The sequence below is a fragment of the Schistocerca americana genome, chromosome 7 (genome assembly GCF_021461395.2).
Source record: "Schistocerca americana isolate TAMUIC-IGC-003095 chromosome 7, iqSchAmer2.1, whole genome shotgun sequence".
Lineage (NCBI taxonomy): Eukaryota > Metazoa > Arthropoda > Insecta > Orthoptera > Acrididae > Schistocerca > Schistocerca americana.
The window spans coordinates 597,438,482-597,582,660 of NC_060125.1; the positions used below are offsets into that span (position 1 = coordinate 597,438,482).

The 144,179-nt window shown below is 39.9% G+C and overlaps 1 protein-coding gene across 1 annotated transcript; it reads left to right on the forward strand.

The window, feature by feature from the left end:
• The first annotated feature begins 10,121 nt into the window (after positions 1–10,121).
• Positions 10,122–107,411, forward strand: LOC124622652. Its single transcript, XM_047148430.1, has 4 exons — positions 10,122–10,224; positions 28,700–28,941; positions 51,511–51,618; positions 107,035–107,411. Exons 1-4 carry the CDS (start codon positions 10,131–10,133, stop codon positions 107,317–107,319), a joined length of 729 nt encoding a protein of 242 aa, XP_047004386.1. The 5' UTR covers positions 10,122–10,130; the 3' UTR covers positions 107,320–107,411.
• Positions 107,412–144,179: the final 36,768 nt, after the last annotated feature.

Sequence of the window (144,179 nt, forward strand, 5' to 3'; positions counted from 1 at the left end):
ATCAGGATGGCCAGAGAGAGTGGACCATGTCCTCCTGAATATGGGGTTAATGCCTTAACAGTTACACCACCTCATTCAGTTGGTCCCTGTTATATAACATTCTTTGATTTACACACAAATATCTTCTGACAGCTAATAATATAAAAACATAGTTTTGCTCTTTATTGCGCCATACATTAAGAACACCCGCTGATGACTTACCTGGAAAATAAAATGCATCAGTGAGATATTACTACCATGCACTTTATCCTGACACAGGACTTTCTTGCAAAAGCTGTAAATCATGATCATTAATTGGAATGTGACAGGATGTTGTAGTCAACCCCTTTCACTATTACCCACTACTCTGAGTCTCGAGTAGTCTTTAATTGTGTATTATGCATTAGTTATTTCTGCTGACAATGGAAATACGGAGGAAGATAACCAACAATAAATATGGTTGCGCCATCATTGCTCTGTATTTTATCCTACTTGTACGCACAGTGATAGGAAACACCTGTGATCCAGACCACATAAGTGCAATCAGTGAAATAGTAGCCAGCATTCTTCATCAAACTAATACAAATAGGATAGCAAAAGAAAAATTAACTTTAAGGATTAGAGTATAGTATAAGGAGAAGACTGTCATATGGATATCAGAATAAGAAGAAGTATAACGGACAACCTTGTGTGGGCATCACTTTGCATTGTTCATACAGGACATGAACCCACTGGCATTAATGGCACTTAGCATCATTCCTGTGTGACTGTGACATCGAAAACGCCACACGAGAAGATACCCTTGATACATCAGTCGACCTACACACCCCAGTTTGCTTAGCATGTGCATGAAGGCGTGTGCCTTTATTAAAAAATACACTTCTTTGTCTTCTTTTAACTCTCCATAAGCATTTAAAATTGGTCTTTGCATAACATAAAGTTTAAATATGAATGTTTAGCTGTGCTTGACTCCATCCTTTTCGTAAGTAATCAATTTACTAAACATTAACACCAATTCATTTGTACTTAGTCTTGCAGCATATCAGTATATAATGTTGTGTAAACATCAGAGACGCCAGAAAACAAACACCATGTTGTTGTTGTTGTTGTTGTTGTTGTGGTCTTCAGTCCCGAGACTGGTTTGATGCATCTCTCCATGTTACCCTATCCTGTGCAAGTATCTTCATCTCCCAGTACCTACTGCAACCTACATCCTTCTGAATCTGCTTAGTGTATTCATCTCTTGGTCTCCCTCTACGATTTTTACCCTCCACGCTGCCCTCCAATACTAAATTTGTGATCCCTTGATGCCTCAGAACATGTCCTACCAACCGGTCCCTTCTTCTCATCAAGTTGTGCCACAAACTCCTCTTCTCCCCAATTCTATTCAATATCTCCTCATTAGTTATGTGATCTACCCATCTAATCTTCAGCATTCTTCTGTAGCACCACATTTCGAAAGCTTCTATTCTCTTCCTGTCCAAACTATTTATTGTCCATGTTTCACTTCCATAAATGGCTACACTCCATACAAATACTTTCAGAAACGACTTCCTGACACTTAAATCTATACTCGATGTTAACAAATTTCTCTTCTTCAGAAACTCTTTCCTTGCCATTGCCAGTCTACATTTTATATCCTCTCTACTTCGACCATCATCAGTTATTTTGCTCCCCAAATAGCAAAACTCCTTTCCTACTTTAAGTGTCTCATTTCCTAATCTAATTCCTTCAGCATCACCCGACTTAATTTGACTACATTCCATTATCCTCGTTTTGCTTTTGTTGATGTTCATCTTATATCCTTCTTTCCAGACACTGTCCATTCCATTCAACTGCTCTTCCAAGTCCTTTCCGGTCTCTGACAGAATTACAATGTCATCGGCGAACCTCAAAGTTTTTATTTCTTCTCCATGGTTTTTAATACCTACTCTGAACTTTTCTTTTGTTTCCTTTACTGCTTGCTCAAATACAGATTGAATAACATTGGGGAGAGGCTACAACCCTGTCTTACTCCCTTCCCAACCACTGCTTCCCTTTCATGCCCCTCGACTCTTATAACTGTCATCTGGCTTCTGTACAAATTGTAAATAGCCTTTCGCTCCCTGTATTTTACCCCTGGCACCTTTAGAATTTGAAAGAGAGTATTCCTGTCAACATCGTCAAAAGCTTTCTCTAAGTCTACAAATGCTAGAAACGTAGGTTTGCCTTTCCTTAATCTTTCTTCTAAGATAAGTCGTAAGGTCAGTATTGCCTCACGTGTTCCAATATTTCTACGGAATCCAAACTGATCTTCCCCGAGGTCGGCTTCTACTTGTTTTTCCATTCGTCTGTAAAGAATTCATGTTAGTATTTTGCAGCTGTGGCTTATTAAACTGATTGTTCAGTAATTTTCACATCTGTCAACACCTGCTTTCTTTGGGATTGGAATTATTATATTCTTCTTGAAGTCTGAGGGTACTTCGTCTGTCTCATACATCTTGCTCACCAGATGCTAGAGTTTTGACAGGACTGGCTCTCCCAAGGCCGTCAGTAGTTCTAATGGAATGTTGTCTACTACTGGGAGCTTCTTTCGGCTCAGGTCTTTCAGTGCTCTGTCAAACTCTTCACGCAGTATCGTATGTCCCATTTCATCTTCAGCTACATTCTCTTCCATTTCTATAATATTGTCCTCAAGTACATTGCCCTTGTATAGACCCTGTAGGCAGTATCTATCTTACCCCTAGTGAGATAAGCCTCTACATCCTTACATTTGTCCTCTAGCCATCCCTGCTTAGCCATTTTGCACTTCCCGTCAATCTCATTTTTGAGACGTTTGTATTCCTTTTTGCCTGCTTCATTTACTGCATTTTTATGTTTCCTCCTTTCATCAATTAAATTCAATATTTCTTCTGTTACCCAAGGATTTCTACTAGCCCTCATCTTTTTACCTACTTGATCCTCTGCTGCCTTCATTACTTCATCCCTCAAACCTACCCATTCTTCTTCTACTGTATTTCTTTCCCTCATTCCTGTCAATTGTTCCCTTATGCTCTCCCTGAAACTCTGTACAACCTCTGGTTCTTTCAGTTTATCCAGGTCCCATCTCCTTAAATTCCCACCTTTTTGCAGTTTCTTCAGTTTTAATCTACAGGTCATAGCCAATAGATTCTGGCCAGAGTCCACATCTCCCCCTGGAAATATCTTACAATTTAAAACCTAGTTCCAAAATCTCTGTCTTACCATTATATAATCTATCTGATACCTTTTAGTATCTCCAGGGTTCTTCCATGTATACAACCTTCTTTCATGATTCTTAAACCAAGTGTTAGCTATGATTATGTTGTGCTCTGTGCAAAATTCTACCAAGCGGCTTCCTCTTTCATTTCTTAGCCCCAATCCATATTCACCTACTATGTTTCCTGCTCTCCCTTTTCCTACACTCGAATTCCAGTCACCCATGACTATTAAATTTTCGTCTCCCTTCACTATCTGAATAATTTCTTTTATTTCATCATACATTTCATCAATTTCTTCATCATCTGCAGAGCTGGTTGGCATATAAACTTGTACTATTGTAGTAGGTCTAGGCTTCATGTCTATCTTGGCCACAATAATGTGTTCACTATGCTGTTTGTAGTAGCTTACCCACACTCCAATTTTTTTATTCATTACTAAACCTACTCCTGCATTACCCCTATTTGATTTTGTATTTATAACCCTGTATTCACCTGACCGAAAGTCTTGTTCCTCCTGCCACTGAATTTCACTAATTCCCACTATATCTAACTTTAACCTATCCATTTCCCTTTTTAAAAATACCAAATACCATGGGACTACAAAAATCCATACAATCACTTTTAAATTATTGACAAGAATCTGTCAATAATGTAATTATAATTGTGCATCAAAGGCAGATAATCTTTCTCAAATAGACTTATTAGTTATAACTTCTGACAAAGGAGATGTGTTAACAATTAATTCATTGTCTTGCTGCTACACATGTCTGAAAGAGCAGACACTATTTGTTTTGATCCCACAGCTGTATGTATGCATGACGAAGTTGAAATTCTGACCTAGCTGCAATCTGGCATTGAAACAAATTCAGTGGCAACAAGTGTCAATTTGTGCCAGACCAGGACTCTAATGTGGATTTCCTTCTTTATGTAAGTGGTCGCCTTAACTGTTTCAGCTATGCCATGCCCAAGCCAAATTCCCAACTTGTCACTCACTTCATACTTAGTGTCCCCTGTCCATTGTCCTCTTTGCTCACAGCCACATGCTGATTCTCTCAAGAGGTTGGATGAAGAGTGCATCTGTACTGAAAGATCTTTAATTGCTATCAAGGTGCATATATTTATATATGTGGTTTCTGTTGTTGCAAATGCCTGTGTAGGTGGGAACTGCCCTCCAGTAAATCTTTTGTTCTCACAGTACTCTGGTCCAAACCTCTGCTAGACTCCTTCCCACTCCTGAACCTTTCCTCTCCCATATTTCTTTCCAGGCCTCATGTCATTACTTTAATAGAGAACCACCTGCTCCCTCCACCCCAAGTATCGCGTGATGTGCCCCTTCTCAGTTACCCCTACCTCTCACATATGTGAACCTGAGCAACCACTCAATCTGTATCACAGCAGTAGTGTACTTGTGTACCTGTGACTGTGTATGTGTGGTGGGGTGTGGGGTGGGGTGGGGGGGGGGGGGAGGCGGCTGAGGAGAGGGGAGGGGGATAGAGAGACATCATGCTTCCACTAGAAAAAGAGCAGTAACTCCAAAATTATTGAAGTTTGTTTGTTGTTACAAATTTCTAAGCTATAGGTGAGTGGTTGTCTTTTGTCCTTTTTATTGAATGTTTCCATTCTGGAATTACTGTTATTGTAGTTTAATAAGACTTATTTAATAATAATAGTAATAATAAATAATAGTTATTATTTAATTAATCCCCCCCATGAACCATGGACCTTGCCGTTGGTGGGGAGGCTTGCGTGCCTCAGCGATACAGATAGCCGTACCGTAGGTACAACCACAACGGAGGGGTATCTGTTGAGAGGCCAGACAAACGTGTGGTTCCTGAAGAGGGGCAGCAGCCTTTTCAGTAGTTGCATGGGCAACAGTCTGGATGATTGACTGATCTGGCCTTGTAACAATAACCAAAACAGCCTTGCTGTGCTGGTACTGCGAACGACTGAAACCAAGGGGAAACTACAGCCGTAATTTTTCCCAAGGGCATGCAGCTTTACTGTATGATTAAATGATGATGGCGTCCTCTTGGGTAAAATATTCCGGAGGTAAAATAGTCCCCCATTCGGATCTCCGGGCGGGGACTACTCAAGAGGATGTCGTAATCAGGAGAAAGAAAACTGGCGTTCTACAGATTGGAGCGTGGAATGTCAGATCCCTTAATCGGGCAGGTAGGTTAGAAAATTTAAAAAGGGAAATGGATAGCTTAAAGTTAGATATAGTGGGAATTAGTGAAGTTCAGAGGCAGGAAGAACAAGACTTTGGGCCAGGCGAATACAGGATTATAAATACAAAATCAAATAGGGGTAATGCAGGAGTAGGTTTAATAATGAATAAAAAAATAGGAGTGTGGGTAAGCTACTACAAACAGCATAGTGAACGCATTATTGTGGCCAAGATAGATACGAAGCCCACACCTACTACAGTAGTACGAGTTTATATGCCAACTAGCTCTGCAGATGATGAAGAAATTGATGAAATGTTTGATGAAATAAAAGAAATTATTCAGATAGTGAAGGGAGACGAAAATTTAATAGTCATGGGTGACTGGAATTCGAGTGTAGGAAAAGGGAGAGAAGGAAACATAGTAGGTGAATATGGATTGGGGCTAAGAAATGAAAGAGGAAGCCGCTTGGTAGAATTTTGCACAGAGCACAACATAATCATAGCTAACACTTGGTTTAAGAATCATGAAAGAAGGTTGTATACATGGAAGAACCCTGGAGATACTAAAAGGTATCAGATAGATTATACACTCCTGGAAATTGAAATAAGAACACCGTGAATTCATTGTCCCAGGAAGGGGAAACTTTATTGACACATTCCTGGGGTCAGATACATCACATGATCACACTGACAGAACCACAGGCACATAGACACAGGCAACAGAGCATGCACAATGTCGGCACTAGTACAGTGCATATCCACCTTTCGCAGCAATGCAGGCTGCTATTCTCCCATGGAGACGATCGTAGAGATGCTGGATGTAGTCCTGTGGAACAGCTTGCCATGCCATTTCCACCTGGCACCTCAGTTGGACCAGCGTTCGTGCTGGACGTGCAGACCGCGTGAGACGACGCTTCATCCAGTCCCAAACATGCTCAATGGGGGACAGATCCGGAGATCTTGCTGGCCAGGGTAGTTGACTTACACCTTCTAGAGCACGTTGGGTGGCACGGGATACATGCGGACGTGCATTGTCCTGTTGGAACAGCAAGTTCCCTTGCCGGTCTAGGAATGGTAGAACGATGGGTTCGATGACGGTTTGGATGTACCGTGCACTATTCAGTGTCCCCTCGACGATCACCAGTGGTGTACGGCCAGTGTAGGAGATCGCTCCCCACACCATGATGCCGGGTGTTGGCCCTGTGTGCCTCGGTCGTATGCAGTCCTGATTGTGGCGCTCACCTGCACGGCGCCAAACACGCATACGACCGTCATTGGCACCGAGGCAGAAGCGACTCTCATTGCTGAAGACGGCACGTCTCCATTCGTCCCTCCATTCACGCCTGTCGCGACACCACTGGAGGCGGGCTGCACGATGTTGGGGCGTGAGCGGAAGACGGCCTAACGGTGTGCGGGACCGTAGCCCAGCTTCATGGAGACGGTTGCGAATGGTCCTCGCCGATACCCCAGGAGCAACAGTGTCCCTAATTTGCTGGGAAGTGGCGGTGCGGTCCCCTACGGCACTGCGTAGGATCCTACGGTCTTGGCGTGCATCCGTGCGTCGCTGCGGTCCGGTCCCAGGTCGACGGGCACGTGCACCTTCCGCCGACCACTGGCGACAACATCGATGTACTGTGGAGACCTCACGCCCCACGTGTTGAGCAATTCGGCAGTACGTCCACCCGGCCTCCCGCATGCCCACTATACGCCCTCGCTCAAAGTCCGTCAACTGCACATACGGTTCACGTCCACGCTGTCGCGGCATGGTACCAGTGTTAAAGACTGCGATGGAGCTCCGTATGCCGCGGCAAACTGGCTGACACTGACGGCGGCGGTGCACAAATGCTGCGCAGCTAGCGCCATTCGACGGCCATCACCGCGGTTCCTGGTGTGTCCGCTGTGCCGTGCGTGTGATCATTGCTTGTACAGCCCTCTCGCAGTGTCCGGAGCAAGTATGGTGGGTCTGACACACCGGTGTCAATGTGTTCTTTTTTCCATTTCCAGGAGTGTATAATGGTAAGACAGAGATTTTGGAACTAGGTTTTAAATTGTAAGATATTTCCAGGGGGAGATGTGGACTCTGGCCAGAATCTATTGGCTATGACCTGTAGATTAAAACTGAAGAAACTGCAAAAAGGTGGGAATTTAAGGAGATGGGACCTGGATAAACTAAAAGAACCAGAGGTTGTACAGAGTTTCAGGGAGAGCATAAGGGAACAATTGACAGGAATGGGGGAAAGAAATACAGTAGAAGTAGAATGGGTAGGTTTGAGGGATGAAGTAATGAAGGCAGCAGAGGATCAAGTAGGTAAAAAGATGAGGGCTAGTAGAAATCCTTGGGTAACAGAAGAAATATTGAATTTAATTGATGAAAGGAGAAAATATAAAAATGCAGTAAATGAAGCAGGCAAAAAGGAATACAAACGTCTCAAAAATGAGATTGACGGGAAGTGCAAAATGGCTAAGCAGGCATGGCTAGAGGACAAATGTAAGGATGTAGAGGCTTATCTCACTAGGGGTAAGATAGATACTGCCTACAGGAAAATTAAAGAGACCTTTGGAGATAAGAGAACCACTTGTATGAACATCAAGAGCTCAGATGGAAACCCAGTTCTAAGCCAAGAAGGGAAAGCAGAAAGGTGGAGGGAGTATATAGAGGGTCTATACAAGGACGATGTACTTGAGGACGTTATTATGGAAATGGGAGAGGATGTAGATGAAGATGAAATGGGAGATATGATACTTCGTGAAGAGTTTGACAGAGCACTGAAAGACCTGAGTCGGAACAAGGGCCCCAGAGTAGACAACATTCCATTGGAACTACTGACGGCCTTGGGAGAGCCAGTCATGTCAAAACTCTACCATCTGGTGAGCAAGATGTGTGAAACAGGCGAAATACCCTCAGACTTTAAGAAGAATATAATAATTCCAATCCCAAAGAAAGCAGGTGTTGACAGATGTGAAAATTACTGAACAATCAGTTTAATAAGCCACAGCTGCAAAATACTAACATGAATTCTTTACAGACAAATGGAAAAACTAGTAGAAGCCGACCTCGGGGAAGATCAGTTTGGATTCCGTAGAAATATTGGAACACGTGAGGCAATACTGACCTTACGACTTATCTTAGAAGAAAGATTAAGGAAAGGCAAACCTACGTTTCTAGCATTTGTAGACATAGAGAAAGCTTTTGACAATGTTGACAGGAATACTCTCTTTCAAATTCTAAAGGTGGCAGGGGTAAAATACAGGGAGCGAAAGGCTATTTACAATTTGTACAGAAGCCAGATGGCAGTTATAAGAGTCGAGGGGCATGAAAGGGAAGCAGTGGTTGGGAAGGGAGTAAGACAGGGTTGTAGCCTCTCCCCAATGTTATTCAATCTGTATTTGAGCAAGCAGTAAAGGAAACAAAAGAAAAGTTCGGAGTAGGTATTAAAATCCATGGAGAAGAAATAAAAACTTTGAGGTTCGCCGATGACATTGTAATTCTGTCAGAGACCGGAAAGGACTTGGAAGAGCAGTTGAATCGAATGGACAGTGTCTTGAAAGGAGGATATAAGATGAACATCAACAAAAGCAAAATGAGGATAATGGAATGTAGTCAAATTAAGTCGGGTGATGCTGAGGGAATTAGATTAGGAAATGAGACACTTAAAGTAGTAAAGGAGTTTTGCTATTTGGGGAGCAAAATAACTGATGATGGTCGAAGTAGAGAGGATATAAAATGTAGACTGGCAATGGCAAGGAAAGTGTTTCTGAAGAAGAGAAATTTGTTAACATTGAGTATAGATTTAAGTGTCAGGAAGTCGTTTCTGAAAGTATTTGTATGGAGTGTAGCCATGTATGGAAGTGAAACATGGACGATAAATAGTTTGGACAAGAGTAGAATGGAAGCTTTCGAAATGTGGTGCTACAGAAGAATGCTGAAGATTAGATGGGTAGATCACATAACTAATGAGGAAGTATTGAATAGGATTGGGGAGAAGAGAAGTTTGTGGCACAACTTGACCAGAAGAAGGGATCGGTTAGCAGGACATGTTCTGAGGCATCAAGGGATCACCAATTTAGTATTGGAGGGCAGCGTGGAGGGTAAAAATCGTAGAGGGAGACCAAGAGATGAAGACACTAAGCACATTCAGAAGGATGTAGGTTGCAGTAGGTACTTGGAGATGAAGAAGCTTGCACAGGATAGAGTAGCATGGAGAGCTGCATCAAACCAGTCTCAGGACTGAAGACCACAACAACAACAATTAATTAATAATGTTGCCCATAAAAGCACATACTCACAGTTATGGTAACCATATGTTTTGACTCCAAAATGAACCTTTCTCTGTGTATACGAAACTTTCTGTGTAATGAACCAGGAATCAAACCTGTACCCTCGCCTTCCTTTATGTTTTTATTCATTCCTGATCTCTCCTCATCATGCGATCAGTAGAACTCAATATGTCAGTGGTTGAAGGAACTTGGTACAGTGCACAACTTTTCTGATATCCACTATTGAAATCTGAATTTTCTGTTAACTTGTGCACAAAACTAGAATTCAAAAGTTGTCTCATTGTTGTATTAATTCTTTAAGATAATTTCATTGCATGAATTAGTAACAGAGAATGATAATGTTATGCTTTTAACCCCTTGGAATATAAATGCTGTTAATATTTTCCATGTAGTTTTTAGTTCACTTTGTATGGATGTAGTCAATCAGTTTTTTCAGATATAATGCAGTTACCAATACTGTACCTTTTTGGACTGCTTTCAGGTTGTGAATGCATATAACAATGTTTGTGCAGCCGCTGTTGCTTCTCACTATAATGAACTCTTTGGTTGCTCAGAATGCTCAAGGCTTGATGTGCAGTGACAGTAAGTAGTGATGAAATTTAAATATAATGCTGTTTTAAAAATTAAAATGTAACTTATTTATTTAATATTAGTTTATATCTACATCTATGTCTATACTCATCAAGCCACTTTACAGTTTATAACTGAGAGCAATTGAGAGCACTTTGTGTACCAGTGTCCCTTTCCCTTTTTCCTGTTCCAGTCACATATGATTTTTAGGAAGAACAATTGCTGGTAAGCCTCCATGTGGGCTCGAATCTCTCTAATTATGTCTTGATGGTCTTTTCATGAGAGATATGTAAGTGCAAGTAATATATGAGAGGTGATCAAAAAGTACTGGGTGTTTTTTTTTTCTTCAAGAATCTTCAACAACATCAACTTTGACCACTTCAAAGTAATCGCCCTCAAATATAATAAACTTGTGCTAGTGCTTTTTTCAGTACTGGAAGCTCTTCTGGAACTCACTTTTTTGCATGGTGTTTGTCTCCTTCAGCGATTCTGTTTTTATATCATCAGTGGTGGCAAAACAACATCCTTTCACGGTTCTCTTCGGCCTTGGGAATGGAAAGAAGTTGTAGGGGGCCATGTCCAGTGCTTATGGTAGCTGATGCAACATAAGAGTTTCGCTTTTGCCAAAAAATCATGATCAAGCATTTAGGTGAGAGCGGGAGCATTATCGGGACCCAATTTTCACAACTGGTTTTGCCATAATTCTGGTCATTGTCTTAGGATGCTTCACACACACAAAGCATAACTTTCAAGTAGTATTCATTATTGGCCATATGAACCTAAGGCAGGAACTCATGATGTACTATGCCACTGTAATCAAAGAAAACAGTAATCAAAACAGTGAGAAGAATCTATACATGTGAACAAAATTGATAAATGTTTTTCAGACTTGGCTCTTCAGGCTGTTTCCATTGGGATTATTGGGCCTTGGCTTCAACATCATAGCCATATATCCATGTTTTCCCAGCTGTTATAACACTCTTTGAAAGTTCTAAATCATTGTTGATTTCATTCAGCAATTCCCGAGCGATTTTTACATGATGTAGTTTTTGGTTGAAATTCAACAATTTCAGAACAAACCTTTCTGCTAAGTGTTTCAAGCCCAAAACATCTGAAAAATGCTTGCCATGAGCAGAAGGATATGCCAACATTGTCAGCAACTTCTCTGATTGTGATTTGGCAATTTTCCAGAACTATTTTCTTTACTTCTTCCACATTGTCATCGGTAATCTATGTGCTAGGGCATCCAGGATAGTCATCATCTTCAACATCTTCTCATCGCTCTTTGAAACATTTATACTACTCATAAACTCTTTTCTTACTGACAGTTGATTCACCAAAAGCCACAGTCAAGCACATGAATGTGGTAATGCACTTTATTCCATTTTTCAAGCAAAATTTAATGCAAATTCTTTGATACATCTTTTTCAAAAGTAAAAATTCACTGAACACTTGAAAATACATATAATCTTTTTGACTATCAACAATAAACTAAATATTCAAAACAAATGAAAAATCCACTTACTGATTAAACCTAAGACCAGAACTTCATTGGATTTTCTATGCAGTAGTTAGATAGAGTTTTACTTTTTTATTCATTGAACTCTTCATGCCTAGCCCTCCTTAGACTAATTTTCACTTCATTGAGCTTTTGTTTGTCTTTGAGGCTTTGGCTACATTTAAGTTTGTAGTAAGGCTCATTTTGCTCTTATAGCAGCTTCCAAAATGGTTTTCAAACCACACTAGGACTTCTCCATCCCTCACAATTATGGTTGGGCCACATTGAATGATGCTCTTGAACATTGTCCATTAATGCTCAGCAATATCAGTGCTGGAGATTAAATTTTTATGATGACCTGTCAAGTAATCTGAAATATCTTTCCTGTCATTCTTGCTAAACGGAAAGCTCTTCCTGCTTTCTTTGTGTTCCTGTTTACAGCCATGTTCAGTGGTTCTGTTATGGCATTATGGTCACTGATTTCCTCTTCTATGACAACTGAGTCAAAAAGTTTGGTCTGTTTGTCAATAGCAGGTCTGAGGTATATCTTCAGAAGTCAGTTCTCTGACTAACCTGCTCAATGTAATTTTTGGGGAAGGCATTTAGAATAATTAAACATGATTCTCTGCCCCTACTACCCAACCTAATCACTGGAGTCTTCCAGTCTACAGCTGCTAAATAGAAATCTCCACTTAAAACTGTAATATGACCACAATATTTACATGTAGTGTTCTCTAAGTTTTCCCTCAACTGTGTTGTGAGGTGGGGGTCTATATAAGCATCCAATGACCCTGTTTGATTCACTTTTAACTTTTATCTTCACACAAATTATTTTGCGTTCTGAACCTGTACTAGTCTCACTAGATGTTATTATATATTTTTATTGCTGCAAACATACCTGCACTCCCAGCATTCAACCTATCTTTGCTATAAACATTCCAATCAGAGTTTAAAATTTCATTGCTATTAGACTCTGGTTCCTGCCAGCTCTCTGTCCGCAACACTGTGCAGGCTTTGTTACCTTTTATAAGTGAAATTAGTTCCAGGACCTTTACATAGACACTTCTGCAGTTAACCAATAATATTTTATCATTTTCTTTCTCCAATCTGCTGTGACAGATGCTACTCTGTCTGAGCTCAGAAGACACCTTGTCAGGCCTATGGAGGGATTTCTCTAGCCTAAAAAATATCCAATATATGCAGAGCACTCTTCATCAAACAATAAAAAACAAGGAATCATATATTAGTAATGTGCATCACAGCATTAGATTCTATTTCATTATTATTTCTAGCTGTATTATTTGAGATTTTCTTGTCTTCTGTTACTGTATCCATGTCCCTAAAGGTTCTCCTTCCTCACTGAATCTACAGAAGATGATGATTTAATGTATGTGTTTACACTAGACTAGTGACAATTTTTCACTGTCTTCATCTCTTCTTCTTTTTACACTGCTGCCTCTACAGCAGTGTGTGTGTGATCATGCTCAGAAGTGGTGCAGGGAAATGATAAACATTATCTCTAACAACAGTATGAGAAGAGGAGATCACTATTGTGTGTGTGTGTGTGTGTGTGTGTGTGTGTGTGTGTGTGTGTGTGTAGATTTATAATATGTAAAACTTACATACATCTAAATATGAAACTCACAGAATTCAGACATTTTGAAGGTAGGCAAGTTTTTTTTACACATTATCAAAGAACACATTTAACAAATGTGAGATTATTATGCTCCATAAGAAGATGGATGACACTAGATGGAAGGATTTCTGGATCTGTTTCTGATGTAGATAACAATAGCTATATTTCCAAAGGGTTAAAGTTTAATGGAGAACCCCAAACGGAAGGATGTGATGCTTAGCATTAGACATTGATGGAAGGTACCATATTTAATTGTGGAAGTTACCAATATGTGCAGTGTGATAGTTTTGTCTCATAGTATGTTGTTTTTTATGTATAGTAAGGAAAGTTCTGGTGGAATGTAGATAATTTGGGAGAAAATTAGACTACTTACCAGATTTCAGAAGCATTATGTGGTTGTCAGACACACCCAAAAGAGGATGAAAGCATTGATAGCTTTTGGAAGAAATTGCATGATGAGCTAGGCTATGAATACACACACAGACTTGTACCCAGTTGCACTGTGTGTGTGTGTGTGTGTGTGTGTGTGTGTGTGTGTGTGTGTGTATTATTTAATGGGCTTCATTGCAATAAATCAAATACAGCTCTGTTTATGAACTCTCCCTCTACATCTAACTCTCCAATAAAATGTGAAATTATTCTGTTCAAACTGTAAAATTAACCTGTCTGCAGAATAATAACTACTTAGAATAGTATGGAAGTCGCCTCATGATGGAAATATATTAGATCTAATGGCAACAAATAGACATGACCTCTTTTTATATATTCACATTACAACTGGCATCAGTGACTATGGTGTTGTAGTAACCATGATTACTAATGGACAAAGGACAGTTAAAATAGGCAGAAAAAATTATCTGTAAACCAAATAAAATTATAGTACTGTCATATCTCAAGAAGGATTTTAAACATTTAGCTCTGGACAGAATGACCTGTGTAAGGACAAACAATAGCAAGAATTTGTGAAAACCTATTATCAAGAGGTGATTGGCATGAGAAGCCATGATTGAAGGAAAAGCAAAACAGTGCCAAAAAGTATTCTATTGTGTTTTTGTAAATATCCTGAACTGGTTCACGAGATACTGTGGCTGTGTGGCATTGTTAGCTGCCTCATACGAAAGATGTGCTTAATGGGGCTCCACAATTTTAGTTGTTTTTAATGTGATAAACTGTTGGTGTTCATCTTTGGCATGCTAGTGTAGAAGGTGTCATGACACAAGCTACAAGCAAAATCCATGCATTGTGCACAGTTATTAACATAGGCCCATACAAATATAAGGAAACTTGCAGTACTTCTTTGCTGCCTAATTAAAGTCCTGTGTCGCATGAATTCACTTTGAATACCTAAATCTTAAAACTTTACATAAAATTTAAATGTGATTTTCATGCTGATTGTATCATATCTCATTTATCTACATCTATACTCAGCAAACCAGTGTGAGGTACATGGCAGAGGGTATATCCCATTGTACCAGTTATTAGGGTTTCTTTCTGTTCCATTCACATATGGAACGTGGAAAAAATGAATGTTTGAATGCCTCCGTGCAAGCAGTAATTATTCTAATCTTATCCTCACAATCCCTGTGTGAGCAATACATAGGGGGTTATAGTGTCACATTCAATAATAACTCATTGAAGAGCCTTTTGCAGATCTTCATTCTCCACCTGGAGCTGCTACACCCTTGGTTGCAATTGTGCATCCATCTCCAGCTCTCCCTTGACCTGATCGTGGCATCCTTTTAAACTAATACACCTCAAAACAAACAAAAAGTCTTCATGGCAGTTCCCGCTACACGTCTCTGGTGACCTCACCTTGGCAGTATCTTCTCACTGAAAGTAAAGCTCATGACTTATGTCTGCTGGTCATCAGTCAATGTGGCAGTCTCATGCACTGGCATTGTGGCATCACCCAGCATTGTGGTGGTGCTTGAGCAGCTTCGTGCAGATGCAGCAGCAGCAGCAGCAGCAGTGGCTACACTGGGTAGACTGTGATGTGTAGCCCAGATTGACTGTGCTGAGCTCTCACCTCGTTCACCTGAGCTCAGAGTTGGGTGGCTCCACATGGCTGTTTAATACACCCGTCCATGGCTTAGTAAATTGAAGACAGCACCACAATGCCAAAAACAGGTTACTAAAATGACACCTTTTATAATGCCAGTTTGTAGTCTCACATGGTGAGTAGGGCTGTAGGCTGATTTTAAAAGGAGTGTTGACCTGCAAACAACATACTCATATGAAACTTCCTGGCAGATTAAAACTGTGTGCCGGACCGAGACTCGAACTCGGGACCTTTGCCTTTCGCGGGCAAGTGCTCTATCAACTGAGCTACCCAAGCACGACTCACGCCCCGTCCTCACATTCTGGATACATCCCCCAGGCTGTGGCTAAGCCATGTCTCCGCAATATCCTTTCTTTCAGGAGTGCTAGTTCTGCAAGGTTCGCAGGAGAGCTTCTGTAAAGTTTGGAAGGTAGGAGACGAGGTACTGGCAGAAGTAAAGCTGTGAGTACCGGGTGCAAGTCATGCTTCGGTAGCTCAGTTGGTAGAGCACTTGCCCGCGAAAGGCAAAGGTCCCGAGTTCGAGTCTCGGTCGGGCACACAGTTTTAATCTGCCAGGAAGTTTCATATCAGCGCACACTCCGCTGCAGAGTGAAAATCTCATTCTGGAACATACTCATATTTGGAAAAAAGAAATTGTATCAATCTGTTTTCTTATGAGGATTGCATGTTATGATTGCCAGGGGGAGGGAGGGCGAGAGAATGTTAACTCTTTAGTCTCAGACCTGTCCAGCAGGAAGTTTAAAGATAAGGAAGACTAAGACAATTGGTGACTGCGACTAAGACAATTAGTGACTGCTCTTATGGTGATTCGGAAGACAAGGGAACTCAGTTATATGGCTATTGCTCTGAGACCCTGCTGCATGACTTTATTGAGAAGGTGACTTTGCTGATTACAATTCAGCCTATTCTGGTTTGAACTGGACAATTGTTGTCACAGTAGCAGTAAGGTAGAGGATGAAAAAGGCAGCCTTATTGTAAAATTTAAATAATAAAAATTTCTTGTATTCTGAGTCTGCAGAACTTTGTATTATTTATTATTATTATTATTTTATTTATCCATCATTTGACAATAAATATTGTATGGATGTTGTCAAGGGTACATGTAAGCCATTTCAAAGAAATGGGACACAAACTATATATACATAAAAAGGTACAAAACAAAATAATACAATGAAGTTAATAATAATACAATAAAATTAATACATCCCTGCCTGTTATTTTAAATGCATAGTCTGTTTTTTGTAAGGCTTTAGTTCTGTCCTCCATAAACAGCAAGTCCTTATATACACAACACTGCTTAGGTATATATTTACATCACACAACAGCTGTCCTTTAAGTATGTAAATGTAATGAATGATTAGGTACAGATAGAGTATTTTCCACTTTGCCTTTATAAATATCATCAGAAAAAATTTTTTGACCTACATAGTCATTTACAGAATAAAAACATTGTTGTACTAGAAATTTTTTAAATTCTGTTTTAAATTTGTTATCATCTTCTAACTGCCTGATGTTGACTGGCAGTGCATTGTACAGTTTTGCACCGATATGGCTCACATGCCTTTGTGTATTCATTCTTTTTGTTCGCTGAGTATGGAGTGCTGCGCTATTACGGGTATTATAGTTATGGAAGTCGGCATTTGTCTGAAAATCTGCAATGTGGGTCCTGACATACAATACACATTTGTATATGTATAATGATGGTATAGTAAGTATTCTAAGCTTTTTGAATATGGGTTTGCAGTGTGTCTGTGGATGACTGTGACAAAAAATTTGTTTTAGGCGCCCTGTTGTGGAACCCCAAAATATTATTCCGTATGTGGCAAGAGATTGAAAATAGCTGAAATATGCCATTCTGGCAACCTCTGAGGTACAAACATTTGCAATAATTCTGAGGGCAAAACAGGCTGAATTAAGTTTCTGTGCAAGTTTTATTATGTGGTCATTAAAATTTAAGTTTTCATCCACATGGATCCCCAGCAATTTTTTGAATGTCACTCTGTCTAAGGCTTTGTCACACCACACCAGATCGAGATTTACATTTTGACATCTTTTCCCAAACTCAGAATTAGACTTGGTTTAAAGTTTTTTTCTGCTGTTCTGTAAAACATTGCAGCAGTCACAATTTGGACCCACTGTAAATGCTATTCTCTAACAAGAGATGAGTTGTTGCTGTTCATATGCTGCTAGCAATCGCCCTGACTGCTGTCTAATGATTGAAAGCTGTTGTCAGTGGATGTGGTGAGAGGGAGATCGAGAATACATACTGGAGATACCAAAGGTACCACAGGTACTGTCCTCTCCTTTGAATACTCTTTCCTCTAGAGGAAGTACATATCTATCAGTTTTTATTTATTTATTTATTTTTCTTTCAATATATAAACTTTACAGTCAACCAGTTGCATAAGTTTAGTTTATAACCCTTGACCAGATTTCAATACCACTAAGTGTCTTCTTCAGAGGGAAAGTCACCTATAATGTTTTAAACACACCATAAAATAAACTTCTAAAATACGTAATACTTTACAGCACTGAAATGAAGTACGTAGGATAAAATTACATGACTTTAAAATTGTAAACATACATGATGAGCTAAGGAGCTTCTGTCAAACAATAGAAAATATGGAATAAAGTCTTCCACGGAAACAGTAAAAATTTTTACAGCATGATAAAAGAGCAGACATTGGACTGAGTGTGTAACAACTAGTTATAATGCCAGGTAAATGTGATATAGAGTGTGTCACTTGCTGGGAGCTAGCAGCATGATAAACACTCAGCTGTATGAGATATGAGCTTCTTTAATGCCTTTAAGACATTGCTCACAAATATATAATACTTTGGTTCATGCTTCCATTCACTTCTATTTCAGAAACATTGTTTCTCCCTTTCCTTTATGGGCTCTGTACTTCCTTACTGATAGCACACCATATGGTACTGTGTACACGTACTGTTTGCAGATATTATGTAATGCATATTATCCCCTCCCCTCAATTTTGCTTACTGTAACTGCTTGATAAAATCCTGCCATAGTACATTTTCATTTTTTGCAACATATAGTCATCATTATTTTTACAAAAAAATATTTTATTCCTTTTTTATCTTGGATACATTCTTTCTCTTATACTACAGACAATTTCACAATTTACTTTGTTTAAACATCTAGATACATATCATATTGATAAATTACTGTGACAGTTGTGGATTTCATATAGTTAAGTATTTGTCATGCTACTAGCACCCAGTAAGTGGTGCACTCTACGCCATGTTTACTTGGCAGTGCAGGTAGTTGCCACTCACTCAGTCCCATGTCTGCTCTTCTAACAGGCTGTACCAGTGTAACAATTTTTACTGTTTCTATGGAGCACTTTATTTGCTGTGGAGGACTTTATTGGATATTTTCTACTGCTTGACTGGAGCTCATTAGCTCAACATGCATGTTTACAATTTTAACATCATGAAATTTATGTAAGTACCAGTTTTACAGCATTTACTTCATTTCAGTGTTGTAAAGTGTAAGTATTTTAGTTGTTTAATTTGTGATTATAGGTGAGTTCCCTTCTGAAGAAGATACTCTTACTGGTACCTAAACCTGGTCACAGATTTTACAGTAAACTTATGCATTATACACTGAAAATTTATTTACAGATGCTGTGCCAGCCATGTTTAAAATTGTGATATTTATCACCAATCATTCACTTGTCTGTGAGTAGTATGTGAGTAGTAGATTTACCACCCTTGTACAGTGGAGCCAGGGCCAAGGAGAACTCTGGGTATTGCACTCATATGCCCCCCTTGCTCCCCCTCACCCCTTCCCTCCCCCTCCCCCCCTACATCCCCATCCCATCCCTCCCAATCAACAAATATGACGTGCTGCCTTCCAATCATTGGCAGGTCAAATGTACGATGAATAATGGTATCCCTTATGAGAATCGCAGCAAGGGATGGGTAGGATCATCTTGTGCACTCAGTGTATATGCCAGGAAGACTCATTCAGCATGATGAAGAGGATGTTCCAGCAGCCATCAAGTGAACAGCGTACAACCAACTGCAGATTGTGGAGCATATTGGAAAAAATGATACCCATTGTCTAGGCTATGAGATCACATTTGCATCATTCTGGTGACTGGCAGATAAGATTCAGCAGACCAGCCTTGCTCAGGGAATTTCAATGAACTTCACAATTCACAGCATTTTCCCTTAAGGTGATCACAGTCTCTGGTTCTGAGTGGACTGGATGGGTTGAATCAGAGACTTCTGAGATACTGTGGCAAACTTAGCTGTGTAGATTTGCACCATAGCTTTGATAACTGTAGGGCCCCCATAAATGGGTCAGGTGTTGACTCTTCATCCAGTCCAAAAATTCATACCTGCAGCTCACCCTTAGGTATTAGAAGAAATGTGTCTCTTAGTGTTCATATAGTATATTAGTGACCTTGCAGACAATATTAATAGTAACCTCAGACTTTTTGCAGATGATACAATTATCTACAATGAAATCAGTATGAAAATGCTGCACAAATATGCAGTCAGATTGTGATAAGATTTCGAAGTGGTGGAAGGATTGGTAACTTGCTTTTAAAACTGTGCATTTTACAAAATGAAAAAATGTAGTAACCTATGACTGCAATACTAGTCACAGTTGATACCAGTTATTGCATACAAATAATTGGTGATAACAATTTGTAGGGCTACGAAATGGAATGATAACATAGCTCAGTCGTAGGTAAATCATATGGAAGACTTTAATTCATTGGCAGGATACTGGGAAAAGTGCAATCAGTCCACAAAGAAGATTGTTTACAAAACTTTTATGCAACTTTTGAAAGGACTTATTGCTGGGCATAATGCTGGACTCAACAGCCTAACAATTGTTGCTGGAGAATAATTAGTTTTCAATGGGACTTCGTAAAATTTAACTTCAGTGAGTTATTTAAGCCCAACAAGTCTTGTGATTCACCACACTCTTCACATATGTCTGAAGATAATAAACAATTAACTGAACTTTAATTCTTGTGTGTGTTGACTACAATGATTTAAAATTAGCGCAACATCATAATTATTTAGGAATATGTTTTTGAGGAACAATATTTGGTGCATATGAATCATAAACATTAAATAATTATCCATGCAATGTGTTCCATTGATGGTGTATGGTCATAAACATTAATAAAGTAAACTCTATTTTATTTTAAAGCCCCAGACAGGACCAGAAGTGTCACGAACTCTAACCATTGGTTACTGCCTCAGTGCTATTGGATAGGTTCTGGTAGCAGTCGAGTCACCAAGTGAAACCTATCACATAGTTATCATAAATGATTTTAATGCAGTTGTTACCAAATATGGAATCAACTGAGAAACCCAAGTACATTTATTTTGCTGCAACAGTGCACAGAGAGTTTATTAATCACAGATTGTGCCATACTTCTGTATTACATTCATATGCAACACTACTCTAAGTTGATTTTACATCTGAATCTACCTCTGTACTCTCCTAACCACTGCGAAGTGCATGGTAGAGGGTACGTCCTATTATACCAGTTATTAAGGCATTCTCCAGATCCATTCACCTGTGGAGCATGGGATGAATGAGTGATTAAATGTCTGTGTGCATGCTATAATTAGTCCAATCTTTTCTTTGCAATCCCTATGGGAGCAATACTTAGGAGGATTGCAGTATAATCATAGATTCATCACATGCAGTTGGTTCTAGAAATTTTCTAAGTCGGTTTTCAGGGATAGTCTGTGTTTGTCTTCAAGTATCAGCCAGTCCAGTTCTTTCAGCATCTTTGTGTCATTATCTCAAAAGTTGAAAAAACCTGTGACCAATCATGCTTCCCTTCTTTGAATATGTTCAATATCTCCTGTTATTATTATCTGGCAAGGGTCTTACACTTCTGAGTAACTTTCTAGGACAGGTTGCACAAATGTTTTGTATACAGTCTCCTTTGAGGACTGATCATATTTCCCTAGCACTCTACCAATGAACCCTATGTGATCATTAGATTCCATATCCCAACAAACTGTTACACCCAATTATTTGTATGAGTTGACCCATTCCACCTGTGACTAATTGATACCACAGTCATATTATACTAGGTTTTTTGTTTGTTTGTTTTTTATGTTTCTAACACTTAAAGCAAGTTGCCAAGCTTTCACCAGTTTGAAACTTACCAAGATCTGACTGAATATTTCTGCACCTTCTTTCAGACAGTACTTCATTATACATAACTGCATCATCTGCAAAAAGTCTGAATTTGCTATTAATATTGACCACAAGGTCGTTAATATATAACATGAATGGCAATGGTCCCAACACACTTTCCTGGGGCACACAAGAAGTTATTTCATGTTTTTAAATGACTCTCCATACAAGATAACTTATGATATGCTTCCTACAAAAAAATTCTCAGTCCAGTCACAAAGTTCAGTTGATAGCCCTTACAGCCATACATTCGACAGTAAGCATTGATGTGGTACTGAGTCAAATAGTTTTTGGAAATTGAGAAATACTGCATCTACACGACTGCCTTGATCCATAGCTTTCAGTATGTCACGTGAGAAAAGTGTGAGTTGGATTTCACATGGTCTCTGTTTTCAGAATCCATGCTGGTTGACATGGAGGATGTCATACATACAACAAATGGATGTCAAGGATATTGTACAGTAGTTTTGTGAGTTACTCCTGTTACCTTTCTCATAAGCGGATGTGGCCTATGCTTTCTTCCTACTAATGGGCAAAGGTTTTTGTTTGAGGGATCTATGGTAGATTATACTAAAGAGATGGGCTTACTCAGCAACAAATTCAGTATGGAATCTGATAGGGATTCCATCTGACCCTGGAACTTTCTTCTATTTTAATGATTTCAGCTTTTTCTCAACACCACTGACACTAATATCTATGCCACTCATTTCTTAGTGATATGAGAACTTGGCTTTCTGTAGTAAAGGGACATCTGAAAATAGAGTTAAGCATTTCTGATTTTGCTATGCTATTCTCAATTTCAGTTGCGTCACTTGTGAGTGACTGGACTCTAGCTTCAATGCCATTAACAGCCTTTACTTATGACTAGCATTTCTTTGGGTTTTATGAAATATCTTTTGACAATATTGTGTTATGGTAGTCATTGAAGGCTTCGTGCATTGCTCTTGTGACAGCCAAAGACATTTAATCCAGCCTATGCTTTGTTTTACACCTATTCTGCAGTAGTATCTGTTTCTTTAGATGTTGCTTTACAGTGACTGAATACCCTGGAGGATCACTCCTACCATGGAATATTCTACTTGGTTTACATATACCCAGTGCATAGTCATCTATTCTTTTAAGCTTGTGTCGTAGTTCCTCGGCATGCTCCTGAACTAAAATTTTCAAGTTGCTCATTGATGTATGACACTAGTGCTTCTTTATTTAGTTTACTGAATGTACATATCTTTCTACTTGTTTTAGTTGCCCTTTGTACTTTGGTAATCATTTTTGCTACAACAGCCACATCGTCACTGATACCAGTTTCAGTGTGGACGTCCTGAAAGAGGTCGGTCTGTTTGTTGCCATTAGGTCTACTATTTTTCCATCACAAGTGGGGTTTTAATAATTTGTTCTGGGAAGTTTTTGGAAAAGGCATTTAGTAATGTTTCAGAAGATGTCATACACACCACTAACGAAACTGTAATTATCCCAGATGATTGTTAGATGGTTAAAGTCTCCTCCAATGATTACAGTATGATTTGGAACATATGTGTGAACTGAGGTTGTCTCTAAAGTTTTTGGTTGCATCAGGAGGAGGGTCTGGTGGTCCGTAATAGGATCCAAATATAATCTCATGCCCATCCCTGATATAGTCTTGCCCAAACAACTCTTATGCAACTCTTCAGGCTTTCCCGGTGATCTAATGACATCTTGGGTTGTCGGGTGTTCTGCCAGATATCAGCATCATTCTTACACAATATTTCAGTAACGTAGCTTGTAACCTTCATCAGGTGCAGTCTCAGGTCGTACCTGATGAAGGTTACGAGTTACGTTACCAAAATATCATGCAGGAACGATGCTGATATCCAGCAGAACACCTTACAAACCAAGTTGTAACTCTCATGCAGCTTTAATTTCTATCTTGGTAGATTTGATATTCTTGTCTGCTGTGCTGAATAAACCACCTCCATTTCCCATTTGCCTGTACTTTCAGGATATGCTGAAATTTCCCCAAAAATCTCACTGCTGTAACTTCATGTTTTAAACAGCTTCACTGCATTTTAGGAGCACATCATATGTTGGCATTTTGTTGCAATTCCTTTGGCAGTTTACAACTAGGATTTTAATATACTTTCCTGTAGGGGGCATTTCTTTGGATCTTACACTGATACTTCCAGGTTTTTTGCAGCTAGATTGTTTGCTACCTGTGTAGTAGCCACTGATATGTAGTGCACACCTGAACCATTTAGAGAAGCCCCACAGTTCTCAACCCTATGGCGCAAGTCTAGGAATTCACAGCCTAGTTTGTCATAGAACCTTCACAGTGTCTGGGTTAAGCCTCCCAATCGACTGAGAAGCAGGGCCATGAGCTGTTACAGGGGACAATGCTGCAGACTGTGAGCTTCATTGAAACTCCATGAGCAAGGTCGATTTCCTCAACCTTACCTACCAGCTGCTGAAATTATCCATCTTGGAGCTGAGATTACAGGCATAATTTATCCCATAGTGTGCCACAATCTGGAGTTGTTTACAGCCTATTTTATCAGTGACTGCTGGAACAGAATCTTCAACATGCTGAATGAGGCCTCCAGGCATATGCACAGAGTGCACAAGATGATCCTTCCCATTCCTTGCTGCCATTTCCCTAAGTGGTACCATTATTTGCCATGTGTCGGAATGGCCAATGATTAATAGACCCTACCCTTTTGTATTTGCCTCACCTTCACAATCCCTAACAGGTGAAGTGAATCACTGCTTTATTTTGGTCTCAGCTGATGACAGCATCTCGGACTTGTTGGTTAGGGGAATGGGTGTAACAACCTAAGTTCTTCTTTGTACCTGTCTCACAGCACAGGACACCCAGACCTACCATTGTCATGGCACTCAGTCTAGTGGACAATGAAACGTTACTAGCTAGCAGTTATAAATAATTTCGGGGTTTTTTACTCATCCGTATCTGTCACTGCCATGGTCCTGAATTCTTAGACAATAACTGTAAAATAGACTGAAAAGTCCAATGAATATTTAATCAAGTATTAAGTTTCAGAATATTGATAATTGTAATTTCGAAAAATCCAACCTTCCTTTACAAAAATTCAAATAAATTTTAACATACTTACAATAATGAAATGAATGTTGCTTAACAAGCTACATGTTTTCTGTCCAATGTCACACAAAGTACTGCCCCCATGCCAACATGTCTCCCACTATTTATGTAATCGTTAACAATCTACTGTATTGCTGTACATGCTTTTTTAAATAAATAACAAACAAAATTAGCTTTTAGTACAGTATTTCATAAATTACATTGACTCTTATATATTAAACATATGAGTGAATCTTAGCACATTTATTAATTTAAAAGTGTACACACTCTTAAGTACTGTTCATTAACAATACATAAGTAATTTTTATTAATTACAGAACATTCATGTTTAGGGCAATATCCCTACCAATTACAGGACCTACACCCTTCAATACAATTACAATGTAGTAACTGCCCTAGTTGTATCTATTCCACAAGTACATGTTTACCTACACCCCTATAGTATTTACGTCAGAAATTTTCTGTTTATGGTCAAAAAATACTTTTAAATCAGTTTTAATGGACTGTTACGTCTCGACAAGTAGTGATAGATCCTAAATTTCCTGCAGAAGGGACGGTATCCAGAGGAGAAATACCTTTGGTATTTCTGGTACATGACTCTTGGTAATCCTCCCAACATGCCCATTTGCAGCAGCTTCCAATTGCCTCACAGTACTCAGGGCACCAGCTGCTTAACATCAACTGTCTTATCCAATAGCTGAGAACAGCATACACCATGGATCCGCATTGTACCTGGTACGGTATTTTACAGAACAGTAAATAAATAACTTTCAACTAAGCTTTTCGATTCTCTTTTAATTTATGGGTCTGTCATGCTGCAAGTATTGCCAGTAGTATTTTAGAACTGAAGTGACTAACAGCAAAATGAGATATCTATTATGACAACAACAAAACTTGGTACAAAATTTCCTGTTTCTTTGAAACATGTTTTATGTTGTGATCAGCAACAAATTCAGTAAGAGCATTAATTTATTATAAATGTTGACAATATTGTATTGTTATTGTATTGTATTGTATTTTTATTGATCCAGGCAATCATAGTATTGTACAGCTGTACATATGATATTGGATAGGTCAAGAGAGCTATTTACAAGTAATTTTTACAAATTGATTTTTACATTATATACACTCCTGTTAAAAGAGAAATTAATGTGACACTTTGTTAGTTATTGCTGATTTACTATGAAAGAGGTTACACACAACACTTGCAATTTTAAAAAATTCATGAACATACGCGTTTGCAGTGTCAAAAAATTCTCAGGAATGTACCTTTTTTCAGATAAATAAAGAATGATTTTTTTAAAATAAGGATAATGTGGCCAATAATTTCTAAAAATCACAAATTAAATTTACATTTGACCATATAGTACGAGTTTTTTGCGGTACTTACAAATTTAAAAAAAAAAGCATAATACATTATGATGTACATGATAATTGACACAATTAATGAAAGACTATGTGAACATGACATGAACAGAAGAATATCATAATCTAGGATTTCAAAGTAGGCCTGTATTGTATTGTATTGTATTGTATTTTTATTGATCCAGGCAACCATAGTATTGTACAGCTGTACATATGATATTGGATAGGTCAAGAGAGCTATTTACAGTAATTTTTACAAATTGATATTTACATTATTTTGTAGCAAGAAAATTATCTATCTTCAACAAAACAGTTAATACAAATCAAAGAGATGTAAGGTTTTACATACGATATTGGATAGGTCAAGGGAACATATTTGCAGGTAATATTTAATAAATTGATTTTACATTATTTTGCAATGAGGAAGTTAGCTATCTTTAACAAAACAGTAAATGCAAATGTTGTATGGTAAAATACAAACAGCCAATACAAATGCAATAGTAAAGTAGTCCAGTGTATTTCATAGACATGCACAGTATATAATTTTCAGACCTAATTGAACATTTATCATATTTTTTACATTTTTAACCCCTTTCAAAAAAATGATCAACTGCATAAAAGCAATGGTCCAAGAGACATTTTTTTAACTTATGTGTGAAGGCTCTTGGGTTCTTTGTTGCTTTGATTTCATTGGGTAAATTATTATACATTTTTATCCCAACATTTAAAACACTTTTTTGGTAGCAGGTAGTTCTGGACTGAATCATATGTAGGTCAGATTGCTGCCTTGTTGCATAGTTATGAATATCTCCATTGAATTTTAGTGTGCAGTCATTGTTTAACAGGTATGACTTGACAAATGAGACGATATTATAAATGTAAGCAGAGGGCAGTGTCATAATGCCTTTTGTTTTGAAATGTTGTCTGCATGATTCGTTATGTCTTAGATTACATATTATGCGTATTGCCATTTTTTGCATTTTGAAAATATATCTACCTCCAGGTGAGTTCCCCCAAAATATGATTCCATACTGTAATGTAGAATGGAAGTAAGCATAATATACATGTATGAGAACAGATTTTGTGACTGATTTTTTGAGTATCCTTAAAATGTAACACACAGTTGAGAGCTTTTTTGAGATATAATTTGTGTGTGTCTCCCACTTAAGATTTTCTGCAAGCCATATGCCAAGAAACTTGACAGAGTCCACACACATAAGCTCTTGGTTATTTAAAATCACATCAGGCATTTCTTGTTTTTGGGATGAGAGTCTGAAGTTGATGTAGGTTGTTTTCTGTATGTTTATAATCAGTTTGTTCTCGTTGAACCATTTGCTGAGTGACGACATAAGCGGTTTAATTTTTTGGTTGTGGTCCTCTGTATCAGTACCCATTATTAGAATACTTGTGTCATCGGCAAATAGTGTGGTATTTCCTGTAGCAAGCTTTGTGCTTATATCATCAATGTATAGCAGAAACAGTATGGGTCCCAGGATTGAGCCTTGTGGCACACCATATCTAATAGGCATTGTGTCAGAGGAGTGGACAGTAGATTGATGGGTGGTTGTATTCTTTTTTTCAAAATTAATTTCAACTTTTTGAAATCTGTTTGACAGGTAAGATTCTAACCATTTGTTTGCAATTCCTCTTATACCTTTATTTGCTAACTTCTTAAGGAGTATGGTATGGTCAATTACATCAAACGCTTTGGATAAATCTAAAAAGATACCAGTAGTGATTTCTTTATTATCCAGTGCTTTTAAGGTTTCGTTGAGATACTCATAAATAGCTGTGGTAGTTGTCTTTTGCTTTCTAAAACCATGCTGGTGTTTTGTCAATAAGGATAGTTTATTAGTAAAGTCTTCCAATCTGGCGTAAAATAATTTTTCAAGTATTTTTGAGAATGAGCTGAGTTGTGCTATGGGCCGGTAATTGGCTACATCATTTTTAGAGCCCTTTTTGTGAAGTGGGGTAATTTTAGAAGTCTTTAGTAGGTCAGGGAAAACTCCATTTGTAAAGGATGCATTTATTATGTGGGTTAGGGGTTCTACAATGGATTCTCCACATTTCTTTACAATTAAATCTATCCAACACAAGGGTGTCTCACACAAAGAAAAATTCTGAAGTTGGCTTATATATGTAAATAAATGTGCAAATTGCACAGATTTTTTACTTAGCTGAATTTGTGACCCTCTACAGTGCAGCATCAGTTTATCTCTGTTAACATTTTGAAAGTAGTGGAGCATCAATCAAAGAACGTCTTCTGCTTGTCATGGCTAACAATGTTTGGTAACTTCCTGCTCCTGTCTGTCTGTCTTTTCCTAAACAGGACAACTTTATGTTTTTCATTGATATATTTATTGTTATTTATGAGTTGTCTTGCTTGTAGCTTTTAGTCATAAATAACATTTGATTTGTTCCTATTTGAACAGATGTATCTTTGCTTCAGTTATCACTTCACCTTAGTTTTGCATGCCTATTTTCTCTCATTATCTCAAAAAGCAAGAGACAATTTTTCTGAAAAACATGATGAATTGACATCTTGTTATTGATTTTAAATTGAACTGTGTTATCATAGAATTTTAGTTATCTTTATCATGTTTGGAACTATGTATAATGGAATATAATTTGTTCAACAGTGACATTTCGAGAAGCAGAACAGCAGCATGGTGCTGAAATAACTGGTCTTAATACCAGCTGTAATGTAGCACAGCTAGTTAGTTCAGGCCTGTTGGCCTTGAAGCAACCACAGACCCCAAGCAGCAGGAACAGGGATGGAAGTGGTGGCAACACAGTGGCAGCTGTATTTCGATTACTTGGTTTGGAGCCTTCACGTCTTCGAGCAGTCACTCTCAATTCTCTTCTTTTTATTGCACAGCTTGTAAGTAAATATTACTGCAGAATGGATTTGCATTCCTTGCACTTATGAAACACTGAAATAAAGTTGTATTCTTAGGAATATCTAATTTTTTATGTACTGTGCACCAGCATAGGAAGAATAACTTAAATTTTTCTACTGTCATAGAGTTCTGTCTTACTTTTTTCTATTTTAAGCAGTGTAATGCATAGTATTGATCACATAGAGACATTTTCTATAATAAAATGATCACACTAAATATGTACAACTAACAAAATTTTCTCCACAGTGTTGTATATTACTCAGCACAGCATAACAACTTAGCCTGTTATACCAATACCAATGCTGAATGTTGAAACTAAATCAGAAACTTACTTTCTGTGGTTGCGTTTTTTCGTAGACACATCCTGTTGTATTTCCAAAAGCATTTTTGCGTCAGTTTTACATTTTAATTTATACTATTTCACTATAAATTTAAATGTAGCCAAAGACTCACAGACAAATAAAAATTAATCGTTGCCAAAATAGCTGTGCATGAAGTGTTCAACAAATTTGAAACTTGACAGAAAATCCAAAGAAGTTTTGGTGAATAGATCAAAGCCACCCATCCAGAAACTGTGTGACCATAGTGGTGCTGAAATGGAGGACAACACAAAAAAAGCCCAAAATACTAAACGTGCTATTCAAAATAGTTCCGCAGTGGAAATCATCATACAAATGACAGGATGGCTGATATCAAATTAAGTGACCATGGGGTAGAAAAGCAACTGAAATTGCTCATCAGATGGAAGGCTACTGGACCTGATGGAATACTAATAAGATTCTGTTGAGAGTATGCAAAGGAATTCCCCCGTCCCAACAACAGTGTGCCACAGGTACTTGGAGGAACAAAGTGTTCTAGATGATTGGAAAAAAGCTCAGGCTATTTCTGGTTAAAAGAAGGGCCATCAAGTAGATGCACAAAACTGTAGGCCTATATCTCTGACATTGGTCAGTTGTAGATTTTTGGAATATTTTATCTTTGCATATTATGACACTTATGGAGGCCAAAAATCTCATTGATAGGAACCAATATGGGTTCTGAAAACAATGAGCAAGTGTAGTTGTTCCATTAAGTTTCGGGTGTGCAGCCGCAAGAAACTTAACGGAACAGTCTTTGCGCCGCCAAAACCTGAAGATTCACATCAGGTCTGTAGTTTTCTATTTTAAGCTTATCATACTGCTGGCTGCCTTGGGTGCTGCTATCTTAATCTGCTCCCCAAAATTCCTGCTTAATGTCTGGGGTATATTCAAAAAGTAATTATTTACGTAATTAGGCATGGCATATTTATCTACCATTCTATTCTCCTCATCTTTTAGAATAATTTCCTTATCTTTGATAGGTACCCTGCTTTCTTTTCTCACAATTTCCCTTGCTATTTTAGTTTTATTTCTGGACTGTTTTATTTCTATGTCATTACTTAGTAACTTTGCATTTGCAATTGCTCGGTATATTTTCCTATACCTTTTTACATATTCTATAAAATCAGTATCTGCACACTCCCTCAACTCTAAATTGAGCTTTTTCATGTTTTCACATGGTTTCTCCCCCCATGAACCATGGACCTTGCCGTTGGTGGGGAGGCTTGCGTGCCTCAATGATACAGATAGCCGTACCGTAGGTGCAACCACAACGGTGGGGTATCTGTTGAGAGGCCAGACAAACGTGTGGTTCCTGAAGAGGAGCAGCAGCCTTTTCAGTAGTTGCAGGGGCAACAGTCTGGATGATTGACTGATCTGGCCTTGTAACACTAACCAAAATGGCCTTGCTGTTCTGGTACTGCGAACGGCTGAAAGCAAGGGGAAACTACAGCCGTAATTTTTCCTGAGGGCATGCAGCTTTACTGTATGATTAAATGATGATGGCGTACTCTTGGGTAAAATATTCCGGAGGTAAAATAGTCCCCCATTTGGATCTCCGGGCGGGGACTACTCAGGAGGACGTCGTTATCAGGAGAAAGAAAACTGGCATTCTACGCCGTGGAATGTCAGATCCCTTAATTGGGCAGGTAGGTTAGAAGATCTAAAAAGGGAAATGGATAGCTTAAAGTTAGATATAGTGGGAATTAGTGAAGTTCGGTGGCGGGAGGAACAAGACTTTTGGTCAGGTGAATACAGGGTTATAAATACAAAATCAAATAGGGGTAATGCAGGAGTAGGTTTAATGATGAATAAAAAAAATAGGAGTACGGGTAAGCTACTATAAACAGCATAATGAACACATTATTGTGGCCAAGATAGACATGAAGCCTAGACCTACTACAATAGTACAAGTTTATATGCCAACTAGCTCTGCAGATGATGAAGAAATTGATGAAACGTATGATGAGATAAAAGAAATTATTCAGGTAGTGAAGGTACACGAAAATTTAATAGTCATGGGTGACTGGAATTCGAGAGTAGGAAAAGGGAGAGAAGGAAACATAGTAGGTGAATGTGGATTGGGGCTAAGAAATAAAAGAGGAAGCCGCCTGATAGAATTTTGTGCAGAGCATAACTTAGTCATAGCTAACACTTTGTTCAAGAATCATGAAAGAAGATGGTATACATGGAAGAACCCTGTAGATAGTAGAAGATATCAGGTAGATTATATAATGGTAAGACAGAGATTTAGGAACCAGATTTTAAATTGTAAGACATTTCCAGGGGCAGATGTGGACTCTGACCACAATCTATTGGTTATGAACTGTAGATTGAAACAGAAGAAACTGCAAAAAGGTGGGAATTTAATGAGATGGGACCTGGATAAACTGACTAAACCAGAGATTGTACAGAGTTTCAGGGAGAGCATAAGGGAACAATTGACAAGAATGGGGGAAAGAAATACAGTAGAAGAAGAATGGGTAGCTTTGAGGGATGAAGTAGTGAAGGCAGCAGAGGATCAAGTAGGTAAAAAGATGAGGGCTAGCAGAAATCCTTGGGTGACAGAAGAAATATTGAATTTATTTGACAAAAGGAGAAAATATAAAAATGCAGTAAATGAAGCAGGCAAAAAGGAATACAAACGTCTCAAATATGAGATCGACAGGAAGTGCAAAATGGCTAAGCAGGCATGGCTAGAGGGCAAATGTAAGGATGTAGAGGCTTATCTCACTAGGGGTAAGATCCCCCTGGACTGAACCTACGTTAAACAACCTCACTCCCATTTACTCTTCAGTCTTCTCCTCTTTCCCTTTCCTCTTTAGCCATTCATGCATCTTTTCATCCTACATAGTTGTGTTTATCTTTATACTATATACCTCTTTACTTCTGTATGCATCCTCTTTGGTTTGAAGCTGGCACATTACTTACAGTAGAATATCTTTGGCTTCCCTCTGACAACCATGCCTCCATCCTTGCTACCCTCCCTGTTTCCCTTTCCCTGTTGCTTCATAACCTGGGTTGTGAGTAACTGAATCTACTTTCCCTTCTTCCCTTTCTTTCCCCTCTTCCCTCCCTGATGAAGGAACATTTGTTCCGAAAGCTAGGAACATAAGTTTTCGGTTCTGTTTTTTGTGTATCTATCGGCTGTACTGAGCTGAGGAAAGTACTGGCCAGCCCCTCTATCTCTCTGTTAGTATTTGTTTCACATCTTTATATGAGATTTTCCATTAATCATTTGGAGTATATAGAGGGTCTATACAAGGGCGATGTACTTGAGGACGATATTATGGAAATGGGAGAGGATGTAGATGAAGATGAAATGGGAGATATGATACATTCCATTAGAACTACTGACAGCCTTGGGAAAGCCAGTCCTGACAAAACTCTACCATCTGGTGAGCAAGATGTATGAGACAGGCGAAATACCCTCAGACTTCAAGAAGAATATAATAATTCCAATCCCAAAGAAAGCTGGTGTTGACAGATGTGAAAATTACCGAACTATCAGTTTGATAAGTCACAGCTGCAAAACACTAATGCGAATTCTTTACAGTTGAATGGAAAAACTAGTAGAACCTCGGGGAAGATCAGTTTGGATTCTGTAGAAATATGGGAACACGTGAGGCAATACTGACTCTACAACTTATTTTAGAAGCTAGATTAAGAAAAGGCAAACCTATGTTTCTAGCATTTGTAGACTTAGAGAAAGCTTTTGACCATGTTGATTGGAATACTCTCTTTCAAATTCTGAAAGTGGCAGGGGTAAAATACAGGGAGCGAAAGGCTATTTACAATTTGTACAGAAACCAGATGGCAGTTATAAGAGTCGAAGGGTATGAAAGGGAAGCGGTGGTTGGTAAGGGAGTGAGACAGGGTTGTAGCCTATCCCCGATGTTATTCAATCTGTATATTGAGCAAGCAGTAAAGGAAACGAAAGAAAAGTTCGGAATACGTATTAATATCCATGGAGAAGAAATAAAAACTCTGAGGTTCGCCGATGACATTGTGATTCTGTCAGAGACCGGAATGGACTTGGAAGAGCTGTTGAACGGAATGGACAGTGTCTTGAAAGGAGGGTATAAGATGAACATCAACCAAAGCAAAACGAGGATAATGGAATGTAGTCGAATTAAGTCAGGTGATGCTGAGGGAATTAGATTAGGAAATGAGACACTTAAAGTAGTAAAGGAGTTTTGCTATTTGGTGAGCAAAATAACTGATGATGGTCGAAGTAGAGAGGATATAAATGTAGACTGGCAATGGCAAGGAAAGCGTTTCTGAAGAAGAGAAATTTGTTAACATTGAGTATAGATTTAAATGTCAGGAAGTCGTTTCTGAAAGTATTTGTATGGAGTGTAGCTATGTATGGAAGTGAAACATGGACGATAAATAGTTTGGACAGGAAGAGAATAGAAGCTTTCGAAATGTGGTGCTACAGAAGAATGCTGAAGATTAGGTGGGTGGATCACATAACTAATGAGGAGGTATTGAATAGAATTGGGGAGAAGAGGAGTTTGTGGCACAACTTGACTAGAAGAAGGGATCGGTTGGTAGGACATGTTCTGAGACATCGAGGGATCACCAATTTGGTATTGGAGGGCAGCGTGGAAGATAAAAATCGAAGAGGGAGACCAAGAGATGAATACACTAAGCAGATTCAGAAGGATGTAGGCTGCAGTAGGTACTGGGAGATGAAGAAGCTTGCACAGGATAGAGTAGCATGGAGAGCTGCATGAAACCAGTCTCAGGACTGAAGACCACAACAACAACAACATGATTTCTTAATGCCAAAAGTCATCCAAGAACTTGGCTTTATGTGTCCAGTAGACTTGATTCTGGTCAGTTTCTTTGGGAAACACACCTCAAGGTTCATCATACAAATCGATGCAAATACACTATATGCCTCATCTGTACTTGTTTGTTTCTTAACATCTAACCAATTTTCATTTTCTAAGATACTTATGAACTGATGACAGCTGTCCACAGAGAAGTTTCTTTTGTAAATATTATTTACACCTTTATCTTCCTTTGACCTTAAAGGGATTTCAATGGTGAGAGCATTGTGGTCAGACAATCCTAAATCTATGTTTGTTACCTCTATGTCAGTTGTTGACATATTTGAGAAAATGTTGTCTACGAGGCTATTGGAGGTGTTTGTTATTCTAGTTGAATTGTTTATGTGTGGTGACATGTTGAAACTCTTTAATATGTCCAAAAATTGCCTTTTTTGTTGACTTTCAACTAGAAGATTAATACTGAAATCACCGGAAAGAATAATCACAGTTTCTTTTTTGTAAAAAGTATTTAGCAACAATTCTAATTTATCAAAAAATACTTCTATGTTTCCACATGGTGACCTATACACTGTTATGACTATGACTTTTTTCATCAGGCCATATAGCTGGACAGCACCTGCTTCAAAGAACTTAACTTCTCTGCTTCACATCTCTTTTTAAATTCTAACTCTTGTCTAAGGTAAATACCAACTCCACCACCTTTTCCAATTTTCCTACTATAATGATTTGCCAGTTTAAATGGATTAATATGAACACTACTAATTTCATGGTCCTTACACCAATGTTCAGTAATACACATCAGGTTGGGTGTTACTGCTATTGCGAGTTCACAATATTAGTTCTTGAGGCACTGCACATTTAGAGTCATAATCTGTAGAACAGGGGAATGAGCACCGATGGTATTTCTCCTTTCGTTTAACACTGTTAACCTGGAGTTTTCATTAAGGCTGGATACCAAAAATCCTGTTTCTTGTTTCTGTTGCTTTTCCTACTTGAAATGGATGATGCTGATTAATTGTGCATACTAGCTGTGGCAGCTGATGACATTTTAATATTAACTATAGCAGATGTTGATGTTTTTAGTGCTTCAGCAAATGTTGCTCTTGTTACGGTTTTCATTTCTTCTGCTTCAGCCCTCATTTGAAGTGGGATTTTAGGGAACTTTTCTATTGGTATACAGCTTATTTCTTCTTGTATCTTTCCACCCATCATCTTTTTTTCCATAATAGTTCCTGTGCTGTCCATGCCTCATGAAATGATTTCTCTCTGAGCCGTTTGCATCCACAAAAGTTGCACACTTAAAAGCACAGCAGATCTTCCTAAATTTAATATTTGTTGACTTTATTTCTATGTTTACACATGATTCCTTGACTAGATCATGTATATGTGGCACACTTACAACAAGAACCTTTAAATTTAGATCTGACAGCTTTTTTAGAATTGTTTGAAGTGCCCTTGTCACTAGTTGGCTTTCATTGTTGTATATGCCATTTGCTCCAGCTATTAGCACACAGCATTTTCCAGTCTTAACTAAGTTTTCACAGTTATTTACTGTTTCATTAAAGGGAGCACCAGGTTTGACAATGGCTGTTACTTTAAATTGGGACTGCCGATCATTTATTATTTGTGCCACACCCTTTGCATGACTATCACCTAATACACAGACTTTATATTTGATATTGTGAGAAGTTTCATGGGGCTTTTTGCAGTTGATGCTGTTATACAGGGTGATTCAAAAATGCATGTAAATATTTTAAGGGTGTATTTGTGAGGTAAATATAAGACAAAAATGTTCTATAAATGTTTTTCCATAAACGTTTAATTCCAGAGTTATCGTTAAATACGAAAGTCATGTCCGTATCAAAACGACGGCAGTGCAAGCAGCAGGATGCCATATTCTGGTACGTAATTCACATACGTATCTCCCAACAGTTGATTCGAAACTGCATGAATAGTGTTTGTTTTTGTTAGCACGTGATGTTTACTCCTACTGTACGGAAGATGGCGCTGATGTTGTTGGTAACGGAAAAGTACGTCCTGTCGTTCATTCATCGTCAGAAGGCTAAAGGTTTCGTGCACATGATGTACTCAAACAGTGAGTATGCTGATATGCACCTTGTGTATGGTGCAGCAGATGGAAATGCACTTGCAGCAAGACGAAGGTACAGTGAGCTGTTTCCAGGAAGACAGTTACCAAGTCATCAGACGTTTGTATCTGTGGACAGACGTATGCGGGAGTATGGCATTCGTCCTGGGCCACATTCAGGTCGACCACTTGAGCATGCAGTGAACGTCGAGGAACATGTTTTGGACCTGGTAGACCAAGATCCATCTATCAGTACGAGACAAATTAGTGCAGCTGTACGACTTCCACAATCTACTGTATGGCGGCTGCTTCGGAGACAACAGTTGCATCCATTTCACCTGCAAAAAGTGCACGAATTGACACCTGAAGACTATCCTCGCCGTCAGCAATTCTGCCAGTGGTTACAAGAGCGTCATTTGAATGATCCAATGTTCATTCGGCGGATATTATTCACAGATGAGGCCATGTTTACTCGTGCGGGTGTAATCAATTCGCATAATATGCACCAGTGGGCTGTCGAGAATCCTGGCGCGAGAATTGTGCGTGGATATCAACATCAATTCTCCATAAACATTTGGTGTGGTATTGTGGGGAATTACTTACTCGGACCTCATGTTCTGCCTCCAAGGCTGAATGGGCACGCGTACTGCGAATTTTTGGAGGGAGAATTGCCTGGATTGTTACAGGATGTCCCTCTTGCAACACGAGCCACCATGTGGTTTATGCACGATGGTGCTCCCGCCCATTACAGCCGCAACGTAAGGGCGTACCTCAATTCTGCGTATCCACATCAATGGATAGGTCGCGGAGGACCAATTGCTTGGCCAGCCAGATCACCTGACCTGAACCCTTTAGACTTTTATTTATGGGGCCGACTAAAGACATTGGTGTATTCTTCTGCAGTACCGAACAGAGAAGTGCTACAACAAAGAATTGAAGGTGGTTGTGAAATTATTCGTGGAGAGTTGAACAGACTGTGTAATGTGCAGAGATCATTGATGCGACGAGCACGGGTCTGTCTGCAAGTTCAGGGACAGCATTTTGAACATGCATTGCATTAAGATTTGTGCAAATACAGTACAGTACAGTACAGTCTGTAAAATGCTTCAATTTTCCTTAGTTATTGTGCATTGCTGTAGTTCAATCAACAGGACCTAAATTAATACAGTGTTCGCGAGGAATTGTTTCAGTTTGTTACGTCACGTTTATTTATCAGTTTGCGTTGTTAGTCCAAATGCACTGTAATTAAACTGTGAACTCTGGGAATTAAATACCTTACGTTGTATTGAATGTATTATCCTGTTTTGTTCATAACTCTGTAATAAGCCAAGTATGGAAAAAATTGTATAGAACATTTTTGTCTTATATTTACCTCACAAATACACCCTTGAAATATTTACATGCATTTTTGAATCACCCTGTATACAGAGAAGTCACAATGCTAAGAAAATTATCACAAAATGCAGGAAGACCTGCAGAGGAACAATGCTTGCTGCAAGGAGTGGCAGTCAACCCTCAACATAAATAAATGTAACATATTGTGAATAGAAAGATCCTTTATTGTATGATTGCACAATTGCAGGACAATCACTGGAAGCAGTTACTTCTGTAAAGTATCTGGGATCATATTACTGACAATCGGCCATTACGGAACTTCTTTTTTATGAATCTTCTGAAGACCATATAACATGGGTGGCACAAAACAATGAGGTCTTAGTCTTTTGGCCACTTTTTTCAGAATAGAATAAGAATTCAACAGTGCTGATGTTCTCCTTTCCACTTTCGCTGTGGAATTTTTTTCAATCTTCTGATATATTGGTTAATTCAGCAACTTATAAATCTTCTGTTGATAAACCTCAAGTGGCAAAGCATGTTGGCATTTCCCTTATCCACTGGTGAGACCACTGTGTGAGGATCTTCTTGTAGCTTTCTTAGTGCGGCCCTTTCTATGGCAGAAATGTTGCTCTTCTGAGGTTGAGCTTTCATGAGTGCATGACTTGTTTCATGTCTTATTACTTCTGCAGAATCACTAGGAAGAGGTCTAACAGCTTCCTCAATAGCACTAATAAAATCAGTCAGCGGCAGGTTTCTCAGTGTAGGGGTGAAGTTCAAGCCTTTGCCAAGCACAGACAGTGTTATGTTGCCCAAAACCTTATCTGTTAAATTGACCGTGGAGCATCAAAAAATATCTTCTTGCAGTAACTTTGCTAATAGGTGACTGATCTATTAAAACTGTCCTGATGTAGACTCCTTATGAACCCAGTCTGATTCTGCCCAGGTCACACCATCGACCCATGCCTAGGAAAGTGATGGCAGGCTGGATGCAACCTTCATATGCAGATGAAACAACTGTTTCGATATGGCATCAGTTCACACCAAGTAAACCAGATCCTCTCTTTCACTAGTGCTAGGCTCACATTTTGTGTAATGAATATTTGCAGTGGTGGTCTGGATAAAATTTCTCACTCTGGCAAACTTCGGAATAAGGCCATTGTCCTGACACATCAGTAAAAAATACAGAACTTAACAATCTCGCTTGTTTATTGCGTAGCTTGTCCAACTTCTGAATTTTTAATGCCATCACCACCCCGAAGAGCTATCTGATACGATTCTTGCAGTTTTCCCGGTGTACTGAATATTCGATGAGGTTTCGGGATTGCAGTCAGATCATGTTAACTTCTTGCTATAATATTTCAGCTGCTAACCATCCAACCATCTTCAGGTGAGTGTCCACCAGTGGAGACTGAAGATGGTTGGACAATGGCCAAAAGACTAAGACATCATAGTTCTGTGCTACCCAGGTTATATGGTCTTCTGAAGATTCATAAAAAAGAAGTTAAGATATGGCCAATTGTCAGTAATATGATCATGTATAATTTCGTATATGTCTCACCTCTCTACTCAGACATTTTGTGGGGAAGAGTGCACATCATTTTCATAACTTGGCTGCCTTTATCAATAGACTGAAGTCACTCCAACTCAGTGAAACTGACCTACTAGTGAGCTTCAATGTCATCTCATTTTTCACTAAGGTGTCTCTTATGGACTCATTGTCACTCAACAGCAGTAAGTTCACAGCCGACAAAACAACACTTTTTCATCATGTCCTTTCCTCAAACTACTTTTTATTTAACAATGAGCAGACTGACCTTGTTGCCACGAGCAGTCCTCTCCCCGTTTTGGTATCAAGCTTTTTTATGGAAGACTTTGAGGAAAGGGCACATGATTTGCCAGAACTTAAACAGAGAGTCTTCCGACAATATGTGGATGACGCTTCTTAGTGTGGCCCAATGCTGAAGAAGAACTGTCATGTTTCTTGCAACATCTGAATGCAACCCACAAGAACATTCAGTTTATGATGGGAATAGAGAATGATGGTTGTTTACCATTTTTGGACAGCTTGGTTACTGGGAGAGTGGATGGCTCATTAGGACATTCTGTGTTCCATAAGCCCACACATACAGACCTCTACCTGCAATCATGGATTTGCCATCACCCTTCACAAACTACTGGCATCCTTAGAATGTTAGTGCACCAGGCTCATGTTGGTTCTATGAAGACCACCTTACAAAGGGGCTACAACATCTACAGTTGGTGTTCAAAGATAATGGTTACCCTCCACACCAGATTAGCACAGCTCTAAAGAGGAAGAAACATGAGCACCCACAACATCAAGAAGATAAACAGCTGTTCAAGACCAGGGTCTTCCTTTCATACGTCAGCAACCTTTCATCTAAAGTAGGCAGGATCCTAAGGAATCATCAAGTAATCTTCTGGCCACCCTTCTCATTGTGGTAAAAGACAATCTGGTTCCGCAGAAGGCTGGTTCTACATAACTCCTTGACAGTGTGACAAAGCTTACATAGGTCAGACGATATGCACAGTACATGAAAGATGCATTGAACTTGAGTGCCACACTTGCCTTTCACAATTCTGTAAATCAGCCGTAGCTTTTAGTACCACAGGAGACTCTTATGGATATTTCTGCCACAAAAATCTTGGCCCCAGCGAGAACTTTTTGGGATTCAGTAATTAAAGAATTTGTGGAAATATAACTAGCATAAAAGCTTACAAATCATGATGGCGGCTTTCAACTGGACAAGGCTTGGGACCTGGTGATCTCTCTAGTTTCTTCGAGAGAAAACACTTTATTCATAATGACATGTCTGGTGACATCTGACATCTGGTTTTAGTGACACGAGTGCACACTCCAACAGAGGGTGGACATGTAATTTCACCTTTACACATGCGCTTGTGCACCACAGATAGAACAGTATTTGCAGAGAGTGCAAATTGGAATAGAGGACACTCCTGTGATGGCCACCAAAGTGCATGCATTTCTGCACCAGTTTTTGCTATAAAGCCAATGCCGGGAACTTGCAGTCTCCAGTGGCGTACACTCACCTGAAGATGGTTGGACAGTTAGCAGCCAAAATATTGTAACAAGAAGTCAACATGATCCAGCTGCAATCCAAAAACCTCCTCAAATATTCCTCCTATGAATATATTGTGAAAACACCATGAAGATAAAATAAGAGCCCTTACTGTGGTTTCCCACAATTGTTCTGCCCGCAAACTATTTATGTCTGGAACAGGAAAGAGGAGAAGTGACAGTGCTTTACAAAGTACTCTGTGCAAATCACCATAAGGTGGTATGTGGAGAATAGATGCAGATGTAGAAATCACCTACTTGAATTTCTGTCCATCATTTACTTTCAAGAGGTGAAATGTATAGTGCTGCTGATAGACAGGTATAAAAGTAAATGTGACACATTTCTCACTTTCTGAACTAAAAATTCCTTGCTTGGGGAGGAGAGAGGGGCAGGTTGGGGACGATTAAAAAGAAAGGGTAGGTCACTCAAATTCTAGGATGAGAGGGATCAACCTGCAGTGAGGACAAAGATAGACGAAGATGAAATGGGAGGCATCAGAGAGAGTGGCTTAAAGGTGATACATTGGTAAGCAACGAGATTCTGTTATAAATTACCTTCTTGAAACCCTTAGAGAAAACTCAAAAGAGGGAGATTAGTCTATAATTAGAAGTCACATGTTTGATTCCAATTTTACAAATAAGCCATTACCATCACACATTTCTGTCTTCCAGGTGATACATCTTTATTCAACTAGTTACGAAGGTAACTCAAGGGATTTGCTTCCAAGTCAGCATAAGATTTTAATGCTTTGTTCAAAATAGCATCATAACCACATGGCTACAGAACCAGGGTTTGGTTTAGGGTGGGAGCGGGAGGGGGGGTGGGGGGGGGGGCAGGCAGGTTCACATTTAAATTTGCTACTGCCTGCTCCCTCCTTCCTGCCCTCCGCCCCCCCCCCCCCCCCCCCCGTCCCTACCAAAACGAATATTAATTGTGGTCATCCTCACTTCTGTAATGCCAAAGATGCCTACAATTTTAATAGGGATTGCAATAAAATATATGTATGCATAATATTTGAATACAATAATAATAAATTAGTTAAAACCATTATTTAGTACATTGTTTTAGTATAAATCCATGACCTTGCAATTCAGAGAAATATAGAGAGCACTTTAAATGCATTAGACAAAAAATTGAGAAGACGACAGGTCACAAAATTAACTTAAGAACTATAATAGTAACAAGCTCTAACAACTTTGACAAGGAAGCTTACTGGCAGATTAAAACTGTGTGCTGGACCGAGACTCGAACTTAGGACCTTTGCCTATCGTGGGCAAGTGCTCTACCAAATGAACTACCCAAGCTCAATTCATGACCTGTCCTCACAGCTGTACTTTCACCAGTACCTTGTCTCCTACCTTCCATTCTGGAAACTTTGACAATATCATAATTTATTAGTATAAAGTAGAAATGTGTCCCAACCATTATCAGCAATTCACTTAGTACAGCAGCTGTGAACACAGATCTGGAGACAATACCTGTGTGAGCATGTAAATGTGGAGGAACACTGTTCCTTTGAGACATTTCTACTTGTGGGAAGTCACTTTTTCACCTTTTTTCTTCTTCTTTTTTAATGGAAGTCTAGAAGTAGAATCTTTGACTACTAATCAGAATGTCATGGGTGCAGGGTTTGATCGAAGCCACTGCTTAAATTTCGAATAAAATTCAATAGTAGTATAGTGGTGGTGGCCAGAAACTTGTGATATGAGTCATTCTCATTCTTCCAACAGCCTTGGTCAAAGATGAAAGAGGATCACATAAATGTTCAGAGTACCCTCTTGCCCTTTGTTACAAAACATGTGGCTCCTTTCCAGCTGTTATGGTTTTAAATTTCATCTTCAGTAACATTATTTTTATGACATGTACACAGTATGAAAAGTTCCAGCTATTGGCACAGGGCCTAACCAGCTTAACTTTATTATCAGTCAAATTCCTTGCATTACCAGTAGATAATGAGCTGATTAGTTTGCCTAAGAATCATACTAATTGCAGAAAATCTAAAAACTAAAGTAAAATCCACCCGAATAGACCATGAAGGTGCAATGGTACTGACTGGTCACCTTGTCATACTCAGCCCATTGACATCACTGGATGCAGACACAGAGGGACATGTGGTCAGCATACTGCTCTCCTGGCTGTTTGTCAGTTTACAAGACCAGAGCCATGACTTCTCACTCAAGTAGCTCCTTAGTTTGCCTCACAAGGGCTGACCCATTTGCCAAAAGCGCTTGGCAGGCCAGATGGCCACGAATCCAAGTGCTAGGCCAGCCTAACAGCGCTTAACTTTGGTGATCTGGTGGGAACCAGTGTTACCACTGCAGCAAGGCTGTTGGCAATTACAAAACATCACTGATTTTAAATTTCATTATTGTTGTTCATATGTAAACATAATACCCAATTACTACCTTCCTGATAAGATCAATCAAAAAGATATAGAAATAACTGTGTATATATACAGCTAATAACAGAGACATATTAGCTACGTTTGCACTCGTTCAGTTCCAGATAATAAATGTCTTTAGTAAAAACATTGTTTCTGAAATAGAATCCCATGTTTAGGCAAACTAGCCAGCATTACTCAGTAGAAATTATTGTTGTAGCTAGAAGTTCTTTTTAAAACAAATCTCCCTCTTCTATTCATGTGCTCAGAAATGTAAATATTTAATTTTAATTATGTGTGATGTTTTTTAATGGCTGACTGTGTAACTGTAAAAATTTTTTATCAAAGTGTACAACAGTTAAAGCAAATGGTAATAGTAGGATCAGACTATGTACTGTGTCACCTTCAATAGTTACTTATTGTGTACATATTTTGTGTATTGCTGTAACTACTAGACTTCAAAGATAATTATTTAATAACTAGATTCAGTGACTACATTAGTCATATATGTTTGCCACGTGTGAAGTTTTGTGAATACTTATGCTAATGTTAGGTAACTGCATTCAAACAGTCATATTGTAGGACATCAACCAAGCATAGTATGTGGCTACACATTTACCTGTGCATAATTTAAATAAATGAGACTATATCTGGCCATAAAGAACAGTTTATTCAACTTCAAAGTGTTATAAAAGTGTTTGAATTGTAATCTTGGTGCAGAGTAAATCATTGACAGTAGCCTACTTTTGACAATCACTTTTCAGCCACATTCAATGGAGGTGCAGTTGCCAAAGGCATATTTGAACAGGTAATGGATAGGCTACACTAGGTGTGGGAAACTGCTCTTTAAATGTGGAAAAATCAGCAATGGTCAGTATCATGAGGGTACAGAAGACTGTGGAAACCACTGCATTAAAGACACCTAGTGTGCATTCACAGGAAATGTGGACTGTAATTGAAAAAGTGTCATGATGATCTCTCTATTGGCAAAAAATAATGGATTAATCCCACATTCTGACCTCCAGGAGGAGATTGCCAAGATAGAATAACAACCAAAGTGTAGAATCTTCAACTTTTGTAGTCCTGTCTTCCTCAGTTGTGTGTAATATTATGGTATATTGATAATTTTTACTTATGGACCGTCTGACAGCAACTGAATAAAACACAATTTTAGTGCCATACGCGTTTCGCCTTTATTTTCTGCAAGGCATCATCAGTGGCAGGTTGCGCAGACAATTTCTTACATATTACGCTCCTGTTGCATTTTTGGTGTTGTTCTTCTTCTTAGTAATGCCAATTTGCGGTTTTTTCCCACATTCCACAGCACTATGAACTGAACGCTTGTTTCAATGCAATGAAACTCCTTAAACCAGGAGTGGTTGTGGTTGAGTGATAATTTCACATCACAACACAAGTTTACTAAACAGTGTACTACATGACCATTTCAAGTGCTAGACTGTATTTTGTTTCAAATTAGTGTAAGGTAATGTGAAACTCGCTTGTACCTGTAACCTTTGTAACTACCGAATTTTCGCATAAACTATGATGATTAAAGTAAAATGTATTATAAACATTAGCTGCATGATTTTAATTATGACATTGTAATCAATTTTTGTTTTTGAATAATCTTAATACATTACTGTGTATTTCAATTGCAGGTTATCCATGGAATTTAATTATCCATGGTTTTCAAATCCCCAATTACTGTGGGTAATGGAGAGTGTATTGTATGTACAAATATAAACTCTTCTACTGAAATATGTTTTTGTGGGTGGGATTCATGAACTCCATGACAACTTCCTCTATCTCCACCCCCTCTGGATCCCCATCTGTAAACACCAAAACCTTCAGTGTCCTAAGATCTTCTGGTATCTCTCTCTAACAACTGATATGGAAAAACTGGTATATTCTGGTGGAGTTAAAAACTTTGTAATATGATCATTAGTATTAACCAGAATCTGCATCACCAAGCTCAAATATTCTGATAAATTATAGAAAGAGTGGACAGTAATGAACTCTTTTACTATGTTTTTTACTATATTGCGATTTCAAATTTCTTGTCTGATTGTTATTGGTTAGATGTTACTCTGAACTGTAGGTCAGTATGCATAGACTGTACACAAATCATTTTTATTTCTAGTATTGTTTTAAATGTTCAACATTCTTGTTTAGGCCTAACTGTGAATGTTGTGAATATCAACTGAAATACACAAATAACCATAACCAATCCCTTTAATGATCTTACAACAATGTGTTTGAAGGACTAGATCTCCATCTCTTAGGTGGATATGTTTAAATAAAATGAAACTGCCTGGCAGATTAAAATTGCTGGACAAGGACCGAACCTAAGACCATTGGTTTTCCTTTGAAGAGAAATTAACTTTTCGGACACACAGTTTTCCGGACAGAATGTGGCATTGTCTGGTACTGGACAAGGAGACAAATTGTTTTAGTGGTTGACTCAAAAGTTATGTGGATGAACAAATAAATAAAATAAAACTGAATTAACAGGTCAAATCCAAGTAATACTTGCAGGGGCATTCTCAAAAATGTCCAATTCCTCTAAAAACTGCCGTAATTGGCACACTGGACTTGCATTCGGTAGGATGACAGCTCAAATCTGTGTCTGGCCATCCAGATTTAGGTTTTCCATTATTTCTCTAAATCACTCCAAAGAAATGCCAGAATGGTTCCTGGCTGGTTCCCCATTCTTGCAAAATGCTGAGCTTGTTCTCTGCTCCTAATGACCTTGACGTCAAAGGGATGTTAAACCGTAATGTTCTTTCTATTATAAGAATAACAATATGAGTTAGTATAGTTTGCTTGTCACCACACAGAGAAGCCATTGAGCAGCAGACAGGTACTTTTCAAAGTAGACTGTTGGAACATTCATACAAGCACAACTCACATATGTATTGCCAATTTCATTTCCAGTTACTGTGGCTGGTAGCGGTTTATAGGAGAGGCGTAGGGTGGGGAGAAGAGAGATGGCAGTGTTTGGATAGGTGAAGATGCTTCAGGGCTGCCTGTGGAAGTGTGCAGAGACAATACAGGGACAGCATAAGGTAAGCTGTGCTTGGTGGGGGAGGGGAGAGAGAAACAGGGAGAAGGAGCAGGGAATGGGATAGAAACAGATGGGCAACAGGGACCAGTGAAGGTTGATGGTGGGGAGACTATGGGAATAAAGTATGTGTTGCAGGAAGAATTCCCACCTGCAAACTCCGAAACATGGTGGTGGTGATGGTGATGGCAGTGGATGGAAACCAGATGGCATGGACTGTGAAGCAGTCATTTAAGTCAAGCACATTGTGTTGCATGGCATGCTCAGCAACTGGACAAATAGTTGTCTGTTGGCCATAGTTTGGAGGGACAGACAGCTTGTTAGTGGTCATGGCCACATACAATGCCTCAGGCTGATTGCAGCAAAGTTGGTATACTAATGGTTGCTTACACCTACCCCATCAAAGGCAGGGTGACTTAGCAGCCATGCAGTCTATTAACTTAGTTGTAAACACTGTGCAGTACTTTATGCACACATGCCTACTAACAAGATTTCTTCATGTATGGTCACTGCCAAAAACTGCCCAAGAGACAGCTGGATGAGCCAGTTGCTGATCATGCCATGCAACACAATGTGGTTGACTTAAGTGACTGCTTCACAGTATATGGCATCTGGAGTCCTCCCAACACCATCAGCTTTGCTCACATTTCAGCATCACAAATGCCTTCTGTCCCCTCAACTCATATACATAACCTTTTCTCTCTCTCTCTCTCTCTCTCTCTCTCTCTCTCTCTCTCTCTCTGCATCTCTCTTACTCCTCAGCACAGCTCTCCCGATGGTGCACCTGTCAGTACACCCCTCCTGTCCCTGCTACATTTCTGCACACTCTCACAGGCAGCACTACAGTGTCTCTCCCCTTCTCCCTACCCTACCGTCCCTCCTCCACCTCACCCCACGTCTCTTCTGTACCACCACTACCCACTCCAGGTGAGATCACTATTCATTGCAGTGGTGCTGCAGCACCCGGAGATGACAGTGTCTATGCGTTTGTGAGTTGTACATGTATGTGGTGCAGTGGCACCCAGAGATGACAGTGGCGCTGCATGTGTGAGTTGTGCATGTATGAGTGTGTATGTTTATTTCTCATCTGATGAAGGACTTTGTCCAAAATCTAATATTTTCCAACACTCTACTTTTAAAAGTGCCTTTATGTCATTTAACACCTCCTCTATGCGGTGAGTTGCAATTTATCATAATTTATATTGTTATTCAGTTCTAGAATTAATCCCCTTAAAATAAATACAGGTGTAGGACATGGTCACAGCTAACCTCCTGTCCTCTTCAACAGTGTATTAGAAAAAATGGTAAGAATTTGGAATGAAAACTCAAAAGAAAATCAAATATCACCAATAAATGTGGTAAGAAAGAAATAGTATAGTGACATAAACTGCCTGGCATTTACAGACAATTTTGCTGGCCTATCTGAAAATCTAGAAGATGAAGAAATATAAGCCAATCTCTCGAAGCAGATAGCCAGTAGAGCAGGTTTAAGAATCTCTACAGAGAAAACCAAGTTTATCATTACTATAAAAACTGCACCATAATTTTTATAAATTGACGTTGGTGAAATAGAGGTCAAAAATTCAAGTAACTAGGAGAGATAATTCAAGAAAGTAGATTAGAAAAATCTTCCATAAATTAAATGAAACATAAAAGTGGAAGATCATATTGAAAAAAAATGTTTAAAATAAAAATGCAAAAATAACGCATTACAGCATTGAGCTTGTGGTATACAGCGAGAAGTCTTTTAACAAATGCAGACTTATATCTTTTGGACATTTATATGGAAGTAATGGCAATAAGCTGGCAAAATAGGTCTTCAGGTATCTCTGGGGAAATAGGTTTGATCGAAGAAGTTAAAAAAGATTTAGAAATGCACAACATGAAAGCAGAAGAAGCAGCAGAAACAGTTATTTTCAGAATGAAAGTGTTAAATTTCGAAAGATTTCCAGGCAAAAACAGTAAGAAGTTGTCTGTAAGGAAAAGAGAGGCAACAGGAAAAAAAATGAAAGGATACTCGAAGAAAGAGTAAGAGCAAATGAGCAGGAATCAAAGTTGTCATGTAGTCTCCAGCTGCCCAGAATGTAAATGAAAACATCTATAAAATTCACCACAGCTGGCAGCATTACATTACTATATGTTTCTTGTACGCATTGGAGCACAACCATTGCTTATTTTAATTTAGAGGATGTGTGTGTACTCCAAATATAAACCTTAGTGAAGTAAAAGGCAGGTTAGTCACAGAAGTTTTCTATTTGTTTGTTTGGTGGAATTAATTCTCTCCCTCCCTCCCTTTCTCTCTCTCTCTCTCTCTCTCTCTCTCTCTCTCTCTCTCTCTCTCTCTCTCTCTCTCTCTCTCTCCCACTCTCTCTGCCTTTTTCTCTCCCTCTCTGGCAAAGACTTCATGGGAGACACCCCTGCCATATGAGTGAGAGCTTGAAAAATCTGTACATCCAATCAAAACATGGAGCTGTATTCTCAGGCTATCTTCTGATAGTAAAATGAAGCGTCTTTATACTCAGAGTGCTTAGTGTCAAATACAGATATAGATGGAGCAAACAAAAAACATGTATCAATACCAGAAAAGGAAAGTTGCTACTCACCATATAGCAGAGATGCTGAGTCACGATAGGCTCAATAAAAAGATTCACACAATTAAAGCTTTTGGCCATTAAGGCCTTTGTCAGCAGTAGACACACATACACACACACATATACACACACACACACACACACAAACACACACACACACACACACACACACACACACACACTCACATAAACGCAACACTCAGCTCTCTGAGAATGCAGATGTGTGTGCAAGTTGCGTTTATGTGAGTGTGTGTGTGTGCGTGTGTGTATGTGTGTCTACTGCTGACAAAGGCCTTACTGGCCAAAAGCTTTAATTGTGTGAATCTTTTTATTGTGCCTATCGCGACTCAGCATCTCCGCTATATGGTGAGTAGCAACTTTCCTTCTCCGGTATTGTTACATCCCATCCTGGGTTTTCCATTGTTTGAAAAAACATACACTACTGGCCATTAAAATTGCTACACCAAGAAGAAATGCAGATGATAAATGGGTATTCATTGGACAAATATATTATACTACAACTGACACGTGATTATATTTTCATGCAATTTGGGTGCGTAGATCCTGAGAAATCAGTACCCAGAACAACCACCTCTGGCTGTAATAACGGCCTTGATACACCTGGGCATTGAGTCAAACAGAGCTTGGATGGCGTATACAGATACAGCTGCCCATGCAGCTTTAACACGATACCACAGTTCATCAAGAGTAATAACTGGTGTATTGTGATGAGCCAGTTGCTCGGCCACCATTGACCAGACGTTTTCAATTGGTGAGAGATCTGGAGAATGTGCTGGCCAGGGCAGCATTTGAACATTTTCTGTATCCAGAAAGGTCTGTACAGGACCTGCAACATGCAGTCGTGCATTATCCTACTGAAATGTAGGGTTTCGCAGGGATCTAATGAAGGGTAGAGCCACGGATCGTAACACATCTGAAAAGTAATGTCCGCTATTCAAAGTGACGTCAGTGTGAACAAGAGGTGACCGAGACATGTAACCAATGGCACCCCATACCATCATGCCAGGTGATATGCCAGAAAGACGATGACGAATACATGCTTCCAATGTGCATTCACCGCGATGTCGCCAGACACAGATGCGACCATCATGATGCTGTAAACCGAACCTGGATTCATCTGAAAAAATGATGTTTTGCCATTCGTGCACTCGGTTTCGTGATTGAGCACACCATCTCAGGTGCTCCTGTCTGTGATGCAGCGTCAAGGGTAATCACAACCATGGTCTCCGAGCTGATAGTCCATGCTGCTGCAAATGTCGTCAAACTGTTCGTGCAGATGGTTGTTGTCTTGCAAACATCCCCATCTGTTGACTCAGGGATCAAGACGTGGCTGCACGATCCGTTACAGCCATGCAGATAAGATGCCTGTCATCTCGACTGCTAGTGATATGAGGCCATTGGGATCCAGCACGGCATTCCGTATTACCCTCCTGAACCCACCGATTCCATATTCTGCTAACAGTCATTGGATCTCAACCAACGCGAGCAGCAATGTCGCGATACAATAAACCGCAATCGCGATAGTCTACAATCCAACCTTTATCAAAGTCAGAAATGTGATGGTATGCATTTCTCCTCCTTACACAAGGCATCACAACAATGTTTCACCAGGCAACGCTGGTCAACTGCTGTTTGTGTATGAGAAATGTGTTGGAAACTTTCCTCATGTCAGCATGTTGTAGGTGTCGCCACTGGTGCCAACCTTGTGTGAATGCTCTGAAAAGCTAATCATTTGCATATCACAGCATCTTCATCCTGTCAGTTAAATTTTGTGTCTGTAGCACGTCATCTTCGTGGTGTAGCAATTTTAAAGGCCAGTAGTTTATATCAGGTTCATTGGTACAGTATCTAGTAATTCATCATGGCATACACATAATAACTTGTAATAGTTTACAAATAAGTCAGTGTCTCTTTTTTTTCTATTTGTTAGTGCTGTAAAGGAGGAGAAGTTTAAGGCAGAAACAGCAACTGACAATTTTGCTTATGAGATAGCAATAACATGTCTCCTTTTCTGTATTTTTAAATGATACTAATGAGTACCTTAATATATTTAGAGAAACGCAGTTATTTTTGTAAAATGTTTCTGTCTTTATCTTACCTTTTTCACACTTTGTGAATTTACTAGTGTCACTTTCTGCATATGATTATAAGTGAAATCTAGTGTTGTCTTTATGCCATTATTTGTGCCTATGTCCCACACATCACTCAACTTCTGATGAGTGGCTGCCTTTCCTTATTTTGTTTGTTGTTTTCATCCTGTAATTTCTAGTATTAAATAAAGATATAAGTTAATGCTATTTTGTCAGATAAAGACATGCTTGGAGACCATGGCTGTTATATGAAATAAAGTGTTACGATGGTATACAGCAAGCAGCCACACATTGGTTTTAGGCTACTTTATTCAAAATGCTTTTTTAATAAAAATAACCTAAAACCAATGTGTGGCTGGTTGCTGTACACCATCAACAATTTATTAATGAAATAAGTGATTTAAACAGAAAGTGTCAATCTATGTCATGATATAAGAGGGGACATTAAAGACTGTGGATGCAACTGATCAGATATAGAAAGGCCATAAGAATCAGATAAATGACAGATGTGTAATGGTTAATACTTCATCAAAAATCTGATTGTTAAGTAATATGGAAGAAACAAAGAAAATGTTGTTCACAAATTCAGAGCAGATTTTAAAATCTTCTCAAATTCAGATTGTTCTTTTATCAGCCCTCATTATGCACAGTGATTATTTAGCTTCATATCATAATCTGCAAACGATGCTACCACAAATGAAAGTAAGTCACTTAAAGCAACATTCATTAACAGATCAGCAATTTCTTCATCCAACAAGGAGCACCCAAAAATACTGGGAAGCAAGGAAAAAAACATCAAGATTCTCTGCTGCCATGGATCCTGCAGAATCCTACAGTTCAGGTAAGTTTAAAAACATAAAACCATTTGCTCAACCTGGAATACATATTGATTAACATGTGAAAAGATAGCATATTATGTAATGTTTATTCACTATTTTTTAGTGTTATTTATTTTGATAGAAAAAGTCAAAAAAATTTTTATACATGCTCCATATAATAGTACTGTTCACACAGATATTAACTTTCAATATAACACAGTACCAGGCTGCAGCAATTTGAGTGGCAAAATTCTGTATCTGTATTGGCTGACTGTGTGAACATTAAATACCATGAAATTACAAATTAATGAAACATGTTACATTCTTGTAAATGCACAGAATGGTTTCAGAAAAGGCAAATCTACACAAACAACTCTCTTCAGTTTACTAAAACTTGTTTACAAAGCTATTGACAACAAGGAACTGATCTGTGTGTTGTTTATGGACCTCTCCAATATGTTCGATCTTATAAATCATAATCTACTGCTGTTAAAACTGGATAATTATGGTGTCCATGGTATTTCCCACAAGTGGTTCAAGTCATATTTAACTGAAAGGAAACAAAGGGTACAAATTTCTCAGGATGGATATTCGCACCAATCTGAATATAAAAAAGTTAATTGGGTTGTTTTTGACCAGACAGCAAGGTCATCGGTCTCATCGGATTAGGGAAGGACGGGGAAGGAAGTCGGCCATGCTCTTTGAAAGGAACCATCCCGGCATTTGCCTGGAGCGATTTAGGGAAATCGTGGAAAACCTAAATCAAGTTGGCCAGATGCAGGATTGAACCGTCATCCTTCCGAATGCGAGTCCAGTGTTTAACCACTGCGCCACCTTGCTCGGTAAAAAAAGTTAATTATGGTGTGCCCCAGGGCTCGGTATTGAGACTATTGTTATTCTTGATATTTATTAATGACCTACCTCAACAGTTTTCAACAGCTGAGACAATATTATTTGCTGATGATACCAGCTTCATTATGAAAGGGAAGAATGACTATGAGATGCAGCAAAAAATCAACAAAACAGTAAAAGTGGCAGAAAAATGGTTTAAAGATAACTGTCTAGTTGTCAATGACAAGAAAACTGTATGGAGCGATAGGACAAATGTAAAATTCACATTATCGAATAGCCAAATTCAGCAAAAGAATCACATAAATTTTTTAGGATTATGGGTGGATGAGTATCTAAGATGGGAAAACATGTAGAAATGCTTAACAAAAAATTAAGCAAGTACTGTTACATATTAGGAGAGCTTAAAGATTGCTGCAATACCGAAACAGTGTTAAGTGCTTATTATGCACATGTGCATTGTCTACTGAAGTATGGAATAGTGTTCTGGGGAAATACCTCTTTTGCAAAGCAGTCTTTTAAGCTCCAAAAGAAAGCTTTAAGATTAATAAGTGATGTTGCTTACCGAGTACCATGTAGAGGTATGTTTAAGAAATTATAAATCATGACTTTACCATCTATATTTATATTTGAAAGCATATGCTTGATTAAAACCATCAAGTTTCACCTTTGAATAGTGAGATCCACCATTATCAAACAAGGAACAGGGATGACTATCATAGGGATGTGCACATAAAATCAAAATATCAGGACAGTGCTGTTTACAAACCAAAAATTCTGTACAGTGCATTGCCAGATAGCATAAAAAAATATCAAACAGTAATACATTAAAAAATAACTAAAAAATCTACTAATAAACAGCAGGTTCTACAGCATTAATGAATAGCTGGAATTTTGCTCAAATCTGTAGATCTATTTCAGAACTCTCTAAACAAAAATTCATAATTATCAACCATACCTAGATAAAACCAAACTTCTTTCATCCATGTATGTATGCAATTATGCACCTAGCTTTTGTGCTGAATGTTACTACGCCTAGTTAACTAAAGTACTGGTATTTAATAGTTTTAGTAAAATCAGCCAAGGGGTTTCGCAAGCTTTTCTTCTATCTGTATGTAGCCTACATAAGCAGAATAATGTTTTTGTTATAAAGATGTGTTGATACCAATGATAAGATTTTGTACATGATGTAAATATGTAATATTTCATACTGTCTGTACTTTGACAAGTCCAACATCATGAATGTGATAATATGGGTGCTAAGTAAATAAACATGTCATTAAGTAATTTACACATTTGTACACTTGCAATCTGACATGCTTGGACTTGCATATCTATCTTAGAGATTGCATGGGTTGAAATATTTAAATGACAAGTGTCTGGAATGTGTGTGTGCATGTGTGTGGGAGGCAGGGGCACATGGCACTCTCTAAAGAAGAGTCCAAATCTACTAATAAACAGCAGCTTCTACAGCATTAATGAATAGCTGGAATTTTGCTCAAATCTGTAGATCTATTTCAGAACTCTCTAAACAAAAATTCATAATTATCAACCATACCTAGATGTGCTCACATAAAATGTTTTCAATGTAGTGCACAATGTATCATTTAAGATTTTAGTATAGAGTTATCCAAAATGCAGATTTCATTAAAGGTAACTATTTTCACAGACTATATATCATTGGACGATATAATTTGCTCTAACTATAAAGCTACAGGCCACATTAAGAAAAGCTACCCTGAACATAAAAAGAGACGTTCCTCTTCATCTGATACAGAACCACCAGAATATAAGTGAAAGAATCCAGAAGCTCAAAATAAAGGCTCAAGCATCAATTATTGATCAGCAATATAAATCACAGGATAATGAAAATTTCAACATTACTGTGGAAAAAACACTATTAATGACAGCCAATAATACTTCAGCACATCAGCTGCAGACAGGCACAGTGAAAAGACTGTTACACAACACAGCTTTTGGCCAAAGCTTCCTTCAGCAAAGAAAATACACACACATTCACACAAGCAAGCAAACATCACAGACACATGGTCACTATCACCAGCAGCTATCACCAGAATGCGAGTGTCACATGAATAGCAATCTGTAGCAGGGTGGGGAACGGGGAGGGATAGCAGGGTACAGGTGGGGGGAAGAGAACTGTCTGGCAGGCAGGCACATACTAGAGACTGCCAGGTGCAGCATCGAGAAGTAGGTCACACAAGGAGCAAAATGGAGAATGAAAAAGGAGAGGAGCGATAAAGAAGATGAGCAAGGAACAGGAAAGGATGGATGAGTATACTGTCAGAGTGGCACAGAGGATTAGGGAATGTGGAAAGGGGGTTGGTAATAGGACGAGAGAACGGAAACTGGTGGGTGGAGGATGTGTGGACAGTAGGTTACTGTAGGTAAAGGCCAGGATAATTTTGGGAACAGAGAATGTGTTGTGAGGATAACCCCCATCTGCACAGTTCAGAAAATCTGGTTTCAGAGGGGAGGACCCAGATGGCTTGGGTTGTGAAGCAGCCATTGAAATCAAGCATGTTGTGTTCAGCTGCACCTTGAACCACAGGGTGGTCTAATTTGCTCCTGGCCACAGTTTGGGAGTGGCCGTTCATTCTGGTGGACAGATGGTTGGTAGTCATACCAATATGAAAAGCTGTACAACAGTTGCATTGGAAGTGGTATACAACATGACTGGTTTTATAGGTGACCTGGCCATTGATTTGGTAAGATAAGCATGTGTTGGGACTGGAATAGGATATGATACCTGCGGCGAGGGGGTGGGATTGGCATATGAGTGGACTAGGATATTGTCAAGATTGGGTGAGCAACATGACACCACTTCAGGAGTGATGGGAAGATATTGGGTAGGAAGTCACTTACTTTAGGACAGGAAGATAGGTAATCAAAGCCCTGGCAAAGGACGTAGTTCAGGTGTTTCAGTCCAGAGTGGTGTTGGGTAATGAAGGGGGCATTTTCTTGTAGATGCTTTTGGGAGTGGTGGGAGGATTGGGGGTGTATCAGGAAATAGCAATGGAAATCTATTTGTTGACTATGCCCTGGGGAAAGTGTCTGTCCATGAAGGCCCTGGTGGGACCCTCAGCATATTGGGAAAGGGAGTTCTTATCACTGCAGATACTCTGTCCCCAGGTGGCAAGGTTGTACAGAGTGATTTTATTGATGTGAAAAGAATGGCATCTGCCAAAACGTGGGTACTGTTGGTGGTTACTGTATTTGATCTACATAGAGGTCTGGATGGAGTCTTCAGAGAAGAGAGTGTCATTGTCTAGGAGGATGGCATGCTGGTTGAGGAGGACCAGGTGAAGCAGATGGGGGAGAAGAGAAGGTTGTGAAGAAATGAGAATACATTGTCTTGCCCTGAGTCCAGATCATGAAGATATAATTAATTAACCTGAATCATATCAGGGCTTTGGGTTATTGGAAGGCTAGGAATGTTTCCTCTAGATGGCCAATAAACAGGTTGGCATATGAGGTTGCCATGCATGTGCCCATGACTGTGCTGCAGATTCGTTTGTATACCTTCCCTTTAAAGGAGAAGTAGTTATGTGTTAAGGATAAAGTTGGTTATAAGAAGGAGATGGTGGGTTAGGAGTCTGAAGGATGTTGGGAAAGGTAGTATTCAGCTGTGGCAAGATCATGGGCAAGAGGGATGTTGGTGTATAGGAAAGTGGTGTCAAAAGTGACCATTAGGGAACCAGCAGGTAAAAGAGTGGCAATGGTGGATAGTTGGTGAAGGAAGTGGTTGCTATCTTTGATGTGATAGGTTAGATTACAGGCAATTGATTGGATGTGTCAGTGAGGCCTGATATTCTTTCAGTGGGAGCACAATAACCAGCTAAAATAGGGTATCCAGATTTGTTGTGGCAATGATGGTATTGGGAAGTGGGAAGTGTCATAGTAAATGGACAAATGAAGTTATCCAAGCTACCATCATCCTACTAATGCCATGGGCACCATTATTCTTACCCTATCCCATCCACAGTTTTCCTCCTCTTCAATACATCATAGCACCCAGACCCCGCCTAATGGACCTTTTCAACTTGCCACGTCCCATAAAACTCCCTACCAACACTTCAAATCCAGAGCCTAAACAATCATAGAACACTGTTGTTAACCATTCCACCAAAATCCTCAGCCCCACTGAAGTTTCAGTCCTATTCAAAGGCCTCACCTGTAGCCTTACACCCAAATTTAACCATGTTGGATTAATCAGACCTATTCTCCTTCTCCTGATACCTGCAATGGAAGCACTTCTTTGCCTCAAATCCCTCCAACCAAAACCAACCTATTTCCAACATTGAACTCTGCCTCTTCCAGTTCATACCACCATCCAACCTCATCCCCTCCCACCTAACCACCTTCTGATTATCTTCCAGGAATTCCTTGCCTCCATCTTGGCTTCACCATCCTTTGCCAGGTCCCTTCCTAAGAACATCGACCTTTCAGCAGAAGAAAGGGCAGCCATACACAATCTTAAAGCAGATCCTGACCTAACCATCCTCCCTGGAGAGAAAGGCTCCACCACTGTCATGAAGAGTCATAGTGATTACTGGTCAGAAAGCCTCTACCAATTGTCTGACCCATCTACCTATAAACACTGACAGAATGATCCCATCCAAAGGGTTCAACATAACCTCAAATCCCTGCTTAAAGTCTTAGGTCCTTCCCAGAACTTCTCCCCTGAATCAATTTACCTTCTATACCTGTGACACCCACTACATCCACTTTCCATATGCTCCCCAAAATTCACAATCTTAACTATCATGGGTACCCCATTGTAGCTGGTTACTGTGGCCCCACTGAAAGGATTTAGGCCCTCATTGACCAACACCTCCAACCAACTGCACATAATCTAGCCTCCCACATCAAAGATATCAAACACTTCCTCCACTGACTCTCCAACAACCCCATGACTTTACCTCCCTTTGTTTCTTAATGGTCACTGTCGATATCCCTTTCCTGTGCATCAACATCCCTCATGCCCATGGTCTTGCCGCAATTGAACACTACCTTTCCTAATGTCCTTTTACCTCCAAACCCACTGTCTCATTCCTCATTCTCCTATCCAACTTTACTCTGACACGTAACTACTATTCCTCTGAAGGGAAGATATACAAACAAATCCACAGCACAGCCTTGGAAACCCGCATGGCACCCTCCTGTGCCCACCTGTTTATGGGTCCTTCTGGAGGAAGCCTTCCTTGCTTCCCAAAACCCCAAATGACTGGTCTGGTTCAGGTTCATTGATGATATCTTCATGATTTGGACTCAAAGCCCACATGGTCCTCTCCAACCTAGTGTGACACCTTTCTAGATATTGACCACCTCTTCTCTGATGGCTCCATCCACATTTCTGTCCAATTCAAACCCACTAACCACCAACAGTACCTACATTTTGATGGAAACCATCCCTTACACATCAAAAAATCCCTCCTGTACATCCTTGCCACCTGTGGCCAGTGTATCTGCAGTGATAAGAACTCCCCTTCCAGTATACTGAGGGTCTCACCTAGGCCTCCACAGACAGACAGTATGCCCTGAGCATAGTCCACAAATAGATTTCCTGTGCCATTTCCACATACACCCCCAACCCTTTCACCACTCCCAAAAGCCACCCATAGACAAATTCCTCCTTCATTACCCAACACCACTCTGTACTGGAGCAACTGAACCACATCCTTTGCCAGGGCTTTAATTACCTGTCATCCTGCCCTGGAATGAGGCACATCCTACCGAAAATCTTTCCCACCCCTCCTTAATGGTGTCCCATAATTTTCTCCACCCCCACTCCCCATTACCACAACATTCTAGTCCATCCACATGCAACTCCCAATCCCAATCCCTTGCCACAAGTATCATATCCCTGTGGAAGATCCAGGTGCATACTTGGTCAATCCACCCACCAAGCACTTCCTATTCCAGTCCTGACACAGGTTTGTCTTACCCCATCATAGGTCAGGCCACTGTGAAAGCAATGTTGCACACCAGCTTTTTGTATTGGTATGACTACCAACCAGCTGTCCACCAGGAAGAACGACCACCACCAAACTGTGTCCAAAAGAAAAGTAGACCATCCTGTGATACAATGTCCAGCTGAACACAACATGCTTGATTTCAGTGGCTGCTTCACAACCCATGCCATCTGGAGCCTCTCCTGCACTATCAGCTTTTCTGAACTACACAGATGGGAGTTATCCTTACAACGCATTCTCTGCTCTCAAAAGTATCCCAGCTTCAACCTACTGTAACCTACTGTCCACACACCCACTACCCACCAGCTTCCATCCTCTCATCCTGTCACCACCTCACTTTCCACATTCTTTCATCTTTGTGTGCCGCCCTCTGCCAGTGTACTCATCCATCCTGCCCCTTTTTCACTCCTCTCCTTTTTCATTCCCCATTTTTTCCCCAACCAATGTCCTACATCTTGATGCTGCACTTGGTGGACTTTTGTACCTATTTGCCCTGTTGCCCTGTCAGACAGTGCTGTTCTCCCCCCCCACCCCCACCCCCCCCCGCCACATGTACCTAGCTGTCCCTCACTCTCCTCCTCCCTGCCCCCTCCCCCCTCCCCCTCCCCCCACTCCAGATTGCTATTCATGTGACAGTTGCTATCTGGCCAGAGCTGCCAGTGGTAGCAGTCATGTGCGCATGAGGTGTGCTTGCTTGTGTGAGTTTATGTGAGTTTTCTTTGCCGAAGAAGGCTTTGGCCAAAAGCTATAATGGGTAAAGGACTTTTTGTTGTGGTTGCCTGAAACTCAGAGGGTCATCATTTGGTGAGTAACCACTATCATTTTCCTAATGTTGTTAATATTTCAGCTTGGAGTTTCCATTGTTTGACACCAACAGATATGTTCATATGTCATTGATAATGCATGTTCACTTGTTAGTGGACAATGATAGATACGACTTCCCACTTACACAGAATCAAATGAGGAAGTCCAACTAATACAGACTCACCTTTCAGAAATTAATATATTTCCAGTTATGGCCAATCCATGGATGAACTAGATAATGCAGTGTCAGAATTTGAATTAGTGCCATCAGCACTAACATCATACAGTGTGAAAGCATGTTATTTCAAAGGTCAACTCTTCTCTCCTATTGAATTTAGAAGGTTCTTGAAAGCCACTAGGAATACTAAAAAGGTCCTCTCAGTAGCAAAACAATTCGCAAAAGACACCAACTCCCTAAAAATTCAGGCCGCCTGAAGTGGCCGCGCGGTTCTGGCGCTGCAGTCTGGAACCGCGAGACCGCTACGGTCGCAGGTTCGAATCCTGCCTCGGGCATGGATGTGTGTGATGTCCTTAGGTTAGTTAGGTTTAACTAGTTCTAAGTTCTAGGGGACTAATGACCTCAGCAGTTGCGCCATTTGAACCATTTGGACCTAAAAATTCAGACAGAAAAGAGAATTTCCAGAACGAAAAATTTTAGAACAAGACAAAATTTTCAACATCTGCCTCACCTTGGAAAGAGAAATTCCATCATGGCAGGCATCAAGTACATTCACATAAACTTGCAGTGTTCCGGTGGTGCAATTCACAATCTTTAGGAATTCGTACAAGGAAACAACATAGATATGGTGTTCACCGAGGAACCATACTGTATACAAAATAAAATCTATGGAATAATGCCAAAGTATAGAAGTTTCAGTACATGAATAGAAAGGAAACTGCCACAATAATAGACACCAGCAAATTTTGAACCATTATGCAGACACGGACATTGTGGTAATAGAAATAAAAATTGGAGGGGACATACAATCTGATTTAGGAAAAGTTGATAAAATTTTGTCTATTAGAAAAGGGCTGGAATTCTAACTGCCACTGATAGAAATGTGGCATGGTTCAGTAACCAATAACTTGGAAGAATACTTGAACATGATAGACTTATCCATTATGACTGAAGCCAGTGACACAACTACTTTTGCAAGTAACGGAGGCTAAAGTAGTATTGACACACAATACAGTACACTTACATGCTACCTAAAACACACACATCAAAAAACATTTTGCATCACCCCAGTTCCTGGAACTCCTGAAGATAGACATTAATTGTGAATATTGTATCACGGGCATAGCCCCTTTGACTGTTCAGAGACATTACTAAACCCTCCCAAAGGTGTAAGCAACCATGCATGAGCAGCACCTATTAGACTGGGGGGGGGTGGGGGGTGGGGGGTGGGGGGTGGGATGGGGGGGGGGGGTCTGACAGCCAATCAGTTCCAGTCATTCCACCAGGAAGGAGGTACACGGCTTGTGTTGTCTGTAGTTCAGCCATGCTTAGACTGTCAATAGTGGTTTGATTGCATTGACTTTGTTACTTTGTGCCAGGAAGGACTCTCAACAAGGGAAGTGTCCCGGCATCTTGGAATGAACCAAAGCAATGTTGTTCAGACATGGAGGAGATACAGAGAAACAGGAACTGTTGATGATGTGCCTCGCTCAGGCCACCGCAGGGCTACTGTTGCAGTGGATGGCTGCTACCTACAAATTATGGCTTGGAGGAAGCCTGACAGCACCATCATGTTGAATAATGCTTTTCCTGCAGCCACAGGACGTTGTGTTATGACTCAAACTGTGCGCAATAGGCTGCATGATGCGCAGCTTCACTCCTGATGTCCATGGTGAGGTCCATCTTTGCAACCACAATGCAGTGTGGTACTGGTGGGCCCAACAACATGCCGAGTGGATCACTCAGGATTGGCATCATGTTCTTTTCACAGATGAGAGTCACATATGCCTTCAACCAGACAATCGTCAAAGATGTGTTTGGAGGCAACTGTGCCTTAGACACACTGTCCAGTGAGTGCAGCAAGTTGGAGGTTCCCTGATGTTTTGGGGTGGCATTATGTGGGGCTGACGTACGCCGCTGGTGGTCATGGAAGGTGCCGTAACGGCCTTATGATATGTGAATGCCATCCTCCGACCGATAGTGCAACCATATTGGCAGCATATAGGCAAGGCATTCCTCTTCATGAATGACAATTCGTGCCCCCATCGTGCACATCTTGTGAATGAATTCCTTCAGGATAACAACATAACTCGACTAGAGTGGCCAGCATGTTCTCCAGACATGAACCCTATGAAACAAGCCTGGGATAGATTGAAAGGGGCTGTTTATGGACGATGTTACCCACCAACCACTGTGAGGGATCTATGCTGAATCACTGTTGAGGAGTGGGACAATCTGGACCAACAGTGCCTTGATGAACTTGTGGATAGTATGTGACGAGGTACCGGTGTGTACAGCAATGTGTACCACCACCTCTGAAGGTCTTGCTGTATGGTGGTAAAACATGCAATGTGTGGTTTTCATGAGCAATAAAAAGGGCAGAAATGATCTTTATGTTGATCTCTATTCCAATTTTCTGTACAGGTTCTGGATCTCTCAAAATCGAGGTGATGCAAAACTTTTTTTGATGTGTGTGCATCAGTGGAATGTAGCAAAGAAGTATGGTATTCAGATTATAAAATCATTCACTTCAGTATAGGAAAACATGTGGCTAAACTCAATGAAAACTTGATTTCAGACAAATTCATCACTGACGAATTTGATGAGTATGTCGTTGAAGAGCTTCTCTATGAATATTTTAAACAGTGCCACAGTGAATACAAGGGAAATAGACGATAAGGTGGACCATTTAGATGAAAGAGAAACAGAAGGGGAAAAAATTGAAGATGAATATAAAACAATTTAAAAAATGGATTGCAGTAAAGTGACACATGCAGTAACAATCAATTCCTGGTCTGCACATGAATTAACAAAAAAGATGAAAAATGAAAATGCAATTAGGCAACTTTATCAAAGGATGAAAAGTGATGAGTTTACGGTACATAGAAAGAGACCACACTTCACCAAAGAGAAGTAGTAAACAGATTGATGATGATAACTTTGAAGAAATCAAATAATACTAATGTAGAAGACACAAACAAGTATAAGCTTGATTATTTTGCACCAACATAGGAAGAAACAGCAGATAGTGAGCATCACAAGTAAATACAATTTCAGACACATAAAGCTGTAGAAATGACTGATGACAGAATATTTACAGAACAATAAATCCTTGAAATATACGGTACAGTCATATTAATGTGACCAATGCCTATGTTCAACATAAACTTACAATAACCACTCACGTACTGCAGGTGGCAGCTCTAGTGTTAAAGGGTATATAAAGTGTTTTAGGGGGATGCAGAAAACAGTAAAGTCATTGTTGTAATGCAAAAATGGAGTGATTTATGTGACATCAAAGAGTGCATAATCATTGGCTTTTGGTCCAAGGCTGGAAGCACTTTTCAAATGGCAACGTCTGTAAACTGTTCATGTGCTGCCATGGTTTAAGTATACCGCATATGGAAAAATGGCGTTATCCAAACTGACACTGAGGCAACTATGGTGCACCATGGGTCATGGATGACAAGAGTAAATGGAGGCTGTAGAGATGTGTACATGTGAATAGACATGCAACTGTTGAGCAACTGATCACCCAGATGAACATAGGGGCTACCAACAGTGTCTCCTCAGTGACTGTTCAGTGAATATTGCAGCTTGTGGGTCTCCACAGCAGGCACCCAGATCATACGCACATGGTGACTGCTGTTCTTCAGCAACGAAGGCTGAAACTTACAAGCCAGTACCAGACAGAACTGGATGTCCACTTAGTGGAAACAGGTGGAGTTTTCAAATCAATTGGACAGATGGCCATTGGACCGTCTGAAAGATCTAGGCCAAAGGAGGGGTTGCTATGATCTGGGGCATGTTTTTATGGCTTTTCCTGGGTGATTGTGTCATTCTGGAGGGTGTAATGTATCAATACAATTATTATGTTCACTCCTACATGCAGTTCGTTTTTCCTCAGCATGATGGCATCTACCAGGGGGACAATGCAATGTATCATACAGCTTGCAGTGTATGTGCATGGTTTGAAGAGCAGCAGGATGAGTTCACTATACCCACCTAGCCACCAGACTCCCTGGGTTTAAACCAAATTGGGAATTTGTGGGACCACCTCAACGGGGCTCTTCGTGCCATAATTCCCTCAACTGAGAAACATAGCATAGCTGACCACAGCACTGGTGTCAGCATGGCTCCACATCCCTGTTGGTACCTTCCAGAACCCCAGTAGCTCTCTTCCTCCATATCTCACAGTGGAGCATGCTGCAAAAGGTGGTTATTCCAGCTTTCGATAGATGGTCACTGGATAGTGTTATAAAAAGATCAAATCAAAATAATAGCCCTGGGGAAAGTGGAATCAACAATACAATACTCCTTCACATGTTCAGCCTTTTTCCAAAGTATGTCACAGTGATGTACAACACTTGCTCAAAACATGGCTGTTTTCTGAAGAAATGGAAGAAACCCAAAATAAAATCCGTAGTAAAACTGAAAAAGCAGAACAGTACACAAGTTACTAAATAGCAGCCAGTTAGCCTCCTGCATAGAGGCAAAAGTGCTGGGAAAACTGCTAATAAATAGAATCATGTACTTTGATTCTTCAAAGGACTTATTAAAGAACAACCAGTATGGTTTACTCATTAGAAAAAATGCAGTAGACGCTTTAGAAGCAGTAAAAAAATGTTTAAGAGAGTCTGGTGCAGTGCCAATATGTGTTAATGATAAGCCTGGATGTACAAGGAGCCTCAGGTGCCATTTGGTGGCAGATCCTGTAGACTGAGTTTTCTGCGTCCCATTATCATCACTGTGAAATTAGGAGAGACTGCTAGTCTCAATGCTAGTCTTTGGTGCCTCATTGGAAAAATATTCATTTCTAATAATTCCTTTTGTAGGCTATTGCCATTCTTCCTCCCTATCTTCCAGAACTGCTTTTTGTGATGTTTGTTTCAGGAAGGTTTTGGAATGTTTGATATAGCTAACTTCCTCGTGTGATCTGGTTGCCTCTTTGCCAGCTGGTCTGCAATTTCATTTCCTTATGCCTGTGTGAGCTTTAATCAATGTAAAGTCTATAATGCAGATTTTCTTCTGCAGCATTCTAATCTTATTTCTGAAAACTGAAGGCTTACTACCATCAATTCAGAATAACCAACAGTGTCGTATGCCCATCTGCTGGAGGTAATCAAACTGTAGACCCCATGTTATTGAAATGTAGCAGCTTGAAGAGGAGGAGAAACATACTACCAAAAATGGTAATATTGAAACATGGAAATTGGCCAGTTAGCAAAAATGAACAGGTATAACTCTTTTTAAGGTACTTCTACAAATTCTGTAATTCAATACAATTTACAAATGTAAAAATTTCAGGCACCAGTCCCAAAACAAACTCTGTACTAATTTGAAGGCAGTAAACATTGTAAGAGAAACTATGCAATATTTAAAATATATTTTTTGTATGTATGACAAAAGTTGTAATTAAATTAATCAACACATGCAATATTACTCTTTGTAATGGATCATGCTAATATAAATAACAATAATAATAATAATAAACAATGGCTCATTGTCACTAGACTTAAATTTCTACATCTACATCTATATATAGACCTATACTCTGCAAAACATCGTGAGGTGCCTGGCAGAGGGTATGTCCAATTGTACCAATTATTAAGGTTTATTTCTGTTTCATTCACATATGGAGTGCCAGAAGAATAATTATTTGAATGCCTGTGTGTGCAGTAATTATTCTAATCTTAGCCTCATGATCCCTATGTGAGCAATACATATGGGATTTTTGTACGTTTCTAGAGCAATCATTTCAAGCTGATTCTTAAACTTTGTTAACAGACTTACTCAGGATAATTTACCTCTACCTTCAGTACTCTGTGACCCTCTCTTATGTGTTAAATAAACCTGTGACTATTTGTGCTGCCTATCTCTGTATATGTTGAATATCCTGTGTTAGTCCTATCTGGTATGGGTCTCACACACTTCAGCAATATTCTAGAAGCAGTCACATGAATGATTTGTAAGCAATCTCCTTTGTAGACTGACTGTACTTCTCCAGAATTTTCCTAATAAACTGAAGACTACAACCTGCCTTACCTACAATAGACTATGTGATCATTCCATTTCATATCCCTACAAGGTGTCACATCCTGTTATATGTATGAGTTGGCTGATTCCAGCAGTGGCTCATTGACATTATAGGATACTATGATATTTTGTTTTGTGAAGTGCAAAATTTTATGTTTCTGAAGCAAGTTACCAATCTCTGCACCACATTGAAATCTTATCAGAATCTAAACGAATATTTATGCAGCTTCTTTCAGATACTACTTCATTATGTGCTAAAAACCTGACTTTACTATTAATATTATCTGCAAGGTCATTAATATATAACGAACAGCAAGGTTTCCAACACACTTCCCTAGGACACACCTGAAGCTACTTCTACTTCTTGACATCTAATTCCATTGGAAACCATGTGCACCACAACCATATTATTGTCAATGTATTTTGGATAAATGGTGGCATCGGCCGTAAAGAATTAAATCCTTTAGTTTACTGATTGATTTTGGTCTTTATGTGACCAGCTTCAGTGCAAACTATTTAAATATTCACTTTTACTGCATACAATAATTTTGAAATTACAGAACAACCTCTCTTGTGACCTTACCAGTTGCCGAACCAACATACAGTCAGAATGTATGTTAGAACAACAGCTGCTGTCATGAGAGAGGTTCTTCTATAATTTTAAAATTATTGTACGCAGTAAAAGTGAAGATATCTGTTGGAAGTAATCATCACAATACATGTTACACTTCATAGAGAGGTTCTTCCATAATTTTAAAATTATTTTACGCAGTAAAAGTGAAGATATCTGTTGGAAGTAATCATCACAATACATGTTACACTTCATAGAACATGTTGTGTTATTATGATATGGGCCTATAGTTTGCACTGAAGATGGGCATACAGAGACAAATCGGTTTGTAAAATAAAGTCTTTAAGACTGATGTTGCCATTTATACAAAATATATTGACTTCTACATCGACAATGTCTCCTCATCCAAGATAACATGCTGTGTCCTCCCAACCAAAAAGTCACCACTTTCACTTGATATGCCGTATGATCATACTTTTGAAAATAAGCATAGACACAGTAATGAGTCAAATGCTTTTCAGAAATTAAGAAATAATACATCCACCCAGTAGCCTTGACCCAAAGCTTTCACTATGTCATGTGAGAAAAGTGTGAGTTGGGTTTCACATGATTGATGTTTTCAAAATCCTTGCTGCTTGGCATTGAGGAGGTCATTCTGTTCAAGATACTTCATTATGTTTGAGCTCATAACATGTTCTAAGACTCTACAACAAGCTGATGTCAAGGATACTGGATGGTAGTTTTGTAGATCATTTCTACTGCCCTTCTGGTAGATGGGTGTGACTTGTGCCTTTTTCCAAAAATTGGCAAGATGTTTTATTTGAGGGATCTACAACAGATTATACCTAAAAGAGGGGATAACTCAGCTTCAAATTCAATATAGAAACTGACAGGGATTCCTTGGGTCTCAAGCTTTATCAGTTTTAACGATTTCAGCTGTTTCTCAATGCCACTGACACTAACACTTAATTGTTTCATCTTTTCAGTGGGGCAATTCTTCTGGGTTTTCCTTTGTAAAGGAACATTTGAAAATGGAGTTAAGCATTTCACCATTTGCTTTCTGCCCTCGATTTCAGTTCCTGTCTCATTTGCTAGGGACTGGACACTGACAGCCTTTACATGTGACCAGATTTCTTTGGATTTTGTAAAATGTCATTTGACAATACTCTGCTATGGTAGTTGCTGAGGGCATCACACATTGCTCTCTTGACAGCTGAATGTTTTTCATTCAGCATCTCTCTATCTATAGACCTACACTTTGTTTTACACCTGTTATGCGGTAATCTCTGTTTCTTTAGAATTTTCTTGACAGTGAATATATACCATGGAGGTTCCCTCCCTTTATGAACTGCTTTACAGGGTACACATGTATCCAGTGTGTGGTCAACTATTCTTTTAAGCTTGAGCCAGAGTTCCTCTACATGCCCCTGACCTGTGCTGAAAGTTTCAAGTTTCTAATTGAGATATGAAATTACTGATTTTTTATCCTGTTTACTGAACATATATATCTTTCTGCTTCTTTTAGTTGACCTTTGTACTTGGGTAATCATTGTTACCACAACTGTGTCATGGTCGCTGATACCAATCTCAATATAGACATCCTGAAAGAGATCACATCTGTTTGTTGCCATTTGATCGAATATATTTCAATAATGAGTAGGGTTCCTAACTAGTTGTTCTATGTAGTTTTCAGGGAAGGTTTTAGTAAAGTTTCATGGAATGTCTTATCACACCCACTGCTAACAAAACAGTAATTTTTCCACTTAATTGTTGGATGATTAAAGTCTCCAACGATGATTACAGTAAGATTGGGGAACTGACACATGAGTGAACTGAGGTTTTCTCTAAAGTTTTTGGTTACATCAGGAGATGAGTCTGGTGGGTGATAGAAGAATCCAATTATCATTTTATGACCATCCCTGGTACTGAGTCTTGCCAAAACAATCTCACATACAGCTTCAATTTCTACCTCACTGGATTTGAGTTTCTTGTCTACTGCAACAAATACACCACCTCTATTTCCCATTTGCCTGTCCTTTTGATATACCCTTTAATTTTTTCCAAAAAATCTTGCTGCTATCGATTTAAGGTTTCAACCATCTTTCTGTACCTAATATTATGTGAGCTTCATTGATTTTCATGAGCGCTTCAAACACTGACACTTTGTTGCAAATGCTTTGGCCTTCTGTCATTAGGATTTTAATACTCTTACCTGTGGGAAGTATTTCCTCGCAGAAACAAATAGAGAAGCTTTGCCTTCAAAACAATAAAGAACACTCTAAAAGAGATCTTTGACTGCATTAGCTTCTTCAATCATTGCTCTGACTGTTTGTCCCTTAAGAACTATTTTGGCAACTACTTGTGTCTGTTTTGGATCTTTCCTTTCCCTCTTCTTGCTCAAGTCCAGTTTCATTGTCCTACTCCTATATTTCCTCTTTGCCGTACATGCTTGTATTCTCTTAACTTTCATTTGTACATGTTTTAATACAATCTTCTCATTGTCATTTTACAGATGTTATCTCCGACATATATATCTTCATTACGAAACTAAAGGTTCAAACTGTGAACCTGTGTCAGTCTTGGAAGTATCTGTCTCATTTATCTGTTCTTTCACCGCTCCATTGTTTTGGTTGTGTGTGTGAAAAATGCCAAACTGTACCATTGCTCAATTCCTATGTTAAATCTGTAACCCTTGTATATCTACAACTATAGTCTGCAACCTACATCTATACTCTGCAAACCACCTAGAGGTGCATGGCAGGGAGTAAATCCCATTTTAGTAGTTATTAGGATTTCGTCCTGTTCCATTCACACATAGAGCATGGGAAGAATTATGGTTTGAATGCCTCCATGCATACAGTAACTATTCTAATCTTATTCTCACAATTCCTGTGTGAGTGATACATAAGGGGTTGTAGTATATCCCTAGAGTAATCATTTAAAGCTGGTTCTTGAAACCTTGTTAACAGACTTTCTTGGCATAGCTTATGTCTGTCTTCAAGAGTCTGCCATCTCAGTTCCTTCAGTATCTCTGACACTCTCCTGTGGACTAAACAAACCAGTGACGATTCTGTTATAACCTTTAATCACCAATAATTGCATCGATATTCAAACAAACTCACTTAGAAACAATAGCTGGTTACATGATAACAACTCAGTATCTCTTATTTGACTGCCGTGCCGTGACATGCGGCCGGCACCGTTTGTAGCTAGGTGGCGCTCCCGCGCTCAGCCGAGTTGCGGAGCGCCTCTATCGCCATTTGCGCGTACTGTCGTGGCGGCACTGTTAAATGTCGTGGCACTGTCACAACACTTTTCCCTCCTTGAAAAAAAAACACTCACTTCCTTGGAGACATGGACAGTGCGGAGACATCCATGGCCTCTTGTGAGGCCCCGAGAAGATCCCGCGGAGAGACACGAGAGTATGGTCGAAAATGTCCAGGACGGAAGCTCGTGCGTGGAACGTGCCTCTTGGACAAGATGATGGGTGAAAACTCTGGAGCAGCATCCATAGGTGTCGTGGACCTGGGGGTGTGCTCCAGCGAGATGGGTCCCAGAGAAGACGGCGTCGCGACTGGGGCCAGTTCTGGCCGACTCGGAAGTGGTAGCGACGTCGGCTGCATCAACACATACAGTAGATCAGCAGCAGTGACAGGACTGGCTTCTTGGGCTGGTGGAGGCGAAGGAAGGGGCAGTGGCACCGGCGTGGCCACCACTCGTGGGCGCATCTGGTCGTAATGGCGAACAACCATGCCGTTGTCCGTACGTATTTCACAAAGCCGGCGGCCGCGAAGAGCCTTGACCACCCCTGGAATCCAGTTAGGGCGAGATCCATATCCTCGTGCCCACACGTTGGCACCCACCGAGTATTTTCCCGCACTAGGGGACACAGCACAAGGCCAGACAGGGTGAAACAGGTGCAGTAGAGTGCACGGTTGGCGGCCATGCAAGAGTTCAGCAGGGCTGCGATCACCCAGAGGCGTGAAGCGATAAGAACTCAGAAATTGCAGCAGAGCATCATCTGTGGAAAAATCACTAAGGAATTTTTTCATCTGGCTTTTGAAAGTGCAGACAAGGCGCTCGACCTCCCCATTCGATTGTGGATGGAAGGGCGATGCTTTAACATGATGAATCCCTTGTCCAGTGGTGGGTGACGGACATCGAACAACAAACGGAAACTTCGAGAAGGCGTCAATCGACAGTAGCCAATAAGTACCGAGGAGGAGGCCGGCAAAGTTAGCGTGCACCCATTCCCATGGCTGCGCCGGATCAGGCCACGGAGAGGTGCAGCCAGTTGTTGAGCACACTGACCACACGCAGCAACCATGTGAGCGATGTCCGAATCAATACTGTGCCAATAAACGTGCCTGCGGGCCAGGGACTTAGTCCGAGAAATACCCCAATGGCCTTCATGCAACAGTTTGAGAACATCTTTGCGAAGAGAGGCTGGCACCACGACCCGTGGAGATGCGCCATCCGTGGCCAGAAGAACAACACCATCACGAACAGACAGATGAAGGTGCAAGGCATGGTAGTTGCGAAGGGGATCCGATGCCCGGGCCTTGGTCCTGTCCGGCCAACCCCGTTGAACAAAACCGATCACCTGACACAGGACCGGGTCCCACGCAGTAGCCGATGCAACCTGCGAACCTGTAAGTGGAAAACCCTCGACCGCACGACGTTCTTCCTCATCAATGTGGAAACAGAGTAGTTCATCACGATCGAAAACCGGGTCGGGCCCATCGGCAATCGTGACAATGCTTCAGCATTGGCGTGCTGGGCCGTGGGGCGATAGTGAATGTCATAGTGAAAACAAGACAAGTATAAGTCCCAACATTGCAGGCGGTGAGCTGCCTTATCTGGAAGCGACGCCAATGGGCTGAACAGAGAGACCAGCGGCTTGTGGTCGGTGATGAGGTGAAACTTAGAACCATACAAAAAAACGCTGAACTTTTTTAGAGCATAAATGATAGCGAGCGCCTCCTTTTCAATTTGAGAGTAACGCCGTTGCGCATCATTGAGGGTCTTGGAAGCATAGGCGATGGGTCATTCCGACCCATCCTCATACCGATGGGCGAGAACAGCCCCTAGGCTATACTGTGACGCGTCAGTCGCCAGAGCCAAGAGCTGACCCGAATGGAACGTGGCAAGACAAGGCGCCGACTGCAAATGAGCCTTCAGGTGGACAAAAGCCTGCTCACACTCGTTGGACCAACAGAAAGGGACGTTTTTGCATAACAGCTGATGCAGAGGATGAGCTACTGCCACCATGGATGGAATGAATTTGTGATAATAAGCCATCTCGCCTAGAAACGCCTGAAGTTCTTTGACCGTAGACGGCCGGGGTAGAGCGTTAATGGCCGCAACGTGCTGACGTAGTGGACATATACCCTCACGGGACAAGTGGAAACCAAGATACACAATGGAGGGCTGGAAGAACTGTGACTTGTCCAGATTGCACCTCAACCCAGCCGAATGCAAAACCTGCAACAGTGAATGCAAATTGCGAAGGTGCTCCTCAGTGGTTGCCCCCGTGACAACAATGTCATCCAGATAGTTTATGCAGCCGGGAACGGAAGCCGTGAGCTGTTCCAAAAACCGCTGAAAAATGGCCGGCGCGCTAGCGACGCCAAATAGTAACCGCTGGTACTGATACAACCCACAAGGAGTGTTGATGACGAGAAATTCCTTGGAAGAAGCATCCAACGGCAACTGATGGTACGCCTCCGATAAGTCAAGTCTGGAAAAGAACTGGCCCCCACCGAGCTTGGTAAATTACTCCTCAGGACAGGGAAGAGGATAAGTGTCAATGAGGCTCGGAGCGTTGACAGTGGCTTTAAAATCACCACACAATCGCAGACTCCCGTTTGGTTTAGAAACCACCACGATTGGCGATGCCCATTTGCTGGAGGTAACAGGAAGGAGAAACCCTGAAGCTGTTAACCTCTCTATCTCAGCCTTGACAGGTGCACGCAACGCCACCGGAATATGGCGTGCCCGGAAAAACTTAGGGCGATCTGTAGGTTTAAGAGTAATGTGGGCTTCAAAATCCTTGGCACGACTCAGACCAGCAGAGAACACGGACAAAAATTCAGAACACAATCCATCCAGCTGTTGATATGGAATATCCTCAGATATGAGGTGCACCTCATCATCAATGGAGAACCCGAACAACTGGAAAGCATCATAACCAAACAGATTTTCAGTGCCCGCATGATCCACCACATAAAACGTGAGGGATCTAACAACAGACTTGTAGGCAGTGGAAGCATCAAACTGGCCAATGATAGGAATTTTCTGTTTATTATAAGTTCTCAGATTTCGTGTAACTGGAGACAAGGGAGGGGAGCCCAACTCCAAATACGTGCGAGAATTAATGAGAGTTACTGCAGAGCCAGTGTCCACTTGCATGCGAATGTCTTTATCCAGAACACGAACAGTAACAAACAACTTATTTGTTTGAGAAAGCACACAGTTAACATCCATGTCGGATGCCTCGTCCTCGTCAAGAGGAACTTTAGGGGACTGACACACAGAAGCAATGTGGCCTTTTTTCCTACATGAATTACACGTGTTCCAACGTTTTGGACACACAGCTCTGTCATGCTGTACGAAACAATGTGGACAAGAAGGAAGTGCGGAACGAACCTGCTTCTGTGGTTGCTGTTTTCACTGCGAGCGTTGCGGCCCAACGCGAGGTTGTTTATGCGAGTGAACCGCCACCACATCTTCGTTCTCCTGTGAAACAGGCAAATTGTCCATGTCGAAAGTTGACTGTACAGCGCCTACATCACACCATGCGTCTATTTGCGTGCCAGCAGTGTGAGACACTTCAAAGGATTGAGCGATGCTTAGAACTTCTGACAACAACGGGTTTGGCAGTTGTAGGGCACGTTGCCAAACTTCTTTATCGGGAGAAAGCCGTAGAATAGTATCCCTAATCATTGAATCAGCCTAAGACTCATGATGAGTGTCCGTGACAAACTGACATTTCCTACTCAGACCGTGTAGTTCCGCCGCCCAAGCCCGGTAAAATTGATGTGGCTGTTTACGACACCAGTAGAACGCCACGCGGGCGGCAACGACGTGGGTGTTTTTTCGGTAATAGTTAGACAATAAGTCACACATTTCTTGGAAGGACGGAGAGGCAGGTTCCTGCAGAGGAGCTAACTGAGATAGCAGCTGATAGATCCGTGGGGAAATCCAAGATAGAAATAATGACTTTCACATAGGAGTGTCGACAACGCTGAAAGCCAAGAAGTGTTGCTGCAAACGCTTCTCATAATCCTCCCAGTCTTCAGCGGCCTCGTCGTAAGGAGGGAATGGAGGCAGAAAAGAGGAAGACAGACGATGAGTAAGCGACATTGACAACACCTGAATAGCAGCCATCAGCTGTGTTTGTTGTTCAATGAGCGCTTGCATAAGCTGTTCCATGTCTGCCCCGTCACGAACACACAAATCCACAACGCAGTGAAAATATCCGACCTCGTCGCCAAAAAGTGTTATAACCTTTAATCACCAATAATTGCGTGGATATTCAAACACACTCACTTATAAACAATAGCTGGTTACATGATAACAACTCAGTATCTCTTATTCGACTGCCATGCCGTGACATGCGGCCGGCACCGTTCGTAGCTAGGTGGCGCTCCCGCGCTCAGCCGAGTTGCGGAGCGCCTCTATGGCCGTTTGCACGTACTGTCGTGGCGGCACTGTTAAATGTCGTGGCACTGTCACAACACATTCATGCTGCCCTTGTCTGTATACATTAAATATCCCCTGTTGGTCCTGTCTGTACAGATTCCACATTCTACTATGGGTTGCACGAGTGATTTGTAAGCAATCTCTTTTGTAGAGTGATTGCACTTCCCCAGTATTCTACCAATGAACCAAAGACTACCACCTGCTCTACCCACAACTAAACCTTTGTGATCATTCCATTTCATACCCCTACAAAGTGTTACACTCAGCGGTTTGTATGAGTTGGAAGATTCCAACAGTGTGTTTTCATTAATAATATAGTCATAGAAAACTATGTTTTTCTCATTTCGTGAAGTGCAAAATTTTACATTTCTGAACATTTAGAGGAAGTTTCCAATCTCTGCACAATGTTGAAATCTTATCAAGACCTGACTGAACATTTATGCAGCATCTCTCAGATAGTACTTCATTACAGAACTGAATTTATTTGATCCTGTAAGATTACATTGTGTTCAGTAAATGTACTTGTAATGTAGAACATGTCAAAGTAGTAACATTCATTATCACTTATTTTTCTACCCCTTTAGCTTACATTTTTACATCATTGATAATGAATTACAATATATACAAATTTAATGGCATAAGAATTCTGCAACACTGTTGAACTCTTTTCCAATGAGATAGTCTTTAAGTTTCTTTGGAAAGTCACTGTCCAGTACACTATCTTGAAGGTTTTTAGGCAGTCTTCTTAGTAGTCAGATACCAGAGTACTGGGGTCCCTTTCCTAGCATTGCCAGTCTGTGGGGTATGCTCCATACTTCATTCTTCCTTTTTGTCTTGTGGGTGTGTACACTAGCATTTGCAATCCAGTCCTCACTACCTTTTGTGATGAATATTATTGTTTTGTATATATACTACGATGAAAAATTTAAGATACCTAACTTCTTGAAACAGTTTCTGCACTTTTTTTTTTTTTTTTTTTTTTTTTTTTTTTTTTTTTTTTTTTTTTTAATGTGAACACTCATTTTGTATCTTGTTTGTTTGAGTTTCCCCACACATTCACTCCATACTGTAAGTATGGTTCGTAAAGTCCATGATATACTGTACACAGAAAGTTCTTGTCTGAATATTGTGATAACTGCATCATTAAGAATATGACAGATCTCAGTTTCTTACAGACATTATTAATATGTTTTGTTCCATTTCAGTTCATTATCCTCAAGAATACCTAAGAATCTAGCAGATTCTACTTCTTCCAGCCTTGTTCCATCAACCTCTAAATCCATGTCTACAGCCTTCGCCTTGTTTTTAAACACTGCATACACAGTCTTTTTTAGATTTATAACCAGTTCATTTTCCAACAGCCATTGAGCTGTGACATTTGCAGAAATGTATGCTCTTCTCTCAAGCTGTTCCATATTTTGGTCACTATTTAGTATTTTCATGTCATCAGCATACAATGTTTTCTTTTCTTCCTCTTCGAGACCTATATCATTAACAAACACATTAAATAACAATGGCCCCATTACCGAATCCTGCAGCACTCCATATTTGATGGGTCTGATTTCTAATTGGGATGAGTTTCCTAATGATACATACTGCTTGCAGTTGTACAAATATGATTTTAGCCATTCACCTGGTAGCTCTCGAATGCCATAGTTGCCTAATTTTTGTATCAGCATTTCATGGTCAGTGGTGTCAAATGCTTTTGAAAGATCCAGAAGCATTGCAGAGACAACCTTTTTTCATCTAAGGACTGTAAAATGTATTCTGTTAGACTGACAATTGCTGATTCTGTAGATTTACCCTTTCTGAAACCATGTTGTGAGGGTATGAGAATGCTATGTTTGTCCAAATAATTAACTAATCTGGTATACATAATCATTTCTAGGGTTTTCGAGAAACCTGATATAAGTGAAACTGATCTGTAGTTGTTGGGGTCATCCTTATCCCCTTTCTTGTACACCGGCACCACCTTCGTTATCTTCAGTTTTTCTGGAAAAATTCCATCTCTGAAAGAACAGTTTGCTATGTTCAGCAGTGGTGTTATTATCTGCTAACTTACCAGGTTTATTACATGATTTGATATTTCATCATAACCAGCTGATTTCTTGGACTTCAGTTTCTGTGTAGTTTTCTGTAGTTCATCTTCCATGACTTGTCTTAAGAACATAGTGCTGCATGATCTTTTTGGCACCTGAATACTCTTCTGTTTTTGACTATTTCTTTCCAATTTTAAGTTTTCTACTACACTGATATATTTATTATTCAGTATGTTTGCTATTTCCATATCATCTGTGACCACTGTGTTGTCTGTTTTAATTGACTTAATGCCTTCTTCTTTGTTTGACCCATCTTTTTCCTTTCTTTCAGCATTAATTGCATCCCAAGCTGCCTTTGCCTTGTTTTTGGAGTTCTTTATGGTGGTGTCAGTTGCTCTTGCTTTTGCTTCTCTTATTGTTTTTCTATACTTCCTTTTTAACATCTTATAATTTTCAGCTTCACCCATCCATCTCATATCCTGCAGCTTCCTTCACTGTTCTAGTATTTCACTGGTAATCCACTGTGCTTGATCTTGCTGCCTTTCATGTCTCTTTACTTTGGGAAATGCTAATTTAAAATGGTATTTAATTATTGAAATAAGTGCATCATATTTTTCATTTACACTCTGGGCCTGTAGGGTTTCATTACAGGTTTCCTTACTTAACATTGCTCTAAAGATGTTGATATTTTATTCACTGATGATCCTAATTTCTTTGGTTGTTCGTTTTTGTTCTGATACTGTGTCATTACTTCTGCAAAAGCTGATTAGTTGTCCATGATGATCAGATATTCTGTCTGAACTACATGTGACTCATAGTTACACATATTAGTAATTACATTGTCAATAAGTGTCTCACTTTGTGAAGTCACTCTTGTTGGTGCAGTTATTGTTACTTTCATGTTATGGTGTATTAACAATTCTTCAAAATCCTTTATTACTTTTGTGTCTTTTCCAATGTCAATGTTGAAGTCTCCACATATAATAAGGTTTCTCTTCACATTCATTCTCAATAAGCTAACAATTTTTTTCAGAAAGATGCTAATATTGCCACATGGTGATCTGTACACACAAAACACTCTAAAATCCTCTGTCATTATACCAGTAACTTCAAAGTCTTTTTCTCTAGCTATCGGCAATGTAGCAGCTTCACTGTTTACATTCTTTAGGAGAGTACTTGTTTTAATATATATACAAATGCCACCACCCTTATATTTAGATCTGCAGAAGTAACTAGCTAGTTTGTAGTCCTTTATTACAACATTACCTATTTTACTTTCAGTTAGTCCATGTTCACTGATGCATAATATGTCTGGTCTTACTTCACTCAGGAGTACTTCTGCTTCTAATTTTTTGTTGCCAAAGTATTGAATATTTTGATGAAGCACTTTTTTGTAATTTTTCTTTTGTTGGTTTACATGCTGTGAACAGTATTCTGAGGCAAATTCTTGAGCATCATCTTTTTTTTGTATGGTGCTTATATTTTTCTTTTCCAGCTAGAGTGTATGATTTTTCACCCCCTTCAGGCCATATTAGTTTCCCTTGCCCCTAATGATTTTGCAGACATCTGCAAACATTCTGCTGAATGTTACAGGCCCCAGTCTATTTAAATGCAATCCATCCATCGCCATTGAGTTTTCACATAGGAATTTGTTTGGGTCTATAAAATCTGCCCCAACTGTATCAGCTGCAAAAATGCTTATTTTAGCATATAATTTTCTGCAACGTCATTAATAGACAACATGAACAGCAAGGGTTGCAACACTCTTCCATGAGGCACGCCCGAAGTTATTTCTACATATGATGATGACTCTCCATCCGAGACAACACGCTGTGTCCTCCCTACAAAAAAGTCCTCAGTCCAATCACAAATTTCATTTGATAGCCATAGTACTTTTGACAATAAGTGTAGGTGTGGTACTAAGTCAAATGCTTTTCAGAAATCAAGAAACACTGCATCTACCTGGTTACCTTCACCCAAAGCTTTCACTATGTCATGTGAGAAAAGTGTGAGTAGGGTTTCACATGATTGATGTTTCCGAAATCCTTGCTGCTTGGCATTGAGGAGGTCATTCTGTTCAAGATACTACATTATATTTGAGTTCATAACATGTTCTAAGACTCTACAACAAATTGATCTCAAGGATACTGGATGGTAGCTTTGTGGATCACTTCTACTGCCCTTCTAGTAGATGGGTGTGGCTTGTGCCTTTTTTCCAGAAATGGCAAGATTTTTTTGTTTGAGGGATGTAGGACGGATTACAGTTAAAAGAGGAGCTAACTCAGCTTCAGATTCAGTATAGGATCTGATAGGGATTCCATCAGGGCCTGGAGCCTTGTTCCATTTTAACGATCTCAGCTGTTTCTCAATGCCACTGACACTAACACTTATTTCTTTCACCTTTTCAGTGCTACGAGAATTAAATTGGGGCAATTCTTCTGGCTTTTACTTTGTAACGGAACATTTGAAAATAGAGTTAAGCATTTCAGCTTTTGACAATATTCTGCTATGGTAGTTGCTGAAGGCATCATGTATTGCTCTCTTGACAGCTGAATGATTTTCATTCAGCATCTCTCTATCTATAGACCTACACTTTGTTGTACACCTGTTATGCAGTAATCTCTGTTCCTTTAGAAGTTTCTTCACAGTGAATGTATACCACGGAGTTTCCCCCCCTTTATGAACGGTTTTACTGGGTACACATCTATTCAGTGTGTGGTACCCTATTCTTTTAAGCTTGAGCCAGAGTTCCTCTACATGCTCCTGACCTGTGCTGAATGTTTCAAGCTTCTAATTGAGATATGACATTACTGATTTTTTATCCTGTTTACTGAACATATATATCTTTCTGTTTGTTTTAGTTGTCCTTTGTACTTTGGTAATCATTGTTACCACAACTGTGTCATGGTCACTGATAACAGTTTCAATATGGACATCCTCAAAGAGGTCACATACATCCTGAAAGAGGTCACATCTGTTTGTTGCCATTTGATCGAATATATTTCAATAATGAGTAGGGTTCATGACTAATTGTTTTATGTAGTTTTCAGGGAAGGTTTTAGTAAAGTTTCATGGAATATCTTATCACGCCCACTGCCAACAAAACAGTAAGTTTTCCATTTAATTGTTGGATGATTAAAATATCCACCAATGATTACAGTAAGATTGGGGAACCGACGCATGAGTGAACTGAGGTTTTCTCTGAAGTTTTTGGTTACATCAGGAGATGAGTCTGGTGAGTGATAGAAGAATCCAATTATCATTTTATGACCATCCCTGGTACTGAGTCTTGCCAAAACAATCTCACATGCAGCTTCAATTTCTACCTCACTGGATTTGAGTTTCTTGTCTACTGCAACAAATACACCACCTCTATTTCCCATTTGCCTGTCCTTTTGATATACACTTTAATTTTTCCAAAAAACCTTGCTGCTATCGATTTAAGGTTTCAACCATCTTTCTGTACCTAATGTTATGTGAACTTCACTGATTTTCATGAGCACTTCAAACTCTGGCACTTTGTTGCAAATGCTTTGGCCTTCTGTCATTAGGATTTTAATACTCCTACCTGTGGGAGGTATTTCCTTGCAGGAACAAATAGAGAGGTTTTCCCTTCAAAACAATAAAGAACATTCTAAAAGAGATCTTTGGTTTCATTAGCTTCTTCAATCATTGCTCTGACTGTTTGTCCCTTAAACACTATTTTGCCAACTACTTGTGTCTGTTTCGGATTTTTCCTTTCCCTCTTCTTACTCAAGTCCAGTTTCATTGTCCTACTCCTATATTTCTTCTTTGCCATACATGCTTGTATTCTTGTAACTTTCCTTTGTACATATTTTAATACAATCTTCTCATTGTCATTTTACAGATGTTATCTGTGACATATATAACCTCATTACAAAACTAAAGGTTCAAACTGTGAACCTCTGTCAAAGACATAAATTTCATAATTTGCACGAGATTGTGAAATTAATAACATGAATTTTAAGTATGGCAGACATTTCATAGTTTCAGATATTTCCAAAAGAAGAAGAATTTTAGCTGTATCAATCATAATAAATTAATTTATCTAAAACCAAAGATGATGTGACTTATGAAACGAAAGTGCTGGCAGGTCGATAGACACACAAACAAACACAAACATACACACAAAATTCAAGCTTTGGCAACCCACGGTTGCTTCGTCAGGAAAGAGGGAAGGAGAGGGAAAGACGAAAGGACGTGGGTTTTAAGGGAGAGGGTAAGGAGTCATTCCAATCCCGGGAGCGGAAAGACTTACCTTAGGGGGAAAAAAGGACAGGTATCACTCGCACACACACACACATATCCATCCGCACATACACAGACACAAGCAGACATTTGTAAAGGCAAAGCAAAGCAAAGCTTTACAAATGTCTGCTTGTGTCTGTGTATGTGCAGATGGATATGTGTGTGTGTGCGAGTGTATACCTGTCCTTTTTTCCCCCTAAGGTAAGTCTTTCCGCTCCCGGGATTGGAATGACTCCTTACCCTCTCCCTTAAAACCCACATCCTTTCGTCTTTCCCTCTCCTTCCCTCTTTCCTGACGAAGCAACCGTTGGTTGCAAAAGCTTGAATTTTGTGTGTATGTTTGTGTTTGTTTGTGTGTCTATCGACCTGCCAGCACTTTCGTTTGGTAAGTCACATCATCTTTGTCACATCATCTCATTTCCTAATCTAATTCCCACAGCATCACCCGATTTAATTCAACTTCATTCCATTATCCTCGTTTTGCTTTTTTTGACGTTCATCTTATATCCTCCTTCCAAGACACTGTCCATTCTGTTCAGCTGCTCTTTCTGGTCCCTTGCTGTCTCTGACAGAATCATCACTGAACCTCAAAGTTTTTATTTCTTCTCCATGGATTTTAATTCCAGCTCCGAATTTTTCTTTTGTTTCCTTTACTGCTTTCTCAATATACAGATTGAATAACATCAGGGATAGGCTACAACCCTGTCTCACTCCCTTCCCAACGACTGCTTCCCTTACATGCCCCTCGACTCTTATAACTGAAATCTGGTTTCTGTACAATTTGTAGATAGCCTTTCGCTCCCTGTATTTTACCCCCGCCACCTTCAGAATTTGAAAGAGAGAATTCCAGTCAACATTGTCAAAAGCTTTCTCTAATTCTACAAATGCTAAAAACGTAGGTTTGCCTTTCCTTAATCTATTTTCTAAGGTAAGTCATAGGGTCAGTATTGCCTCATGTGTTCCAACATTTCTACGGAATCCACTATAATCTCACCCGAGGTCAGCTTCTACCACTTTTTCCATTCGTCTGTAAAGAATTTGTGTTATTATTTTGCAGCTGTGGCTTATTAAACTGATAATTCGATAATTTTCACATCTGTCAACACCTACTTTCTTTGGGATTGGAATTATTATATTCTTCTTGAAGTCTGAGGGTATTTCGCCTGTCTCATACATCTTGCTCACCATGTGGTAGAGTTTTGTTAGGCCTGGCTCTCCCAAGGTTGTCAGTAGTTCTAATGGAATGTTGTCTACTCCTGGGGCCTTGTTTCGACTTAGGTCTTTCAGTGCTGTGTCAAACTCTTCACGCAGTATCATATCTCCTATTTCATCTTCATCTACATTCTCTTCAATTTCTATAATATTGTCCTCAAGAACATCGCCCTTGTATAGATCCTCTATATACTACTTCCACCTTTCTGCTTTCCCGTCTTTGCTTAGAACTGGGTTTCTATCTGAACTCTTGATAATCGTGCAAGTGGTTCTCTTTTCTCCAAAGGTCTCTTTAATTTTCCTGTAGCCAGTATCTATCTTACCCCTAGTGATATTTGCCTCTACATCCTTACATTTGTCCTCTAGCCATCCCTGCTTAGCCATTTTGCACTTCCTGTCGATCTCATTTTTGAGATGTTTGTATTCCGAGTCTACAGTATACGATAAGAATACACGTATGAATCGAATGGTCGAAGGTGTCTATCACTTGGCAATTGCGAATTATGAAAGTAACATATAAATTTATAAATGAAAGTTTGCAATTAAATAAAATTTGCAGGTACTATCTTAACGACTTTAAATGATGAGTGTGATAGTAGAAGTACTTTTGATAATGCGGTATATTTCTGCATTCGCCTTCATTTGTGATGAGAAGCACGTAAATTCCTTCCTTCAAAGTATCAATAGCAGTAGCTTTTACATCATTACAAAAATTACCATTGCTCTGTTCCTTTAAACAGAAATCATCTATCTCTGCTGATACACTTTTAACTTCAGCTGCTGGCGGGACCTATGCTAGGCCTCCCTTAGTAACATTGATGCTTTCCGCTGAAACACTATCACCCTCACTTGCAGCTGGCGAGACCTTCACTAACATCGACGCGTTTTGCCGATGCACAAATACTCGTAACTACAACACCTTCCTTACTGCGATTGCTAGTGTTTGCTAATACCTCTTCAGAATTCTCCACACAATTTGCTTTCACAAAATTCATCTCCTCTTTAACTTCTTTTTGAACCACTGAATCTTTCCATTCATCACCATCCACACACTCATGCATTACACATCCATAACTTACATCATTCCTCGCTAATTTATTCCCATTACTTTTACTGATATCTCTCACAAATCTATGCTTCCACTGTTCGCGCCTGCTTTTATTGAAAGTGCCACCTATGTGGCCTTCCTCTTTAGCATACTCCATATTATACATTTGTTGCCTTTCTCCAAACCTATCAATATTTCTACCATTACCATTATGTCCAGTCCTTTTCATCACCTGTTTAGATCACCATCCCTGGACCTGAGATGTGGCGAACATCAGTTTCCTGATTGGTTGTTATGTGATTGCACTTCATGCGAATTTTCCTCGTCAAATCTGCATTCTTTACTTCGGTCCCGTTCACAGAAGTTATCACCCCTGTCCGTTCTTTGACCATTCTGCTCATTCCAGTTACTATCTCCCTGAGAATTACTTTGATTTCTCTCATGATTATTTGGATTCCCATTTTGATAACTACCACCCGGTTTGCTCTGAGGTTTGAACTTCAAAACCCTCTCTAATTTTTCTACAAATTCTAGAAATTGATCCATGGAATCATATGGACTATGGACAAGATCCCACTGCAAATCTTTGGGTAATTGCCTTTTTAACGTGGTGATTTCCATTAAAACCCCCAAAGGATTTTTCACATGTGTAAGTTTGCCAAGTTCGTGCTTGCAAAAATCTCTCATCACCCCATTGCTGTACCTGTAATTTGGCCTGTTTAAGAATTCATTTTGGATCCGTGTCTGCTTTGCCTCGCTCCAAAATTTATTCAAAAAACACTTTTCAAACTCTTTGTACGATTCACACAAACTACATTTAACATTTGTCCAAGACTGTGGATCTCCCTCCAAATGCTGTTAAAAGTATTTTATTTTCACTTTGTCCGACATGCTGTGAACAAAAGCGTGCCTACACACAGCCAAGAAATTTACTGGGTGATATCTTCCATCATCTGCATAACATTTCACAGATCTGGTATTTGCCCAAGGGATATTTATAACCGCCGTGGCTTGTTGGGAGGTTAACAAATTTAAATCACTTTTCACTAGTGATACCCGATTCTATTTTATGTTTAATTTTGCTCACTTGTTTCTTCCCTTCACCTACACAATTGGCAATGTCACTAATTGCTAAATTTACATCACTTTTATGAGCATCTTGCACTTTTATACAGTCGCTTACCTTGCCCCAAGTTCTGTCTGTATCTTATCCATTTTTTTCCCCAAGATCCAGTTCCACTGATTCAGTTTTAGATTTTACTATTACAACTTCATCTGTAATTTTTTCCATATCCACTCGAACACATTTTAATTTATCATCAATTGCTTTTTCAAGGTTACCCATAATTGTTTCAACTTCCTCTTTCACTGCGGAACCTATTTCAGTTCGCATTGTACCCATATTAGTCCGAATTGTATCCGCAACTGTTTTCAGTGTGCCCATACCTGTCCCCAATGTCCATATCTGTTCAAACTGCACTGATATTATTTGTCATTCCCTGGATCATTTGCATTAGCTGAGACATCATATTTCCCCCACATTCATTCCCCTTGCCTGAATTCCTACAAGTTACACTTTCATGCTCTGATTTCAAACTAACTGGCTAACTTCCATTTTTAAAATTACACATACTAGGTGACTGTTTTATATTCACGAGATCTATATGTGTACCTTGAAATTCAGAGTTAAACACTGTTTCATTACTTGCACAGGCACTTATCTGATCTGAAATGGCTCCCTCTGCCATGGTGATGCCGTCGGTTGTAGTGGAAGTTAACATTGAAGACTGCCCTGGAGTACTCAAAGAAGCTGCCGTGGCACTGCTGATGAGCTGCATCCGCCTCGGAGAAAATCGCCTGATGTAACTGTAGCTGCTGCCGATGACCGCGTGTTCTACCTGTCTCCGATACTGCTGTCCGTTAAACACCCTAACCGCTAGTGTTCCCTGCACTCAACTTATTTAAACTCCAAGCCCCCATGCAAATTGCCTTTAATGTGATGGATTAGGACCTCTATCGATAGCATGTGTTAGTTGTGAAAATTACAATGTAATTTCACTATTTTCAGACACCAACTTGAGAAAAAAAAACCAATCTCACACTGTATTTTGTGAGAGGCTCAGTCTACAGAAATCTCTGCTGGTTTTGAAAAGGTTTTTACACATCACATAGTGTGCTGAATAATAGAGAGCAAAGGAATTACCACTTAGCAGGGCACAAATCCCAGACGAGTCCCCAATTGCAGGCTTTCAAAACGACTATGCACCCTCCGACTCAATGCTGAAATATTAAAAGTTTTGGATGGTTTCATTGTCTAGGGTCTGGGATACATAGTTGCCACATTACAGGCCAAATACTGCTGAGTCTACAGCATATGATAGGAACACACATATGAATCAAATGGTTGAAGGTGTCGATCACTTGGCAATTGCAAATTATGAAAGTAACATATAAATTTATAAATGAAAGATTGCAATTAAGTAAAATCTGCAGGTACTATCTTAACGACTTTAAATGATGAGTACAATAGTTGAAGTACTTTTGAAAATGCGTTATATTTCTGCAAAACACTTATTGGTGTCGATGGTCCAGCAATTAAATAAAAATATAAGTTGAATAACAGGGAAAATATAGATCCCTACTGCACGTAATTAGTTATGAACAACAACATAGCTCGCAAGATATTCACTTCCACACGCAAACCGCTTTACACTCCAAGTCTGTCCCCCATGAGCATGCTTCTGCCTCACCATCATGTCCAGCACCTTCTGTCCTGTGCTATACTCTCCAGCACTGCTGCACTCCCCTGTGTCCTCTCCAGAAATGATGCTCTTCCCCAACTTCCATACATCTCTCTTAGTAACAAATGCTGTGATTGAATAACAGGGAAACAATAATTTCCCACTGCACATAATTAGTTATGAACAACAACATCACTCATGAGATATTCACTTCCCTCCATGTCTCCATGCCGACATACACTCACAAACGTAATGAAACATATTCGAAATACTGGAATTACATTTAAATAACTTTAAATTAAATAAATATTTCTACGGCTGGACCATAAACATGCTCTAACACACATATTAGATACATAAACAAATTAAATAAACATATATCAAAGGAACAGAACAAAAGGTTGGCCAGTAGCCTATTGTCTGTGCACTTTCTAAAACGCAGTAAATATTTAACCAATTTCTTCATGAATAGTGTACATCAGACATAAACAAAGGCATAGATGAATAAATATATTTATAAGCATGCTGCTACCATTTTTTTGTGTAACTGTGGAGTACTTATGGCCTGACACAATCCATAGCAATCGGCCACTTTGACCTCCAATAACTGATGTACTATTCAAGTTACATGCCTGTAATTCATACCAATTTAGGTTTACACTAATAGCTTTCTAAAGACACAGCGATCAACAAAATTGGATAAAGCATTTATATTTTGGAAATTCTCTGCTGAGTGTTACTTGTATAATTTACAGTTAGATACTAAACTTTAAACTAATAAAGATATTGAAAACCTGATTACACCATCAGAATCATCATGCAAATAATGGTAATGTACATGTTTCTTTTTGAGGTATCATGATTCATCTGGCTACTATAAATTTCTATACAAACTATGAAATATCTGCCATGATGGTTTCACAAAGTCCGCCATCTTTGGCACTCTCGGCATAGACATCTCCTTCATCGACACAAAGCACCGTCCTTGTCACAGCAGAATTCCCAGCCACGTGGCTGGACCATGCGCTGGGGCTACCCCTCTCCTCCGGCTAACGTTCGCGCCAACCACGTGTTTGGTGCCGGGCCCCGACTGGCCGAGCGGCCCGTGCAGCCGTGCCAACTTAGAATATTTTCAGGGCACCACAATTCGCCCGTTATCTCACAACTGGTATTCCATGACTTTCACTTAAATCATCACAAAGATCACTTACCTTATCTGTATTTGCAAATAACTCTGAATCTTCATCATTCTTTAACTTTGCAAATACCTGATACTCATCATCATCATCACATTCTTCCAAAATTACTTCATCAATAACATCGTTAACAGCACAAGTCTCATCACCATCAAAGTCACTCACCTCATGTGCATTCATTTGCAATAAGCTACCAGTCTCAGACTTACCAGCCTGGGTCATTTCAGGGCTCTCATTCACATCTACATCAGAAATACCACCTAATTCAGATCCATTACAGTCATCACCTTTTTTGCATGCATCAATAACACTGTTTTCTGACCAAGAGAAGAAATCATTAGTATACGCTGCATCAAAATTTTCATTGCTCTCACATTCTGGTTTGTGATTAGTACCTACATCATTATAATTAAACATAGTATTCCATAACTTTTGATCAAAACATAAAAGAGAAATCTGATATTCCTTCTGTTCAACTTGAGATACCTGTGTCACATTATTAATACTGTTATTATTGTCTTAATTGTAAGTGCAAATTGGGTGTCCTGTACTTATTGCATTTCCTTGCCCCAAAACTGCAGACCGTCATTGAGGCGGACCACTGTTTCCCGAATAGTTACCACTATGATTGTTTTTCCTGTTAAATTGCCCATAGTTATCCCCATTGTTCATTCGTATTCTGCTGATATTCAAAATTTCTGTCTCTATTACAATTTTGACCCAGATAAAATTTACCATTATCTTTGTTTCTGTAGTTATTACCATTGAGATCTCTGTCATTACAATTACTGTGGTACATGCTTCTTTCTACTGCCCTATCCAGGACGTCAACATACCATAAAAATTGTTCAAGGCAATCATCAGGTCCACTTAAATTTAGATTTACCCAAGACAGAGCTTCTCCTTCGAGACATCTTTTAACAAATTTAATCTTTTGGTCATCACTCATGCCTGACCACTCATGCCTGACACAAAACTCTCTCTACAGTGGTGTAGAAAATTCACTGGATGTAAACTGTCTGATGGAAAACTTTTGATGGGAATGTTGGACCACACAATACCATTATTTGAATACAGATTGTTGTGAATCCAATTTTCCTGAACTACTGAAATTTTTTGATCTAAGATATTTAAATTAGCTAGAATACTGTTTTCAACATTTAAAATTTTTGCATCTAAATTACTAAAGTTGTGTTCCATTTTTTCCTGTACGGCCTTCTGTTGAACTCTGACATCATTAACAGCCTTCTCCTGATTTGCAGATTGTGCAACTAACTCGTTTTCCAAAACAATAAATTTATTTTCTAAGGCATCAACTTTTCATTCACACTTTTTAATCCCTCTGACAACCCATTTTTCAGTTCCGAAACCTGATTACTAAGTTGGTCTATTTTTGGTATTGTACCCTGTCTATTTTATTGTGTTCAGTTCGTATTTCCATTAACTGATCATTGGCTGCACTAAATTTGCTATTTTTATCTGCTTTTATTTCTGTTAACTGTTCATTAACTGCATTCAGTTTTGCCAAAATCAACTGCATAACATCAGTTTTAACTCTTTCCTTGCCAAGTACATTTTCACTTGGTTCAAAAATGTCTAGCTAGATTCTACAGTTTTCACTGCATCACCACTACCCTCAACTCTATTCATTTTCCTAGCAATCACACAAATAAAAAAAAATTAATTTCACAAATGGTTTGTACTTATCTTTTTTGATGTCCTTCATCATAGTTGTGATGTCCTCTTTCAATTGAACTGGTCCATCATTGTTGATATAATTTCGTTACTGTTGATACAACTTAGTTGGGCAGTTCTCAGGTCCCCCTTTGTTGAGTCATTGTAATTTCATTTTTATATAAACTGTAACTGACACAAATCCAAAATCCATTCTTCTTCTGCAACATATAAAACTTTGTTATCAGTCAACAGATCACGGCCGATGCCCACACTTGTAATCTCACCCTTCCACACATCACTATTAAAATTCTCTGTCTTTGCACACGCTTTGAAAGCTTCAAGATCAGTAAGATATAAAAAAGAAAAACTTTTTACTTATCTTCATTTTCTCTTGTTGTTCACTCCAGTTTTTGCATCTAGGGGTACATTCTCGTGGCTGAAATATTGATTTAACGTTGTGGGTTCCTGATGACTAAATAACTGATGAAGACTTGCCTGTACTAATATTGAATTTGATTATTTGTCAACATTTTTCAACATCACACTGTTTTTACAATTTCCTCATAATATTCCAAATTACATTGTCAGTGTCAATCATATAAATAAGTCTGTCTCCATCAGAGGCATTCCCACTACTACTCACATTCTGCGGTACTCACAATATTCCAAAGAGTTTTAAACCAAAAGAGTTTACAAACTTTCTTGATGAAAGAAGAATCATCACCAAGCAATAACATTATTTTTACAAATGAATCCAGAAATAAATTTAATAATTTGCATCAGATTGTGCTATTAACAATGTGAATTTTAAGTATGCCAGACATTTCATAGTTACAATTATTTCCAAAAGGAGAGTAATTTTAGCTGTATTAATTGTAATAAATTAATGTCTTTTTATGCATTTTAGTCTGAAATATAACACATCAAATACAAAATCATATGAAATTCATTTAGTTAAACAACTGAAATAAAGTTTACCTATACAACAATTGTTAGTATAAATGGTATCAGTCAGTTCTATAAAAAAAGGTAATGTTAGAGGATTTATTTTTTTATTTATTTTATTTAGGCTAGTTGGGGTGTAAGGCTAGTTCGCGTCCGTAGTAGAATACTACACGTGCACCCTGGGTAACGCTAAATGAACTAGCACTAAAGGCAACCAGATAATCCAGATAATCCTGTGCTGGATGTCCTGGTAAACACATCATGAGTGATACTGGCCAAATGAACGATGAAGAATTGACTAGAGCACTCGGACCGTGCCTCCGTGTCTGCCACCTAAACATTGAAGGCATAAGTAGGAGCAAATGTGAATTTCTCCAGAGAGTTCTCACTCAGAACAAAATCGACGTAGTCGTGATACAAGAGACTCATGCGGAAAACATAGATCAGCTGGCCTCTAGAGGAAAAATCGCTGGATTCGAGATACTGGGAGCCACCTATCACCGCAATTACGGCGTGGCAACCTACATACGAAATAAGATAGAAAATGCTTCCCTGTGTAAGATATCTACAGACAACAACATACATGAAGTTGCTGTCAAAATTGGCGAGACCACTATAGTTAACATCTATAAGCCTCCCAGCTGTCCATGGCCTCCAGAAGTACTCCAAGAATGTCCCCACCCTGCTATCTACGTAGGAGACTTTAATAGTCACCATGAGCACTGGAAGTACGCACGAAACGACCAGAACGGTGAATCCCTGATGAGCTGGAGCGAGGAGACTAACACCCACCTGATTTTCGACGCCAAGGACCGCGGAACATTTCGATCAGCAGCATGGAGACGAGATTATAACCCTGATTTATGTTTTGTCACTAAAAACAAAAACAACCAACCGCTAGCCGCAACTCGTGAAGTCCTGTCTGATTTCCCGCATAGCCAGCATCGCCCTGTTATCTTAAAAGTTGGAATTAACATCCCAATCATAAAATCCTTTCCTCGCCCACAATGGAATTTCCAGAAGGCAGACTGGGCCACCTTTGCAGAAAACCTTGACAAGTGTCTAGGTTGGATACCCCCGACTAGGGACAACTATGACAGATTTGTGGGAGCAGTCATCACCACGGCTAAGAGGAATGTACCCAGAGGCTACCGGAAAGAGTACATCCCTGGCTGGAATGAGAGATGCGAAGACCTGTACCAGGAATTTACCGAAACCAACAACCAAGAAATCGCGGACGAACTGTTGCACAGCTTAGACGCAGCTCGACGGGAAAAATGGATGGACACCGTGGAGAATCTAGATTTCACTAAATCCAGTAGGCAAGCATGGACCCTACTCCGTAACCTGGGAGGCAGTAAACGTAAAATAAAAGACACCTACCCGATAACCCCTAACAATGTGGCCGCACACATAGTTAGAACCTCAAGAGCACCAAGGGACAGAACACACACCACGACCGTCAAACGTGAATTAAGATCCTTAAAACAAAGGGCATCGCCTACCTCCGAATTTTCCCAGCCTATCACAGCGGAAGAAGTTGCAGCAGCCTTGTCAAAAATCAAAAGTGGCAAGGCTCCCGGCTTCGATGGCATCCACCCGGAATTCCTACTTCACTGTGGAAAATATACTAGAACATGGCTCGCAAACTTCTTAACAGATATTTTAGAATTGGGTAATATCCCACACCAGCTTAAACGAGCAAAGATTTTAGCGATACTAAAGCCAGGCAAACCTAATGACATGCCCCAAAACTACCGCCCTATCGCTCTGCTGAACTGTGTCCATAAGCTGTTGGAACGTATCATCTACAACAGAATAAGCGGAAAAATTCTTGAAGTGGTACCAATTGAACAGGCAGGTTTTCGACCCAACCGCAGTTGCACTAACCAGATCCTCTCCCTAGCAATTCATATAGAGGCGAGCTTTCAGAAAAAACTCAAAACATCAGTAGCCTTTATTGACCTATCAGCCGCTTATGATACCGCTTGGCGACAAGGCCTGATATTTAAGTTGCTGCGGGTCATACCATGTAATAAGCTGGCCAACCTCATTGATAACATGCTCACAGATAGAAGTTTCAGAGTCATAATGGGCGACTTAAAAAGCGACCAAATGAAGCTCAACAATGGTTTACCACAAGGCTCCGTTCTGGCGCCATTGATGTTTAACCTCTACATATCTGACTTACCTGAAACCACTTCTCAAAAATTCGGATATGCCGACGATTGGGCAATAGCTGCAAGAGGCAGATCAATGGAGGCAACGGAAAACACATTAACTGCGGATCTAACAAAGCTGGGAGATTACTTCCGAAGGTGGAGATTACGGCCAAATGTGACAAAAACGGAGGTGACATGCTTTCACCTCGACAATGCCCGAGCAAAAAGAAAGCCCAACGTTCATTTCGAAAACAGGCAGCTAAACCATAATAATTACCCCAGATATCTAGGTGTCACCTTTGACAGAACCCTAACATTCAAGGAACACCTACGTAATACAGCCGCAAAACTTAAAACTCGAAATAATATCATACAGAAGCTATGTGGGACCACGTGGGGCTCTTCCGCGGCTGTACTGAGATCTTCGGCTCTGGGACTTGTCTACACAACAGCAGAATATGCCGCACCGGTATGGCTAAACAGTAAACACACAGGCTTGATCGATGCTCAACTAAACTACACAATGAGGATGATATCAGGAACAATAAAGCCAACGCCTTTACACTGGCTACCTATACTGAGCAACATTCCCCCACCGGACCTGTGCAGAGAGAACGCTCTCATACGCGAGTATGGAAAAGTGCTGAACAATGAGAAACTGCCAATCCATAAGGATGTTCCTGCCCTGGAGATGAACAGATTGCGCTCAAGACACCCCTCTTTAAAAAAGGCAAAAAATACGCATCCTCTCAACCTGGATTATGGCAACCTCTGGAAAATGCGGTGGAGAGAATCTGTGCCCCAAAACCTGCAGAATATGCCATGCATCAATGTCCAACCACCAGGATTCAATTTGCCAAGGAAAACTTGGACGACCCTGAATCGAATTTGGACAAATAACGGCAGATGTGCAGACAGCCTCCATAGGTGGGGTAAAATCACCACCCCGAGATGTGACTGCGGCGCGGACCGGCAGACGATTCGTCACATCGTGGAAGATTGCCCTCTGAGACGTTTTGCAGGAGACCCCAATGAGTTTCTGACCGCGACTGAAAGTGCAATAGACTATGTCACAAATCTGGATGTTTGTTTGTGAACTTTTGTTTGTTATATACACTTTTTTTAAACACTTTTATATCTACAACTATATGTTACACACTGTGACTACTCTTTATTTCTGTGTCTTATGATTTTTATGTCTTTTCTATATGATGTGTTATATGCCATAAGCTAAATAAAAAAATAAATGTTAGAGGATATCCCACTGCAAGTGCTTGCCCACAGCCCCCACCACTACTGCTCTCCCCACATGCGCCCTGCCATCTGCGCATCTACTGACCACATGCACTGTAACAGAAGTTTAGCGGATTCCTTTTAGCACTCATGTGGATGACCTCCCATTTTACATTACTCAGGGTCAATTGCCAATTTTCACTCCATACAGAGATCCTTTGTAAATCATTTTGCAATTTGTTTTGATCTTCTGATGATGACTCTACTAGGTAATAAATGACAGCATCATCTGCAAACAGCATAAGACTGCTGCTCAAATTGCCTCCTAAATCATTTATATAGATAAGGAACAGCAGAAGGCCTATAATACTACCTTGGAGAATGCCAGAAATCATTTGTGTTTTACTCAATGACTTTCCATCAGTTACTATGAACTGTGAACTGTCTAATAGGAAGTAACGAATCCGGTCACATAACTGAAACAATATTCCATAAGCATGCAGTCTGATTACAAGCTGCTTGTGAGGTACAGTTTTGAAAGACAATCTAGATACATTTGAAATCCCTTGTCAATAGCACTCAGCACTTAATGTGAGTAAAGAGGTTGTTGTGTTTCGCAAGAACAATGTTTTCTAAATCTGTGGTGACTGTATCTCAATAGACCATTCTCCTCAAGATGATTCATAATGTTCAAACCCAATAAATGTTCCAAATTACTACTGCATATCGACGTTAATGATTTGGGCCTGTAATTTAGTGGATTACTCCTGTTGCCTTTCTTGAATATTGGTGTGACCTGTGCAACTTTCCAGTCTTTGGGTACAGATCTTTCATTGAGCAAGCAGTTGTATATGATTGTTAAGTATGGAGACATTGCATCAGCATACTCTGAAAGGAATGCAATTGATGTACATTATGGACTGGAATACTTGCTTCTATTAACTGATTTACATTGCTTCAATACTCTGAGGATATCTACTTCTAAGTTACTCACCTTGGCAGCTATTCTTGATTCAAATTCTGGAGTATTTACTTCATGTTCTTTGGCGAAGGAATTTTGGAAGGCTGTGTTTAACAACTCCGCTTTAGCAGCACTGTCACTGATAGTATTTCCCTAGTTATCATAAAGACAAGGCGCTGATTGTGTCTTGCCTTTAGCATGCTTTACATATGATCAGAACCTCTTTAGATTTTTTTGTCAGGTTTTGAGTCAAGGCTTCATTGTGGAAACTATTATAAGCATATCACATTCAACTTCATGCTAAATTTCAAGCCTCTGTAAAAGATCACCAATCTTGAGGATTTTGGATTCATTTATATTTGGCATGCTTTTTTCATTTTTTCTACAGAATGTTCTGACCTGTTTTGTGCACCATGTGGGATCATCTCCATCTTCTGTTAATTTATTTGGTATAAATCTCTCAATTGCTATCAATACTATTTCTTTGAATTGAAGCTTTATGTGGTCTAATTTACATTGTTAATTTGGAAGGAATGGAGATTGTCTCTCAGAAATGCATCAAGCAGATTTTTATCTGCTTTTTCAAATAGGTATATTTTTCATTTATTTTTGGAAGATTTGGGAGTTATGGTATTCAGTCTCCCTACCCAATCCTGCATTTACTAATCCCTGTATCCATTTTGATCCTTGTTATGAGCTCAAGATTATTTGTTGCCAAGAGGTCAAGTCTGTTAGCAGAACCATTTACTATTCGACTGGCCTCATGAATTAACTGCTTGAAATAATTTTCAGAGAATGCTTTTAACACAATTTCGGATGATGTTTTCATGTTCCTCTGGATTTTAAACATGTATTTTTGGCAACATATTGAGGGTAAATTGTATGAATTGGGTATGTGTTTGAAATTAGATCAAGTTTTCTTTGAACCTTTCTGCAATTGTATCATCTGAGTTGGGAGGTCAGTAAAAGGATTCGATTATTATGTTATCCCAATTGCCAAGAATGACCTGCATCCATACTACATCACAGGGACTATCTACTTCAATATCACTTTGAGATAAACTACTTCTAACATCAGAAGCACACCGCCACCAACTGCTATTAGTCTATCCTTTTTAAACTCTGTTAGGTCCTTCAGAAAAATTTTGGCTGAACTTATCTTGAGCTATAGCCAACTTTCAGTGCCTATAACAGTTTGAGCATCAGTGCTTTCTATTAGTGGTTGGGGCTCTGCTACACTCCCAACACAGCTGTGGCAGTTTACAACTGTTATACTGATGGTTCCTAGATCTACATTCCTCCAGTGTTCAATCTGCACCCTTTGAGACTGAAGCCCTTTTTGTGTTTCCCCAAGACTCTCTAACCTTAAAAAAACTGGCTAGTCCATGCCACACAGTGTCAGCTACCTGTGTAGCCACCTCTTGGATGTAATTATATCCTGATGTGTTTATCAGAACCCAAAATACCGCCACGCTATGGCACAAATTGAGGAATCTTCAACCCACATGTTAGCAGAATCATCCGAGCCTCTGGTTCTGACCCTCCACTTGACTTTGTACCAGAGGTGCACAGTAGATCCTGTTAACTATGTTGCAAATAATGAGGTCTGTATCAACTCACAAGCAAGACTGGCAGCTGTTGCCAATCAATTCACAAGCAAGACTGGTAGCCGTTGACACTTGCAATAGCCACTTGAAACCAGAGAGAATCTTGTCCGATCCAAAACAGCACAGATCATTGGTACCAATGTGAGCCACCACCTGCAGTTGACTGCACTCTGTGCTCTTCATGGCATCCAGAAGGACTCTTTCCAAGTCTGGAATCACTCCACCCACTAAGCACACAGTGTGTACACTGGCTTTATTCCCCTCCTTAGAAGCCGTGTCCCTAAGGGGCCCCACAACACACCTAACATTTGAGCTCCCAACTACTACTGCTGCTGCTGCCACTAATAATGATAATAATAATAATGAGAATAATAACAATAATGATAATGCCAGGTATAAAAAGAATTTATGGGGGTACAAAGTAGATGTTTTCTGGTATAGAAAGTTCAGGGAAAGGAAATTTAAGGAGATTGCACCAGCTAAGTATGCTGGGAAATGAGGAAGATCTGGTTGGAAAGAAGGATGTACAAGGGTGACGAGCATGTACAGGGACAGTGGTAATTATTAGTGTTGCTTTAGTAGATACATCATTAACTGTTTTCTATAGCTGGAGATGTTAACTGGTTCTTAACATAATGCTGGAGGTTATTTAGGAGTTGGGTTCCTGTTCCTGAGAAGGACATCAAGAAAGTGGGTGAACAGTGGAATGGGCAGAATGGATTTTGCTCTGATGGGAGTGGGTGTTCCTCTCTGATGGGAGTGGGTGTTCCTGGCATGTTGTTCAGACAAGAACATTAAGGTTGAGGAAAGATGTGAGGGACAGTGTACATTGATAAGACAGCAGAGAAGACAGAGAGAATGGAAATACCTGCAAAGGTGTGCACACAGCCAGCACATATAATGATTATGAAAAGCAATCAAAGAATGAAACATCACAGATATAAAATACACATGCATTCATACCCAGTTGCAGGTGTCATGAGCTTTCCTGAGATAGAACTATCATTATAATCAAAAATTGGAGGTGTAAGTGTTTGTACAAGTTTCTTTTTTAGATCAAGAAGAAAGAGGGTTTTCTTTTATTTTTGAAGGGCATGGAGAGATGATGTCACCTTGTTGCACATTGCAGTTATGTGCTCAGACCAATTTACATTTTGTCTGTTATTACTCATAGACTTTGATAAGGGAGAGAAATTGATATTTGTCCAATTTATGGTTAAAGATGGTAGGGATTCCCAATATTTTGAGCTAATGAGTCTAGAATTACCAGCCAGTACCACTTTGGCTTTGGATGGTTTGACCTTTAACCCTTTACCTTGTATGTACTTCAAGCATGCTGGAATAGCTGTGGGTCAGCAAATTCTGTTAATAAATTCAAAAAAAAAAAAAAAAAAAAAAAACAGTCCAAAGTTTCAAATTTCACTTTTTTATTCACTTGATGACTAGTTTCAGTCCTGGACCCACTTTCAGATCATCATAATATAGTCAAAATAATATTTCTGAAAATGCAAAAATCATGACAAAATGCGCAAATGACAGTTACAGCACATACATTTTCCAAAATTGCAAAAACTGTGTCAAAAATGCTCAAACAACAGTTCCTATGCATACAGATATCTGTACACACAACTGGTGGTTAAGAACTGCATTTTGCAATACACAGTTGTAATGGTGTATTTTATTAGAGACAATCAGTTTTGGTATAGGATCAGTCCATCACAGGGTCCAAAAACCATCTCAACTACACATTTGCATAATTAGAGCAACAGTTATCAGATGTGCAATGTTACGTCAAGTTGGGCTCAAAGATCTTGCTGATTCACAACAATGCCCAGGCCCACGCGGAAAATGCCACTCATGAAGTTCTCGAATCTTTTAAGTGGGAGTTGTTTCCTCATCCGCTGTACAGTCCCGACCTGGCACCGAGCGACTTCCACTTATTCCCAGCAATGAGGAAGTGGTTGGCCATGCAGCGTTTTGATGACGATGCACAGCTTCAAGAAGAGGTAACCACGTGGTTGAAGGCGCAGGCGACCGAATTTTACAATGAAGGAATTTCCAAGCTCATCCATCGCTACGATAAGTGCCTTAATTTAAATGGCAGCTATGTAGAAAAGTAGTATTTAAGTGTGGCTTTCATCTGTATATAATAAAAAAAATTCCAATACTTTATTTATTTTTAATTCCAAAACGCAATGTACTTTGTGGATAGCCCTCGTATTTAGAAAGCTCTGAAAAGATAGCCATCCTGTGCCTGCCTGAGCACCACATAACAACAAGGTTAGATAAGTTACATATAAAAGATTACACTATTGCAGTTTACTCAAGCAGAAATAGCATGGGAAAAAGAGGAATTGTTATACACATTAAAACAGAACCCAAGTTGAAAAACACTGAGAGAAGTAGGTTTTGTAGTGTTCATCGCAAAGAAGTCTGTGTTTGTGAATTAATTCTGAAAAATAGCTCACCTTGAATTGGAAATTTTGAACTATTTATGAGGAATCTGGATTCCTTGCTGTGCTATCTGTCAGACAGCAGCAAGCAGTTAGTCTGTGGTGACTGGATCCTACAGTTTCATATCAGTAATTAACTTTCTAACATGGGTGGACAAAGAAAGTAGAACCCTGACTGATAATGTTTTATGTGAAAAAGCTCAAAGCAAGAAAATAACTATTTTCCCAGTAACAAATGCTCTCTCTGATCATGATTCACAGTTAGTTGGATAAATAACATATCACCTTACTGTGTGGATACTCCTCAGTAAAAATCAGTTTAATAATTAATGACTCCAGGACAAATGTTTTTAAGAATAGTTTGGAGGAGATGAAATGGGATGTAATTTGCAATGAGCCAAATGCTAACACAAAATTTAATCTATTTCATAACAAATTCACATCATTATTTGAAAGTAGCTTTCCACATAAACTAATCAGAAAGGACACTACACAGCCGTATAGAAAACTACAGATTATTACAGGGACTAAATTATCTTAAGAAAGGAAAAGGAAAACATATCTTTTGGCAAGAACAGGTAGGAACCCTGCAGTAGTTGCACACTACAAAAACTACTCAAAATTTCATAGAAAGGTTATTAAAAAATGAAGGTACCTGTACATAATAGAAATAAGTGTGTCATACAACAGACTTAAGACTATATGGTATATAAAACAGGACAACCAGCCACAGAAAGAGACAGCATCACTACTGAACTGAATGGAAGGGCTGTACATGATGAGTCACAGGTAGCAAATGCATTTAATAATCATTTCTTAAATATAGTAGAAAGCATAGGGACAAACAGTTCAAGAGCAAATTCATAGCAGTAACTTCCATAAAATTCAGTCTTATGAATGATCACCAACTCCTCCATCTGAAATTAAGAAAATTATACATTCTCTCTAAAATTGATGCTCAACTCGTTTTGATAGCATTTCCAATAGAATAGTAAAAGTTTGTTCCTATGTACGGTATTAACCTCATACTTAGCGCATTGCTAACTCAAGGCATTTTTCCAGTGAGACTGAAGTATGCCATTGTTAAACACCTCTCTAAGAAAGGTGATAAGGAGGTGTCAATAACTATTGACCTGTTTCAATGCTGACATCATTCCCCAAAATGTTTGAGAAGATGATGTATTCTAGAATACTGTCTCGCATTAGCAATAATAGTATCCTTAGCAACCCACAGTTTGGGTTCCAAAATGGTTGTTCTACCAGGAATGCCATTTACACTTTACAAGCTTTAAATAATAAAATAGCGCTGGCTGGTATTTTCTTCAACCTCCCTAAGGCAGTGAACTGTGTGAATCACAGTATTCTCCAAGATAAACTGATGATATCAATGGTATAGCCAACCAATGGAGAATGTCATATCGAACCAAAAGAATGCAAAAAGTTGTACTGAGTAATTCAAGCAACATAGTCCAGAGACACAAATCTGACTGGGGAGAAAGCACATGTGGGGTCCTTAAGGTCAATTTTAGGCCCTGTATTTTTCCCCATATTTATAAATGATCTTCCATCTGGTATACAACAAGCAGAATTAATTCTTTTTGCATATGACACTAATATTGTAATCAATCCAAGCTTATGTGCAGAAAGAGAAAAAATGGTAAACAAAGTTCTTAATAGTATCATTGACTGATTTTCTGTGAATCGTCTCACCCTCACTTTTCTTAGGGGTCCATATTGGCGAGAATTTAAATTGGAAAAACATATTTTGGAACTCTTAAAATAATACAGTTCCGCCACAATTGTTCTTAGATTCATTGCAAACCTTGGGGGGAGACAAATCAGGAATTGACATATTTTCCATATTTTCATTCAGTAATGTCATAGGAAAGAAGTCTTCATTGCACAAAAACGTGCTGTAAGAATAATGTGTGGTGCTCACCCATTATCATCTTGTAGACAACTGTTTAACCAAACCATTGCCAAAAGCAAAGTAGACCACACTGTGGCACAGCATATAGCTGAACATAACATGCTTGATTTCGATGACTGCTTCACTACCCAAGCCATCTGGATCCTCCCCTCTGCCACCAGCCTTTCTGAACTGAGCAGATGGAAGTTATCGTTACGACAAATTCTCCACTCCTGTAATTATCCTGGCTTCAGTCTATGGTAACATACAGTCCCCACACCATCCACCCAACAGTTTCCACCGCCTCTGTCCTATTATCTCCTCCCCATTTTTGTCTCCCACCCTCTTTATTTGCCACCCTCTGCCAGTGCACCCACCCACCTTTTCCCGCTCCTCTCCCTTTTTGCTCCTTTTTCCACTTCCCTGCCCCACAACCTCCTGACAATGTGCATGTTGACATTCTAGTCTCTGCACACTCCACCAGACAGCATTTGTCTCTCCCCCTACCCATGCACTACTATTCCTTCCCCCTCCCTGCCCAATCCAGGCTGCTGCTTGCATCCCAAATGATAGTTGCAATCTGGTCCGAACTGCCAGAGTTGGCAGTCATGTGTGCATGAGATGTGCTTGCATGTGTGTATGAATGGTGTGTGTTTCTCTTTTTCTGATGAAGACTGTGGCCAAAAGCTTTATGTAAGGGTCTTTTAATTGTGCTTGTCTGCAACTTAACATGTCTTTTGTACAGTAAGTAGCAATGATTCTTTTTGTACATCATTGATATTCCTATCAGACTGCTCATTGTTTGATTTTGCTGGATGGCTTTTCTTCCAACCTACAATCCTGTGATGCTTTCCTTTGTTACTCTTCTCTATAGCATTACTCTTCTCAGTGCCCATTCTTTCTCTTCTTTGCTGTGTATTCATCACCTTCCAAACTACATCTATTTCTGAGCCACACTGTGCAAATGATCGTCCACACACAACACAGGCTTCATGACAACACACACACACATTTCTCATCATTCTTTTTGTCTCATGTTCCTGTATGTTTTTAATGTATTTGTGCATATTTTTATGTATCTTCATGCATTTTTGTGTATCTTTACATATTTGCATGGTTTTTTTTCGTATCTGTCACACACCGTTTCTCTTACCTCGCTCCTCCCACAACCCTAAACACCTATTTTGCCTGTGTTGCTTGAGGCTTTCCCGACGGACATGTTGTATATATGGTTCTCGGGCGAGATGTCGGATGTCATAGTGAAAGCTCCACAATATTTCATCAGCGCAACTGGCCGACATCTTCAGGTGCGATGAGCACACTGCCTTAGCAGATGTTGGCCAGTTGCACTGATAAAATATTGTGGAGTTTTCACTATGACATCCGACGTCTCGCCCGAGAACCATATATACACCTATTTTGCCTGTTTCTGTGTCATTCCCATTTCCTTTACACTATTCCCACCACAATTCACCCCTGATTTTTGCACCAGTATCCCTTTCCTTGGCTAAAACCCAATCCCACATTCTATTTTTCAAATGCTGCCTAAACCATGGAATCCCCCCCAAATGGCCAAACCATAAAGATTCCTTTCTCTGAATCTGACCCATCCTTTCACATTGACCTTCATCTTTCCAGATTCTACCAATCCCTGGCTCTTAACTCTCATACTGAAAAAACACATCTCCATGGCACAGGCATCCCAGAACCACCTCTGCTCCCTCTGCAAGATATGACTATTGCGCAATCTGTACTCCACACATCACATCTTTGAAATTTAATCCCTTGCTCTCCAGCATCTGGATGAGATTTCCAGACACCACCTCCATAAGTTATCCAACCTGCTAACATCCTGCTGCTGCCTTTGACACCACTGTCCTACTCGTATCCTACCCACAGTGGTCCTCCTTGACCTTCCCTCACAGCAACTAAACTCTGCCTAGTTGCCCTTATCAACTTGCACATCCCCCACGACTCCCTACCAACTTTCCACCAAATGCAGAGCCAACACAGTTGTTAATCTCCCCAGCAAAACCCTCAGCTCCACAGAAATTTCAGTCCTATCTCAAGACCTCACCTTTAGCCCTACACTCAAATTTAAACATGTTGGACTCTTCAAAGGCCCACTCTCCTTTTCCTGATCCCTGCAATGAGGGCACATCCTCGTGCCAATCCCTCCAACCAAAACCAACATAATTCTAGCATTTAACCCAACCTCTTCCAGTTCATATCGCCATCCAACAGTGATCCTCACTCCCTTCCACCTAACCACCTGCTTGTCACCTTCCAGGAATTCCTTAACTCCAACTTAGCCTCGCCATCCTTCCTCAAAACAACAGTCTTTCAATAGAAGAAACTGTAGCCATACATGACTTCAAAACAAATTCTGACCTGTTGTTATGAATGGCAGTGACTCTCTGGCAGAAGGCCTCCACCAGTTATATGACTCCTCCACCTATAAACTCTGCCTGAGTGATCCCATCCCAGGAGTCCAACACAACCTCCAGTCCATTCCTAAAACCTTAGGCCCTTCCCAGAACCTCCCCCCTGAATCCATCTCCTTCATTACCCATGTGACACCCCAACATCCACATTCTACATGCTCCCCAAAATCCACAAACCCAACAATCCTGGATGCCCCTTTGTGGCTGCTTATTGTGCCCCCTCTGTTGTTTAGCCCCCCACATCAGAGACACCAACCATTTCCTTCACCAACTCTCCATCATCCCCACCCCTTTACCTCCTGCATCCCTACTTGTCACTGTTGAAACCATCTCCCTGTACACTAACATCCCTCATGCCCATGGTCTTACTGCTATTGAACACTACCTTCCCTACTGCCCTTCAGACTCCAAACACACTACCTCATTCCTCACATACCTCACTAACTTTATCCTAACCCACAACTACTTCTCCTTTAATGGGAAAATATACAAACAAAGCCACAGCTCAGCTGTGGGGCACCTGCATGGCACCCTCCTATGCCAATCTGTTTATGGAACATCTAGAGGAGACCTTCCTAATCTTCCGAAACACAAAATCATTAATCTGGTTTAGGTTCATTGATGTTATCTTCATGATCTGGACACAGAGCCAAGCTACCCTATCTTCATTCCTTCACAACATCAACAACTTCTCTCACATCCACTTCACCTGGTCCTCCTCACCCCAGCATGTCGCCTTCCTAGATGTTGACCTATTCCTCACTGATGGTTCCATCTGCACTTCTGTCTGCATTAAACACACCAACAGTACCTGCATGTTGACAGCTGTCATCCCCTTTCACACCAAAAAATCTGTCCCATACAGCCTGGCCGCCTGGGAATGGCAGATCTGCAGTGGCAAGAGCTTCCTTGCTCAGTATGCTGATGGTCTCACCAAGGCCTTCACAGACAACCACTATCTGCCAGATCCAGTCTGCAAACAGATCTCCTGTGTCATTTCCCCTCACAACCCCGATCTCCTAACACCCCCAAGATCCAACCACAAATGAGCTGCCAGAGTTGGCAATCATGTGTACATGAGGTGTGCTTGCTTGTGTTTATGAGTGGTGTGTGTTTCTCTTTCACTTTGACTGAAAGCTTTATGTAAGTGTCTTTTAATTGTGTCTGTCTGCAAGTTAACATGTCTTCTCTATGGTAAGTAACAATCTATTTTTTCCTACTTTGTTGTTTAATGAGTTGGGCATTCTGACTACTGCTTCACAGTATATTTATTCCCTCGTGAAGTCTGTTGTAAGTAATCCACTACAGTTCAAAAGTAACAATGATGTACATAATACCAGAAGGAGAAATGACATTCATTAATCAACATCAGGGCTGTCTTTAGGACAAAAAGGGGTTCACAATACTGCAATCAAAAATTTTGATCACTTAACCAGTGATATAAAATGTCTGACTGACAACAAAGTAAAATTTTATAATGAACTGAGAAAGTTTCACCTTGACAACTCCTTCTATTCTGTAGAAGAATATCTGTTACTGTAAAGTGTAAAAGGTGGTGGGTAGGAATTACTAACTCACATCTGTATATATTTTTTTTTTCGTTTTGTAAATGCGAATCTAAAATGATTAGTTCCACATCAGTATGATCTATCATGCAAAATGATCTAAGGAACATGTAATTAACTAACTAACTATATATAAATACTTACCTCAGCTCAGTACAGCCAATAGATACGCAAAACAGAACAGAAAGATTACATATCCTAGCTTTCGGAACTTTGTTCCTTCGTCAGGGAGGAGAGAGGGGAAAAAAGGGGAAGAAGGGAAAGTGGATTCAGCCTCCAGCATAATTCTAGGGACCTAGGAACCAGCTACACCATACATGCCATTTGGCTTTTCCCACCCAACACCAGTCCCTCAGAACTGCAGAGATGGGAACTTGCACTCCAACACATCCTTTCATCCTGCCATCCCCCTGGACTGAACCTAGATTAACCAACCCCACTCCCATTTACTCTTGAGTCTTCTCCTCTTTCCCTTTCCTCTGTAGCCACTGACACATCTTTTCACCCTACATAGTTGTGTTTATCTTTATACTATATACCTCTTTACTTCTGTACGTATCCTCTTTGGTTTGAAGCTGGCACAGTACTTACAGTAGAATATCTTTGACTTCCCTCTGACACCCATGCCTCCATCTTTGCTACCCTCCCTGTTTACCTTTCACCTGTTGCTTCATAACCTGGGTTGTGAGTAACTGAATCCACTTTTCCTTCTTCCCCTTTTTTCCCCTCTCTCCTCCCTGACGAAGGAACAAAGTTCCGAAAGCTAGGATATGTAAATTTCTGTTCTGTTTTGTGTATCTGTCAGCTGTACTGAGCTGAGGTAAGTACTGGCCAGCCCATCTATTTCTTTGTTAATATTTGTTTCACATCTTTATATGAGATTTTCCATTTATCATTTAGATTAACTATATATAAAATTATGTACATTTAACCCCATAGACATTTTTGTGCCTTACAAAAATGCCTGTGAGGTTAAATGGACATAATGTTACATATATACAGCTACCTTCAGTGATGGAACAACATACACCTGATAACTGTTATTTGCCGGCCGTTGTGGCCGAGTGGTTCTAGGCACTTCAATCTGGAACCGCGCGACCGCTACGGTCGCAGGTTCGAATCCTGCCTCGGGCATGGATGTGTGTTATGTCCTTAGGTTAGTTAGGTTTATGTAGTTCTAAGTTCTAGGGGACTGATGACCTCAGATTTTAAGTCCCATAGTGCTCAGAGCCATAACTGTTATTTCAGTTATGTAAATGCACAGCTGAGATGTCTTTTGGACCCAACATTGGTCTGACCCTAGACTGAAATTGATCATTGCTGTGTATTGCATAAGACAGTTCTTAACAGTCATTTTGTCCCACAAAATGTTTGTGAGGTTAAATGGATATGTTATACATATACATATCAATGATGGAACAATGTACATATGAGAACTGTTATTTCAATTACACAAATGCATAGCTGAGATGGTTTTTGGACCTGATGATAGTCTGATCCTAGACTAAAAGTGATAGTGTCTAATAAAATATACTGATACAGTTGTGTATTGCATAATGAAATTCTTAACATTCATTAAAGCTCTACAACACCACATCCATAAAATATTTACAGCTGGAAGTCATCAGTGTACAAGTGGTACTTGCAGTAGGACAAAACTGATGACACAATACAATAAAGAGAGTACAAGACCTAATACCAAACCCTGGGGGACACCTGATACTACCTGCCTCCTCTGTGGCCTCATAGTGCTGGACAGGATGCATTGCTGTGAGAAGTTAGGTATGAGCGAAATCATTGCACTTCACTTTGCAAGAAATTTAGGCTGCTAAGTTTTGCAAGTAATATGTCTAATTCAACAGTGTCAAAGGCTTTGCTGAAGTCAAAGAAGCACATGATAGTTGCCACTTGTGCATCTATGGCAAGCTTCAGGTCATCTGTTACCTTTATTAAGGCGGACATTATTGTGCAGCATTTATGGAAACATGATTGATATTCATGTAGTAGTTGTTTGTAGTTAGGTAGATCGTCAATTGGCCAAGAACTATATACTCTTAAGCCTTAACTAGTCCCTGTTTCCAGACTGCAGGAATAGCTCTTGTAGGTAAAGAGTGGTCGAAGGTGCCTGCTACAGTGAGTAGTAGTGGCTCACAATAAGCTTCATCATTTGGACTGTGGTAGCATCTTGTCCAATAGATGCCGATCTGATGTGTGTGATGGCCTCTCTGATGGTATTGCAAGTAACATGCTTTAGATAGAAATTTTCATGGTTACAGTCATTTATCCCCATGAAGTTATCAATAAGTCTCTGTTTTGTTTGTGGTTCAATTGCAGTTGTAGGTATATGAAGTACCAGTTCAGTTCTTCAGCTGGGACAATGGGATCAGCTGCAGCGTTTACTTTGCCTGTGCCAAGAGCACACAGGTTTTTCCATAGGACAGCTTGTCTATTTCTGTTGTAGGTCGATGTAAGGGTATGCCTGAATTTTGAATTTCTCAGAGCCTGACTGACTCTATTCCACTTCTGCTTGTAAACTATATGGTAGAGATCAGAAAGGACAACAAATTTGGTTGTTATCATTTGTTGAAATCACAACAGATGTAGGAATTCCAACTTGGTATGTTTCAGTGTCAGAAAACAGCAGTAGGTCTTTCCATATTACTTAAGCCACCTCTTGTTACTCATTTAGGATGTTACAGAGACAATTTTAATGTTTCTGAAATACCTTACTCCATGTGCATCACAGTTTCAACTTATCTTGGACTGTGAGCAATTTATTTCTATTTCATTCATTTTCTGACTTCTTCTATTTATGTGTTACATAAAAATTGTGTTTTTGAAACGTAAGCCACACTCCCCTGTATGCTGTACTCACAGGTGTCTGTCATGGAGGTGAGTGCTGAGATCTTTATTCTTTGCAATAATTTTATATTCTTATACGAGGGCTATCCACAAAGTACATCACGTTTTGGAATTAAAAATAAATAAAGTATTGGAAAAACTTTTTATTATATACAGATGAAAGACACACTTAAATACTACTTTTCTACATAGTTGCCATTTAAATTAAGGCACTTATCATAGCGATGGACGAGCTTGGAAATTCCTTTGTCGTAGAATTCGGCCGCCTGTGCCTTCAACCAAGTGGTTAATCAGTAACCCGGTAGAAATACGATTTTTGTGGATTTCCTGGAAAGAGGCACTACAATAAACTCTCAAAGGTATTACCAAACTCTGCGCAACCTCAGAAGAGCAATACAAAACAAGCGCAGTGGAAAGTTGGGCTCAAAGATCTTGCTGATTCACGACAACGCCCGGGCCCACACGGCAAATGCCACTCGTGAAGTTCTCGAATCTTTTAAGTGGGAGTTGTTTCCTCATCCGCCGTACAGTCCCGACCTGGCACCAAGTGACTTCCACTTATTCCCAGCAATGAAGAAGTGGTTGGCTATGCAGCGTTTTGATGACGATGCACAGCTTCAAGAAGAGGTAACCACGTGGTTGAAGGCGCAGGCGGCCGAATTTTACGACGAAGGAATTTCCGAGCTCGTCCATCGCTATGATAAGAGCCTTAATTTAAATGGCAACTATGTAGAAAAGTAGTATTGAAGTGTGGCTTTCATCTGTATATAATAAAGAAATTTTCCAATACTTTATTTATTTTTAATTCCAAAACATAATGTACTTTGTGGATAGCCCTCGTATTTGACTTTCGCTGAGAAAATTTTATAAATAAAAAAATAAAATAAATTCCAGATTGTAAATAGTAAATATTATATGATTATTCTTGTTGATGGAATTAGAGTAACACTACTGAAACACTAATTTTTCCATTATTTTCAGAAGTTTGTGCCATCTGTAAAGGATCAGTCCCTGGCTGATCGTGTTATGGATGCTGTAAATGGTCACATTTCACAGTACGCCAATCTGACATGCCCTCAGCTGCTTATTTGTAGACTCATGCCATTCATTCATGGCATGCAGAGGTCTGTGATTCCCCTTCTATCAGAAGCAGACTTTTACTCCATGACAGGGATAAATATTTTCTTCAGCAGTCTCCCTGAGGAAAAAGAAATGGAAGACATCGCAGATAAATGTGGTCTGCAGTACCCAGGATGTGTGTATTAATATTTAATAGATACTGGAAAGAAAACACATTTTATAAACTAAACTTGATGGAGTAATGACAATATTATGAAATGGATAGATTGCTACTCACCACAATGGAGCTGTTGAGTCGCAGATAGGCACAACAAGTGGTGAGTAGCAATCTATCCTTTTTGTAATATTGTCATTACTCCATCCTGGATTTGCATTGTTTAAACTTGATGGAGTGCAACAAAGCAGTCATTAAAGTTACTGTTGTATTATGTTGAACAACTCAGTAATTTACTAAGTCTTACATATTCCTAACATACTGTTGCCTGGAACAGCAACCAACACAATGAGAAAAAAATATATGTTTTATTCTATAGTCGCCGAGTTTTATTTTTAATTTGCCCACTAGGTACACAGTACCATCCCCAGGCCCTCACATGGCACAAAGTCATTTCACTCGCTTCCCTAGTAGGTGTGTCAAATACTGACAAATAACACACCTTCTTGGAAAATGAACATGAAGACTGTGTAGCCTGAGGATGGTATTGTGGACCAAAACCAGTAGCCACTATGCACAGTAGTAATAAAAATTGTGACTATATACTAAAACATATATTTTTTTCTTATTAAGTATTGTTATGGTGGAAGTGGACAATTAATGTTTTATTTCTGAACATGAAATACAATCAGGATCAACTTTTTGTCCCGTCAGCATTGGCAAAAGTGAAATTCATGTAAAGCAAAAAATAAAAATCAATGAACAGAATTTGAATAACAAACTCATAAATAACAACCCAAATGGCTCAAGTTTTGAACTGCTGATCATATTCAAAACTAAACATGTTTGAAAACTTTATTTTGTTGTATTCGTGTTAAGAAATGTAAGAAATATGCTCATTTCAAAACCAAATTTTTGCAGCATATGCAGCTGTGTCATTCTACCAAATATTTTTTGCTGAACCTAGGAATGCACATAACGTTTTGTGTTCATAATTTGTCTTTGTATAAATAGAGAGTTAAGCGTGGACTATTGTACTCTTCCAACATAAAAACAACCTGATAGATTTCTGTTATGTATTTGGATTTGCTCATACATTTGTGTGGACAGTTGATTGGTGGCCATGCCCACATTAAATACTGTGTAAAAGTTACAGGAAAGGTGCTATATGCCTATACTGTTTTCCTAGGTGTCTCTGCCCCATTGGGTTAGAATATGACTATGATGGTCTGAAACATGGTGAACTGGGTGGGTGCGTAAGACAGGTCTTACACTGGGGTCATCCACAGAGGTTTCACCCATGTGACAAGAGTTTGAGAATAGGAATGGTATAAGAATGGACCAAGATCTTTTTCTCTAATGGCCCCTAACCCCTCCCTGTTTCCTTTCTCCCAAAGTTCACGGCACCTGATACAGCTGTCATCCTAGGTCAGCTGCAGACTGGAGCAGTATAGTCAGCTGGGACAAAGTAGCTGCACAGGTGTATGCATGTGCATATTTATTATTTAACTGTTAGCCCTGAAGAAGGACATTGTTTGAAAGCTTTGCAAGTTACAGTCTTGTTTAAGTGCATATTGATCACTGAATGCCTCAGTTATGTAGTGATTTGTGATGTTTCTTGCTTCCATCATTTATATTACACCAAGGACTTTCCATTACCAAATTTACAAGTTAAGTGACTGTGAGAGGAACTGTTGGTTCTGATGAAAATATTCTATCTGCTTTGTTTGTTTGTTTTCTATGAGATCAATTAACTAGGTAAATTCTTTCGCTCCACTAAGACTGTTGATGATGAGAATGCCATAGAGAAAAATCTTAATGATGTTTTCCTATTAAGTGTGGTGTATTCAGGTAGTTCATGAGGTTTGAAATGTTTGGGAGTCTAGTTAAACAGGTTCTGTATGAAAGAACGATTTGTTGGATAAGTACATTGGACAGAACTTGCAGATATGTGGGAAGGGGTTGAGAGTAGGTTCAGCATAAGGGTGGACCAGCGTATTTCATAGTTTGGATAGTCAAATTTTTCTATTTAAATCTACAACACATAGTTTTTATTACAACCCTTGCAAGTAGATATTTAGTGTAATTAGTTCTCCAACAGAAAACACATTTTGATCAGAGGTTGAATTATTCATAAAATGATGATTGTTATAAAAACTAACTTAATAATTTTCATTACTTAAAGAATTGGCTCCATCCATTGTATTTCAATGTCTTTATTGTTGCTCAGTATCTAAGAGTATTCTTTTAGTTGCAGGAGGTTAGATTTTGGTTTAAAATATATACATTGAAACAATTAGTTGCACATACATTATCTTCCATACACAATATTTAATATTCATCCTTTTTACACTGCACAATCTCAGTATTGATACATATCTGGACTTTACAAAATATGTGACACACATAGTACAGTACAATCATTTTCTGTGAACTTACAACTTAAACTTGCAGCTGACTTGCCAAGAAGAATAAATACATTACACATCAAAGTAACTCTTTAACTTAACAAAGAGCTTGCATATTGCCATTCTTATCCAGTGTTATTTTGAGAGTTTGTAATTAATAGTTACATCAGTAACTTCAAATGTAATTTCAATTTTGAAATAAACTGAAAATATGAAAAATAATTATGTTATTTGAAAAATAATTAAACTATCATTACTTGCATTAGACCTTTCATTTGAAAGTATATTTTTATATTTGAATGTTAATAAAATATCACTTTACTACTTGTTTACTCAAAAGTCAAAATTTATGTGATATCAGAAAAATGTTTGTGTATCAGATACCCTGATTATATGTATGTCAAATAATCTGATTCTTTCTGTGAATTGAGAAGTTCTGTATGTAGTGAAAGATTAGCCACTAATGAGTTCCATTACAGTATGTGGCTGAATAACAGTTTAGGAGATGTGGGAATAGTTGATGGTAGATGTATCTAATCTGTAATAGTGTTTTCAGTCTTCTTTACGTGCTCTTCAACTGTTCCAACACCTCAACTATATGGTATGGAAATGAGGGTTTGGAGGCCCCTTACGGGGCAGGTCCGGCCACCTCGGTGCAGGTCTTATTACATTTGACGCCACATTGGGCGACCTGGCGCTTGATGGGGATGAAATGATGATGAAGACAACACAACACCCAGTCCCTGAGAGGAGAAAATCCCTGACCCAGCCGGGAATCAAACCTGGGCTCATAGGATGGCAATCCGTCACGTTGACCACTCAGCTGTCAGGGTGGACAAGTATATGGTGACTTGTAACCTTTACTCTTTCTGTTATTAACAATGAACTTGATTCCATAAATGATCAGTTAGAAGACGGTTAGAAGAAACAAATCGAAATACCTGTGACATGACAGTATTGCTGCTTATTGGTAGGTATTACATGAGCACAAGCATCAGGACGACCTTTATAGATGCATACATGAACACAGAGAGAAATTAATTGGGACCTTATCAGAAAAACTTCTCCATAAAACATAATATTCTCACACTCAGCATACTTAGAATGCAAAAACGTTATTTTATCAAAAATAAGAAGAGAGCATTGTAATTCTTTTATCAAAAGTAAGAAGAAAACATTCTAATTCTCATGACTGCACTCATAACCTACACATAAGACTAATCCTTAAAGGCAGAATTATGATTAATCACAATACAATTGATTCAAAGAGTTCAATAATGAACATACCTTCAAATGAGGGACGGTGGTGTAAAAAAACATGGTATTAATGGTGATGGTGAAGGCGCGTGCAGGGAACAAATATAAACAGATTTTCAGAAGTTGATAGGATGGATAACTGTTGAGGATTTGTGTAGTGTGTTACAAGTGGTTGTTGTACAAAGCAGAAGTTGGGCATTGCGTTTAGTGCCTTGAGAACTGTGGAAGGTTACCCATCAAAATATCAGCTGATTTGGACATTTCTACCTGGCTGCAATCTGGTAAACTAAACAGTGTGTACATAAGGAGAAGTCTGCCTCCACAGCTGAGGGGTCAGCATGTAAAGGTCGTAGGTTCAATCCCCGTTACTCCCAAGGACTTCTTTTTTATGAGAGGACTGGAATAGGGAGCACTATATACCAGTTAAAATTACTTTGTGAAGACGTTTCCATGAGATGAGTTGTAGGGGTCAGCCATCAGCCAACTGTAATTCATTCTCAAGCACCACATGCTCACTGTATTGCCTACATTGCAGGTTATGTGCACACCTTCTGAAGTGTGACTGGCTGGCTGCTTGCTGGCAACACTGCTTCCTGCCACTGCACTCTGTCAATCATAAAGTATTTTAATTGAACTAGAAGTCTTGTGAGGCCAATTGAGGAACTATATCAATGAGAAATAGCAGCTCTAAAGCCTGAAAAACTGAAAACATCATGGAGAGCCATGTGCTGACTCCATGCCCCTCATACCACATCCAAATTAGACCATTTGACAGAGTATGTCATGGCAGCCAGTCTGCATCATATGGTTCTCTGGGCCAGGTTGCAAAGTTACTTTTTCTCTATTCAGTGGGTATATCTCAGTATTCACACAATGTACCAAACATTTATGATGTTGGAACATAGATGTATAATAAAAATCTTTTTCCTTTTCTTGTGCCTTTGTCCTGCATATGGTCAGCATGATTATTGACAGATTTGTCATGGTTAACCTAATGGGTGGCCGGATGCCCTTCCTGTCACTACCCGTTACCCCACGGATGGAATATGTGTACCCAACTGTCTGCATGTAGTGTTATGTATGTGAAGATGACTGAAAGGTTTTCTAAATTTTTGTGAATTGTGTAATTGAGGCAGAACTTGGTTACCATCCTAGTATTCACCAGGTGTGATGTGGGAAACCATCTAAAAACGACATCCACGCTGGTTGGAAACCTTATGCCCATCGTCAATCCACCAGGCAGGTTTAATATAGGGTTGGCACACTTAACCATCCTGGAGGTGGCACTCTGACATGCATGGAAATCTGGGCAGGTACTATAAATGAATAATAATAATAATAATAATAATAATAGCAGTAATAATAACTTACCAAATGAAATTTTTTTAAAAGTGCAATACAAATCAAAAAGATCTCTTTTAGAGCAAAGCTGTTATACGGTAAACAATTTTTTTGAAATAGTTGGAAACAGTTTGTTGTGTAACATATCATTTTTTGGAAAGTGATGTCTCTCTAATCGATGAATGATGGCCATGACTCCGACCATTGATTTTGTGTTAGTTAAGTAGTTAATTTCGAACTGCATATTGTGTGCAGGATTTTCTTTCTTTTGTGCATTTGCCTGAGTTTAGATGGACAGTCTTTCTGTGCTTTATGAAACCTGCTAGTTGAGCAGTTACTCCTCGTCAGCACTGTCCTGACTTGGAAATATGCTGAGGGCCATGGAATCTAGAAGATCGTGACAATACTGACGATGTCACGATAAATGAAGTAAGCATTCAACACGATAAATGAAGTAAACATTCTTTAACTAAAATTGAAAGAGGATTGATAAATTTGTACAGATAAACATTTTCCATATAAATCTGTAAATGATCTGCAACTGAAATGTTTCTAATTTATTTACGAGATACAATATATACGGTCTTTGCTTAGCTCACTGGCACACAACACAGAACATTTCATTCTGGTGCTGTTTGTAACAGGACCAATGATACCCATATTCTAACAAAACAGTGATATTTGAATGATATAAATGCAATTAATTGGGATTAAGAAGAAAGTCATGAGAACATTGTGTTTGTTCTTAGTAACTAGGTCAACAGTCACAATTACGGCGCTGCACAAGCCATTACACTTATGGCAGCTACGAACTCATGAAAAATTAATCTGTTAAAGACCCATTATTAAACTCCTCAACAATTATTATGTCAAATAAGAGTTTTAAAAGCCAACAAGTCAGAAGATCATTGACTCCAGTGGTCAAGGGCTTCAATTGTATCAGCTGTACTTTGGCTACTTGGGGCTGACAGCAGTTCTGTCTCAGAGTCCTCAGTCTACAGCATCTGCAGCTGGAGCCTTGCACCCACCTCCAGTGCCGCAGTTCACTTTTTACACACCACAGTTCACATTTTACACTGCTTCAGCTAAGCGTCACCACCATGACTCTGAGATATATGCAAGTGATTTGGTGAGATGTAGTTAGTTCAAACTGGGTATTCTTAGTAGATGGTTGTGTTGGTGTCTTTTGGGGTAACAATGAGTGGTTTGAAAACTCAAAGTACTGGTTTTGTTTGACAAAAGTGCATGCCTATTAGTACATTTAGTGGTTGACTGTGGTTAAATATAGGCTAACTATATTCTTGTTGTTGTTGTTATACGCTGGTAGTCCCAATAGACAAGGAGGTGAGCAGGAGTTGTTTAAAAAGTCTGAGTGCGCAGTTAAGTGCCCATATAAATACTCAGCTAGATATTATTAATACACAATTAAGTGTCGATCTAAGTACTAATAATATAGTATCAGAGGGAGAGCTACCTGTGAAATGACACATGTCATTATTTGAACAGTGTTCGGCCTTTTACATCAGCATGATCACCATTCAACTATCTATCAGATGAATGAGCATAAACAGAGGGTGTATACCAGCAACACACACAATATCCCATTGCTGAGCATGCTCTACAACATGATGTCGGTGCCTGCTTCACCACACCCAGCAACTGGAATTCTTCCTCCAGACACCAGTTCCTTAGAGCTCTGCAGGTGGGACCTAGTTCTACAAGATATCCTTGGCTCTTGCCACCCTCCTGGCCTTCATTTATGTTAATTTCTTCTGTCTCAGCATTTCTTCACAGTAACTATCCCTTTCTTCACTACAGTTTAGTTTTCTACAGCTTTCACTTTTTGACCACCTATTTTTCACCGTCCCCCTTCCACCTCTGTTACATACAATGCACTTAGTGTTTCATTCTTATTAACTTGCGTACAGTGTTTTAGTAGTAATCTCTGTCTCGCATATTACCCTGTATTCCACTTTTAAGCTCTCAGGTTTCCAAATCTCAACCACTACAATCCCCAAAAATCAGTCATTGCTTCTTATCCTGTCTGTTAAGTCTCCCCTGGCGTGGGGTTTTTGGGTGACTTTTCTGATCTGTACATCTTTTCCTTAACCTCTCCAGTTCTTTTCCTTTACCCCTTTTCCTCCCCCTTTAACACTTCTGCCAGAAGAAGGAGGCACTGGTTCTGAAAGCTTCTTAAAAGTTAAACTTTCTGTGCATGTGTTCTCCTGCCACCGCTTGATGAGGAGATTTTTTACTTACTATTAATGCAAACATTAAAGCTCAAAGTGATGAACTAAAGGGTGATAATGGGAGTATTAAAGTTCGTGGTGCTGAGCTATGTGCTAAAACGGGTACCTCAGATGCTGATTTAAGTACTAAGCTTGATACAAATGTTACTGATGGATGACAGAGTGAACTTCTAGTATTAAAGTCCGGGGAACTAAAGTCGAGCAAGTTCTTACTGAAATGCAAACTACTAATGCCAACCTTGAGAAACGCATCAGTGACTTATCTCAGAAAGAAATAGAGATAAATAATAAGATTTTGAGATTGAAAACTACATAGTCTACTTTAATGGAGGAGTTGCATTCTGAAGTAATATGACCCGCTAAGAAATAAAGTTAGTGAGCAGTTTAGAACAGTATAATGACTTAAAGCAGGTTAGAGATTTAACACAACTGGAGTTTAAGACAGTACATGAGGAAATCTCAGACACACAAGTAAGGTTAAATGTGTTAAAGCAAGACTAAGATTCTGAGGTAACTCAAGATTCCAGAGATTACTTTTGCTAATTTGGAGGAGCGTGTAAGTGGCTTGATTGAACAAAGGCACAGGAAAAGATTGAATCATCTGTCAGAACACCTTTTTCCCTGACTGGGAGGTATAGAACTGAGAGCGAATTTCAGAATATGTGGAAGGAACCTCCAAAAATCAAGGAGGAGTTAAAGCAGGTTGTTGGTGGAGCTGGCTAAGGAATTGCATCAGGGAACAGGGATGAATTTATGCAAACAATTTCCAAAATTCATGCCAGATGGGGATGTTCATCATGCATATTTTTAAGGATTTTTCCAAGTCTTTCCTTTGATTCCAAAAGAAAAGATTTCACTCTTGTTCATGGGGAAAGGGATGCAGCTGATATGGAAAGGGACACAGCTGAGTGGGGGATAGCTCAAACAGAAGATGTCTCTTCCTGAAATGATTTTTAGGAAAAATTTAATAGGAAATATTGGTCACTGGATACTCAAGAAAAGTTAACACTTGAACTGCTTGATCCTAGATATTATAATAGTAATTGGGGTAGTTACAAGAAATATGCTGAGCGGCATCTCACAAAGTCATAATATTTAGGCAATCCCATGGAAGAGAGCCATTTAGTTAAAGTCATAGCGCAAATATTACCTTACCATGTAAGGAAAGAAATTTGATATCGTGGATAGACAACACAGGATCTAATGTCCACAATTTGAAATAGATATGTATAACCAATACACCAGTTACTACCAGTAGCTGGTGTTTATGTGGTAGGCATTACCGGCAGTAGGTGGAAGCCCATAAAAGAACAGAGAAGAGTATCTCCAGTAACTAATAATTTTACTTTTCATCATGCTCTATTGGTTATAGTGAATTTAAATTTAGTTATATTACTAGGATTAGATTGGCTATTGGACCATACCACTTAATAATGCAATTTTATTTGAGCAAGACTCCAAAGTGGTAGCCCAAGTGTGTCTACAGTTGCAGAAAATTGTAGGTTGCAGTAGTTATTTGGAGATGAAGAGGCTCGCACAAGACAGAGTAGCGTGGAGAGCTGTATCAAACCAATCTTCAGACTGAAGACCACAACAACAATAGAAAATACTATTAGGGAAACAGAAGAACTAATAGAACATACACAGCTCCAGTCTCAAGAATCAAGTATATTAACTGAAGAGCAGAAAAGGAAATTGTATGATATCTAACATAAGTACAAAAAACTTTTTTTCTGACAAACCAGACAAGATTAGTGGGTGTGTATTAAGTTTAAGATGAAAGATTACAGGAAGTTCTTCAGCAAACCTTATTCCATTCCAATGGGTCTACGTACTTCCATACATGGAGACACATAAAAGGGGGTTGAAAATGGCATTATTGAGCACAGTTAAAATGTGTATAAGAATCCATTGCTGGATGTGAGAAAACCTGCTAGGGGTGTACTCTTGGTGTTACACATCTGAACATTAAATAAGCGTATAGAAACTGAAAAGGAAAGACCAGTAGACATAGAAGAATTATTGTCAAGTTTGAGCAGGCTCTGTTCTCTAGTTTCACACAGTTAACAGGGGGCTCTGGCATGTGTCTTTGCATGAAGATTCCAGACCTTATATGGCATTTCCATTTGAGGGTAAATCTTCCCAATTTTAGATTCTTTCATTTGGATTAAATATACATGTAATAATTTTTATATGAGCATCAGATAAGGCCTTTGGTAATGATTTGGTGAAAGACCTAAATATGTACATAGTTAAATTACAACTAGTATGAAAGACATGGGGGAAAATTGTGTATTATTAAGCAGACTGCTGAAAAGGGACTCACAATAAAACTGGCTGAGTCTCATTTTGGTGTGGATTAGCTAAAAATTTTAGGACATACAGTGGATGTAAAAGGAATACAACCTGAGACAGAAAGGATTTGGTTGATAAAAGAGTGCCCTGAACCATACAGTGTGGAACAATTATGTTCATTTTTAGGATTGGCTGATTTTACCGAAGGCTTATAATGAGACAATCAGTGAATGATTCATAACTTCTGTCCTTGCTTAAGCAATGACTGAGGTGGATAAGGTATGATAGTGTTGCTGATACATTTAATAATATTACACTGTGTCTGTATGGTGCTAAAATGTTTTGTCACACAAAGTTGCATCAACCATTTAAATTAGCCATGGATGCTTTGGAGTATGGAGTGGGATGTGGAATGTTTAAAGGAGAGTGTGATGGATCCTCAGCAAGGGGCATGTAGTACAACAGCTTTTGCCAGCATGAGTCTTCAAATATGAGTTAAATTACACAGCAACCAATAAAGAACTGTTATCCATCATTTGGAGTTTACAGAAGTTTCAACTCTAATTTGGTTCAAAATGGCTCTGAGCACTATGGGACTTAACTTCTGAGGTCATCAGTCCCCTAGAACTTGGAACTACTTAAACCTAACTAACCTAAGGACATCACACACATCCATGCCCGAGGCAGGATTCGAACCTGCAACCGTAGCGGTCGCGCGGTTCCAGACTGTAGCGCCTAGAACTGCTTGGCCACTCTAGCCGGCTCTAATTTGGGAATGTACAGTAATCATATATAGCACCATACACTATTTTTTCTTTTTAAAAATGGAAAGCAGATTGCTGTATAGCCAGTTAATGAGGTGGATACTATTTCTGCAAGAATTTCAAACTGGAATAAATTGTGTCAAGTATCACCTAATACAATCCAGACACACTGTATTGATTACCCCTAGATATGGATTTGATGAGTAGGACAGAGGGGTTGGGTATTGATTTTACAATTAACTTTATGCCAATAAGTTATACCAGTAAGGAAATAAGAATTTTGGCAAGGAAGATAAAAGAAGAATTGAGGCTGGATGAGTATTTCAGTAACAAGGTGTTATCATGGCCACAAAGAAAGTTATGTGAGAAAGAAAAGAATTGTTGACTCATACACAAGAGCGTGTTATTTTAGAGAATAAAGGACAACTTGAAGCACTGGAAATTATGTGTTCCTCAAATACTGGCAGAGAATTTAATTTGGTTACTACATAACTATTATGGACATTTTGGAATAAGAAAATGCATGAAACATTTTGTTAAGTTATGTTATTTTAAAAATCTAAGTAGGAAATTAAAGAGTATATTAAGAACTTGAAAGCTGTGTCAAAAAGTGAAAGATGACAATAGTCAGGAAAGTTATAAGATTTATGCTTTAGTACCAGAAGCACTGCATGATTTAAATGCTGCAGATTCATACAGAGCTTCACCAAGGAATAGGTAAGGTAATGTCCACATTTTTTTATTAGGCAAATGCTGGTCCAAATATATGAAAGTATACCCAGTAAAATTAGTTGATTCAACTATGGTGATTAACAGTTTAAGAGAGTGCTTTGCAAATGTGGGAAATCCTAACTGCTTAATCAGTGATAATGCATTGTAATTCACAAATAACAGCTTTAAAGGGTTTTTATCCTGGAAAGGGCCTAACATGACATGGTTTCTAAATATCATCCACAATCTAACTGATCCGAGTGTATACTGAAAGAAATTCGCTGACTGTGTTGAACATACTGCTCTTCTAAATGTACTGCCTGGACCCAAATGATTCCAGAATTTGAAATTATTCTCAATGAGTTACCACATTCATCTATGTGACTTTTGCTTGTAGAGGTAATGAACAAAAAATCCACTGCGGACCACTTACTGAAATATTTTATTTGGCTAGGCAGGGAAAAGGTAAACATTGATGGCATACACAAGTATGTGGGATAATAACTGAAGAATCAAGCCAAATACAGGTTGTGGGAATCCAATCAAAAAGCAATCTCACCTCATTTGGATCTATATGAGCTGGTATTAGTATAGGCCTACCACCTGAGTTCAAACTTAAAGAAGGAGCTTAGTACATTCTTTCATCACTATGATGGTCCTTATAAAATAGTAGACATTCCTCATCCAAAGGCAGTATTTCTTGCGGACCCACCCAACAGTCAGGAAAAAGGACTACATAATGTCGAGATGCCTGGCCTGAAGTTAGAGTATCAGGGGAGTCTATGTTCTGTATGGACTAAGCAGAGTGATTGCTAGTTATTTAGATTTTGTTTAACAGTTTGTTGCTCTTTTACTGTCTTCTTTAAAATTATGTTTGCCATGAATATGAAATGTTCGTTGCACACAGATACAGTGAAGAAACACTTACCCATTAGCTTTTGACCAAAGCCTTCAGCAGAAGAGGAAACACACACACACATTCATTCACACAAGCATGCACACTTTGCATGCACGTGACAGTCATCTCTGGCAGCTCAGACCGGAATGCAGCTGTCACACAGAGTGGAAGCAGCAATCTGAAGGGGACAGGGAAGGGACAGCAGGGTACAGGTGCGGAGAGAGAAGAGCACTGTCTGGCAGAGTGTGCAGGTACTAGGCTGCCAACAGGCACAGTGTCAGAGGCTGTGGGGCAGAGAAGTGAGGAAGGGGGGAGGGGGAATGAACAGGGAGTGAATAATGAGGGGAGAGATGGGTAGGTGGTTGACAGAGGGCGTGAGACAAGAATAGAGAGGAGGTGACAGTACAGAGGGCTTGTAAACTGTTGGGTGGTGGGTGTGGAACAGTAGGATACTGCAGGTTGAGGCTGAGAAATAAGTAAAGAATTATAGTATGCAAGGCAGTAAAAAGTTAATAATTCTTCGAACTATGACTCCGCTGTAACAAAAAAGGTATTACATTCCCACCTTTCCATACTGTATTGTATCCCACAGATGATCTGAGAAAAATAGAGTTTAATAACGATATGTAACCCAGTTTTCTCGAGTGGCTCGTGGAGGCAAAGTATGTGAAGATGCCTTCACGTAGTTTTGTATGCTTTTCAAATAAGAAGTAGAAGGCTTGTTTGTTAAGTTTTTGGACCATGGGCTTTGTACTCTTTCTGGAACATTTTAAGCTGCTTGATCAAGTTTATAGGAGTTTCATTGGGGCGTTTGGCTTGACTTAGGTGGAGTAGTAAATCTAACTTCTTACCACTTTGACTCAAATGCAATGTAGGGTGAGTAAGAGGTATGGCCTACAAGCCACAGTTTTATTAGAAGTTTGGTTGCCTTCATGATGAAGTAAAAATAATATCAAGTGGGTAAGTATGTTGTCATATAAATATATCCTCCTGGATTTCCTTACATTTACTTTAGACTTTGAATGTGACCTTTAGATTTCATACATCCTCAGTCTTCTTCTTCTTATTCTTCTTCTTCTGCCAGATGTAACTAGTCCTTTTCAACCTGAGATTCAAGAATGTGATGTTAACTTCTGCCTTAACACCTGATTATCCTTTTAAGTACCTGGTTATCATTCCTGATTTCATTTACATTTTGCCTTAACAACTTATTATCATTTTTAAGTTCCCTATTATCTTTCCCTTATTCTCTGCTAGTCTTGTTCTGGTGCTCCTTTAAATCTTTTAACATTTGGAACATTCACCATCCATTTTTAGCTGATTGTGTTAAATCCTATACAGTGACAAGGAACTACTTACTGCACACAACTCTCAATAGCTCAGCTAAACAGTTAAGTATCTTCTACATTCCACTGCCAATCCTATCATGACACATAAACACTTAAAACACTCAGACTTGTTGGCATTATGAAAATGATTCACTGTTAATAAACTCATTTTCTTGTAGTCTCATAACTGTAGAACGGAAATATTGTAAAACCTGCACTCAGTTGACAGCACAGCTAGCACCTGCTCATAGGCTGCTGTCAGATAGCAGTGGTGTGATGATCTTGAGCAGAGCTTCATCAGCTGCACCCATGTGGCCTTTAGATTTCATACATCCTCAGTCTTCTTCTTCTTATTCTGCCAGATGTAACTAGTCCCCCAGAAGTTTGCAGTCTGCACCCAGATACTGGAAACCCAGCTGCAACTACTACCAATCTGCACCTGTAGTAAGCTAAGTCTTTGTGGATTTGAGCTGCTTCTCGCCATCCACTAACATCTTTAGTTCTCAGTCTTCTCATGTTGACCAAAGAATAGTTCAAATCTTCCCACTCTGCTCTCTGAGCAAGTCCTGGCATCTTGGTTGACACAATGACTCACTCCAGGTGTCAACTACAGGCTTCCTGTGATGAAATTCTTTATTGGATAACGATGTTTTATTTCTTGTATCGGTGATATCATCTAACCTGGAACAATGTGAATCCTTATTAATCTTCATGTAACTGATTCTTCTTCTGTTAAGATCCTTTCTGATAGCAAAAAAAAGTACCAAAAATATTTTGGATGCATAATGCCTAAGTCCAGTCATGAGTAAAAGTTCACAATTTTGTGGTACAAATGAAGTCTCAGTAAATCATTGTCCAAACAGTTTGTTAACTGCTGTTGCAATGTCTCTTTTTATCCACATTTATAGTGGCACTTTTTTCAAATGGGCCGTTTAAAAGTACAGAGGCTTTTAAGCAACTGTTTACATTGAATTTTCACACTGCAAACTTCATTAATGTGGGTTAATCAGCAAACTAAATATGAAACACTGTTAGAGATAATATGCCCACCAAGAATCGTAATTATGCTTACTCAAATTTCACTTCAATATTTGTTACACAGGAATTAACTGAATGCTGCAGACTTATAGCATTCAGAGTTAAACCATATAAACTCCTTACCTGCATTAAATGCTGTTAATACATCAGTTACAGATTGCTTGTGCCAAATTCATGATAAATGAATTTAAATTTTTTTTGTATTAATTCTTATTGGTACCCTTTGACTATCATAAGACTATTAACAGCATTTAATTGAGTTTAGACAGTTCGGTATACTTCAGTTAAAGTTCATTAAATGATTTAGCCCTAATGTGCCAATCAATCATCCAAGTCCATTCAATATTCACATAGACACTACTATCATTTCTGATCATACTTGATGTGTAAGAATATTTATCGTCATTAAAATTCAATTAAGACTTTCACAGACCTCATCTGCCCTCTAAGAATCTCATTGAAGTTGGTTAATTAATTATCATTTGTGTATAAGTCCCAAAAATTTATCTAACTCTCCATTAAACTATCAGTCACCTCTGAGCTACCTCACTAATTCTTCACACTATTCCTTTACTACAAAGAATCACCATTATACACAGATATGACAGACACAAAGTTCGATGTTAACTACTTGGAATGAGATACAAGAGTGGTAAAAATTACGCCATTTTAATATTTTATATATACAGGATTATTACAAATGATTGAAGCGATTTCACATCTCTACAATAACTTTATTATTTGAGATATTTTCACAATGCTTTGCACACACATACAAAAACTCAAAAAGTTTTTTTAGGCATTCACAAATGTTCGATATGTGCCCCTTTAGTGATTCGGCAGACATCAAGCCGATAATCAAGTTCCTCCCACACTCGGCGCAGCATGTCCCCATCAATGAGTTCGAAAGCATCGTTGATGCGAGCTCGCAGTTCTGGCACGTTTCTTGGTAGACGAGGTTTAAACACTGAATCTTTCACATAACCCCACAGAAAGAAATTGCATGGGGTTAAGTCGGGAGAGCGTGGAGGCCATGACATGAATTGCTGATCATGATCTCCACCACGACCGATCCATAGGTTTTCCAATCTCCTGTTTAAGAAATGCTGAACATCATGATGGAAGTGCGGTGGAGCACCATCCTGTGGTACGTTTAGCTTCCTGCTTGCTTTATTTGTCGACTTCCGCGGGCTACGCGTGAAACTTGCCCGCACGCGTTCAACCGTTTCTTCGCTCACTGCGGGCCGACCCGTTGATTTCCCCTTACAGAGGCATCCAGAAGCTTTAAACTGCGCATACCATCGCCGAATGGAGTTAGCAGTTGGTGGATCTTTGTTGAACTTCGTCCTGAAGTGTCGTTGCACTGTTATGACTGACTGATGTGACTGCATTTCAAGCACGACATACGCTTTCTCGGCTCCTGTCACCATTTTGTCTCACTGCGCTCTCGAGCGCTCTGGCGGCAGAAACCTGAAGTGCCGCTTCAGCCGAACAAAACTTTATGAGTTTTTCTACGTATCTGTAGTGTGTCGTGACCATATGTCAATAAATGGAGCTACAGTGAATTTATGAAATCGCTTCAATCATTTGTAATAGCCCTGTATATGGGTCACGGCAATGTCGTCCAGGTCAATGGCCATCTGTGGCCATTCGTTGGACTCCAATAGTGCCCTGTATACTCACTGCCACATCGTCAGCTTGCACTAGAACACCTTGCTTGAACTTCAATGTGGAACATGACACAAATAACAAAACATAGTATTTTTAATACAACAGTTCATTAAAATATATAGTACATACTACAACACATATTTATACTTGCTTAACATCATTCAACAGAAGATATCAGTGCTACACATAATTATAGTAAACACGGCAAAGTATTCCAGGTTATAAATAGGAGATACAATATACCCATTTTTAAAAAGAGGAAATGTATGTTATTTCATGGATACTAGTTTTTTGTAGATGACATTTCAGCTAGCACAGAAAAAGAGCACCAGTGACAGAGTTTGCAGATACAAAACAGCTTCACAGCTATTTTGACAGTGGATTCCTGCACATATAAAAGCACATAAAAACTAATAAACAATGACAACTGAAAAATTCTTTGCATAGCTCACTGGCACGCAACATGGAACATTTGAAGTTATGATGCTGACTCATGATGTATTCACACTTGATAAGTAGTGTTTCATGTGTTTCACTTCTTAAACTATGTAATGTAGTTATTTCCAGTATTATGAAAAGATGTGATTGCTACTCAGCATAAAGATGACATGGTGAGTTGCACACAGGCATGATGAAAAGACTGTTAGTTATAAGTTTTCTGCCAAAGCCTTCTTCTACATCTACATCTACATGGTTACTCTGCAATTCACACTTAAGTGCCTGGCAGAGGGTTCATCAAACCCTTTTCATACTACTTCTCCACCATTACACTCTTGAATGGCATGTGGTTTAAAGGAACACCTAAATCTTTCCGTTCGAGCTCTGATTTCTCTTATTTTATAATGATGATCATTTCTCCCTATGTAGGTGGGTGTCAACAAAATATTTTCCCATTCAGAAGAAAAAGTTGGTGATTGAAATTTTGTAAATAGATCTCGCCGCAAAGAAAACCGCCTTTGTTTCAGTGACTGCCACCCCAACTCGCGTATCATATCAGTGACACTCTCACCCCTATTGCACGATAACACAAAATGACCTGCCCTTCTTTGCACTTTTTCAATGTCCTCCATCAATCCTACCTGGTAAGGATCCCACACCACACAGCAGTATTCCATCAGTGGATGGACAAGTGTAATGTAGGCTGTCTCTTTAGTGGGTTTGTCGCATCTTCTAAGTGTTCTGCCAACAAAGCACAGTCTTTGTTTTGCCTGTGTTTGTATGATATGGCTTCAGAAAAGAGACACACACAAACAACATTCACATGAGCAAGCACACCTCACACACACACACACACACACACACACACACACACACACACACACACACACATCTATGGCTGCTCCAGCTGGAATGAAACTCAAATGTGTCAAATAGGAGCAACAATACGGAATGGGACAATAAAGGGGGAGGGATAATTGGGTACAGGTGGAGCAATAGGAATCAGCAATGTCTGGTGGAGCATGCAAGAACTAGAGGTGGCTGGACAGGCTGCCAGTTGCAGCATCAGGAGGCAGTTGGCGAGGGAGATTTGGGTTAGGGGGGAGGGGGAATGATGGAGTGGAAAGGAAAAGAGCAGAGAAGAGGAAGAGACTAGTGGTTGCGCTGGCAGAGAGCAGCCCACAAAGAGGGTGAGGAGAGGCAAATTATGAGGAGGTAACAGAGCAGAGTGGAAGATTTGGGGATAGTAGGTTGCCATAGGTTGAGGCCTGGATTATTTTGAGAGATAAGAATGAGTTGTAAGGATAGTTACCATCTGTGCAGATCAGACAAGCTGATTGTAGATGGGAGGACCCATATCGCCTTGATTGTGAAGCACCCTTTGAAATCAAGCATGTTATGTTCAGCAGCATGTTGTGCCACAGGGTGGTCCACTTTGATTATGGCCACAGTTTAGTCGTGGACAACTGGCTTGTACTCATACCAATATATAAAGCTGAGCAATGTTTGCAGCAGAGCTAATGTATGATATGGCTGTTTCACAGCCTCTGATGGTGTAGGATAAGCCTATGACAAGACTGGAATGTGAAGTGCTATGCAGTTCACTGGGATATGATCCTTGTGGCAAAGGTTTGGGATTGGGACTGCCACAGTGGTGGACTAGGATGGTGTGTAGGTTGGGTGGACAATGGAACCCCACTTTAGGAAGGGTAGGAAGTATCTCAGGGATGATGTCCCTTATTTCATGGCATGATGATAGATAATCAAAGACCTGGTGAAAGCTGTGGTTCTATTGTTCGGGTCCAGGGTAGTATTGGGTGATGAAGGGAGCACTCCTTTTTAGCTGGTTCTTGGGGATGTTGGGAGGATTGGGGTGTGTGTAGGGATATGGCACAGGAGATATGTTTGCAGACTAGGTCTGCGAGATAGCACTTGTCTGTGAAGGCCTCTGTGAGACCTTCAGCATACTGGGCAATGGAGCTCCCATCACTGCAGATAGATTGTATAAGAGGGATATTTTGGTGTGAAAGCTATTCCAGCTGTCAAACTGCAGGTGCTGTTGGTGGTTGATGGGTTTAATATGGACAGAGATGTGGATTGAGCCATCAGAGAGGAGAAGTTCTACATCCAGGAAGGTGTCATGTTGGGTTGAGTGGGCTTAGGAGGACCAAGTGAAGTGGATGGGAGAGAATGTGTTGAGGATGTGAAGGAATGAGGATAGGGTGTTTTGGCCCAGAGTCCAGATCAGGAGGATATCGTGAATGAGAGCAGAGGCAATTTGGTGCAATAATAGGTATGACACAAATAAAATTGGTAAGGCACATTTTCAGCTCACTAATGACAGTCATTCTGAGACATATAGTGTTAAAATCAGATAACTGGCCACTCAATTCTATGAATTCTCCCAGACAGTAGTTGAAAACACAGGAAAATAATTGAATATTTTTGACAAAGAAGATCATGTAATTATAGCTGAGAAGCAGGCAACAGTTTGGATCATATCTTTAATTATACAGTTCAGGATGTCATCAAGCATACTGCTGAGAATGCTCCTCACAATAGCATGAATTTGGTGTCACTCTGAGAGATATGATAAGCCAAAGATGACATGTTCTGTAGAATGTGTTAATGCATTGCTTGGAAACATGCCCAGGGGTGAAGGGCATTCACACATGGTTATGGCTGCTACATTTCCCAATAATTGGTCACATTGTACATGGCTTGGATTGCATCTGAATGCTTCTGCTAAAGAGCTACTTGCACAGATAATTTACAGATGCCTCCAGCCTGGCCAATAAATCACTCAGGCCTTTTACAGGGTTAACTCATCCAAACGATACAGCTCCAGAATAGATATAGTTACAGTGGATTAACTGCACACCTGGGCAGCCATGGTGTAATTGGCTGCCATTAAGAAGAATGGGCTGGTCGAACAGTTGTGCTACAGCACATCAGGCGCAGTTTGCTTTAGAGCTACCTGTCTGGCCTGTTTCTGCATGACAACATGGGAGACAGTGTGTGTGTGATCAGACAGGTCTATTCTAACTTTCTGTGACAAGTAGTGATAAGCTCTCTCTGTGATGTAATCAGCTATGTGTTCAATTGGAGACAGTAGAGTGATTTGTTGTTGCAACATTTCTTGTCATTACCAGGTTGAATTGTAGTTACTGTGTGTTCCACAAATTGGTTATTAAATTATGTTGCCTCTACTGCTCCCTGCCGCCGTTGGATAAGCAGCTGAGCAGCAAGTCGTATACTCCTAGCTCACTCATTTGTTACATAGTTTAATTCTTAATTTCTTTGCGTGTTTTCGGTACTTGCATTGTTTAATTCATAAATTTCGGGCGTATTATAGTATTTGAGAGTTGTAGCATCGCGTTTTAGTACCTGAATAGTGTAAATTCGCGTAGTCGTTTGTCTACTGTTTTTGTTTTGAACGGCCAGTGTCGGTTGGTCACAGTCAGTGTGCTCCCTGCCGCCGTTGGATAAGCAGCTGAGCAGCAAGTCGTATACTCCTAGCTCACTCATTTGTTACATAGTTTAATTCTTAATTTCTTTGCGTGTTTTTGGTACTTGCATTGTTTAATTCATAAATTTTGGGCGTATTATAGTATTTGAGAGTGTAGCATCGCGTTTTAGTACCTGAATAGTGTAATTTCGCTTAGTCTCCTTCCGCCGCCGAGCAGTGTCAGCAGTGCGCAAGTAGCAGCATTACTGCATTTACTAGGCAATCTTGTATTTTAATAACCATTTAAATTTTGTCGATTTGTTTGCGCTCTCTGTAGATTAGTTCAGACGTTCTTTGCAAAACAGTTTTTAGCATGGATAGGGACTGCAACTGCTGTGTTTGGATGCAGGCTGAGTTGGCATCCCTTCGCTCCCAGCTTCAGGCAGTGTTGGCTTCGGTCACGCAGCTTGAGGCTGTTGCCAATGGGCATCACTGTGGGGGTCCGGATGGGGGTTTGTCGGGGACAGCCAGCTCGCCCCACGCATCCCCTGATCGGACTACGACTGTGGTTGCCCGGGATACTGCCCGCATTGAGGCTGATCCCTCACCGGTGGTAGAGTGGGAGGTCGTTTCAAGGTGTGGCAGGGGGCGAAAGACATTCCAGGGGGCTGAACGGAAAGCCTCTCCAGTTTGTCTGACGAACCGGTTTCAGGCTCTGTCTCAGGCTGATACTGATCTTCGGCCTGACATGGCTGCTTGTCCTGTTCCAGAGGTTGCCCCTCAGTCTGCAAGATCTGGGCAGTTGCAGAGGGTGGGCTTACTGGTAGTTGGGAGCTCCAACGTCAGGCGCGTAATGGGGCCCCTTAGGGAAATGGCAGCAAGAGAGGGGAAGAAAACCAATGTGCAATCCGTGTGCATACCGGGGGGAGTCATTCCAGATGTGGAAAGGGTCCTTCCGGATGCCATGAAGGGTACAGGGTGCACCCATCTGCAGGTGGTCGCTCATGTCGGCACCAATGATGTGTGTCGCTATGGATCGGAGGAAATCCTCTCTGGCTTCCGGCGGCTATCTGATTTGGTGAAGACTGCCAGTCTCGCTAGCGGGATGAAAGCAGAGCTCACCATCTGCAGCATCGTCGACAGGACTGACTGCGGACCTTTGGTACAGAGCCGAGTGGAGGGTCTGAATCAGAGGCTGAGACGGTTCTGCGACCGTGTGGGCTGCAGATTCCTCGACTTGCGCCATAGGGTGGTGGGGTTTCGGGTTCCGCTGGATAGGTCAGGAGTCCACTACACGCAACATGCGGCTACACGGGTAGCAGGGGTTGTGTGGCGTGGGCTGGGCGGTTTTTTAGGTTAGATGGCCTTGGGCAAGTACAGAAAGGGCAACAGCCTCAACGGGTGCGGGGCAAAGTCAGGACATGCGGGGACCAAGCAGCAATCGGTATTGTAATTGTCAACTGTCGAAGCTGCGTTGGTAAAGTACCGGAACTTCAAGCGCTGATAGAAAGCACCGAAGCTGAAATCGTTATAGGTACAGAAAGCTGGCTTAAGCCTGAGATAAATTCTGCCGAAATTTTTACAAAGGTACAGACGGTGTTTAGAAAGGATAGATTGCATGCAACCGGTGGTGGAGTGTTCGTCGCTGTTAGTAGTAGTTTATCCTGTAGTGAAGTAGAAGTGGATAGTTCCTGTGAATTATTATGGGTGGAGGTTACACTAAACAACCGAACTAGGTTAATAATTGGCTCCTTTTACCGACCTCCCGACTCAGCAGCATTAGTGGCAGAACAACTGAGAGAAAATTTGGAATACATTTCACATAAATTTTCTCAGCATGTTATAGTCTTAGGTGGAGATTTCAATTTACCAGATATAGACTGGGACACTCAGATGTTTAGGACGGGTGGTAGGGACAGAGCATCGAGTGACATTATACTGAGTGCACTATCCGAAAATTACCTCGAGCAATTAAACAGAGAACCGACTCGTGGAGATAACCTCTTGGACCTACTGATAACAAACAGACCCGAACTTTTCGACTCTGTAAGTGCAGAACAGGGAATCAGTGATCACAAGGCCGTTGCAGCATCCCTGAATATGGAAATTAATAGGAATATAAAAAAAGGGAGGAAGGTTTATCTGTTTAGCAAGAGTAATAGAAGGCAGATTTCAGACTACCTAACAGATCAAAACGAAAATTTCTGTTCCGACACTGACAATGTTGAGTGTTTATGGGAAAAGTTCAAGGCAATCGTAAAATGCGTTTTAGACAGGTACGTGCCGAGTAAAACTGTGAGGGACGGGAAAAACCTACCGTGGTACAACAACAAAGTTAGGAAACTACTGCGAAAGCAAAGAGAGCTCCACTCCAAGTTTAAACGCAGCCAAAACCTCTCAGACAAACAGAAGCTAAACGATGTCAAAGTTAGCGTAAGGAGGGCTATGGGTGAAGCGTTCATTGAATTCGAAAGTGAAATTCTATGTACTGACTTGACAGAAAATCCTAGGAAGTTCTGGTCTTACGTTAAATCAGTAAGTGGCTCGAAACAGCATATCCAGACACTACGGGATGATGATGGCATTGAAACAGAGGATGACACGCGTAAAGCTGAAATACTAAACACCTTTTTCCAAAGCTGTTTCACAGAGGAAGACCGCACTGCAGTTCCTTCTCTAAATCCTCGCACAAACGAAAAAATGGCTGACATCGAAATAAGTGTCCAAGGAATAGAAAAGCAACTGGAATCACTCAATAGAGGAAAGTCCACTGGACCTGACGGGATACCAATTCGATTCTACACAGAGTACGCGAAAGAACTTGCCCCCCTTCTAACAGCCGTGTACCGCAAGTCTCTAGAGGAACGGAGGGTTCCAAATGATTGGTAAAGAGCACAGATAGTCCCAGTCTTCAAGAAGGGTCGTCGAGCAGATGCGCAAAACTATAGACCTATATCTCTTACGTCGATCTCTTGTAGAATTTTAGAACATGTTTTTTGCTCGAGTATCATGTCATTTCTGGAAACCCAGAATCTACTCTGTAGGAATCAACATGGATTCCGGAAACAGCGATCGTGTGAGACCCAACTCGCCTTATTTGTTCATGAGACCCAGAAAATACACTCCTGGAAATGGAAAAAAGAACACATTGACACTGGTGTGTCAAACCCACCATACTTGCTCCGGACACTGTGAGAGGGCTGTACAAGCAATGATCACACGCACGGCACAGCGGACACACCAGGAACCGCGGTGTTGGCCGTCGAATGGCGCTAGCTGCGCAGTATTTGTGCACCGCCGCCGTCAGTGTCAGCCAGTTTGCCGTGGCATACGGAGCTCCATCGCAGTCTTTAACACTGGTAGCGTGCCGCGACAGCGTGGACGTGAACCGTATGTGCAGTTGACGGACTTTGAGCGAGGGCGTATAGTGGGCATGCGGGAGGCCGGGTGGACGTACCGCCGAATTGCTCAACACGTGGGGCGTGAGGTCTCCACAGTACATCGATGTTGTCGCCAGTGGTCGGCGGAAGGTGCACGTGCCCGTCGACCTGGGACCGGACCGCAGCGACGCACGGATGCACGCCAAGACCGTAGGATCCTACGCAGTGCCGTAGGGGACCGCACCGCCACTTCCCAGCAAATTAGGGACACTGTTGCTCCTGGGGTATCGGCGAGGACCATTCGCAACCGTCTCCATGAAGCTGGGCTACGGTCCCGCACACCGTTAGGCCGTCTTCCGCTCACGCCCCAACATCGTGCAGCCCGCCTCCAGTGGTGTCGCGACAGGCGTGAATGGAGGGACGAATGGAGACGTGTCGTCTTCAGCGATGAGAGTCGCTTCTGCCTTGGTGCCAATGATGGTCGTATGCGTGTTTGGCGCCGTGCAGGTGAGCGCCACAATCAGGACTGCATACGACCAAGGCACACAGGGCCAACACCCGGCATCATGGTGTGGGGAGCGATCTCCGACACTGGCCATACACCACTGGTGATCGTCGAGGGGACACTGAATAGTGCACGGTACATCCAAACCGTCATCGAACCCATCGTTCTACCATTCCTAGACCGGCAAGGGAACTTGCTGTTCCAACAGGACAATGCACGTCCGCATGTATCCCGTGCCACCCAACGTGCTCTAGAAGGTGTAACTCAACTACCCTGGCCAGCAAGATCTCCGGATCTGTCCCCCATTGAGCATGTTTGGGACTGGATGAAGCGTCGTCTCACGCGGTCTGCACGTCCAGCACGAACGCTGGTCCAACTGAGGGGCCAGGTGGAAATGGCATGGCAAGCCGTTCCACAGGACTACATCCAGCATCTCTACGATCGTCTCCATGGGAGAATAGCAGCCTGCATTGCTGCGAAAGGTGGATATACACTGTACTAGTGCCGACATTGTGCATGCTCTGTTGCCTGTGTCTATGTGCCTGTGGTTCTGTCAGTGTGATCATGTGATGTATCTGACCCCAGGAATGTGTCAATAAAGTTTCCCCTTCCTGGGACAATGAATTCACGGTGTTCTTATTTCTATTTCCAGGAGTGTATTAGATACAGGCTCCCAGGTAGATGCTATTTTTCTTGACTTCCGGAAGGCGTTCGATACAGTTCCGCACTGTCGCCTGATAAACAAAGTAAGAGCCTACGGAATATCAGACCAGCTGTGTGGCTGGATTGAAGAGTTTTTAGCAAACAGAACACAGCATGTTGTTATCAATGGAGAGACGTCTACAGACGTTAAAGTAACCTCTGGCGTGCCACAGGGGAGTGTTATGGGACCATTGCTTTTCACAATATATATAAATGACTTAGTAGATAGTGTCGGAAGTCCCATGCGGCTTTTCGCGGATGATGCTGTAGTATACAGAGAAGTTGCAGCATTAGAAAACTGTAGTGAAATGCAGGAAGATCTGCAGCGGATAGGCACTTGGTGCAGGGAGTGGCAACTGACCCTTAACATAGACAAATGTAATGTATTGCGAATACATAGACAGAAGGATCCTTTATTGTATGATTATATGATAGCGGAACAAACACTGGTAGCAGTTACTTCTGTAAAATATCTGGGAGTATGCGTGCGGAATGATCATATAAAATTAATTGTTGGTAAGGCGGGTACCAGGTTGAGATTCATTGGGAGAGTGCTTAGAAAATGTAGTCCATCAACAAAGGAGGTGGCTTACAAAACACTCGATCGACCTATACTTGAGTATTGCTCATCAGTGTGGGATCCGTACGAGATCGGTCTGACGGAGGAGATAGAGAAGATCCAAAGAAGAGCGGCGCGTTTCGTCACAGGGTTATTTGGTAACCGTGATAGCGTTACGGAGATGTTTAATAAACTCAAGTGGCAGACTCTGCAAGAGAGGCGCTCTGCATAGCGGTGTAGCTTGCTCGCCAGGTTTCGAGAGGGTGCGTTTCTGGATGAGGTATCGAATATATTGCTTCCCCCTACTTACACCTCCCGAGGAGATCACGAATGTAAAATTAGAGAGATTAGAGCGCGCACGGAGGCTTTCAGACAGTCGTTCTTCCCGCGAACCATACGCGACTGGAACAGGAAAGGGAGGTAATGACAGTGGCACGTAAAGTGCCCTCCGCCACACACCGTTGGGTGGCTTGCGGAGTATCAATGTAGATGTAGATATTTTGGTCAGTCAGTGCAATAGTGTTCGGTACACTACAGATCTTTTGTACTTCATATCTTCGCATGTACACACATGTAGTTGTAATATGCCCATAGTACTCATATACTTGTTTCATAGTTTGCTTGTCTTGATCAAGTTCCTTCTCACTTGACTGTATGGCAAGACTGGATTTTTTTCCTTCTTCTGTAATGCATTTCAATGAGCCTGCTTCAAATATAAATTTTGGGTTATGTAAGCAGTTTTAAAATTTCTTGACCAGTTGTGGTATCTGGTGCATTTGATCACATGGTTGGTTGATTGAAGTTTTTTTAGTGGTCAGATGATGTGTACAATTTTTGAAATAAGATCCATGTCAGAGTAATGATCATTATTGTTAAATCTTGTTGTGTGCTGCACAATGCTCCTTGCATGATTGCACTTTATCTGTATTTCAAAGAGGTTTACTAATTTTTTTGTGTTTTAAGATTATTTTGGGATATCAGGGCAGTATTATTAGTTTTGTTTTAATTATGATGTTCTTTGTGAAATTTTATAGTGGCTCTCCTTAGTGTTGAACTGTTAAAAACCTTACATGATGTAATGCAGATTTGAACTGTGCCACATAAATTTGCTGAAAATCTGTTGTAGAATTAATTTTGAGAATTTGTTGAGTAAAAATTTTATGGGTACCATACCATTCACAGCTCAACCCAGTCCTTTCACTAGCTGCACATTAATTAGAAAGATGATCTTCTGAATATGGCAACAGAAACTATTGGTAGAATGTAAATAAGTAAAGGAGTAATGGTTACAACTGATCAAATAGTACAGGCACCGAGTCTTCGAAAGATGCATAAATGGGATTGAGAAATTAGCTATGCAGATATTCACACATTGCCAGGAGTTCAGTTGTTTATCATTGTGCCTGTAAAAAACGGATATCCTTTCAAGAATCCTTCCCATCCGTCCCAAAGTGGTATGTGCTGCCCACCCAACCTAGGCAGCACCCTACACCACCCATATGCCACATCCACACCCAACCTCTTGCCATATGGATCATACCCCAGGGAAGGTACAGAAGCAAAAACTGTCCAATACACCCATTCAGTGCATCTTCCTCATCCCACTACAGCCTTATCCTATCCTATCAGAGGCAGCACCACCTGTGAAAGCAGTCGAGTCATATTTCATGTCTCCTGCAATTTCTACACAACAATATATGTGGGCATCATTCCAACCAGCTGTGCGCCAAACTGAATTGCCACCACCAAATTGTGGCCAAGAGCAAAGTTGACCACCCAGTGGCAGAACACTTGCTGATCTCACCATGCTAGATTTAAATGGCTAATTCACAACAGGTTCTCTAAATTATGCAGATGGCAGTTGTTCTTGCAACACATTTTGCGATCTCATAATCCTCTTGGCCTCACTCTCCAGTAGACCCCTGCCACACACCTGCCTCGATCCTTAGCCAGCACCTTAACTTCACTCATCCTGCAGCCACACTTTCTTCCTCACAGCATCCCTTTTTCTGTCTCCCCTCCAAATACACCCCTCCATGTCATCGCAAGCTCACCATCACAGATACCCACATTGCATTTATGTCCCATGCACCTTGAAAAGTAACAGCCATGTTGCAAAAGCTACAAAATAAAATATCCTACACCTAGTTCATATAGGAGTAAGCGATACGCTTTTCAAGTGAATTATATGGTACCTGAGATTACATCAGTATTTGACACATTGCATTTTTATTACGGTGACCTACATTTGCTATTATTTTTCACACTTTCATACATGTAAATCATTGTTCAATACAGTTAAAGTAATTTAAGGATCTGTAGGCTGCAAAATTTGCCATCTCATTTCAGATATCAAATTACAAACTCATAAAGACCAAAAGTTCTCCATATGTATAGTTCAGTCCAATCGATTCAAAAGCTTCAAATAAATAAAGGAAGACAGTAACTTGTTTATGGAATACAATTTCAGCATAAAATACACAAATTTATACTGTACAAGATTCTAGAACACAATGTATGAGTAAAACAAGGTAACTGGTCACTCAAAATATAAACATTTCAAACATTCCTAACCTTTAACATGATTTTTAAAACATCCATGTATATGAATTAACAATACAGGCTGTTCCATTTACCTGATGGCCACCTATGTGGCGCAGCAGATGCCGGGCAGCAAGTGCTCCACTGCCTGGTGACCAGATGCTGTGTTGCCTCTCTACTGCCGTGGTATTACGTGACTACATTTCAAATATAAGCAAATAAATTTTGTACTCACTCATGTCACGCAAGGAGATGCTGGAACTGTCTGTCATCATTTTCTGACATCTAATCGAGAAATTATTAATCACACAATGTAATTCTCTCTGAGATATTGAATTAATTGATTCACAGATATTATCCTTGAGTTTCTTTATCATGTGAGGATTTGTTGTGTACACTTTGCCCTTCAGTGTACCCCACAAATAAAAATTGGATGGAGTTAACTCAGGCCAGTTATTGTTACTAATCACTCTTTCATTGAACACATTGTGAACTGCGCACAAAGAAACATTGGCTGTATGAGCCCTTGCTGGATCCTGTTGAAAAAATGTGAAGCTTTGTTCTCTTTCACTCAGTTCATTAAAAAAACAGTCACAAAATGTATTGCACATGTCTGTCACTTGTAACTGAGTCATTAAAAAAAAACTGGGCCTACTATTCTGTCACCACTAACTGTGCACCACACCCCTATTTTCTGATCATAAATGGGTTCCTCAAGAAGCACAACAGGTCTATCTGTGCCCCATTGTTGATAGTTTTGGAAATTAACATACCCGTGTAAATGGAACCAAACCTCATCTGAAAACAGAATAAGGTAAGGATCCATTTCACCATCATGCACTTCTTTTAAAACCCATTCACAAAACTTAACCCTGTGCACAGGATCACCAGGTCAAAGTTCTTGTACTACTGATACTTTATAGGGCCTTAGCCCAAGCAGCTTAGCACATCTGTGTAACAGAGGTGCACGATCTTTGGGTTCGCTGCGAAAGATGTCTAAGAGGCTTTTTAGGGAAATTTTCCAAGCAGTATACATGTCATCAAGATGAGCTTCTTGAGCGCTGTACGTCATCGTTTATGCTTCATGTCTTAAACACTTCCCGTTTCATGAAATTTATTCACTAATTTGTGAACTGCATCACAACTCGGAACTCAAACACCTGGAACTTTCTGTTCAGACAATCTACAAACAGTACGAGCAGACTCTATACATACATACAAATTGTAAATAAACACTCATTGTGGAATTGAATGATTTACTCTTGCCACTGTTGCATTCGCAAACTTCACTTTTAGACTCGTGATGCCTGTTTCACTGCTCGAATGACACTGGCCGACAAAACGCTTATGTCCACACCACCCACAAAAAAAAAAAGAGGGGGGGGGGGGGGGGGGAGGGGGCAGCATAGTGCAGTCGCATGGGACCTATTCGACCGACAGGTGCAGCTTTCTTGGCCGGCCAGCAATACCCCAGGCACGCAGTCATTAGATAAATGGAACACCTTGTACTTCAGCATTAAATGTTTGTAAGTGAAGGCAGCTCAACTATTTAAATATTGTGTTTGTAATTTGAATATGTCAAAAGTCATTGTTAAGACTCAAAATTTTCTATACGAAAGTTAATGTCCAACAATAAGTATTGTTTCAAATGTTTTATTTTTTATACAGAATTTGTTTACACACTTAAAACCTTGTGAATATTTAATGCTTAGTTGCATTTGTATTAATGACAATAATGTGTATAATAACCTGTAATATTGTTCATTTAAGACCCAGGCTTGTTCAAAAAGCAGTTTGTCTTTGATGCTTTTGGTGCACAGTACATGCCACCTAATTTTGAAAATACACGTAAGTATAACACAACAGTTAGTGTTTCATTCCATAGTTTACATAATTACCCATACCTTTTGATGACCTGCAACATGCCATGTATGACAGCTAAGTACTTTAAAAAATTCTACCTACTCCTCGTACAACATGATGTGCTAAAATAACTTTCTTCAATTAATAGCACTGTTCAGCTGTATGTTTTACTGTGGACACAAGAGTATGTTAGAACCTGCTGGCTCTGCCTCCCAGCTATCCTCCACCCTTTATCAACCTTCCCTTTTGCTCCCTCTTCCTTTCTCACTTCGCCCACTCCACTATTCAACAAGTCTACTATTATATGAACTGTTATCTTTACTCTTTAAATATTAACATTCCACCAGAAGTGTCTATTACAATATCAATATAAATTCTCCATGATGTATTTCTCTATAAATCTTCATACTCAGTTTGCAAAGATACAACACTATTTAAAATGTTCATCACTTGAAAAGGTATACTGTACTGGGTGTTCAGCTTGTGTGTGTCTTGAAAAACTTGTTTGAGGTGTACAGTACCAAATTTATGTCTGGGGTGTAATTAACACTTATTCATGTACAATTCTCAAGTGAATGCACTTTTATTATACATTGCTAGCAAAAGGTTGCGCTTACTGAAACATTTTTTCACATCAGCATATGTGCATTTCAAAGATGTAAAAATAATCTCAATTATCTTATCTGTATCACATTGAAAATTTGGAAGGATGATTAGGGTTCACTGTATCATTGGTGATGAGATCATGACAAGATGGAGCAGGAGCTTGAATTAGGAAAGGATGGGGAAGGAAATCAGCTATGTACTTTTTCTGAAACTATCCTAGCATTTGCCTTTTTTTGCTTTGTTGGAATCATGGAAAACATAAATCTGGATGGAGATTTGTACTATCATCATCCCAAAAATGAGCCCAGTATCTGACCACTGAAACACCTTGCTTGATCCTTATAGTTGGTTCTTTGGTCCTGTACACTTCCTCACTTAATTCAAGCATCCAAATTCTGCCTCTCCCATTCACTTTACCTGGTCCTCTTCAAACCAACATGCCATCTTCCTGGACATTGAACTCCTCCTCTCTTATGGCTTCATCAACACCTCTGTCCCCATTAAACCCACCAACCTCCAACAGTACCTGCATTATGACAGCTACTATACCTTCCGAACCAAAAAATCCCTCAGACCTGGGCTAGAAACAGATTTCCTGCATTGTATCCCCACACAGCTCCAGTCCTTCCACCACCCCTAAGTACCAGCTACAAAGGAGTGCCCCCTTCATCACCCAATACCTTCACAGACTGGAACAACTGAACCATATCCTCTGTTACGGCTTTGACTATCTATCATCATGCTCTGAAATTACGGATATCCTACCCAAGATCATTCCCACCCTCCCTAAAGTAGTGTTCAATCACCCACCCAACCTCCACAACATCCTAAACCATCCCAGTGTCACTCCCAGTCCAAAACTTTTGCCATTCTGGCCAAGAGCAAAATGAACAACCTGTGGCACAACATGCACCTAAACGTAACATGCTTGACCACAATGGCTATTTCACTACCTGGACCATCTGGATTCTCCCCTCCACCAACAGCTTTTCTGAACTGCGCAGATGGGAGTTAACTCCACAAATCATTCTCCGTTCCTGAAATTATTGTGGCCTACAACTTATGTTAGCCTATCATTACCACACCCTCCACCCAACATTTTCCACCCCCTCTGTCTTATTAAATCCTCCCAATTCTCATCCCATCACCCTCAGTGTGTGCCACTCTTTTCCATTGCATACAGTGGTCTCTTCCCCTTCTCTGCTTCTCTCCTTTTTGCTCTCCCCCTCCCTCCTCTCCCATGGCCTCTCCACACTGTACACCTGGCAGCCTTGTCCTGCCACCTTCTAGTCCCTGCACATTACAGCAAATATCACTCCTCTCTCTCCCCCCACCCAGACCCTGCTAACTCTCCCCCTCTTCTGATTGCTGCTTTCTTTCAACACAACAGTTACATTTTGGCCAGAGCAGCCAGAGATAGTGGTCATGTGTGCTTGCTTGTGTAAATTGTGTATTTTCATTCCTGAGTAAGGCTTTATCCGAAAGCTCAGTGTGCAATGGTTCTTACAATGTGCCTGTCTGCAATTCAGTGTGTCATATTTATAGTGAGTAGCAATCTATTCTTTTCATAATGTTGTTGATATTCCAACCTGGTTTTTCCATGTTTAAGATTTTACCTTTTTTTTTTTTTCCCCCATGTATATCTCAAGATCTTTTATTCCTCCTTCTTCTGCTCCACTCATGTCCAAACTCTCTCACACATTATCAGTGGCTGTGTCACATACAATGTGGCACTTCTGATAGTTGCCACAGAGTGTTGTAATTTAGCATCTATTTTGTATTACAGTTTTTAAAATAGTTGTGTCTTTCAGTTGTGCTCTAGTTCCGTAAATTACATGCTGGGTTTGCCATAAGTATCAGATGCTGTTAACCCTTTGTACCATATGGCTTCTTACTTTTCAGATCATTTCTGTGGCCAATATATTAGCATATTACTCTTTCTCATTTAGCAGTATTGTAACATTCAGAGTCTGCAAGCATCTGTCATGGTGCTTTGCTTAATATTGCATTCATTCTGTAAACCTTCGTTCCCATGGATCTGTGCACTTCACTATCTGCCCAAGTTGTTTAGAATCATGTTAAATAATACTTTGATAGGCTCTCAGTGGTGGACTTGTAACTTTATATCAAAGCTGTCTCGACAACTATAGCATTTCACTCTCATAATTTTCAACTTTCTACCAGTAATATAAATATCCCAGTTTCCAATCATCTGCTTCACAGCATGTGTGGCACAGTATTGAGTTCTACAGGATCAGGTATTCATTTATTCTTAGCACAATATTTCCTCCTGACTGCAGTTATTCAATACTTATGTCAAGTTTTGGGATAATGATGATTTCTTTTCTGTCTACAGCTACCATTGAAGTGTATGAGTTGCAATGTATTGTTTTTATTGTAATATTTTGGCCTTCTTGCCTTCAAAAGCAACTAATGCATAAGACTTTGGACAAGTTTTCGATTATGTAATCAGCCAATTTGAATTCCCTCAGGTTGACAATTTTTTTGTTCATGTAGTCCAAACTTTCCTTCACTACTTACTTTTGGTGGGTGCAGAACTTGTTTTACATCTGTGGTGTATCATAGTGCCAAAGTTGTTGTATGCATAACAGCATAACAGTTTTGTTATAGACTTCTTACTTACCTAGCTGCAGTTCATCAGCTCAGCCTTTCACAAAAAAAAGTTCAGTAGATGCATAGCATGATTTTTAATGAAAAACTGTCTGAATTTTTCACATCATCATCTGCCTCCCCACCCCCCACCCCCACCCCCACCCCCACCCCCTCCCACTACTTCTCACAGTCTCAGTCTCAAGACTAGCAAGTCCGCTTTCTTTTCTGCCTCCCTTGTGTCGGTACTGGATCTTCACATACCATTTGGCACCACCTTTTTCTGTATTTTCATATTATTAACAGCCAATCATTCTGATTCTGTTCCAATCAGACCAAAGCATTACAGATAACTGTGTGTTTCTTTTTGCTCTAAATTCCTGTTATTGACTAACCATATATTACTATTTTCAGAGCTTTTTTATTTGCGGGGAGACAGCAAGAACAGAAAACTTTTCAAACCTACAGCTTGTCATCAAACTTCCTTTCAAATTGAATTTAAAGAAAGTCAATAGTGAGTTCACTGATATGGGCATTTTGGAATGGGATGGGAAAATTGAAAAGATTTGCGTGTCATGTGCCTCAACAGACTGTGAACCTCAATTGCAGGATTGGAATATCAACATGTCTACTTCCTATGGAATCCAACACTTATACATTACACCAGCTTGCTCTGCAGCATCTAATCAACAATTAGCATATATACATATACTAACCTCGCAAACTGTACTAAACACAGTATTTATTTTCTCATTATACCAGCTTGATAAGCATCACCTAATGTACATTAAAGAGCATATATACACACATCAAAAAAAGTTTTGTATCACCTTGGTTCCGCGAGTTCTGGAACTTGTACAGAAAATTGGAAGAAATATCAACATAAACATCATTTTTTTCCTTTTTATTGCTCATGAAAACCACATATTGCATGTTGTACCACCATACAGCGAGACCTTCAGAGATGGTTGCCCAGATTGTTGTGCACACGAGTACCTCTAATACCCAGTAGCACATCTTCTTGAATTGATGCATGCCTGTATTCTTTGTGGCATACTATCCACAAATTCATCAAGGCACTGTTGGTCCAGATTGTCCCACTCAACAGCGATTCGGCGTAGATCCCTAGGAGTGGTTGGTGGGTAACGTTGTCCATAAACAGCCCTGTTCAATCTATCCCAGGCTTGTTCAATGGGGTTCATGTCTGGAGATCATTCTGGCCACTCTAGTCGAGCAATGTCGTTATACTGAAGGAATTCATTCACAAGATGTGCACGATGGGGGTTTCTGCCTCTGGGTCACGGGATCCCAGGTTCAATTCCCGGCCAGGATGGGGATTTTCTCTGTCCGGGGACTGGGCATTTGTGTTGTCATCATCATTTCATCCTCATTGTCTTCATTTGTGACAGTGGCTAGAATGGACTGTAAAAAAAATTGGACTGCGAATAAAGTGGGACTTTGTACAGGTGCTGATTACCACATAGTTGAGTGCCTCACAAACCAATCATCATCATCATCTTCTGGTAAGCCCACTATAGACTTTACTTATCACATTCTTTTTTGTACTCCATATCGTGCATTATTACATAACTGAGAAATCTATAGGCCTACAGTAGCAATACCTAATGAACGTACAACAAGCATTTTGTAACTATGGTACAGCAATTTTTTATGAACAGTAGTGCTGTTAACAAGATGACTGTTGACACTGTGGCCTAGTATATAGCATATTTTAAATATGTGAGATGATGCTGAGCTAAGCTGGTTTCATTATATTAGGACATACTGTAAAACAGGTATACCTCGTCATATTTAAAGTGTATGTTTTCCACATGCGTGTTAGTAATGCTTTTCATTATGGCCTATGTAATTGTTTTATGATGTAAACAATCCACTAGTTGTATCTGCGTTTTTTTCCATGTTTTGCTGCAGATCTGAAGATTGTCATCTCTGGCCAAAACCGGTAGTCTAAGGACCTAACAACTTTGTTATCATAGACTGAAATAAAAGAAATTTATTCTAATAACCACATAGTTGAGTCCCTTTATATGTACAATCATTATCATTATGATTATCATCACCACCTTATTCCTGCAAATGTTTTGTCACCAGCCATTTTTACGACAGTATTTGTCACTAAAAGTGAGGGCAAGTATAGGAGTTTAGAAATTAGCCAGATATGCAGTTTACAGGGATGTTTGAGTTTCCAGCTCAACAATTTATTTATTATCTATCTGTTTCCAACTAGTAAACATAAAAACCCTCCTCTTCAGTTAAACAAAGGAAATTAATAACTCCTTGTTGAGTCAAATACTGTTTTTTTTCCTTCACTCCACATAAAATCACTTTGTCCACATTGACCAACTTTTTAAAACACAGGTAGTAACCTGAGAACATAGTCACAACTGAAATGTGGTTGAACATCTACATAGAGCCAAAATATACTGTAGAAGCTTAAATCTGCAATCAAACCTGCATTTCCAGAATTGTCCTTAATCCGCGAGCTGCAGACGCTTACCAGGTGTAGAAGTTATTACAGTGATAAAATGCAACAATTTAAAAGCATAACCAAAGTTAAATTTAGACAGCTGAGAAGGAAATTTTTAAGTGATAATAATCCTGGTATACTCTTGTGGCAATTTTAGATATAAATGTAATGACATACATAAGAACAAAGTTATTGAGCAAACAGAATAATATAAAAATGATAAAATAAATACAGAAAGAAGCCAAATAAATGATACAATAGACTGCAGTGCCTTCTGGTGGTGTTGCTGCCAGAATGCAGCATAGGTAAAAAGTGGTCAGAGGAACTTAATCGTCTCATACTCTGTAACATGTCATTCCAAGAAAAGAATGATAAAAGATTGTACCAATCGATTAATAAGACTGCCTAGTAAATGAAATACATAAACAGAGAAGAAATGAGTAAATATGAGAGTAAATAATCTCAACCTAAGAAAATGAAGCAAATATGTAATGCATTCTATAAGAGGTAAAGACAAAGGCAAAATATACGCTGCTCAGAAGAATTAGGGGAACATAAATTTGAGTGCTTGTCATACTCCACTGAGCAGTAATTGATGACTGGGTATGTTACCAAATTATACCTTTATCCTCCACAAATAAAGTACACAACAAAAAATCATTACATCTTCATTCATTTACAGACCAAGAAAAGAACTGTCTGACAGGTGTTGAAAACAAAGTAAAAACAATCACTCGTCCTATCATCATGAGTACTTTCCTCTCGACTTTGAGAGCTTCAGTAATGTGTATGCTCTCCGTAAGCTTTTATCACCGACTGACGCCTATGTGGCATGGTGTGCATAAATCTATGGAAGTCACCTTGAGGTATCCATTCTCACTCTTCAATGAGAGCCCTTAAGATTTCTTGGGAGAGTATGTGGTGGACCAGGAATGAATGCGTCTGTCAAGCATGTCCTGCACATGATCGATGGAGTTTAAGTTGGGACTCAAGATTCACACACCTGCCACATGGATCCTGGCATTATTGTGCATGAGAAGGAATTCAGTGTCACCACCATATGTCACAGCCACCACATGGTCCAACTGGATCTGTTCGAAGTACTGCCTGGTGGTAAGATGACCATGGAAGACAACAAGATGCCTCCCCACACCATCACAAAACCTTGGCTGACCCTGTCAATTTCCTGGACAACATAGGGCAGGTACTGCTCACCATGACATCTCTACACACAAAGATGGCCATCACCTTGCGAGAGGAAATCTGGACTCATCTGTGAATAGAATAACATGTTCTGCCAGTGACGAAATTGCCAGTTGGCTTGGGAATGAAAGAACTGGAGGAAAGCCACGACATGATGTGTCAAGAGGGGTACTTGAACAGGACGTCTGGGTTGTAAGGTTCTTTCTTATAACATGTTCCTTAATCTGATCGTACACAGTGGCTCCAGTGGCCCTTCTGAGATCATCATTCAATGCCTTGGCAGTAGTTGTACAATGCCACAATGCAGAGATGGGCAGATATTGGTATCACATGGGGTTGCAATGCATCAATGACCTTGTCCAACTCGTCTTGTGGACTGATCTGTCTCCTTGTAGTGTGTCCTCAACCTATGGATGACAGATGGAGAGACACTGGCATCTGCAGCAACACAATGGTAAGTGCATCCTTCTTGAATCAAATTAAGACGTCGCATTGCATGTGCTTGGTTGAATACAATTTCCACAAATCACAACTGCCATCTGTGTACCTCACTAGAGAACACTGGGACACAGGTAGACACTTCCTTCTG

Bases quoted from the DNA above. Each gene is read 5' to 3' on its own strand.
- LOC124622652 (XM_047148430.1), top strand. From the start codon at position 10,131: ATGCATATAACAATGTTTGTGCAGCCGCTGTTGCTTCTCACTATAATG. The intron at 10,225-28,699 runs GTAAGTAGTGAT...TTTGTTCAACAG, and splicing joins AGGCTTGATGTGCAGTGACA to TGACATTTCGAGAAGCAGAA. The intron at 28,942-51,510 runs GTAAGTAAATAT...ATTCATTAACAG, and splicing joins TTCTTTTTATTGCACAGCTT to ATCAGCAATTTCTTCATCCA.